The 144179-nt window shown below is 38.4% G+C and overlaps 1 protein-coding gene and 1 non-coding gene across 5 annotated transcripts; both read left to right on the top strand.

The window, feature by feature from the left end:
- The first annotated feature begins 45321 nt into the window (after positions 1 to 45321).
- Positions 45322 to 128465, top strand: Cnot6l (CCR4-NOT transcription complex subunit 6 like). 4 transcript variants are annotated; one of them, XM_059274695.1, is made up of 12 exons: positions 45322 to 45408; positions 65573 to 65694; positions 68185 to 68371; positions 70230 to 70315; positions 87267 to 87356; positions 97167 to 97235; positions 100957 to 101114; positions 103427 to 103581; positions 111903 to 112054; positions 115303 to 115530; positions 118712 to 118914; positions 121392 to 128465. In XM_059274695.1, the coding sequence occupies exons 2-12, from the start codon at positions 65583 to 65585 to the stop codon at positions 121602 to 121604; spliced, it is 1653 nt and encodes a 550-aa protein (XP_059130678.1). In that variant the 5' UTR covers positions 45322 to 45408; positions 65573 to 65582; the 3' UTR covers positions 121605 to 128465. The 4 variants fall into 4 exon arrangements, with proteins under 4 accessions (XP_059130678.1, XP_059130677.1, XP_059130679.1 ...); XM_059274694.1 differs by lacking the exon at positions 45322 to 45408 and adding an exon at positions 45634 to 45719; XM_059274696.1 differs by lacking the exon at positions 45322 to 45408 and adding an exon at positions 46745 to 47158.
- Positions 58009 to 58199, top strand: LOC131921344 (U2 spliceosomal RNA). The gene has a single exon (XR_009381967.1). It is a non-coding gene; the product is annotated as a U2 spliceosomal RNA (small nuclear RNA).
- Positions 128466 to 144179: the final 15714 nt, after the last annotated feature.

Genomic DNA, 144179 nt, shown 5'->3' with positions numbered 1-144179 from the left:
TGCTGAGGGAAAAGGAGAGTCTACCAGTCAGTTTTCTCATGGCGATGACCGAACACCTGAGCAGAAGTAACTCAAGGGAGGGAGGGTTCCTTTTGTCTCACAGTTCAGAGGGACACAGTCCACCGTCACAGAAGAAAGGCCAACGCAGCCATTTGGTCTGTGGTGCCAATGAGGAAGCAGAAAGGGGGAACGTTAGTGCTCAGCGGGTTTTCTTCTTTTCAAACTTTTTTATTTTTAATTTCATCTGCAACCCCAGTCCATGGAATGGTGACATACACAATCAAGGCAGATCATTTTTCCTTAGATCCTCTGGAAACTCCTTAAAGGAATGCTCAGAGGTGTGTCTCCTAGGTGGTTCTAAGTCTAGTCAAGTTGAACGATGAAAATTAACAATTACAAGCAGAAAACACTCTAAGAAGGTGGTGTGTTCAATAATCAAGGAGCCAGATGGTCAAGCTAAACTTTCCTAGGATGATCAACTAGAAATGTATGCCCCTATCTAGTGCCTCAGTTTCTCCATCATAAAACAGAGATGGCAATATTTTTGTAACACATAATTTTCCACGGCAGTTTCTCAAATTTAGTGACTATTCTGAATGACAGTGTATACTTGTTAAAAGTTTATTTTTAATGTATAAATAAAAGATCCTTTTCTAGGAGCTGGAGAGATGGCTCAATGGTTAAGAGCATTAACTGCTCTCCCAAAGGATGCAGAATAAATTTTCATCACCCACATGGCAGCTAATAACTGCCTGTAACTCTAATTCCAAGGGATCCAACCCCCTCTTTTGGCCTCTGCATTTGTTGCATGCATATGGAGTACAGACACAAACGCAGGCAAAACACCCATATACACACAATCATTTTGAAGAAAAAAATATTTTTCTGGCTTCTCTGGAAGAGATGACCAGGTCCTATCCTCTAGCAAAGAAAGGACCAAGAGGACACACAAATGACCAAGAATAGGAAATGTTCAGCATCCTAAGTCATCCAAAAAACTAGGCTCTATTAGGAAAAAATAATATCCAAAGGCCAAAAGAAAATAATCACAGCCAGGACAGAGATATAAGTAAAATAATTACAATTTTTGTAAAGAATTCAGTAAGCCATACTTTATGTAACTTCTTAGTTTGTATCATTCTAGGTTTGCTACATGTGATTCTTTGAGAAAACAGCCAAACACTTGCTTCCCTGAAGATACACTAGAAGACTAGCTACAGAAGACCAGAGCCAATGAAAGCCCTGGTGCTCAAGGATCTGTAGTAGGTAAAGGCCTAACGTCTTCATGGTTGATAATGAGCATGGGGAGTTTTTCAGCCATAACTCACCATGTAAATAGCACACACAATGGGCTCAGGAAATAGTGGCTGTATAAAAGGTGTGCCCCACTAAATATAAGCCTTACACATCCTGACACTCTGATAGCCTGAGAATCAGATATACACTAGGCACACAAATGACATCTTAACATCCTCCAGGGGCCTTTGTGTGGCTCTGATGAGGCATAATTCACCTTGAGGTGGGTGAGAACATTTAAAAGGCATAGGACTGGTAGAAGAGGGCAGGAGAGTCTGAGTGTGTAGCTCGGCTCTGCCCTGTGCCTTCCAAGGATCAATGTTAGAACCCAGGAAGGAGAAACAATAAACACGTATGTAAAAGAATCACTTCATTGAAATTTTGAAGGGGCTATGAGCACAAGACTTATTTGTGGGAACCAAGGTAATGAAGAAGACAGGACATAAATTCTTGAATGCAAGATGTTTCTGAAGCATGAGGTACCCTTAGGACAATCTCCATGACTCTGGTTCTCTCCCTTTAACTAGATGCATGCCTCAGAGAAAGACAAAAAGGCTGAGGCCATGCAGTCGCAACTCTGTTGAAGAACATGGTGTGTACTCCCTCGGTACATGCATCAAGAGACAAGGAGCCTTGGAAAATGTGGAATGGAACCAATCATTACTGGCAGGGTCACAAAGGCAGAGAAACAGTCTAGAAAACCCCAGCTGTATGGGGATAGCCCTCCAGGAATATAAGCAGGTATAATTATCATAGTCATGATGACATTGGTAGGCTTTATTCACTGTTTCACTTTCCTAAATTTTCCTTTATTGGGATAAGCAGTTTGTCTCATTGTGTCTTTTTTTATAAAAGATTTTAATTTTAGGTTAGGAATTAAAATGACATGTTGTACCTCGTATCTTAACTAATTATTAACTGAATTAACAATGAAGCCTTTTCCTGCCATGTTGAATTGCATCAAGTTATCCACAGCTGTTGACTGTCGACCTTATCCCTCACTGCATGAGAATTAAACGTGGTGTTTGTTTTCCATCATGTGACACAGGGTTGCACTGTGTAGTCCAGGCTGGCCTCGAATTATGTCCCCCATCAGGCTCCCAAATGCTAGGACTAGAAGGCCAAGCCACCACACCTGGCTAGAATTAATATTTTTCGTAGGCTACAGGAAGATATTATCAGGTTCACTGTAAAATCTGACTGAATCATAGTCCCTGAATAACTCTCCTTGCTCATCTATTCTACCTCCTTCAAATAATCTAATAGGTTAGAAGGTAACTATTTTATTTACTTTTTGTGTTACTATTCTTATAGTCTGCTAAAAATTTGCCTGCCACCTTATCTTTATTCATTTTTTCTCTAATAGATTTTTCCATTCTTTCTATATTCCAGTAAATTATTAGTAATTTCTCATTGTAAGAAACATTTTAGGGCTGGGATATAGCTCAACAGTAAAGCACGTGCTCAGTATATATGAGGTCCTTGGTTCATTTCCTAGCATAAAAAGAAAGAAAAAGAAACAGCCAGCATGAACAAAACCCCAAGAGAGAGTACTGTGTCAGACCCCAACAGCACTCACTCTTCATCCTTGTCTTCTCTGCTTGGTACCCATGATGACATCCTTTCAAGTGGACAGCCTAGAATTGCTTGCCTTCTGGCTTCTCTTTGAGTTTGGCCACATGGAGTACCAGAAGTCAATACAGTGCAGGAAGAAAGAAGCTGGGTTGTTGACAGGTTCCCTCCCTCCTGATTAGTCATGGAGATGTCTACATGCTTTCAGGGGCCACTCTGTTCATAGTTCCAGCACTCACCTAGTTCCAATGACATGATACCTCGCTCCTTGATCGTGTGATCTCTGTGTCACTGTAGCACCCACACTTGGAGTCAATATTTATTTTCAATATTAATTTCAACATCCTTTGTTGTAATCCTTAATCCTTCCCACACCTCTGTAAATATTCTACCCTACTAAACTCTGGTGAGTTAAATTCTTCGAATTTTCCTACTGGTTAATGGCCAACAGACACCTAGTCAATAGAGCTAAATTGACTTTAAATTAAGGGATAGGATAAACAAATGGAACTATTTATGTTGGGAAAAATAACTAAACACAATACTACTACTACTAATTTCTATAATTCAAAAGAACTGTAAGAAAGAAGTCAATTATTTTTGAGATCCTCTTAAAATTGATATGACTTCTTAAATCTGTGTTGAAGTCTGTGCTTTGCAGTAGGAACATGCTCCTTCCAGTGACCCACGCTGCAAGGGTCTTTGCTGAAAACCTTACCCTAGATAGAGGAAACAGCCTTGGTTGGTGTTTCCTTTCCCTCCATCATAGTGTGGGTCAAGGAAAATTCCCTGATAACTTCTAACAAGACAGTTCTTGATGCCCCTTGCACTCCCCCCGTGTGACAGTGGCAAGGGGTCCCTCTGTGATGTCCTTAGCAGAACTGTTTCCTTCCCGTGCTCGAGATAACTATTAGCTTCCTCCCTGGACCAAATGCGGGAGAAGGCAACTGGGGGGAGCAAGGTTTTATTTTGCTGAGGGTTTCTATGGTTTCAATCCAGCAGAGCAGGGACAGAGGGCATGGTGGATCACAGCTGCCCAACTCCTGGCAGCCAGGGAACAGAACAAAGAGAGGAAGGGACCAGGCCAAGGTGTGCCCTTAAAGACATGTCACCAGTCACCTCCTTTTGCTGACTAAGCTCAGCCTTCTGCAATCCTACTGCCTTCTAACAGTCTGTTCAAATTCAGCAAACATCCTTTAGGCTAGAGCCCGCAGGATCTGTCTCAGGAGACACCCTCTGACTCCAGTTCTTCAACAGGACTCTTACACCAATGAAGACCCTATCCAGAGCATAGTCTTCCTGCCCAGTGCCCCCTCATCTGCCTCCCTGTGAACATCCTTTCTCATACTTTAGTTCCCTAAGAAGTTTGGTTTGAGGTGGGGGACAACAGCTCCTTTCTTCCCTGTAAGACGCCAGCCATGCCTTGAATCAATCTGACTTGCCTCCCACCAGCTCTCATTTCCCCCATATTAGTTTCCAAGGGGCAAGCAAGCAGTAGACTAGATTTAGGAACACACGACTCACAGAATAACACCTGAGGATATAACTACAGCAGTCTAACCTTTAATTTTCTCCTGTAGCATGAGTTGCAAAAACAAAACAAAACAAAAATGTCTTTGTTGTTCTAGTCACCTAGCAAATAACTATTAGAACACACACACACACACACACACACACACACACACACACACACACGTGCATGTACACACCCATGCACAAAAAAACACAATTGCCGTTAAAAAGAAATAGGAATTACATGAATTCTTTAATGTGCTTTGTTGATACAGTATTTTTAAAAGTAATTAATAAATCTGATGGGCAATTAACTTGAAGAAAATAACCAGAAGACCCAGCCATAGCAAGCCATATTTCTACATGCTCAGAACCCACTAGAACGAAAGGACATTGCACTTTTTTGTTGAGGCACTAGTTCCTGAAGCACCATGCCCCTCTACATGCGCCACTCACTCATAGCATCTGCTGGCATTCAGCAGACACTGGGCTTTGTCAACTCTTACCCCACTCACTGTTTTAAAATTCTGCTGAGTCTGGTTAATAGGAAATAGGCCTAGCACTGCAACATAAACCTTGTAGTGGTCATTCTTTAGCTCAAACCAACAAATCAAGGCTTTGGAATTACCACTCGAAAGGGTCTTGTGGAACAGATAGGAGAGGCAAGATCCACCTCCCTTTTATATTTTAAGCAATTCTAAGAGTTCTTGCATCTGAACATTATATGCTCAGTAGTATTTATGCAACTTGATTCTGTTGTAGCTAAGGGAATGTTTAGTATTGGAATGAAACCTTTTTCTAAACTTTCTTGCTCAAAATGCTTCAGGTAAAGGTTTCAGAAAATTGGTCAGAATTCACTAGGGTCATGCTTTTTAATGGAATGGATTAATTTGAATCCTGTAGCATTTGATCCATTTTGAGGTAGTTTTATATTCTATAGAATGTAATGTAGTTCCGGCTGACACATCTTTTGTCTGCAGTTCAGGATTTTTGTTTGAAACCTATTTTTACCCAGTACATTACTGAAACAATTCAGTTATATATATATATTTTAAAAATATAATATAATGCATTGCTTAATTTATTAAATTGATACTGTGTTGTGGTAATTTTCTAACTGGATTCTCCACTGATGAAGAATTCTTTCTTTTGAAAGTGATAAATCTTTTAAGACAGTACCTATTCAAACTTGGCCACATTCTAGTCTCCACTGAGTTAAAAATAAAGATAAGAAAACCATGATTTTGTAATTGTACACACTCCTTAACAAAATTCCACCTAGTCAGTTAGCTACATTCACCGTCCCTCTCCAGTGCAAACATGTTCATGGATTCACTCAACACTGTGGAAATTTACCTGCAATCTCTCTCTGGTCGGCCCACCATTTCTCCAACTAGCAGAGTTTGTGTGGGATAGCTTATTGTTGTTACAAACCTGTTTATGATTATTGCTGAAATATATACACAAAAATAAATTTTTAAATATGAAAACTAATGTGAACACTTCGGAAAGACGTGATTCAGATAAGCTGCTACACATCAACATCATTGCTGCCAAGTTTTAGATAAGAAGATAACTGAGGGAATAACTGATACAGCATTCCCCTAATATCTAATATGTGTAAGGTTGTGGGGTCAGTCCCTAGCAATCCCTCATCCCTGCCCCACAGCCCCTTCAAAAACATCGCTGTCTAGATGAATTCATCTTCATATCGATTCACAATCACATGTTCTACTTTAATACAAGTATTTATCATGCTTACTAGATGCCAGACAAGTGCTCTAAGTGCTTGACGTAAGTTAGCTCATATTTAATTATCTTGTCAGATGAACACTGCTACTGTGTTTTGTAGGTGAGGGAATTAAAGCACAAAGAGATTGGGTAAAATCATCTAGAGTTTATGTTTTGCAGCCTGGTTTTAGATCTGAGAAGTCCAAGTTCTAGTGTTAAACTTAATGACTGTGTTGCATTTAAAAAAAGGTGACAAGTCATAGCCTCAATCAACAGGCCCATATTAAAAGGAAGGTTTAGTAAAGTGCATACGTCAGACATTTCTCTTAAACTGTATGTAACTCATTCATTTACAAAACCATGGAGTCTAACTGAACTAAATAAGTTTTCTTTAATCATGAGAGGTATAACATTGAATCATAACATTAAAAAGGCTGTGTCTTCTTTCATATGAAATACAGAATTTAATACTAAAATTATGATAATCTTTTCAATAAATGGTGCTGAGATAATTGCACACCTACATTATTGGAAATGCATTCTCACATAAACGTCACACTTTAAAATTAATTGAAAATGGATCATAGAAAGAGATGGAGATAAAGAGGAACTACATAGCAAGTTCCAGGCTGGACTACACTACTCTGTCACAAACCAAGAGGGAGAGGGATGGAGGGATGGAGGGATGAAGGGAGGAGGAGAGGGGGAGTGTAAAAGAATGAAAGTGTGAGCTAGAGGTACAGCTCACTGATAGGATAGATTCCTAGCACACATAAAACTCTGGTTTCAATCTCCACCTCTCTCTCTCTCTCTCTCTCTCTCTCTCTCTCTCTCTCTCTCTCTCACACACACACACACACACACACACACACACACGCACACTTCTGAGAAAACAAGAAATTATCATAAACCTAAATATGAAATAAGAAACTATAAATTCTAGGGAAGAAAATCTAGGTGAAAGAAAAAGAGTGATTTACTGGGCTGTAACAAAATTTGTTTTGTTCTATGAAACATGGAGCTGTGTATAGTGGTTATTTGTTATTTGTTGTCTCAGCACTTGAGTAGCTGAGGTAGGAGCATCACTTGAGACCTAGGAGTCTATGGCACGGCCTGGAGAGGGAAAAAGGCAATAGAAAGAGGAAGGAAGGAAGGAAGGAAGGAAGGAAGGAAGGAAGGAAGGAAGGGAGGGAGGGAGGGAGGGAGGGAGGGAGGGAGAGAGGGAGGGAGAGAGGGAGGAAGGGAGGAAGGGAGGAAGGGAGGAAGGGAGAGAGGGAGGAACAAAAGGGAGAAAGGAACAAACATTCTCTGTAAGGAGAATAAGAAGATGAATCACCTGGGACAAATACTTGCAAGCCACACATCTGAGCAATAGTAAGAAAGAGATGTAAAACATTTCAGTTAATACTAAAACAAATGTATTTATACTTAAATATTTACCTATTTTTGATGATTAAAAATGTTAGAGTTCTGGAAAAATCTTCACCAGGTCCCCAAAATGTAACCTATTTAAAGGATCTTAACTTTAGCTGGGCAGTGGTGGCGCACGCCTTTAATCCCAGCACTCGGGAGGCAGAGGCAGGTGGATCTCTGTGAGTTCAAGGCCAGCCTGGTCTACAGAGCGAGATCCAGGACAGGCACCAAAACTACACAGAGAAACCCTGTCTCGAAAAAAAAAAAAAAATCTTAGCTTTTAAACAATGTGTGTGCATGTATTCTACTAGCTGAACACTCTCACCAACCCAAAGTATCTTAACTTAGAATTTTTTGTCTTGCATGGTATATGTGTGGAGGTCTGATTTCTCTTTCCATCTTGTGGGTGATTTGAACTCGCTACCTGCTGAGCCATTTCACTAGTCCACGAATCTTAACTTTCAAAAAGTGGCAATATTTTATTTCTGTGATAAAATTATTTCATTAAATCCAGGTGAGAAAGAGGGAATTAAGTCAAAAGAAGCATTGAAAAGGAAATAAAAACACACATAATAAAGATAATTGACAGGAAATAAAAACTAGACTTAAAAAATATGTATAATATATATATATACATATATATTATACATATTTTTTTGCAGGATCTCACTATATAGCCCTGGCTAGCTTAGAACTTGTCATGTAGACCAGGCTAGACTTGAACTCACAGAGATGCACCTGCTCTGCCTCCCACCTGCTCATGCCTGGCTAGGACTTCAAAAAATATGGAAAATAATAACTAAGAGTGATGTCTGATACTTCTGTGTGTCTGGAGCAGTTCTAGACATTTTACACACATATGCCACATGCATATATAAACTGTGATGTGAGTGCTATAGTTTCACGTGCATCTCCTGGATAAGGAGACAGATGACTTTAACTTGTTCACTCAAAGCTTCACAGTGTCTAAGAGATGGCATTTACACACACAGTCTGGCTCCTGGCTATCCCTCCCCATATTCTATTACATTGCCTCTGAAATCAGCAAGCATTCGCCAAATATCTACTCAGAGGGCGTTGTATGAGACACAAAGGGGAAGAAAAGAACATTTTGCTTATAAGAAACTAATATCATAAGGAATGTCTAAGTGAATTCATTATGAAAACAGGCTGAAACAACTTTCTTCAGGCAGATAGAATCAAGTTTTGAATGAGAGTTGAGATTTTATTAGTGGCTTGAAGAACACGTAGCTTCAGAAACAGGTGCATATATAAAAAACACAGAACACTAAATTTTGCGCAAGTTGGTCATTGGCATCCGGGATCAGGAAGGACATAACCTTTAGACAAACTGGCATCAAAATAATTATATTTTAATTAACCAATTTTAGGTGGATAGTTTTAGTTTTGTTTGTTTAGAAGGAGTGATTGCAGATGAAAGCCTTATTGAGCAACTACTAGAAAAACAAGCGCTGAGATGGCTATGAATTCGTTCTACTTCTTGGTGATTCCGGCACTTGGGAGACTGAGGCAGGAGACAACAGAAGTTCAAGTCCAGCTTTGACTACATAGACACCATCTCCAATAACAACAACAACAGTTATTTTTGCTGGAAACAGAGCTCGAATCACCAAAGGCCTAGTTAAATTCACATCAATAGGCCCCACCCCAGATTTTCTAGAGCTCTAGGTTTGGGATGTGACCAGAGAATCCAGCTCTACCACGTCCCCAGCGGTGCTGATGCTGCCTGTCTCGAGGAGCGCCAAACTGGAAGGAAGGATGCTTGGAGGCAGTGACAGCTTCGTCTAGAGTCGACGACTGGGAGATTCTGGGCAGAGTTCAGCATCTCCTGAAGCACGGATTGTCTGGGAGAGTCCTGGCAAGGCAGGTAGCTTAGGACTATTGGAAACTAAAGGCCGCCCCTGGGGATTCTAACCGGAAACGCCACCCTTACCTGCAATGTAAGTTTGAGACTGCAGGGTTTGAGGATTGAGGGGTTTTGACCGAGATGAAGGAGAAACAGTAATATTTTACCATGTTGCTCCTCGGGCTCCTATAAAATTTAGTGACACCTGCCGCGTCCCTTAAAAAAATGAAAAACCAACCAACCAACCCAAAACGACAATGTCATAGTGCAACAGACTTCTATAACAGTTCTTTCCCAGAGAAAAGTCCAAAATGTGCTGTTATCATTTGCACAGTGGGACTTTTATTAGCCACTTTATATTAGACACTTAGCAAAAAAAATTTAATGTTGTCATAATATTTAAAGAAAAACATTTCGATGTTTTCACTTCTAGTTACAACCGTCTGAGAAGGAAATATAGTTTAGTATTTCTGAGTAGATTTTGTATGTGCATATGTGTTTATGTGTATATGTATGATGCATATGGGTATGTGTTCAGGTGTGTGCATGTAGACGAAGTGAGGGGGAGAGTGAGCGAGAAACAGACAAAGAGACAGAGAGACAGAAAGACAGAGGGCCAGAGGTCAACCTCTGATGCTATTCCTTAGGAGTTGTCTACCTTATTTTGTTTACGTTTTTTCTTACATTCGATTTTGTGTGTGTGAAGGCAGGGAGCATGCTCATATGCCATAGCACACACACGGCAATCGAGAGAGTCGCTTCTCTCCTTCCGTCATTGGGGTTCTGAGGAACGAACTCAGGTTATAAGGCTTCATGCTTTTGCTGGGTGAGCCATCTTTCCAGCCCCTACCTTGTTTTTTGAGACAGGGTCTCTCCTTGCCTGGAATTCACTGATTAATCTTGGCTCACTGGCCAGGGAGCCCCAGGAATTTGCCTGCCTTTACCTCCCCAGATCTGGAGTTACAAGGGTGCACCGCCATACCTGGTTCTTTTTTAATGTTAGGCCTTCAAGTTTGCATGGCAAGTATGCCACCAACTGAACTATCTCCCCAGGTCTGAGTGGATTTTTGATATTTTAAAAGAGTGTGTAAATCCAAAGGGTAAGATTTTTCATTACTTAGGTTTATTTTCATTAAATAGAATGACAGGTCTGTATAATGTTACCCAGAAGAATTTGTTCCATGGATTAAAAGAATATCACAAATGGATGTTTGCAATGCCTTAAGTATATTCATATTTTAGTATGAAATTAAAGTGAGAATAATAATATGCATTTATCATTGTTTTTTTTTAATTGAAACATGATGCCAGCAATATACTCAGTGTAAAGAAACAAATAAAGCTAAGAATAAGAATTAAGAATAGGAAAAACCAGAAATAATTTAAAGAACACTCATGTACTACACACAACTATGAAACAAGAGAGATTTTGTGCCTTTTAATCTAACGCTATAATTCAATGTTGATGTCAGCCAAACAGCTCTAGAGGCTGCTTATCCAAGGAGAGGGGCCTGGTGTAACTGCAACCACCAAGGATAGCTTGTATTCTAATGATTATACACTACAAAAGAAATTTGTATTTTTGAGAACAGTTTGTAATGTAAATACCCAATTCACGTGACGGAAAACTGCTTTTCAGAGCACAAAGGAAGTAAATATCTAAAGCCAAATAAACATAATAAAGGCTCATGTGAACATCACATGAGCTCTGTGTGTGTGCGTGCACGCCTGTGTTGGGCATTCAAACAAGAAATAAGTTTCTCTCACAGCAAGTAGCTTAATTCTTTTTTTTTTTTTTTTGTTTTTGTTTTTGTTTTTGTTTTTCGAGACAGGGTTTCTCTGTGTAGCTTTGCGCCTTTCCTGGAACTCACTTGGTAGCCCAGGCTGGCCTCGAACTCACAGAGATCTGCCTGGCTCTGCCTCCCGAGTGCTGGGATTAAAGGCGTGCGCCACCACCACCCGGCTGTAGCTTAATTCTAAAACCAACCAACAAACAAAACCCAGGGGGAGAGACTCAACAAACATGCAATAAGAGAAAGAAAACAAATTTAGCAAGCAACTGGCGATTGCCAGAAACCTACCCCCCACACACACACACACACCATTTCTTCAAAGTTTCTTCAATTTTAAAATGTGGGAAATTTGGGTTTAAAAAAAAATGTTATATCTGAGTATGGTAGATCCATTAAACTCTATCTTCTCTTTCTAAACCTTTTTTCTCCTCTCTTGCTCTTTCCAGACACAGAACAGGGTGAGGGTGAAATTATCTCTTGGCATTCCAGAAAAAAAAAAAATGTGAATTTGTACATTTAAGGGCCAGGAAGCCGTAGCAACAGTAACCAGGACACTTACCATGGACAGTTGAAGAAAAGATACTAATCACGCCTGCAGCACGACTCTCCTGCTGTGGGATGTTCTGTACGGCAAATGTGTTGCTAATTAGTCAATAAATAAAACACTGATTGGCCATTGGCTAGGCAGGAAGTGTAGGCGGGACAAGGAGGAGAATAAAGCTGGGAAGTGGAAGGCTGAGTCAGAGAGACACTGCCAGCCACCATGATGACAAACAGCATGTGAAGATACCTGTAAGCCACGAGCCATGTGGCAAGGTATAGATAAATGGAAATGGATTAATTTAAGCTGTAAGAACAGTTAGTAAGAAGCCTGCCACGGCCATACAGTTTGTAACCAATATAAGTCTCTGTGTTTACTTGGTCAGGTCTGAGCGGCTGTGGGACTGGCGGGTGAAAGAGATTTGTCCTGACTGTGGGCCAGGCAGGAAAACTTAAGCTACACTCTACTTCCTTCCTTCTTTCCTCCCTCCCTCCCTCCCTCTCTTCCTTCTTTTTTCTTCCTTTTTCTCTTTCTTTCAAGAGGGAAGGCTCTTGCTGTATAGCTCTGGCTGGCCAGGAACTTACTATGTTGACCAGGCAACCAGGCTGGCCTAGAACTCATGGCACTCCTCCTAACTTTATCTTGAATATTAAGAATACAGGTGTGCACTACCATATTGGACTCCCAAGCTGACATTTCTTATTTGACTTAACCTTATCATCTTTTCTTGCCAAATATTTACCAGAAGCAAAACCATTCTTATTTATTCCACTTCTTTTGAAACTCAAATACGATATTTAACTTGTTTTGGTTTGGTTTGGTTTTGGTTTTTGGGTTTTTTTTGTTTGTTTGTTTGTTTGTTTGGTTGGTTGGTTACTTCCAACTTTCTTTTTTTATTTAAAAAAAATTATTCATTTTACATACCAATCATAGATCTTCCTCTCATCCCTCCTCCCACTTGCCGCCCCCCCCCTCTCAATTCCCTCATCCCCTCCTCCAAAAGGGTAAGTCCTCCCATGGGGGGGACAGCAAAGCCTGGTACATTCAATTGAGGTAGGACCAAGACCCTCCCCCCTGCCTCAAGGATGAGCAAGGTGTCTGACCACAGGTAATGGGATCCAGAAAGTCAGCTCATGTACCAAGGATAGATCCTGATTGTACTGCCAGGGGCCCCTCAAAAAGACCCAGCTACACAACTGTCTCCCATATGCAGAGGGTCTAGTCTGGTCCCATGCAGGTTCCACAGCTGTTGGTCTAAAGTTCGTGAGTTCCAATGAGCATGGCTCAGTTGTCTCTGTAGATTTCTCCATCATGGTCTTGACCCCCCTTGCTCATATGATCCCTCTTCCCTCTCTTTGACTGGACTCCCAGAGCTCAGGCAGGTGCTTGGTTATGGATCTCTGCATCTGCTTCCATCAGTTACTGGCTGAAGGCTCTATGATGACAGGGTATTCACCAATCTGATTACCAGGGTAGGCCAGTTCAGGCACCCTCACCACTATTGCTAGTAGTCTAACCTGGGGTTGTCCTTGTGGATTCCTGGGAAATTCCCTAGCACCAGGTTTCTCCCTTACCCCATAATGTCTCCCTCTATCAAGATATCTATTTCATTGCTCTCCCACTCTGTCCCTCCTCCAGCTCGACCATCCCATTTCCTCATGTTCTCATCCCCCATCCTGTCCACTCTATTGCCCCCCTAACCTCCAGTTTACTCATGGAGATCTCCTCTGTTTCCCCTTCTCAAGGTGATCCATGGGTCCTTCTTAGGGTCCTCCTTATTTCCTAGCTTATCTAGAGCTGTGGGAATGTAGTCTGATTATCCTTTGCTTTACATCTAGTATCCACTTATGAGTGAGTACATACCATGTTTGTCTTTCTCAGTCTGGGTTACCTCACTTAAGATGATATTTTCTAGTTCCATCCATTTATCTGCAAATTTCATGATGTCATTGTTTTTACCACTGAGTAGTACTCCATTGTGTATATGTACCACATTTTCTTTATCCATACTTTGGTTGAGGGGCACCTAGGTTGTTTCCAGGTTCTGGCTATTATGAATAATGCTGCTATGAAAATAGTTGAGCAAGTGTCCTTGTGGTGTGATTGAGTGTCCCTTGGGTATATGCCCAAGAGTGGTATCATTGGGTATTGAGGTAGATTGATTCCCAATTTTCTAAGAAGTCACCATACCGATATCCAGTGGCTGTACAAGTTTGCACTCCTACCAACAATGGGGGAGTGTTCCCCTTGCTCCACATCCTCTCCAACATAAACTGTTAACAGTGTTTTTGATCTTAGCCATTCTGACAGGTGTAAGATGATATCTCAGAGTCATTTTGTTTGCATTTCCTTGATGAGCAAGGATGTTGAGCAATTCCTTAAATGTCTTTCGTCCATCTGGGATTCTTCTGTTAAGAATTCTCTGTTTAAAAAAAAAAAAAGAATTCTCTGTTTAGATCTGTAGCTCATTTTTTAATTGAATTGTTTGGTATTTTGCTGTCTAGTTTCTTGAATTCTTTATATATTTTGGAGATCAGCCTTCTGTCAGTTGTGGGGTTGGTAAAGATCTTTTCCCATTCTATAGGCTGTCATTTTGTCTTATTTACCATATCCTTTGCCTTACAGAAGCTTCTCAGGTTCAGGAGGTCCCATTCATTAATTGTTGCTTTCAGTGTCTGTGCTACTGGTGTTGTATTTAGTAAGTGATCACATGTGCCAATGCTTTCTAGGCTACTTCCTACTTTCTCCTCTATTGGGTTCAGTGTAGCTGGGTTTATGTTGAGGTTTTTGATCCACTTGGATTTGAGTTTTGTGCATGGTGAAAAATATGGATCTATTTGTAATCTTCTACATATTGATATCCAGTTATGCTAGCACCATTTGTTGAAGATGCTTTCTTTTTTCCATTGTACAGTTTTGGCTTCTTTGTCAAAAATCAGGTGCTCATAGGTGTGTGGATTAATGTCAGGATCTTCAATTCAATTCCATTAGTCCACATGTCAGTTTTTATGCCAATACCAAGCTGCTTTTATTACTATAGTTCTATAGTAGAGCTTGAAGTCAGGGATGGCGATGCCTCCAGAAGTTGCTTTATTGTAAAGGATTGTTTTAGTTAACCTAGATTTTTTTGTTTTCCCATATGAAGTTGAGTATTGTTCTTTTGAGGTCTGTGAAGAATTGTGTTGGGATTTTGGTGGGGATTTCACTGAATCTTTAGATTGATTTTGGTAAGATTGTTATTTTTATTATGTTGGTTCTACCTATCCATGAACATGGGAGATCTTTCCATTTTCTGATATCTTCTTCAAATTCTTTTTTCAAGTACTTAAAGTTCTTGTCATACAGGTCTTTCACTTGTTTGGTTAGAGTTACCCCAAAGTATTCTATATTATTTGTGGCTATTATAAAGGATGATGTTTCTCTGATTTCTTTCTCGGCTTGTTTATCATTTGTGTATAGGAGGGCTACTGATTTTTTTTTGTGTTAATCTTGTATCCTGCCACATTACTGAAGGTGTTTATCAGTTGTAGGAGTTCCCTGGTAGAATTTTTGGGGTCATATATGTAGACTATCATATCATCTGCTAATAGCAAAAGTTTAACTTCTTCCTTTCTGATTTGTATCCCTTTGATCTGCTTTTGTTGTCTTATCATTCTAGCTAGAACTTCAAGTACTATACTGAATATATATGGGGAGAGTGGACAGCCTTGTCTTGTTCTTGATTTTAGTGGAATTGCTTTGAGTTTCTTTCCATTTAATTTGATGTTGGCTGTCAGCTTGCTATAAATTGCCTTTATTATGTTTAGGTATGTTCCTTGTATTCCTGATCTCTCCAAGACCTTTATCATGAAGTTGTGGTAGATTTTGTCAAAGGCTTTTTCAGCATCTAATGAGATAATCATGTGTTTATTTCTTTCAGTTTGTTTATATGATGGATTACATTAACAGATTTTTGTATTTTGAACCATCCCTGCATCTCTAGGATGAAGCCTACTTGATCGTGGTGGATGATTTTCTTGATGTGTTCTTGGATTCAGTTTGCCAATATTTTATTGAGTATTTTTGCATCAATGTTCATGAGGGAGATTTGTCTGTAATTTTCTTTCTTTGTTGCATCTTTATGTGGTTTGGGTATCAGGGTAATTGTAGCCTCATAGAGTTTCATGATGTTCCTTCTATTTCTATTGTGTGGAACAAATTGAGGAGTATTGATATTAGCTGTTCTTTGAAATTCTGGTAGAATTTTGAAATGAAACCATCTGGCCCTGGACTTTTTTTGGTTGGGAGAATTTTAATGACTGCTTCTATTTCCGTAAGTTATAATTCTTTTTAAATTGTTTATCTGGTCTTGATTTAATTTGGGTATGTGGTACCTATCCAGAAAACTGTCCATGTCTTTTAGATTTTCCAGTTTTGTGGAGTACAGGTTTTTGAAGTATGACCTGATGATTCTCTGGATTTCCTCGTTGTCTGTTGTTATGTCTCCCTTTTTGTTTCTGATTTTGTTAATCTGGATATTCTCTCTCTGCCTTTAGTTAGTTTGGATAAGGATTTGTTTATCTTGTTGATTTTCTCAAAGAACCAACTCTTTGTTTCATTGATTCTTTGTACTGTTCTCTTTGTTTCTACTTTATTGATTTCAGCCCTCAATTTGATTATTTCCTGGTGTCTATTCCTCCTGGGTAAGTTTGCTTCTTTTTGTTCTAGAGCTTTCAGGTGCACTGTTAAGTCACTAGTGTGAGATTTCTCCATCTTCTTTATGTGGGCATTTAGTGCTATGAATTTTCCTCTTAGCATTGCTTTCATAGTGTTCCTTAAGTTTGGGTATATTGTACACTCATTTTCACTGAATTCTAAGAAGTCTTTAATTTCTTTATATCTTCCTTGACCCATTGGTGATTCAGTTGGGCATTATTCAGTTTCCATGTGATTGTAGTCTTTCTGTAATTTGTGTTGTTATTGAATTCTAACTTTAAGCCATGGTGGTCTGATAAAATACAGGAGGTTATTCCAATTTTTTCGTATCTGTTGAGATTTGCTTTGTGACTGAGTATGTGGTCAATTTTAGAGAAGGTTCCATGAGGTGCTGAGAAGGTACATTCTTTTGTGTTAGGGTGAAATATTCTGTAGATATCTATTAAGTCCATTTGAGTCATAATGTCTGTTAGTTCCCTTATTTCTCTGTTAAGTTCCTGTCTGTCAGACCTGTCCATTAGTGAGAGTGGGGTGTTGAAGTCTCTCACTACTAGTGTATGGGGTTTGATGTGCAATTTAAGCTTTAGTAATGTTTCTTTTACAAATGTGGGTGCCCTTGTATTTGGGGCATAAATGTTCAGAATTGAGACTTCATCTTGATGGATTTTTCCTGTGATGAATATTCAATGTCCTTCTTGATCTCTTTTGATTGATTTTAGTTTGAAGTCTCTTTTGTTAGATATTAGGAGAGCTATACCAGCTTACTTCTTAAGTCCATTTGACTGGAAAGACTTTTCCCAGGCTTTTACTCTGAGGTAGTGTCTGTCTTTGAAGTTGAGGTGTGTTTCTTATATGCAGCAGAATGATGGGTCCTGTTTTTGTATCCATTCTGTTAGCCTGTGTCTTTTTATAGGTGAATTGAGTTCAATGATATTAAGGGATATTAATGACCAGTGATTGTTAATTCCTGTTATTTTTTGGTGGTAGTATTGTGTGTTTCCCTTCTTTGGGATTTTTTTGATGTGTGATTACCTATTGCCTGTGTTTTCATGGGTGTATCTAACTTCCTTAGGTTGGATTTTTCCTTCTAGTACTTTCTGTAGGGCTGAATTTGTGGATAAGTATTGTTTAAATCTGGTTTTATCATGGAATATGTTGTTTACTCTGTCTATGGTGACTGAGAATTTTGCTGGATATAATAGTCTAGGCTGGCATCCATGGTCTCTTAGTGTCTGCATAATGTCTGTCTAGGACTTTCTGGCTTTCAGAGTCTCCATTGAGAAGTTGGGTGTTATTCTGATGAGTCTGCCTTTATATGTTACTTGGCCTTTTTCCTTTGCAGCTCTTAATATTTTTTTCTTTATTCTGTATGTTTAGTAGTTTGATTATTATGTGGTGAGGGGACTATTTTTGGGTTCAGTCTATTTGGTGTTGTGTAAGCTTCTTATATTTTCATAGGCATTACCTTCTTTAGGTTGGGAAAGTTTTCTTCTATGATTTTGCCAAATATATTTTCTATGCCTTTGAGTTGGTATTCTTCTCCTTCTTCTATCCCTATTATTCTTATGTTTGGTCTTTTCATGGTATCCCAGATTTCCTGGACATTTTGTGTTATGACTTTGTTGGCTATAATTTTTCTTTGACTGATGAATCTATTTCCTCTATCATATCTTCAATGCCAGAGATTCTCTCTTTCATCTCTTTCATTCTGTTGGTTATGCTTGCATCATTCCCTCAATTTGTATCTTCTTTATTGACTCTATTTCAGTTTTCAAGTCTTGAACTGTTTCCTTCACCGTTTGATTGCTTTTTCTTGGTTTTCTTGACTTTCTTTAAGGGATTTATTGGTTTCTTCCAATTTTTTATTTGTCTTTTCCTCAATTTCTTTAAGGGAATTTTTCATTTCCTCTTTAAAGGCCTCTATCATCTTCTTAAAGTCATTTTTAAGGTCATTTTCTTCTGCTTCTTCTACATTGGATATTCAGGTCTTTAGCCACTAGGTTCTCGTGGTACCATATTGCTCTTCATGTTGTTGAATGTATTCTTGCACTGGCGTCAACCCATCTCTTCCTCCAATCAGTACAAATAGTGTCTGTGTCTCAGGGAGCCACTCTTGGTCCAGTCAGAGTTGTTGGAGTCTGTATCTTAGGGAGCACCTGTGATCTTGGGGGATGGGTGGGTTTGGGGAATGGAGTGGGGCTTGTGTGTTACAGGGTCCAATGGAGGGGGGTAGTCTGGCCTGCCTGCTGGCCCACAACTGGTGCTGCAATGGGTGGGGGTATGGGGGCATGGGTTGTGACCCTCTAACTTATTTGTTGAATCATATTTTATTATATAAACTAATCCTTGAATATAAGTGTGCTGGCTAGACTCTAGCTAGAGTCAACTTGACAAAAGCTAGAGTCATTGGAGAGGAAGGAGGCTCAGCTGAGAAAATGCCTTCATAACATGGAGCTGTAGGCAAGCCTATAGTGCATTTTCTTAATTACTGACTGATGTGGGAGGGTCCAGCCCATTGTGGGTGTTGCTATTGGAGGGCTGGTGGTCCTGGGTTCTATAAGAAAGCAGGGTAAGTGAGTCCTGAGGAGTAAGCCAAAGAGCAGCATTTTTCCATGGCCTCTATATTAACTCTTATCAATAGGTTCCTGACCTCTTTGAGTTCTTGCCTTGGCTTCCCTCAAGGACTATGACATGTAATCCCTTTCCTCCTCAAATTGCTTTGGTCATGGTGTTTCATCATGGTAGTAGAAATCCTAATTAAGACAAAAGTGGGGAATTTTTGTAAAATACATTTTAGAGACATACAATTGTTTAGTGTACTAAGCAGGAAAACCTTGGACCACAAACTTAAATCCTTATCTCTTAGGTCTTATTGTGGTTTCCAAATATAGGAAGTCAGATCGATTTACTCACTCAACAAGTATTTATTGATCATCTACAGTGGCATACATATTTAGGCATACATCTTTGGCTGTACCAATCAAGAAGAAAAATGAAAATTATTTTTCTTCCAAATGCTTATAAACCAAGTTGGAAGAGCTACTTCAGAAAATAGAGAATAATTTCTTTTTCATGGCCCTAGGGATGGAGCCCAGAGCTTTGCTCATACTCAGCATCAACTCTAAAACTGAGCTACATTCATAGCCCCCAAGACTATTTTCTTTCTTCAGTCTGAGAGTCACATCCATTACCAAAATTATCTGGATAACAAGCCCATTTTCAATTTTGGATTTTATATATAGCATAACGAAAGTAATACTAAAAATCCCAAAACATGTAAAGAAAAAAATGGATGTTCTCCCCCCAGTAACCCTCACCCCACAGAAGCAACCCTAGTGATGTGTTTGTGTGTCCAGACTTTTCCCCTTCACACACTAAATTATGATAAATGAGTCAAGAAAGTGGAATTTTCCAAAATCCTAATTTTAACAATCTATCTCTTCATAACTGATGAAAGCCTAAGAGAACCATGATGTGAGTGAGTGAAGCCAAGTGAATGTGTATTGTTTGACAGGGGCACAGCCGGAACAAAGACCAATGCCTCAGCTCCACAGGACTGGCAAAGCCTTCCCCAGGTGAGGCTCAGTGGGATGGCAGAGCCCTCCCCTGGTGAGGCTCAGTAGGATGGAAAGCCCTCCCCTGGTGAGGGTCAGTGGGATGGAAAGCTCTCCGCTGGTGAGGCTCAGTGGGAGAGCAAAGCCTCCCTCTGGTCTGAAGGCAGATGTTGATAGTGTATGCAGAACACTTCCTGCATTCCCCTACCATACACACCCATGTTTACAGCCTGAAGGCTTCTCCCCACCAGAGCCTGCTCCTACTGAGATTAGCACCACCCAATTCCTTGTTCAGTTGTGTGTAATAACCCAACCTCCCTGCTCAGCTATATCAATAACTCTGCCCTCTGTTCAACTCTGTAACGAATATGCTGGGCTTTCCAGTGCTGCAGCTTCTCCATCAGAAAGCCCAGACCACCAGATCCCAGCTTTTGTGCATCTCTGTGTCCTTTACCACCCTAGTTATATCAGTCACCAGAGCCATGCAAAGACACAGCAGAGAACCTTAAGATAATCAAAGACTGACAGCAGTTTCCTCCTTCTCAGCCTACTGTACTAGTATGTAGGGCCATAAAAAAGAGCTGAAACTCCAAACCTGTCACAGTTGAAGTTTGGTCACCACTTTTTGTAGTGCTTTATAACAACTTTTTAATAATTCCTAGACTTGTACTTCATGACACCAAATGTTAGATATTTCCAGCAGGAAGGCCTTCAACAATCCCCATTCCCGGCCAGTCTATTCATGCTATCGATGTGAGAGATCACTTAAAAGTCTGGCCTGACATGTGTGTCAATAAATGCTAATTCTTATTCCATTGGTGATTATTTTGAATATTTGCTTTCTATCAAAAACAAATTCCACAAAAGGACACTAAAGTTAAACTTTCCATATTAGGCTGAGCGGTAAAGGACTGTCCCCTAATCACACAGCTGTTAAGACAGAAAGAATCAATCAGGACCCCATGGGTCTGTGTCCAGGAGAGTATATGTCCAGAAAAAAAAATTCTAGGAACAAGTATAATCTCTCCAAGAAAAGAAAACAAAAACTTTAAAAGAAATTTTAAGAAAAATATATTAAATTCAGTATGATTAGATGCTTAATAATCTTTTGTGGCTTCCAAGAAATTACTCAAGAGAACAGAAAAATAGAGTAATGTACCAGAAACATCAAAGGTAAGATGAACAATTACTCTCTTTTCTGAGAAAAGTATTCTAAATTCACCATGCAAACTACTCCTAAGAGGTTTTACATCAAAAGACTTTCGAACTACCAGAAAGAAAATAGTAACAGCACAAAAGTCTAGGAGTATGAGAAGAGCCTGTTCCATTGATCATCATCTTGGACAACACACCCTGTCTGTAAAAGGAGACGGACATGTCTTTGAATGCCCACATCTTAGTCTGAAATTGATGCTGTAGAAATGCATTATGATAGAAATAAGAGAACATTTGATATTTTAATCCAGGTCTTTGAAAATTTATTTTTATTATTTTTAATTTTAAGTGCAGGAGCCTGTGAAAGCCAGGGCATCGGATTCCCCCCTGAAGCTGGAATTCCAGTTGCTATGAACTACCTCATCTGGATGCTGGGGATTGAACTCAGGTCTTCTGGGAGAGTAGTACATACTCTGAATCACTGAGCTATCTCTCCAGTCCCCTAATTCATATCTTGAGAGATGTGCTGACTTCCTAAACCTGATGTTGACAATGTCATGCTCCTGGAAGAGCAAACACTCAGTTAACAAGCACTTAAGATATAAAAACCAAACAATTGGCCAGGCGGCGCAAGCCTTTAATCCTAGCACTCAGGAGGCAGAGCCAGGCGGGTCTCTGTGAGTTCGAGGCCAGCCTGGTCTACAGAGTAAGATCCAGGACAGGCACCAAAACTACACGGAGAAAGCTTGTCTCAAAAAACCGAAAAATAAAATAAAATAAAAATAAAAAACGAGCCGGGTGGTTGTGGCGCACGCCTTTAGTCCCAGCACTCAGGAGGCAGAGCCAGGCGGATCTCTATGAGTTCAAGGCCAGCCTGGGCTACAGAGCAAGTTCCAGGAAAGGCGCAAAGCTACACAGAGAAACCCTGTCTCGGAAAAACCAAAAAAAATAAATAAATAAAATAAAATGAAAACGAACAGTTACACAACCATCTTCAAATACAGTTTTGAAGGGCTGGGAAGACAACTCAGTGGATAAAGAGCTTGTCCTGGAATCTGAGGACTGGAGTTCAGATCTCAGAACTCACAAGAAAGATGTGGCAACCCCCTGGAGTACTAGCACTCAGGAGGCAGAGACAGGGTCCCTGGAGAAAGCAGGCTACCTAAACCAGCCAGTTGGTGAGCTCTCGGTTCAATTTGAAAGATCCTGCCTGAATAAACAGAGTGGAGAGTAATCGAGGAAAACACCTAATGTCAATGTTAGGCCCTACATGCACACGTGCACGCACATACAAACATGCACACACACATACGTGCTCACACACTCAACTTTGGTTCTCCATTCTCACACATGTACACATGCATACACATGTGACCACACACATTCAAGCATACGCACACATATCCACATGACAAAAACTGAAAAAAACCTGAAACAGGCATGGTGGTGCATGCCGATAATCCAAGTACTGGATTCAAGCGAAGCTGAGATCCAAGGGCTCTGGGCTAATGCCAGATTAGGCTAAAGAGTGAAACGCTGTCTAAGAAAACAAAACAAACAACGGATTTTCATTAAAAATATTTTTGGTTGGAGACTGCTCTTATGTGAAAGTTATAGTAAAGAATAGATTTTATATTTTTCGCTGCCATTAGCTGGTTCGCAGTTTATCAATACAGTAGGCAGCAAGATATGTTCTGGTCGTCAGCCATCTGTAACCTAGACATATGTGCAGCTACTGAAGACATTTGGAAATAACGCACCATAAGTCTTTCATTTTTATTTCACTTTTACTTTGTAATTTCCATCTAGTTTTCAATTTGAAAACTAATAATTCATATTCACTTAGAGTTTGAGAAAGTTGTGAGGATTGGGAATGGAGCTCAGGGGGAGAGTACTTGACTGACATGTGTGAGGTCCTGGGTTTAATTCCCAGCAGGACATACATAAACAGAAAGGAAGGAAGGAAGGAAGGAAGGAAGGAAGGAAGGAAGGAAGGAAGGAAGGAAGGAAGAAAACAAATTGTCAAACTATCATATGTTTTTCCATTGAGATGAATATCTTACCCCACAGAACAGCATGGTAGCACATCCCTGTAATCTCAGGTACCTGGGAGGCTGCAGTAGAAGGACTCTAGTCTAGACACTTCAGTGAGGCCCCGACTCAAAATTAGGAAGTATAAAGATCTAGGTGTGTACTGTACTGGTGAGGTACTTACCTAGCATGTGCCAGGCCCTGGGTACAGTGTGTGTATGTGTGTGTGTGTATCCATGCATGTGTGCATGCATGTGTGTGTGTGTGTGTGTGTGTGAGTGTGTGTGTGTGTGTGTTTGCATGTGTGTGTATGACTGGTATATTCCCTTAACTCTCCGATGCTTTTATTTTGGTATTGTTATTGGCATAGACAATTTAAATGCTCACTAATCAGCCTTTGAAGCGAATACCATTGTTTAGATCTAGATGTCATTTTCTGGTTTTCTTTAGCTCCTAAGCTTCACTGTCTGCAGTAATAGTTGCTCAGTCTATATGGTGAAAAGTTTAGGCCTGATTACCATAGAAATTATTTATATTAATTTTCTATACAAAGGTTTAGTGGGAAGTATTTCTACAGGAGAAATTGTGGTTCAAATATTTCAAATAAGTAAATTTTTATTTTATCTTATTTTTTCCAGGCCTTGAACTCATTGAAATCTTCCTATCTCACTCCCCACCCAAATGCTGAGACTTAGATATGTGCCACCATGCCCAATTAAAAGCATATTTAAATGTAAATATAAATGACTTGATGAAATAATGTACCACAAGGAAAAACAGAAGGCTCATGTCCTAAAAGTAAGAATGTTTGATTTTGGAACCAAATCTGCCACATACAAACAGATTTTATGAATTTAGAGACCTCATTTGGCACCTCTATTCATTTGGGGGGACACTGGGGCTTGAACCTAGGGCCTCACACTTGCCAATCGCACACTCTACCACTCAGCTCCACTCCCAGCCACCTCTAAATTTTCCACTGAAAATGACAGATGAGATTATGATGCAATATTGTTGTAAATATCAACTGAGTTGATTGGACATAAAAGCACTTCATAAATTGCAAAGCATCATACAAAATATGAAATATAGTAATAAGATATTTGTTGAAATTCAAAGTACTATTTCATTCACTGTTGTGGATTATTATTTTAACTATGTAAGGATGTGTTATATTTGTTTATGCTGCATTTGTTTAATTATGTAAAGATGTGTTGCTGTTTCACCTTGCCTGCCTAAGGCACCTGATTGGTCTAATAAAAAGCTGAATGGCCAGTTACTAGGCAGAGAAGGGATAGGCGGGGCTGGGGAACAGAGAGAATAAATAGGAGAGAGAGGAAGGAGAGAAAGAGAAGAGGAGGGGAAGAGAAAGAGGAGAAAGAGGGGGACATGCCCAGGACTAGAAGCCAGGCAGCTGCCAGACAGACAGACATAGAGACAGCAGGAAAGTAAGACAGACAGACAGACAGAAAGAAAGAAAGAAAGAAAGAAAGAAAGAAAGAAAGAAAGAAAGAAAGAAAGAAAGAAAGAAAGAAAGGTTAAAAAAACCCCAAGGTAGATAAAGAGAAACAGGTTAGTTTAAGTTAAAAGAGCTAGCCAGAAATGAGCCTAAGCTAGACCCCAGCATTCAAAACTATTAACAAGTCATGATTTGGGAGATGGTTGATGGCCTAAAAGAAAAATCTTGGTCTAATTAATTTTTATACCATGCTAACTGGAGAGGTTTAGAATGGCATTTCCCTTTTTTGCTTTAATTCATTTTATTGGCCCTTTGCTCTATAGTTCAGATGTGAAGTAACTGTTGTCCCTTGTGGTTTTAATGAGAAAATACTGTATATATTGTCTATAAGATATATGCTTAGCTCTACCCTTAATAATCTTAACCATCTTCTGTAATACATTTCAAAGCCAAAACCCAACACTAATACATAGGGACAGAACTTCTGTCTTTACTTATAAAGTGTTTACTATTACTATCTTCTGGGAGTTGGCTAAGAGTACCCTTCAGGGGTCCAGCTCATGCTTAGCAGGCAGGATATCTTGGGTTCAATTTCTAGCAATGCATATGGGAAATAGAGGGAGAGGGAGGAAGAGGAAGAGAGAAGGGAAATATCTTCTGGGGAAAATCTAAAGGTCTAAATGAATATTCTACCTTTTGAAAGCTAAGAATAGCCAACTTGAAATACAGAAAAACTTGAAAGAAAATGAAAAAAAGATAATCAAGAAAAGCCTCCAGGGAAGACTCTTCTCCTGCCAAGAAGGATACACTCAAAGCTTATTTAAAAAAAAATAGCTATTACTGTGATAAGAATAGTTGATAAAAAAGAATATAAGCAGGATGTCAAGGCAGTGAAGGGCAAGGAATAAGAGGCACCCGAAGCACAAGTGTTCTTAAGACAGATACATCTGAAAAAATGCTTCAAAGGCAGAGGAAGGTGTTAAGCCCAGAGACTGAGACATCCTGAGGTCACACAGCAAAGAGCTGTCTGTGTCAGTGTCGACGTCTATGTCCGTGTCTATGTCTGTCAACTAGCATTTGGCTCCTTCAAGGCAGCTGCCATATCTTTATCATCTTTGTGTCCTCCAGAGTAGCTAACACAGCGTTCAACTCATAGAAGTACTCTGTGGGTGTTGAGTTGAATGTGACTAAAAGTGACCTGCACTGAAGCGTGATCCTAATTAGTCTTAATAAAAACCCAGAGTCAGATATCCGGGTGAAAGCTGAAAGATCAGAGAAGCCGAGCAGCCAGCTACTAGTCCTTACCTCTATGAATCCTCAGACCAAATGGGGGGTCTGAGAGCCTGCCTCCTCTCACCTTATATTTTTGTCTCTACCTCCCAAATGGTGCAATTAAAGGTGTGTGCCACCACTGCCTGGTCTCTATGGTTAACCAGTGGCTAACTCTGCCCTCTGAGCTTCAAGCAAGCTTTAATTGTCAGAACATAAACAAAATATTATACAACACGACATTGTAGTTCACACAGCAAAAAGACCAAAGATAAAGCTTTGTAATTACACACTGGATCCTTTATTGGTCCCAAAAATTCTTCCCGAGCACCCCGATTTAGGAAGGCTCTGAGAACACAGCAATAAGTCTATTTTCTTTATAAAAATGTAATCTATACATTCTAAGTACAGTGTTAGAGTTTCCCGATGTTTGGGAAACAGCTGTACCACGTGGCCCTGTCCTTTTTCCTGGTTTTCCTTCCCAGTATGGTCTCTAAATGAAATGCTATTGAAACAAACATACAGAGGAGAGGGCTATTCTGGACCAAGCATCATGGATAAATGACTTTCTCCTGGTTTCCCAAATTACAGTTAAAGTTTACTAAAGACTGGGGAGAGGTGGGCTGATGCTGAATGTTACTTATCAGATGCATGACAGGATCTAGAACAATAGTTTGTAGTTAGCTGTTTTTAACTCTTGGCTCTTTTGGGGTCCTGCCACCTAGCTCCCAAATAAATCATATGCATGGAGCCTTATTCTTTTCTTATTCTTATCCTTTTAAGGCCTGGCCTTAGCTTGGCTTGTTTCTAACCAGCTTTTCTTAAGTTATCCTGTCTATCTTTTGCCCCTGGGCTTTTATCTTTATCTTATATACCTTTCTTTACTTCTTACCCCATGGCTTGCTGTGTAGCTGGGTGGCTGGCCCTTGGAGTTCTCCTCCTTCTCTTGCTCCTTGATCTCTTTCTCCCCAGATTTCTCCTCCTATTTATTCTCTCTGCCTGCCAGCTCCACCTATCCTTTCTCCTGCCTAGCTATTGGATGTTCAGCTCTTTATTAGATCAATCAGGTGTTTTAGACAGGCAAAGTAACATAGCTTCAGAGTTAAACAAATGCAACATAAAAGAATGCAACACATCTTTGCATCATTAAACAGATATTCTACAGCCCAAACAAATGTAACACATCTTTTACTAATATTCTACAACAGTGGTTCTCAAACTTCCTAATGCTGTGAACCTTTAAGACAGCTCCTCATGTTGTGGTGACCCCCAACCATAAAATTATTTTCATTGCTATTTCATACCTGTAATTTTGCTGTTACAAATCGGAATGTAAATATCTGTGTTTTCGGATGATCTTACGAGACATCTGCAAATGGATAGCTCAGTCTCTCCAAAGGTTGAGAACCCTCAGGTTGAGAATCACTGATCTAGGGTCATCTGGGACACAGGCCTCTGGGAATGCCTGTGAGGGGGGTATTGCATTGGGGTAGAAAGATCAATGCACTGTGAGTGGCACCACTCCCTGGCTGGGATTCTGGACTGTTCAGCTGGAGAAAGGATGCTGAGAGGCAACAGCCAGTGTTCGTTTTTCTCTTGCACCTGATTGTGGAAGCTCCTCTTCCTTGACTTCGCTGCCGAGATGAACCATACTGCCAAAATAGGAGCCCAGACACACGAGTCCCTTCTCTTTTAATCTGCTTTTGTCAAGGCATTTTATTCCAGCAATAAGAAACTCAGGTCAGTAAGTCGCTGTGATACCAGCACTTGTGAGGCTGAGGCAGGAGGATCGCTTGAGCTCAGGAATCTGAGACTAGCCTGGGCAACATTGTGAGACCCTGCCTATAAACTAACTAACTGACAAGGCTTGAGGGATGGGAAGCTAGTGTACAATATAGTAGGGCATGACTTAGCATGTCCCAGGCCCGGAGTTCCAGCTCCACAAACAAGAAAAGAGAATTGAGGATTATAAAATGGAAATAGCAGAGAACAGTGTGGGGCACCTGTCCTCCCAGTGACTTCAAAGGCTGCGGCAAGAGTGTTGCTTGAGCCCATGAATTGGAGGCCAGTTTCAGCAATGCAATGAGACTTGGAAACAAAAACAAACAGAAGCCCCTCTGAGCATGGTGGTGTCCTGGTACACAGCTATAATCCTGTCTTGAATGAAACAGTAGGACCCTAAGTTCAAGGCCAACCTGGGAGAGACTCAGCTTCATCTTGAGATATTGCTCTTTCAAGAAAAAAAGCCTAAACAATAACATAAATTTGCAGAATCTGTGTTGAAGTTTTAGAGTTTTGCAAAGTTCATGTACGACGACAGTGTAAGATTATGGGTGGAGAGTATGGGGGGAAGGGACAGCTAAAACTATAAACATATCTGTATCCTTACATCTTGGCTTCCTGTTTGGTATCATATGGTGGATGAGGGAGTGATCTTTAACAGTTACTGAATGGTCTATTTCCAAACATTTGGATTCCTCGGCCTTTGGATATCATCTCATGCTCTATCAGTTTTGGCTCATTCAGTAAAGCTTTTCTATCTGAAGACCACCTTCTTCCTTCAAAACTATCAAGGAAGATACAGTCCTTCAGACAAAACTCTACTTGCTGTTTGAGGATACTTCATGATAATTGCACCATAATACAACGAGCTGAAATTCCTCCAAAGACATGTACATGTACAGTAATAAAATAAGTGGGAAAATTAGTTCTTGACCACAAAGCATAGTTCTTTAATTTCTTCTTTCATTTCTCATTAGATAAATGGGCTGTATATATTCTAAAAATAATACTTAGAAAAACCTAAAGGGGTGTGTGTGTGTGTGTGTGTGTGTGTGTGTGTGTGTGCGCGCGCGCACGTGTGTGTATTCGTGTATGTTCTCTACTCCTTATAAAATCACAGAGTGTAAGCCAGGCATGGTGGTACACACCTTTAATCCCAGCTTGGGAGTCAGAGGCAGGGGGATCTCTGTGAGTTCGAGACCAGCCTGGTCTACAAAGTGAGTTCCAGGCCAGCCAGAGCTGTTACACAGACAAACCCTGTCTCAATAAAAAACAAACAAACAAACAAACAAACAAACAAAAATCACAGAGTTCATGTGGGCACCACCTAACATCCAGATCTACCCTGCTCTCTTTCCAAAGATCCCACCTCTAAGCAACATGGTCAGATCAAGTTTTTACCATCTTAAGAAGATTACCATCAACATAGGAGGATGAACTCAGAATGGGTTGGAGGTTGGGAGGACAACCACATTTAAATCACAGCTGTAGTCACAGAGACAAGAGGGTCACACGGAAAGAATGAAGCAAAAGGAACTCAACTCCGTTGTCTTCTGAACCGCCTCCTATGTGTTGGTGTGATCCCGGCAATGACCATCTCATGGAATCCTCACGGCTCCACAAAGGAGAAAGTGTTATGCTCATTCTACGGGTGTGGAAACGAAAACCTGGAGATGTGAGTGAGTCTGCTGGTCACCGTCCCCTGCTGGTCCAAGACAGTGACCTTATGAGGAACAAATGGTCACTGGGCTTGTCACTTGGGAGCCTCAGTCCAGGGTCGCCTGTCCCTGTTGCTCTGGGCCTGTGACAGGGACCCGTAGCAGAACAAAGACGCTCACTCACAGGCTAAAGTCAAAGGAGAGAAAGAGGAAGAGATGGTGTCCCACAGACCCCTCCTTCCCCTTCCTCCTCCTGGGGCTCCTCCCCACCCCACTCTTTCTCTTCCTGTTGTTGTTTGCTTGTTCCTGTTGATTTGTTTTCGTATTTGTATTGGAGCTGTGTGCTGGAGATTGCCGCACTCAGAACCTCACACACGCTACACAGGCATTCTACTGGTGAACCTCACCCCTCCCCACATCCCCCGTGAGAACACACACTCAGTGGGCTGGAGACCACCACTATACCTCATCTCTGAAAGTGTGGAGCATCTCCTAAGTGGGAGTGAGTGGGAGCCAAGCTTTTACACATGAGCCTTTGGGAAAATTTATAGATTCAAACTATACCGAAGACTTTTCATCTAAACATGGTTATCATTTTTGTGCCAATTACACTGAACTCGGCTTCATGGAAATCAGTCGACAAATGGTTACTATGAATTTGTTATGTACAAGCAATGCATTACAGAAGAAAGACAGCAGTATATACTCCCTGTTCTCAAACTGTTTCCCTTCTAGTAACAGAGAGAGAAAGGGGAGGGAGAGAGAGAGAGAGATGGGGGTGGATTCTAATAATGGGGAAATATTTTGAGATACAGCCATCTAGTAGCTTAAACAGCAAAGAGATGAGGAAGAGGAGAGGATGAATATGAAACAGTATACTCCCTAGGCACGTTGGTGCAGGTTTAAAATTCTCAAGCTCCTTTAAAAATTGAATTTGCTAGTTATATCGAGTCATTCATTCAGAGACAGCCTTAGGGGAGGGACATTAATTAAAGCCGATTGTGGCAGATCCAAATCCAGCACAGAACACTGGAAAGGGTGGAGGAAGAGGAGGTGGGAAACAGCCTCCCATGCTTCCAGACAAGAACTGTTCTACAGAGATCAAAAGGGAGGCGCTCCCAGAGAGAAGTTCTGTCAGAAGGTAATCAGAGTACGAACACAGGAGCTTGGCTACTCTAAGACTACATTTGGCAATATATTGTAGTGGCAAAGCCTGTGAATTCTAACAACACAATGACCTGGTTTGGATACTAGCTCCCCTGAGGAAAGTTACTTGACATCTTTGAGGAGTAATAATAATACTTACCTTATATGGTGCTTGTAAAGGTCAAATAGGTGGACAGAAATTAAATATCTGGGAACTTGTGAGCTCTTACTAAATGGTGTCTACTGTTACCATTCCACAATTTAAGGAAATGGTGTTGAATTTGGTAAATCTCTAATTATTTGGTAACTCCCAATGTCATATTAAACAACAGGAATGGTATTAGGCTAGGTGGTCTTTAAAATGTTTTGTTTTTTTTTTTGGTATTAACAGCTTGTAACTAGCATATCTCTACTTATGAGTTTGGCCATTGAGAATTGATAAGGAAGGTCTTTAGATACCATAATCAGGAGAGGGAGCTGTCATAGGAAACAATATTTGAGATAAGTGAAGATCCAAAAATTCTCAGGAAAGTCCTACACATGACCGGATGCATCATACATGACCTTTAAATGTCACTATGAAAAGTGACAAGCTCTGTGGGTCACCAGCCCTTGCCATCAAGAGCTGGTAGTGTAGCTTAGTGTGAGGAGCACTTGCCTAGTAAATGTGAGACCACGGGTTCAGTCCCTAGGACAAGGGGAAAACTTCCTGGATAAACAGGAAAAGCAAGTTCACAATGGTCCAAACCTAGAGCAAACTCTATTTTACTTATGAAGGACTTGGGATCTTTAAGAAAGACGGTTAATACAGTCTTTTTATAGAACACAGCTATTATGTAACTAAGAAAGAATATAATTGTTTTGCCTGGAATTTTACCAAGAGTAATTCACCATTTTAGAAATATCATGTCACTTTTATGACCTACCACACCTATATATCAGCCGGTTTGCTGTTATAGTCATGGGATTCACATTAAAGCTACATGTAGATACAAGCTTCTAACATCTTTATTTTGGCATCCATTGTAGTCAAGTCTGAGCATTTCATCACAGTATTTAATGATAAATTACTTTGCTTTTAATTATCATATAGCTTATAACTAAGACATTATATTATTTTAAAAGAAATTATTTATGTACATAAAACATATTATTTATGCATACCAGGTCAGAACAGGTCAGGATAATAAAGAAAGATTACAAAACCTTTGCTATTAAATGAGAATGTTGGATCAGAAGGGATTGAGCATTACACTTGATGGCATTACATTACATTACATTAACACTATAACACTGAGTGGAAAAAGTAAATTTCACAGTATTAGCTACGGTCGATTCTCAAACATACACACACACACACACACAGATGTACAAACACATACACATCAAAAGAATCTATGCTCCTTTTGTAATATCTTACAGATTATTAAGAAAAAGAGAGTCAGTAACTCCACTAAAGAGGCCTCTTCTCTATACTCCTACAGTCATTTTAATTCATGGTTTCCACTTCAAGCGGAGAATTATAGCAGTGTATTGTTTGCATTTCCAGGAATCAGATGGGAAACGAAATTTAAGTTCTAATCCTAGACAGACAATTTTCCCCACCCCCGCCATTTCTTTCTGTTTTTAATTATGAGTTTCATATGTATGTATGTAATGAATTTTAGTAATTTTCACCTGCCATTACCCTCTCCTGCCTCTCCCTCTGAAATCCCTCTTCTTCCCAAGCCCCTCCTACTTTCATGCATGTGTGCATGTGTGCACATATGAGAGAGAGAGAGAGAGAGAGAGAGAGAGAGAGAGAGAGAGAGAGACAGAGAGAGAGAGAGAGACAGAGACAGAGACAGAGACAGAGAGAGGGGGGAGAGAGGCCCACTGAGTTTAGAGTTGCTTGCATGAGCATGGTGGGGTTATTTACCAATGCGTGGATAATTTATCAGTGGCTACAGGACGGAAGAAAATGACATTCCCCCATCCGGCAACCATTAGCTGCCAGCAGTCCCTCAGAACTCAACGTGAAAAACCAGACGTTTGCACTCCACACTAGTTACCTTTGAATCACTGTTACCTTGACCGCATACACAAGGGAGACAAAGGTGATTCTGGCTTGTGCTTCAGGATTTCGGTCCATTTACAGTGGGAAAGGCATGCTGAAAGCAGCTCAGGTCACGGAGGAGAGGCGTGGGGTCACATCACAGTCGACCAGGAAGTCGAGATCCTAGATCTGAGCAGGTATAACCTTCAAAGGCTCACCCTAGTGGCCCACTTCTACCGGCTAGATTTCACCTCCTAAGGGCTCCGCAGCCTTGGCATTGTTCTGGACTTCACGCTGGGGCCCCATTGCTCAAAACATGAGCTTGTAGGTGTCCTTCCTGACTCAAACAATTACAGTAACGTGTGACTTCTTACTTAAAGGGCTACCAGATGGGTGGGGAGGTGGGGAGGAAACTGGGAGGAGTTGGGGGAGTGGAAACCATAATCAGAATATATTGTATGAAAAAAAAAATCTATTTTCAATAAAAGAAAAAAAATCCACAAATAAACGTATGACCATTCTAAGCAAACAAGAAACAAAGAAACAAAGCCATTGCTTAGTATAGGTTTACATTGTGTTTCCCATACAGGTGCCAACAAACAGCAGCCTAGTGGGGCACACAGGTGCTACTAGGTATCTCTGGTCAGCACACACACTAATTACGTCTCTAGTTGCTGCTGTCAAATTCCTAACCAGAAGAAGCAGGTTAAGGAAAGATATACTGGCTCACAGTTCGAGAGTGCTCGGAGGGGACAAGACGGCAGAAGCTCATGGCTGAGCAAGCCACTGAAGTGGAGAAAAGGAAGGAAGGTGTTTGACTGGCCTCCTCCTCCTCCTCCTCCTCCTTCCCATTGACTGTGTCCAGGATCCCAGCCTCTGGAGAGTGCTCACCATATTCACGGTGGGTCTTCCCGCGGTTAATCTTCCCTCACAGACACCCCTAGCTGTGTGTTACCCAGGTGAACCCAAATCCAGTCTAGAAGGCGATGATTAGTCATGACCATGTATTTGGGAAAACACCGGGATAAACAAAACTAAACATGTTTTCGTAAGACTTAATTAAAACTCCTTTTCTGGCGCAGTTCTTAGGATCCAACCCAGGGCCTGGTGTATTTCGGGCAAGCACCAGGTCACTAAGCTAAGGTCCCAGACAACAAACAAAGGAAGAAACAACCCAAAACAAAACCAATTTTCTTATTGAACTGAGGAAGTTTCTGAGAATAAAAAAATGCAGTGGATAGCACGTCCTGCTTCTGTTTTCATGCATGATCTCCCCTCTCTCTCCACACTGAGAACCTCTGGGAAAATGATGCTTAGCAGTTGTGGTAGCTGACTAAGGAAAGTGGGGTATTTCAGAACTTTTTTCTAATCTTCAAACGAAAGTTCCCACGGTGCATTTTCAGGCATTATAACATGCAAAGGGGAAAGGCTTTGTGTGGTGATTCTCCCAAGTCACCTCACATGAAGGGATTCTAACTTGTAACTTCATGCTGACAAAAAGAAGGAACTGAGAAGGTTAATCAGAGAAGATAAATTAGAATGTGTGATTAGCATGAGTCATCTTAGAACTAAAGTAAAATACAGGCTCCCTCTTCATAGCAAAAATTAGCTACATTGGACCAACATGAGAAAAAAACATGTGGTTGTTCATTCAGTTCAAATATTTAGATTTGGGACAGCAAATTATTATATATGGAAAACTAACAGAAAGAAGTTGGAAGATGTGTGATATTAGAAATACTCTTTCCTGGGTCTTCTGGAGCAATGGGCTAGCAATACAGACAATCTAAAGAAAGAAGTGGAATATAGTTCTGAAAGAAGATAGTAACAAGATTACCCTACACAGAGAGAGCAGAGTTCCTTTGATTATGGTCACTGTCAAGGTCAGCTGTTGGAAGTTCTCCTAATTGTTTTGACACAGGTGTGTTAGCACTCATTTCCTTCCTTATTGGTGCAAGGATCGAACCCAGGGCCGTGACCATGTCAAGCATATGTTCTACCATTAAGTTGTCACCCCAAGTCAAGGCTTCTCTTATAACACATAAAGTCCCTGGGGGGAAAACCAATACTGAATTCTATACTTTACCCATGTATTAAGCCCCTCCATTCACAGGTCATTGAGGATGAATTCTGGGGTGGGAGTGGAACATCATCACTCAATCCAGGATTCATATTCATTTACTGTATTTAAATAATACAGATTTTTGTATTATTTCAGTAGGTAAAATGAAGTACAGAACACACCTATGATGTATTATAACAAAAAATGTTTAATTTTAATCCAATAAATCATTAGCTATAACGTAAAGATTCCAGAAAACAGAGGAGATAATGGATCAAAGCAAATGCTAATATATTTGTCCAAGTAATCAAACAAACCAGAAGTTTGACGTTGTTTGGAATGATTGTTTCTTCAATTGGAACATCTGGTTCCTTCAATAAGTCAAGGTTATTTAAAAAAGGGAGTGTCAAATAAAGTAAAACATCAGAGCCATATTAACAAGATGTGCTGTGGGATCCGGGATTGGAGAATGGTTGGGAAACGGAGCTCCAGAGATCACTTTTGTATCTGAAGGAAGCACCTCTCATCATGTTGATAAGGGCCGCCATTGTCTCTCCTTCCTGCAGCTGTCTATTGACAAACTTTGTTTATGCCACTCCAGCTCCTTACACACGACGTGATCAATCAGCCAGCCCAGTCTCCTTCATTCCCCACCTGGGCCTCAGCAGAGTAGTGTAGCTAGTTCAGAGTTCTCTTCACAGAATGGGAAATGCTGTTGCCCTGAAATTGGATATTTGATGTTTCAGATGAAGTGAAGCAGTTTCCCCAAAACTGTACAATAAGGGCAGAGCCAACAATCTGTAGTCAAACATACCCTTTTCTAAAATCACTGGGTTCCAGTCGGACTTAGTTCACACGTCAGAGGACCTCTCCTCAACATGCCGTGGGTGTTCAAAGGGGAAGGGGGATATGGCCCGTTGTGAGAGCATCAAGAAAGGCTGTAGGGAACACTGGGGCAGGTGCCTGAAAGGACAGCTCATTTGAGAGGGTGGAAATGGAAGGCCAAGTAGTGGAAGCCAGTCAACCAGAGAACCAGACTGGGAAAGTCAGAGTATGTGAAACAAGTTTGGCTAAAAACCAGGGAGAGTGACAGAGAAAGGTGCTAAATTTGCCAGTGTTGGTGTCCAGGTTCTAACCATCCTGGAAAGGCAGTGGGGAGCCCTGTACAATTTACTAGCTTAGAAAGAGTTACAAGCATAATATGCACACACTCCTAAAAGTTCAATGGAATTTGGGACAAGAAAAGGACCTTACTCTTTAGAAGAAAGTTTTTCTTTTTAAAATTTACAGAGTAAGGGAATCCTTCTATTTGACATCTCAGAATTTAAATATAGATGTTCTTGAGGACACAAAAAACAAGCTCTACTGACCTTTCCGAGAGATAAAGAAACAAAGGAAAAAAGGGAGTAATTAATTATGAGCTTCTAAAAACAGACCATGAAAGTTTGGCTGAAAATGCCTCACTTTAATTTAGATAAGCATCATGGCATTCTTGCTTTGCCAGCATTAAAAGTTTTGGTTCCAAAATTAAATCCACTGTCTTCACTTATTTCTCTGGACCCCCGAGCCATTCAGTGTTGCAGAGATGGATCCTGTCTCTGCTGCCCAGTGTTTTACTTCTGGTAGCAATGTGTTTAACAGAAGTAGTTTCTCAGCTTCTTTTTCAGCTAGTTAATGACTTTTCATTAAGTTTATGGCTAATAAAATCCAAGTAAGTATTTTAGGCAGACCTTCCAGGAAAGTGCTTACAGGTGAAGATAAAATTTGCATTGTCAAGAAAATAAATGAGATAGTTAGAATTCCAACATCCACATCTTTTCCTCTCTTTGAGCAGAAGACACTCCTATCCTTGTAGATGAGTTAGAAACTCCTCCTCTGACTACAAGCAGTCCTTTAGAATATGCATCCCCTACGCACATCCTGATCAGCAGCATTTCAGTAAATTGTACAATTATGTGGGGTGGGCCCTGAGAGAGGCACTGGACTATGAAACAGGAAAAGAAGTCACGATTTAAAGATAACATGGTCCTGTTGGCCATAATGGTCCCTGAACTGGCCACTAGCAGACTTCTTTAATGTGAGAGAAAAGAACTGTTATTTGTCTTACTAGCAGATAATTCCTAGGAAATTAAGATGACATGGGCTAGATGTGGTACCACATCTGTAAAAAGCAGTCAGAAGACAGAGGCAGGAGGATCATGAGTTTAAAGCTAGTCTGGGCTGAGCTACACAGTGAGTTCCATTCCAGTCTAAGCTACGTAGTGAGACCTTGTCTTGAAAAATAAGAAACAAACAAAAACGCTGACGTATGACTTGAGAAGGACTACCATTAATCAAATATTTCTTGAGAATCTGTATCCAACATTCATAGATAAGGAATATCATATTTTATTATTTGCTAATGACAGAGCTCACGATATAGGATGTACGATAGAGTTGTACATACACAAGTAATTAAAGGATACTGTCCCATGGCTGTTCACTCTACATACTACATAGAGACAATCGGGGACTCTGCTTTGATAGATCATATACAGAGAGAATCGTTCTTAATTTATCTTCATAAATGGAGTGTCTGCTTTGTTTACAGACTGTGACTCAACCCATGATGGCGATGTCAATGGTACTGCTTTTTGTACTTCTGTTTGGTGATGTCCAAATGTATTTAGCAGTTAGTCTTCTCTGAAAGAACGTGGCTAGACAGAAAAAAATGTCCACCAGTTTTGGTCTCAAAAGTCAACTCAAGTTATATACTATATAAAAGAGAATATATTCTCTATAGCAGAGTTGGGCACGATGTGCTGAGAGTTTTAGTGGGCCTTTAGATAAAGCTTCACAGAGGAAGGAATGCTTGAGCACTACTCACTTCTACAACAACCTGTTTTAAAGGCAGAACTATTTCCCCCAAAGAAAAGGAGCACCGGAGAGAAAGGGAAGTACTGGGTAGACAAATGGCAATACAGAAGACAGATATGAGAAGCTTTCTAATTTACCAGTTGAGTTCTACTTTTTGATTGTTTATTTTAGACAGGGTTTAACCAGGCAGCCCTGACTGCTCACAGAGATCCAATGTCTCTCTCGAGTGCTGGGATTAAAGGCATGCACCACCAGGACCAGCTGGCTAGTTTAGGTCTTACCTACTTGCTTTCCCTGTGAACTATAGGTAGCTTCTGAATCATAGCTTTGAAAATCCAATAACATCTGTAGTGTACAGTATTAAAATAGCTGATTTTTGATTGGATAGTATGCCAGCCATCTCCCAGATGCACTGAGGCACGAAATATTTATTTTGGTAGTAATGATGGCCTGGCTAGAAAATCTGTGGAATATAGGGAGGTACTAGGAAGAGTGCTGATGATATTGACAGGATGAAGGTGCAGAATCTAAATACTCCGTAATCAGGGACCCGAAATAGATAGTTTATAAAGAAAATAGATAAGGAGGACATTAAGAAGAACTTCGCTTACCATTTTATAGTAAACGACATATATACTACAACATTAACCATGGTGAAACACAGTCATCTATTAAGAGTTGTAGTCTGAATGTGAAATGGCCCTTTGGCTCGTGCATTTGAACACTTGGTGCCCTGCTGGTGGTGCTGTTCGAGAAGGTTAGGGAACCTTTAGAAGGTGGAGCTTCACCGGAGGACGGGGATCACCGGAGGACGGGGATCACCTGAGGACGGGGATCACTGGGGGACGTGGATCACTGGGGGAAGGCCTTGAGATTAAGATGATGCCTGTCAGGTATTTCGTCATAGCAACAAGAAAAGCAACTAATACACCAAAGCAGTAGTGTACTCCTCGGTGATATCCACAGGCAATCTGGAGAACAGGACAAGGGGAAGGTCAATGGAAAGAGCTGATGGGCCAGGAGAAGGCAGAACCAGTGAGGAAGTCACCACTCTTGAATGTACACTTCACTGGCAGTGGATACCTTCAAGAAAAATAAAAAACAGCCCATCATGGTGGCACATGCCTGTAATCTGAGCCCTTGGGAGGATGAGGCAGGAGAATTGCCCCACCTTCCAAGCTAGCCTGGCTATACAGCAGGCCATCGTGCACTCTAATGGGAGATCTTGCCTGAAAAGCAAACAAACACACAACAACAAACCTCCCGGGCTTGGGCACAGCTCAGCTGGTGGAGTGTGTGCTTAGCACACACAGAGTCCTCAGTTTGATCCTCATCATCACCTGAAACCAGGCATGGGGCCCAGTCCCTAATCAAAGCACTTGGAAGCAGGACGATCAGAAGTCCAAGGTCATCCTCACTGCATAGCAAGTTCAAGGCCAACCTGGGCTATACTAAATTCTATTTCCAAGCAACAACCCCTCAGAACCCACATTAAAAATGTCAGGAATAGGGGAGGAACTGTGGGGAGTGGAGGAAGGGAAAACCATAATCAAGGTATGTTGTATGAAAAAAAACCAACCCTTTTCAATAACAGAAAGAAAAAAAAAGTCAGGTGTGGTCTTGTATTTTTGGTTTTTTTTTTTTTTTTTTTTTTTGGTTTTTCGAGACAGGGTTTCTCTGTGTAGCTTTGCGCCTTTCCTGGGACTCACTTGGTAGTCCAGGCTGGCCTCGAACTCACAGAGATCCGCCTGGCTCTGCCTCCCAAGTGCTGGGATTAAAGGCGTGCGCCACCACCGCCCGGCTTGTATTTTTGTAATCCCAGTACCAGGGAAGGGTAGATAGGTGTATCTCTAGGGCTTGCTAGTCTGTTAGCTTAGCCTACGTGGTGAGCTCCAGGTTAAAAAATACAACCCAACCAACCAACCAACCAACCAACCACTAACCAAAAAATCCCTGGAACCCCCCCCCCCCCCAAGACCGGCAAACAAAACAAATTAGGTACAGAGCTATTGAGAAATGACACCTGAGGTTGAGGTTGCCCTTGGGCCTACAAATGCCCATATGCACATGCACAAGACGTGTGCACATCAGTATGTGCGGGAAATGCACACACACGGACAAACATCAACCCCCAAATAAAACCAAGAAAAAAGGAATATAAAGGAGAGGGAGAGGGAGAGAGGGAGGGAGAGAGAGGCATAAATGCCAAGAGCACAGAAAACGGAGTTCAGTGAAATACAGACTATCTCACTTCAGAGAAATGTAGTTTGGAGGCCCTGTGAGGAGGTCTGGGAAGTTAAAAAAAAAAAAAAAAAAAGATAATCTTAGTATGTATTGTGTGCATTTATACGGCACGTTCATATATAAGTGGGAACAAGCACATGTTTGCGCGTGTGTGTGTGTGTGTGTGTGTGTGTGTGTGTGTGTGTGTGTGTAGGCCAGAAGACAACTTCAGCTGTTGTTCCTGAAGTTCTAACCACGGTGTTTTCTTCTTTTCTGCTTGTTTTGTGTTTATACTTTTGAGTCAGAGTATCTTACATGCTAGACTGCTCACCAGTGCGTCCCAGGGAACTGCCTGTCTTCCAGTCCCCTCTGTCTCCTGCTCTGTGTCGCCATGCCCAGCATTTCTGGTTTTGTTTTGGTAGGTTCTGGAGGATCAAACGCAAGCACTTTACTGACTGAACTATCATCAAGCACAGAATCAGTTCCAGAGTTGTTATTTGCTATGCCCATGAACTATATTCCAGACCAAGTTAAAGTTACTTTATATTCATAAAATGGAGTAAAAATACATTTATCTTACTAACATTTTTAAGATATATTTTTATTGGCCGGGCGGTGGTGGCGTACGCCTTTAATCCCAGCACTTGGGAGGCAGAGCCAGGCGGATCTCTGTGAGTTCGAGGCCAGCCTGGGCTACCAAGTGAATTCCAGGAGAGGCACAAAGCTACACGGAGAAACCCTGTCTCGAAAAACCAAAAAAAAAAAAAAAAAAAAAAAAGATATATTTTTATTCACTTATGTGTGTTTATCTCTGTGTATGTTTACCACGTACGTGTGAAGGTACCCTTGGAGGCCAGAAAAGGTCCTTGGATCCCCTGGAGCTAGAGTAGAAGCCCAACATAGATGTTGGGAACAGAATTCAAGTCCTCTCGAAAAGCACCGAGCACTCTTAGCCTCCAAGTCATCTCTCCAGCCCTATTTTACTAATTATATCTTAATCGAATAAATCTAAGTGTGACTTTTCTTAAAAGTTACAAACTTGCCGGGCATTGGTGGCGCACGCCTTTAATCCCAGCACTCGGGAGGCAGAGGCAGGCGAATCTCTGTGAGTTCGAGGCCAGCCTGGGCTACCAAGTGAGTTCCAGGAAAGGCGCAAAGCTACACAGAGAAACCCTGTCTCGAAAAACAAAAAAACAAAAAAACAAAAAAACAAAAAAAAAAGTTACAAACTTGTTGCTATAAATATAAGTACTGAAATCAATAAAATCAAATTTAATCGAATAGTAGTAATTTTGTTTAAAAAATAAAACCTAAAATCTTGCTTTCAAGTAAGTTGCTGAACAGAATTTGATAGCGATAGGATACCAATAAAAACATGGACAGGAACATTTATTCGGATAAAATGTTTCAGATGCCAATTTGAAACAAATTACAGAACAAGTACTTTTTTGGGGGGGGTGTTGAGACAGGGTTTCTCTATGTAATGTGGCTGGCCTCAAACTCACAGAGATCCTCCTGCCTCTGCCCCCCCCCGAGTGCTGGGATTAAAGGCATGCTGTGCCACCACCGCCAGGCTAGAACAAGTACTTTTTTCACAGGGAAAGGATGAACTAATTCTGCAATCATATAAACAAAATTTCTATTAGGGCAATTTGGCCTAAAAGACTTAAGTAAGAAACTTCAATTGGATAAACTACCTCTTTACCGTTTTTTCTGTTTTTAAGATTGAAGTGTGTGTGTGTGTGTGTGTGTGTGTGTGTGTGTGTGTGTGTGTGTGGTGCATGCAGGTGTCCTTGGAAGCCAGGAGAGGGTGTTGGATCTCCTGGAGCCTGAGTGTTTTCCAGGCAGTTGGGAGAGGCCTGATTCGGGATGCAGGGACAAGTCCATGGACAGGGCTCTTCATGATTGCGCCATGTCTCCAGCTCCAAATCTCCTCTTTAAAAGGCCAACTTTTAATTCTCATCGACACATAATGGTGCTTATTTGCAGAATGTTTCTTTAAATATGTACATTGTGTAATGATAAATTCTAGAAAATTAGTATATCCATCACTATAAAGATGAGTAGCTATCAAGGAAATACAAATTAAAAATAAATGAGATACCACCAACAAACAAGAGTATGTCAAAGACAGATCTGCATTCTCATGTGTATTACAGCACCTTTCCCAATAGACAAGGCAGAGATTTTCTATTTTATTCTAATTTACAATTTTTTAAAAAGGCAAAAATCCGACAAACATGAAAAATATCCACAGCAAGTTTTCTTTTGTTGAGACAGGATCTCAGTCTGTAGTTGTGGCCGGCCAACAATGTTGGCCAGGTTGCCCTTTGCCTTGAACTTGCAGTAATCCTCCTGCCTCTGCCTCGTGAGTTCTGGGTTTATAAGCATGCACCACCATCTCTGTTCTATAAAACTAACTTTTAAAAATGGTCAGGGAAACCAGTGTGGTGGTAGAAGCCTGTAATCCTAGCACTCAGGAGGCAGGAGGATAGTTGAAGGATAGCCTGGGCAGTATAGTGAGATTGTCTCTCAAACAAAGCAACAAACTCTCAAAACTGTACTAACCAAACAGACAGAAACTGTCCAGAGCTAGGGATGTAGCTCAGTAGTACTCAGTAATACAGCACTTGATAAAGATGCTGGAGGCCTTGTAAATTGAATCCCTGGTATAGTTCCCAACATGCCAAGGGCTGGGTGTGTGTGCAAATTAGTCCTTTACTTCTGTTTGCAGAGCCAATATACGTGCTATCATACAGAAAATACTTTTGTGAGTAGAAATTATTTAAATACAACCTGGATACAACTGAGCTTTTAAAAATTATTTATTGACTTTCATGTATACGAGTGTTTTGCCCAAATGGATGTCTGTGTGTCTGGTGCCCAAGGAAATCTGAAAAGGGCATCAGATCCAGTTACAGATGGTTGTGAGCCTCCATGCAGGTACTGAGTATCAAACAGGTCCTCTGCAGGAATACTCAGTAGTCTTAAGCACTGAGCCATCTCTCCGGCCCCTACCTCCAATGGAGCTTCTTATAAAAACATTTACATTCTAAATTCTAAATGTTATAATTACCCTGTCCCTAATGATTGAGAAACAGTCACTACTTCAAACTTAGACACCAACAATGTACATTTACCTACATAAATATGAGCCTCAAGACGAGCAAACATCCCTTATTAGTACTTGTAAAATATCCACAGTGGCCCTCTCTCTCTTCCCTGTCCCATTCCCACTATGAGGCAGCCGATGGCAGTGGGTAGCATCAGATGGCCGAGGTGAAAATGTCAGTGCTTTCAATCGTCCTTCGAGGCATTGTTCAGCTAATTTGTGTCACCTTTCATTTTTGGCTCATTCTCTGAGAACTTCCTGTTTATGTGTCGGCTTCCCCTGCAAGGACTGTGAAGTGCACAGGCATAGGGACTATACATGTTTGACTGTCTCTCTGGTGCTATGAGAACATAACACATGCATGTTTGCTTATTGTGACTGAGCTAGAAATTTACCTAGAAGTACTGGAAGACCTGTGAGACATGTAAGTATCACATTTATCTGACTTGAATTTTGAAGTATTTATTTATCCTTTTCAACATTTGCTTTCTATTTTGGGGGTATGTGTCAAGAAATCTGATGGGAAATAAGGTGCAGTGAAGACGGGTTCACTGTCCTGGCCTCCGAGGGGACTTGCTTGGCTTTGCTGTTTACAAAGCTGAAGATTACTAATGATTGTCAGTATTTCCGTCAGCCTCAACTAAAATAATTGGGATTGAATAGACTTCTACCAGAATTAAGGCCATTTAACCTCTTTTACAAAGAGTGTTGTGTGTGTGGCGGGGGCGGGGAGGCGGTTGTTGCTAGCAAGGGAAACAGAAACTGAACCAGGAGGGAAAAACAGGTAGCTTGTACAGAAACAGAGAGGGGCTTTTTCACTCATTCACACTTCCTGGTGAAAAGATGAAATTGCAGTTCAGTTCTTCATAAATGATTTGCATTTTAATCACATCCCTTTTCTCCCCTCGCAAGAGATAAAAGGCTTTAACATTCAGTAACAGGGCCCGAGATAAAAACTGCAACTACATACGGTGCCTTTAAGTGGGCTAAAAACAACATATTTTTTGAGGATAAAATATGTTGAACGGTGTTATCGACTCTGGGCCAACATCGGTAAATACCCAACACAGAGCCATGCACCGAGAGAGACTGAAAGTGCAAACCCCAAGGCAGCATCCTGCCTGGAAGAGCAAACGCGATTCATTTGCTTCTCGGTCTGTTGGTGGAAAAAAACCTTCAAGTGGCAAAATAAACCCCTCGGAACTTAAAATAGCAAGCTCCATTCACGCGGTAACCAATAATATTTCTAGTTTACGCTTAAATGTTTTCATTCTGTAACTGCCGCAAACTGCCAAATACAATTTTTATCGCGAGAAGGGAGGCTTTAAAAATAGGACGGGGTTATCGCAGAGCGTCGGAGGGTTTTCAATTCACCTCCCGCCACGCAACTTACACATGCTACTTGTTCAAAAGAGAGAGAGAAAAAAAAAAAGAGAGAGACCCACTGAGGATGTCAGAAAACATTTCCTGGGGTCACTTCACCTCACCTGACGTCTCCTTAACCAGCTAGCATGCCCTGGGCTCTGCTGCGGGCCTGCGCGGGGGGCCAGCATCGGGGAGCCAGCCGTGCGGAGCCCACGCAAGGGCCCGCGCGTGTCTTCCCCCACACCCGTAAGCGCGTAGGTTTTGATCATCGTACCCATCTTCTCGATCTAATACAGGAGAATTTTTTTTTCTTTTCTTTTTTTTTTTATTTATTTCCAAAACACCAGCGAGAGCGAGGGCGAGGACGGAAACCAGCAAGCCAGCAGCGGCTTGGCCGCCCGGCGCGCACGCGCACCTCCCGCGGCGCGGCGCGGCGCCGGAGCCCCGCCCCCTCCCCTCACCCCACCCCTCGGCGCTGGGGAGTGACTGACTCCCGCCAGCCCCTCCACGTCAATCAACTCTCCTCCGGCTCGCACTCTCGGCACCTTGTTATTAATCTCTAAAGCGATAGCGCCCGGACTCCTCTCCTCCCGCCACCCCCCCAACCCCGGCCCTCGGGGGTGTGAACGTGTGTGCATTAGAGCGAAGGCACCGACAGCTCGCGTCTCTCTCTCTCTCTTCTCTCTCTTTCTCTCTCTCGGCTCGGCCCCCCGGCCTCGGCAAGCAACCCGGCTCGGCAGCAAACCCCCGCAGCGGCAGCGGCGGCGGCGGCGGCGGCAGCGGCAGCCTCAGCGCAGGAAGGCCAAGGCCAAGGCCGGGGCTCCGCGAGGCTCTCGCAGCAGCAGCAGCAGCGGCGGCGGCCGCGTCTCTCCGGCCACCGCGGGCCCTCTCCGGCGCGCCCCCGGTCGCCGTCGTCCCGAGTCCCGCGGCGCGGCGCGGCCGGGCCCCGGCCCGCGTTCCCTTCTCCCCGCCCCCCCCTCACCCTCCCCTCTTTCCTTCCCGATCCGTCTCGTTCTCTTCCCCGCTCCCTCCGGCCGCCCTCCGCCGCCTCGGTGGTTCCTCAGGCGGCCCGGCCCGGCCCGGCCCGCCCGCCCCGCGTCCCCTCCGGCCGGTGCCTCTCCCCCCGGCGGGCTGCCTGCATGTCTTTACTGCCCTCAGCCCCGCCGCCACCGCCGCCGCCGCCTCCTCCCCCGCCGCCGCAGCCCCAGCAGCAGCAGCAGCAGCAGCCGCCCCGCCGCCGCCGCCGCCGTCGCCGCCCGGACCCTGGCGCGCTGAATGCAGGTGAGGAGGAGGAGGACGGGGGCGCGGGGCCTCGGTCGGCTCCCGGCCTTGCGCGCCCGCCCGCCTTCCGGGGGCCCGGCCTCCCGCCGCCGCCGCCGCGGCCCCCTTGGGGCGAGCCGGCGAGCGGGCTTGGGTGTTTGTGTTTGCGTCTGAGGTCTGGAGGGGAGCCTCTGTGGGGGCCTGGTGTGTGTGTGTGTGTGTGTGTGTGTGTGCGTGTGTGTGCGTGTGTGTGTGTCCGTCCGTGTCCGTCCCCTGCCGCGGGGGAAATGGCTGCTGTTGCTCCTCCCGGGCCCGCGGCGGAGGAGAATGAGGTAGAGTGTCTTCCGTGCTCCGGAGTAGGACCGGGAGTGGAGCGAGGGGGAAGCGCGTCCCCCCGTGGGGTGGGTGGGTGGGGGGAGTGAGGTGGGCGAGGGACGAACGCGTGTGGGTGTGTGTGTGTGTGTGTGAGTTGGGACTTTGGCGGGCGGGAGGCGGCCCCGCGGCGAGTGGGTGTGCGTGTGTGCGTGTGTGTGTGTGTGTGTGTTGGGTGTGTGGTGTCGGGCGGCGGGAGCCGGCCCGCGTCGCCTCGGGGGGTGGGGGGCGCGGGTTCCCGGTCGTGTGCGTGTGGGGAGGGGGTCCGCGTCGGGGTGGGGGACACCCCTGAGCGGCGTGGTCCTCCCGCTTCCCGGCCGGGGCTCGGGAGCCTGGCAGGTGAGAAGTGCTCGGCGGGGCCCCAGGTCGTGGACGCGGGAGGGAGTGCGGCCCCCACGGCGGCGGGCGGCGGGCGGCGGGCGGCGGGCGGGCGGGCGAGCGGCGGCGGGGGCTCGGGCCGCGGTTCCCGAGGTTGGGGCCGCGGCAGGAAGCGCGCCGGCCTGCAGCGCGGCCTAACCGTCTTCCCGCCCGCCCGCCGGCCGGCCTCCCCGGACGCTCCCGGGACGCCGTGCCCGCGCGGGCCCTGGGCGCTGCCCCGGGCCTGGCCAGGTGAGGGTCGGGGGCGGGACACGCGGGGGGCGGTGGCCTGGGCCGCCTCCGCGTCTCCCGAAGGGGAGGCGAAGGCAGATTTTGGCGTTCTAACTGCAGGCCTTTCCCCGGCTGGCGGGAGTGGGGGGGGGGGGGGGACCCGAGGGAAAGTGAATCAAAACAGTAAATCTCGGAAGACGTGGGGTTCGCAGCTCCTCTTTGACGTCCGTCCTTCAAGCCTGTGCGAGGACAGACTGAGTTTTAAATACGGTCTTTTGTTGTTGTTGTTGTTGTTGTTGCAGATTACTTTATCGTTGGTAAAGATGTCTCCCCCCCCCCCCAACCCTAGGAAAAACCACCCAGGAATGGCAGAGGAAGGAAGGGAAACTGGCCTTCTTGGCCTGTGGAGACGGTGGGATGGGATCAGTTTTGTGAATTTGAAATGGCTTGTGTCCTGCCTCCTAGAGGGGAAGGCGTGGACACATGGAACTGAGGAGGTCAGTGAGGAAGAGGAAGTTACCGGAGCTGTCATCTTAACCCAGCCAGCTTATGGAGCTTAGACTGTTGAGGAGGATTGTGTTGAGTTTAGCTGAGCTGTTTGTACACAGTGGAAGCACATTACAGCATTTTTAGATGCTGCTGCCGTACTGCTTCTCGCTGTCTCAGTTGCCCATCAGCATAATCATGTACAACCCGACGTGTTTTCCTCAAGTCTCCCAAACCTAGATCAAGCAGCCTCAGTGATCCTCAACTCATTGTGTGCTCCTGAAAAGCTATTTTAGAAGAATCAAAGCAAAAAGCGGATATAAAGGTAAATCTGCCAGTAGACTCAGTGCATTTCAGAGCTATATGTAAACGGCATTTTATTGTATTTATTTGCTGATTTACCTCGCCGTCTTTACGTTTGTGTTTGTTTATTTAGCCCACACAGCTAGACCTTGACTGTGGGTGGAGTCCCAATACAGACTTGGTGCTTTTAGGCTGTGGTCAGTGTTGTGGCCAGAGATTGCTCTTTTCTGAACCGGGTCTCACAAAGAAACAGTCTGTTGTTCACTGCGCAGGTGGGGGGTGGAGGAGAGGAGAGGTAAAAAGCTGTTTTCTATTACCAGTACTTGAAGAACAGCCTAATGTGTGCAGTTCAGTGGAAAAAGGACTTAACTTTTACAGACCTGTTAGAACCATGGCCATGTAATTCATATTCATTCTCATATTCTCTTTCTCATTAGAATATCTAGAATTTGTACATCTGTTTTCTTACCTGTATCCAGATGATAATCTTTTCAGTAAGGTTGTGAGAAAAGGAAGAGAAAACATGTTTGGCACGCAGTGGATGCTTTTTTATTTTAGTACTGCCAGCTACTGCTCTGATTATAAGTGTGGAAAGGTGTTTTTAAGTACAAATACTCATTAATGACTTAAAACATTATTGCTTAACTGTGAGTTAGGGATCAAGAAAATAACGGCTGGAGGTGTAGCTTTGTGTACAACTTACCTTGCATGTGTGAGGCCCTGGGTTTGGTTTCCAACACTGAAGGGCAAAAGAAGTATTTCAGAGGCCTTTGAGATACATAAAGTATTTGTAAGCACATGAGATGTACTTTTTCTAGAAAAAAAAAAGTTGTCAGTTTAACCTTGCATGTGTGTTTATAAATAAATAGCCGTATTTGATATATTTACTGTTTTTGAATAGTCTCTTAGTTTCATTGCTTATGAATTTTTGTAACATATCCCCTGGGGGAGGATTCTTAAGTTCTGTACATGTTTGAATACAAACATTCAAATGGATCAGAGAACCAGAATTTATGTACAGTCACAGAAGTGTTATTTAATTCTTATAGTTCATGTTGACTGATTCTGGTAAATAAAAGCTTTAGGAGTCTCAGAGTGGAAGCCAAGCTTTCCTACCATCTTATGAAAATTTGCTATTTTCATTGTTTTGTATAGAGTAATGTGTTATTGGATTTTAAGTTTTTTTAAATTTAATTTTAATTTATGTTTTTGGAAAACCATAATGATGACGAGTATAGAGTAAAACCAGGAAAGGCTAAAAGAATTGCAGTTTTTAAAGTTATTTGTTTTTTAAAATTTTTTTTGGAGAGTCTTGCCCTGGTGTAGGCTTATCTCAGACTTGCCATGCTCCTGCCTCAGCCTCCCTACTGTAGTTATAGGCAGTAGCCATTTCACTTGGTTCTAATTTAAGGGGTTCCCCCCTTTTCCTTTTTGGGGAAGGGGGCGAAGACAGAACAGTGAGAATGTGGAAATAATTGCATTGAGATTTAAGTTCATTGCATTGAGAGTTAAGGTCATGTCTCTTTAAAAATACCAATTTTGAAGTTGGAGAGGTGATTAAGAGAGCATAATACTCACAGAGGACCAGAGTTGGGCTCTCAGCACCCATGTTAGGCAGCTGATAACTGACCCTAATGCCAGCTCTGTGGGATCCGACTCTCCTGGCTTCAGAGGGCAACCACATTCATGTGCATATAACTATATATAGATACACACACTTATAATTAAAAATAAAAAATATCAGTTTTCCTAGTTAGATTTTATTATAGTTTTAACAACAATGATCTTAGTATATATTCTAAGTTTTGTATGTATACAGTGAGGTTTCAAAATATCCAGTGGAAGTTTTAATATATAAACAGTGAAAATTACATATATATATATGTGTGTGTGTATATATATGTTTGTAGGGATAGCTTTATTAGAAGGCAAAATATACTTTGATCTATCTAAAAAGTTAACATACAAAGTGTTAATTATCACTATGGCACTTTCAAAAAACTTTGTTTTGATTTCCCTCTATCTGTCCTACACTTTAACCCCTTTGTTTCTGTCCTGCACCCCGAATGGTTTCATGTCATGTATGTTCTTTTGTCCTCCCTCTCCCTCCTCAGAATCTCTTTACTCTTTCTTGGAGTCCATTGTAGTATTGTAGGCTTTACCCACATTTATTCCCACTTATATACATACATATGTACAAGATAGAATCTGCATATGAATAGAGAACATTGGTTTTGTCTTTCTGCATTTGAGTCAGTTGGCTTAATATAATGCCTTCCAGGCTACCCATTTTCTTGCACATTTAGTTTTTCTTTACAGCTGAGTAAAATTTCATTGTGTATGTATACCACATTTTTATTATAGGCATCTAGACTGATTCCATTTTCCTTGTTAATCATGGCATCTAGGCTGATTCCATTTCCTTTCTATCATGAATATATAGCATCAATAATAAATATGAATGTGCATGCTTATCACTGTCATAGGATATAGAGTCTTTTGAGTGTATATGTAGGAGTGATAATTTTTAGTTTTTTGAGGTAATTTCTATACTGGCTATACTTGTTTACATTCCCACCAACAGTGAGTAGGGACTCCTCTTTCCCCTCATCCTCTAAAGCCTGCTGGCACATGCCTACAATCCCAGCCCTTGTGAGGCAGAGGCAGAACCCTGTAGTTTAGGTCAGTCCAGGCTTCATATTGAGACCCTGTCAGACTGACGAAACCAAACCACCCCTCCGCCGAAACAAAAAAAGGCAGCCCCCTGCTTCAAACAAACAAAAGAAGCCAAGTATTTGGATAGTTTATTTTTAACACTGGATATTCATCCTTTTTGTTTAAACTAAAGAAATGATAACAAAGTCAAGGTGGAATATTATTTCAGTTTTGAAATGTAATGTTATCTAAAGGAGCTTTAAATAACCTTTCTAGAATATTCATTATAAATACCTTTAATTACAAGGGATTAAAATATTTAGGAATTTCTGTAATTACTGCTAATGCCAATTATGGCAGTAACTTCACTATAAAGTTTTAGTGCTTTAGCATGTCCTGGTTAGCATGGTTGTCTTCTGTGGTGATTACTTTAGAGCACCATATGTTTTGTGATTCCTCCATTCCCAGGATCTTGGGATGCTGTTTATTGCTCACAGACCATTTCTTAAGAACTGAAAGGGACATTTCCCCAAATTTCATTGGCAAGAATTTGTCATAGAGCATTATTTAAAAAAATGAATGTGAGAAATAGCCCTGGATAGATGACACTTTATCTTTGCTACCGAGAGCTTCAGGTTATTAAGTTTAAAATTATATCTAAAAGTTGAATTATAATACTTAATAATTGCTTTCCATCTTCAAAGTAAAATTTCAGGGAAAAGTAGTAGGAAAGGAGAGGAAAGGGAGGGAAGAGCCATAAGAAAACAGGGAACACAACTCTGGTATGTTGTGAAGGCTTGAATGGCAAGTGAATTTTACCAACTTTTTAAAGGTTTGCAGTCTTTTTTTTTTTTTTTTTTTTTTGCTTTTTCGAGACAGGGTTTTTTTGTGTAGCTTTGCGCCTTTCCTGGAACTCGCTTTGGAGACCAGGCTGGCCTCGAACTCACAGAGATCCGCCTGCCTCTGAGTGTTGGGATGAAAGGCGTGCGTGCGCGGCTAAAGGTTTGCAGTCTTATGAGAACTTACAAATTTGGTTACATTTGGTAGTTACTGTGCTTTACCGGGTTCTGGCTGTTTGATTTGTTTCCTGTGTTTTGAAATGAGTTGGATCTGTGAGCCAGAACTCTGAATTTCAGTTTCTGGGGTTTAATTTCTCAGATAACTTTTTTTTCTTTTTAAATTTCTTTTACTATTTTATACTTTAAAGGAACATTATTTAGGTGAACCTTGCCATGTTCTCTTTCCTTTAGCTACTTTGTAATTTTAAAGTTGTTAAAATAATACGTGTCTTAATCCAGAAATAACAATAAAGTCATCAAATAAACAACAAAAATGTAATTATTAACCCATGTTCCATGCTTCACAATGAAAATACCACATCTTTGCTTTATTAGCTGCACTAACACTGGTACCTGAAATAGATTTTTATCTCTGGACAACTTCAATTTTAATTGAATCATAGTATATTCTTTCATTGCCCAGGAATCTTACAGTGTGAAACCCTGACTCATGTTTACTTACTTTCCCCTAAGAACTTGGCTGTATATCTCTCCATATTGCTTTACTTGGTGAGATCTCATTTCTCCTTTCCCCTCTCCTCCCCTTCCCACTCCTTTTCTCTTTTTTTATTCCTTCTTCCTTTCTTCCTCCTCCTGTTCTCTCTTCCTTCTCCCTCACTCTGCCTTCCTACCCTCTGAGGAGGATTTTTGAGTAGTTTGGTTAACTTCTTTATGGTAAATATTTCTAATGTTTTACATCTTGAAAATTAAAAGCCTTGTTCAAAGACCCATTCTGTACTCGTTAATATACCTAGTTCTAAAGAGAAGTATGAAAGATGTAAAGGAGACATTGCAAAGCTTATGGAGACCTGTGCATATGTCTGTTACTTTCTAATCATAATGTTAACAAAACAAAACCTTCAAAATAAGTGTTCATCCTATAGGCTCATATTTAATGCAACATCTGTGTGTAAATTTATAAAAAATAGTGACTTTGTTAATAAGACAAAATAGCCAAGTGAAACAAAGGAGGGAAAATTTATTTAGCTCATGATTTTAAAGGTTTCAGTTCACAGTTTGCTGGCTCTATAAATTTTGGACCACAGCAAAGCAGAGAAAAACTGTTCACTTTATGGTATCTAGGAAGCAGGGATGGGGTAGGGACAAGACATCCTTACAAGGCATGCCCTCAGTGACTCACTTCCTCCACTTGGGCTCATTTCCTCATTTCTACCATTTTCCATCCCAGTAATGCTATCAAATTAGGAATTTGTTAGTAGGTTAATCCACTGATACGTTGAAGTACTGACACAATCACCTCCCTGGAGCCCATTAGCTGCTAACCAGGCCTTTAATACAGAGCTTGCAGAGGGCATTACAGATACAAATATAAGAGTAAACCTTGAAACAGTGTAAAATTGTTTCAGGTTTGAAAACTTTGAATCAGGAAAAGTATTATTTAACTGGGTGTCTTAGTTTGCTATCTGATTATTATGAAGAGACACCATGACCAAGGCAACTTAAAAAAGAAAGCGTTTAATTGGGGGCTTACTTACATTTATCAAGGATGAGTCTATGACCGTCATGGCAGGGAGCATGACATCAGACAGGCAGGCATGGCACTAGAGCAGTAGCTAAGAGCTTACTGATGAGTTGGAGGTAAGAGAGAGAACACTAACTGGGAATGGTATGAAACCTCAAAGCCCACCTCCCAGTGACATAGCTCCTCCAACAAGGCCACACCTCCTAGTCCTTCCCAAACTGCCCACCAACTGGGAAACAAACATTCAGATACATTAGCTTTTGGGTTCTTTCTCATTCAAACCACCACACTGGTCATAGGAACATATCTGAAATCTCAACACGTGGAGGACTGTGTCAGGAGAGCGGCAAGTTGGAACTAAGAAAATTCATCCCCATAGCCTTTACACATGTAATCTAAATATTTCTGAAAATACTGTGACCTAGACAGTAGGATTCTTAAGAATTTGAGCCTTGGATTTTCAATGTTGTAGCTGTCAGAAATACATTTAATTTCTCTGTTTCAGTTTCTCTATTTGTAATAAGAAGATAGTAAGAGCACTTATCTCAGAGTTGAATAATGATTAAATGATCTGATTCTCATAGTGTTTAGAATGATATCTAGCAGATCTGCAATAAAAGCTATAACTTTAGTATATGCTAGCTATTGCAGTTTCTTACTAGTAAACATACAAGTTATTTAACATTCCTGATTACAGTGGGATATGTTTGACTAGAGTGCTAATTTTTCCATGAATAGGGCATTTAAATCTGGTTATAACAAACAAGGGAATATGCTAACTGACAGTAAGATATAGTGCTGTTTCAGACAGTACATAATAGGTTTTAACTTACAGGGATTAGTAAGCAGAGGTAGAAGAAATCTTTTTTCCCCCTCTATGGTGAAAGGAAAAAAAGGAAAGAAAATAGATTACAGCAATATCTTTATCATTTTCCGACATTCCTTTTGTTCCTTTATATATACTATCACCAGACAGATTTTTGTAAATTTCAACTCACCTTCTATTTCATACTTAAAATGTTTCAGTTATAATAATAGTTACTATTTCCTGATTTTACATTATGTGTTAGGTTGAGTCAGTAAACTTTTGGTAAAGATGTAAATCTTTTGATTTTGTAGGTCATGTAAGATCTTCGTTGCATAATCTGTTTTTGTTGTTGTAATTTTATTTCTTGCATTTGAGGCAGGATTTCACTTTACAGCCCAGGCTAGTCTATAATTTGACACTCCTCCTGCCTCAATCTATTTAGTATTGGAATTACAGATGGGAGCCATATCCAGCTAAAATTTTTTTTTTTTTTTGGTTTTTCAAGGCAGGGTTTCTCTGTGTAGCTTTGCGCCTTTCCTGGAACTCGCTTTGGAGACCAGGCTGTGCGTGCGTGCCTGCCCTGCCACCGCCGCCGCCACCACCACCACCTGGCAATTTTTGTTTTTTAATTATTACTTAAAGAGTAAAAATTAGCCGGGTGGTAGTGGTACATGCCTTTAATCTCAGCACTCAGGAGACAGAGGCAGAGGAATCTCTGAGTTCAAGGCCAGCCTGGCCTAGATAGCGAGTTCCAGGACAGCCGGAGTTATAGAGAGAAATCTTGTCTCAAAAAACAAACAAAAAACAAAAATAAATAAAAATTAGTAACTACTATCAATTCAGGGTGTAAGAAGTTTACTATCCCTATGCTAGATTTATTTATAAATAAATATTTATAAATAAATAAATATTTATTATAGTATTGGTGAAATTGATATTATTAATCCCTAGTGTATATTTGAGAATACTGAAATTGAGCAGATTTCATGAAGATCACATACTAAGTGAAGGTTGACAGTTAGGTTGTTGGAATTCCTAACCTGTGTGCTTTCCAGGATATTTGTTGCCTAGTCTGCTACAATAAGGTGCACATTTCATAGCACCATAAGGAAGGCCCGTCAAGATCTTTTCTTTGCTTACCTCTCCAGTTTTATTATTTATTACTCTTTCTTCTCACATATTCCCTAGCTTAGCTACAGTGAGTAACTTCGAGTCTGGTCTGTGCTTTAAATGTGCCTACAGTACCTTACACTTTATGACCCCACTGACTTCTTTAATAATTCACCTCAGGTGCTACTTAATCTGGGAAACCTTATCTGACACTTCCAGGCTTTGCTTTATGATTTTTCTTGTATGCCTTTAGTATTGTGTGTGCTCCTCTTTGATAAAATTTGCCACAGGGTCTTATAATTACCTGGTTTATGTCTTGGCTTTTCTTCTAGACTATGTCATTTTGAAGAGTATAGATGATATATACTTCATCTTTATAGCTTAAGTGTTTGACATAATAGGAAACATGTAATGCTTTGTATCTAGTAAGAATTTAGGAAATGTGTATTAAATCCATAAGTGCCATTATAAGCAGTGGAAATTATATCAACAAATATGTAGTTGCAGATGTTAAGTTTTGGAAAGTCAATTTAACTTCTGATTAACTTTCATGACTTGATTAGGAACATGAAGTTAATGGGACAAATTAAACCATGATTATTTGTGGGCTCTGTGCCTACATAAGGATTATTAGTTTTGTCTTTATGTCATTTGACACATATTTCAGTTCCAGAGCAGCAAGTATTTTTAAAATACATAAATTGAGGTCTCTTACTAATATTTACTTATTTATTTTTGGTTTTTCGAGACAGAGTTTCTCTGTGTAGTTTTGGTGCCTGTCCTGGTGCCAGCTCTGTAGACTAGGCTGGCCTTGAACTCACAGAGATCCACCTGGCTCTGCCTCCTGAGTGCTGGGATTAAAGGTGTGTGCCACACTGCCTGGCTCTTACTAATATTTAAATAAAAAAATTGTAGTGTGGCTTTATTTTAGAAGCACTCGTTAGTTAACCACACACTTATTTTTACTGGTAGATACTGTATAGCTCCGAAATCTCTTATTTACCTATACTATTAAAGACATTGGGAACCATTGGGTGATTTTGAGTAGGTTGATAAAAGTTTAAAGTTTACTCATTCTCTTTGAACCTGTGCTAGGGATGGAGCCTAGGTTTTAAGAATATTAACGTGGACATTTGAAGAAAGCCTAGTTTGAGTTGAGCAGTCTGAGCACCAATTCAGCCTGATGGGTGTACCTTTTCTCCTTCAACAAAGAAGCTTATTTTTGCAGCAGATAGAGGCCACTACAGAGATCTATAGCTGATCAAAATGCAAAAAATAAGTGACTGAATGCCTAACCCCATTTGGCACATCTACAATATAACCCCTACACCTAAGACTCAGGGAAAAATCACAGAGGAGGTTTCAGAAAGATAAGAGCCAGAGATCCAGATTGTCTGCTGCAAAGACATGACAAAGAAGCTGAACCATGAAATCTCAACAATATGATTGCCTAAACAAGACCTGCATAATGACAACACCATTTGACATACCAGTGTGGATGGGTTAATCTCACAAGATCCCACTCCTGCAAGAGGAGCTATAGAGTACTCTGTGGCTTCCAGAGAGGGAGAGGGAGCTTTATCCAGTGACCAGTTCTCTGATACCCAATTATCATCCCTAAACACATGTTCATTTGAATAACACTAAATGGTGGACTTAGTAGGGTGTGTGTACATACACATACATATATATACATATCTAAGTGATAAGTGTTGAATTTGGGAAGGGGTTGGGGGCATGGAGGAGTTGGACATGGAAGGAATTGGAGTGGAGAGAGAGTAGAAATGATGTAAGTACATACTCATATGAAATTCTCAGGAAATGAAAACTTTAAGTTAAAATATTAATCTGGTAGACGAGGAATCAGTTGAAGTGAGAATAAATTTCTTTTAAGATTTAGAATTAAAATATAAATGGTTAAGTCAAGAAATAGGTATAAAGTGGTGGTATAGATATAATCAAAACATTGTTTGAAATTCTCAAAGAAGTAATAAAATAGATTTATGTTGAGATGAAAAAAGAAAGCTTCCAAGGCACATTGGTTATTTTGTATGAAGGAGAGAACTCAGAGCAAATGAGAATATGCCAAAAAGTTGGTTCAGGGAAGGGAATTAAGAATTTTGTGTTAGCAGTGGCACAAACTTTTAATCTCAGCACTTGAGAAGCAGAACTTCCAGATCTCTGAGTTTGAACCCAGTCTTATCAATATACTGAGTTCTGTTCAGGCCTGCCAGGGCTACATAGTGAAATCCTGTCTTTAAAAATAAAAATGTTAGAGAAATAGGTTGGTGCAATCTCTACTGGAATGATTTGCATTGTTTCCTGAATTCAGGCCCTTCTTAATTCTTTACTGAGTATATTCAGTATTGACTTCCTGGCCTGTAGACCTCATAGGTTCTTAACTTTTGCTAGGTTCTGAGAACACCATTGATAGCCTTGAGAAGGCTGTGGTTCTTTTATATAATAATTGAAGATAAATGAAAGAAAATAAATTGTATTGAAAAAGAACCTTGTTGGGCTGAGAGTTTAGCTCATTTGGTAAGTGCAACTTAGCATCACTTAGCCTTGGTTCTGTCCTACCACCACGTACAGTTGGATGTAGTGGCACACACCTGTAATCCCAGCACTTCGGAGATGGAGGCAAGAGGATAAGTTCAAGGATACCCTGTGATACGTGACACCTTGTCTCAAAAAGAAAAACAAAATTAGCTCTTCCCCTAAAAATTTCTAATCAAACAAAAACTATTAATTGAAATACTAAAATAAATAAAAACAAATATGTGGTATGAAAGTATATGTACTTCCTTATTAGTGCATTTAAGTATAAGATGATCTAGCAGTAAGTCTAATATTAGACAACCATAATTGTAAAATATGTTTTAGTAGTGAAAATATTCTGAGATTTTTGTAATAACTATAATGTTACATGAACATTAAATTCTGTTTTTGACAAAAATCATAGTTACCTATCACTACTATGTAGGTTGTCCAGGTCTATATGAAAACTGTGATACAGTTTTCTGTACATGATTCAAATTCACAGATTTCTCTGATATTCATGGACCCCAGGTTAACAATCTATGCTTATATTATCTCCTGGGTTCTCTCAACTTTGTGTATTTTGTCTTAGTTACTTACTTTTTTTTTTTTTTAAATATGTGCTCTTTTAAAAAGAAGAACTTGAAATAATACTAAAGGGGATAAATTCCCTGGTTATTTTATCTCATAGTAATTAAGACTGTTAGTGTAGTATATAGAACTATTATCTGAGCAATATGCTTTTATATAGCCGTATTTACTTTACATTTAAAAAAAGTAGAATCATTGTATATGCTGGGTTTTTTTTTTTTATTAAAACACATCACACTAATTTTTTATCCACTGGTACATTTTATACTTTCAAATTTTTATAGCATTAAAAATTTGTGTTCCACATTACAAAACTCTGCTTCCTGAGAATTAAAGGTGTGTGTCACTAAGCCTGGCTCATCTGTAATAATTCTAATGGTCTTTACCTTGCTGAAAAGTTCTCTGTACACGAATAAGACTGTAAATTTTTTTTTCTGCTTTTTCTAGGAATGTACAGAGCTAAACTTGGCATGACTTAGTCAGAGCTTAGGTTTTATAGTTAGACAACTTATGCTTCATAGTTGTGGGTTTATTTTGTTTTTTCCATGTTAAGGATTAAATGATAAGCTAGGCAAGTATTATTCCTGAGCCATATCTCCAGCACTTAATCTATGTTTAAATTCCAGTTAATTGCTTCTTGGGCTTTTGGCCAAGATCAGGTGTAGCATCTGTTCTTATCAGTTTGCTGTCTGATGTATTATCTTTCCAAGAATAATATCTACGTTTTTGGAGTAAGTAGGTAGAATAGGAACATGCTATACATTCATTACATGTATAGACCTGGTATTGCAAGAATAGTACGCTGTGTTGGGTGACTTAAAAGAAATTCTACTTACTCATCATCCGTGGAGTATTGGATGTTTCATAGCTTTTCTGTATCTTAATTTCCTTATCTGTAAATTGAAAGTTAATGTGTAATTCATAATTTTAGTGAAATGAAACATGAGAGTATATACAGATCAAGCTATCTAGGCATGTACTGAGCATTTAGTGCATGTTTTCTTTTCCTTCTAACTCATAAACCCTGTCTTTCTTTATCCTACTTAAAATTCAATTTAAAAGATATGAGGGAGTTTCAAGATAGTGTAATCCTCAGTTTTCAGAACTAGAGAAGTCATTTGGGATTAGTATTGATTGAAAAGAGACCAAATCTTCAGTTAGTAATTATGAAGTCACTTAAAAGACCAAGTGAGTTCCAGGAAAGGCGCAAAGCTACACAGAGAAACCCTGTCTCGAAAAACCAAAAAAAAAAAAAAAAAAAAAAGACATTTTTCAGCCAGGCGGTGGTGGCGCGCGCCTTTAATCCCAGCATTCAGGAGGCAGAGGTAGGTGGATCTCTGTTGAGTTCGAGGCCAGCCTGGTCTACAAAGTGAGTTCCAGGATAGGCTCCAAAAAGCTACACAAGGAAACCAAAAAAAAAAAAAAAAGAAAGAAAGAAAGAAAGACTGTGAATATATATAAATTTAGATAATTTTTATTATCATAAACAAATAATTATAATGTACTCACAATTAATCATCTTCCTGATTAAAATTACTCAGTTCAGATTTAGTTCTTAGTGGCTACTTTATATTTGCATACATTATTCATTATATTACATTAATTTCTGAAATGTTTTATATTGTTTTTGTGGAAAATAACAAAGTATTTTGTAAAAAAATGAGAAATAGAAAAATGTATACATTTGTCATAGTTCCAAGACAGTGAGATTTTAAATTTTTGTTTATTTGTTGTAATTTGATTACATTTCTCCCTTCCCTTTTATCCCTCCAAACCCTCCCATATATCCTTCCCCATTCTTCAGATTCATTGTCTCTTTTTTCATTATTATTGCATGCATGTTGTATTTATATAAACATACATATTCCTAACTATAGTCTGCTGAATTTACATAGCATCACTTGTATGTATTTTTTCAGGGCTGACTGGCACTGGACAACCAATGGGTGTGGTCTTCCCTGGCAAGGGCCATCTCTTCTGCTCCCGGCTTTACTCAGTTGCTTGTAGTTCTTTGTGTAGGGTTGAAGAGTTGTGGGCTTTTCCTGGTCTGTCTGGTTTGGCATGTTTGTTAATATCTCTCGTTCAGCTCATGTTTGGGCAGTTAGGTTGGTGAGACTTAACACGTGTAGGTTCTGATGTTACTACACAATCTTACAGCAGACTCCCTGATCCTCTGGCTCTTACAGTCTTTCCACCCCATCTGCAATGTTCCCTGAGCCTTAGGTGTGGGAGTGTCTTGTAGATGAATCCATTGGTACTGAGCTGCACAACTCTGCATATTGATTGGTTGTGGTTTTATGCCTTGGTCTCCGATGAAAGACATTTTCTTGATGAGGGGGCGAAGACTATACTTATCTGTGGGTATAAGGACAACTGTTTATAGGTTGTTATTAGGGATTAGTATGCTAGTTTAGTAAACTGGTGATTGTTGATTCTCCTCCAATAACCATAATTTTACTAGCACTGAGTAGCTAGCTAGATTTTTAGTACCAGATCATTGGTGTGGTTCATAGGCATCATAAGTGGGTAGAAGCTTGCATGATCCCTTCTAGTACCACGAAAGCTACTCCACAGGGAGTGGGAATTCAGGCCACTTCCAACTCTGGGTCTCTGGGCCCTGTTTCTGAAGTACATGGTGTCTTTAACAATAGGGACTTAATCTTGTCCTTCCAGGGGTTACCAAGGACAATAGCAATAGGCTGCAAGTTTTGGGAGTCTGTTAGATATCCCTGGTATTGATTTGTTTGTTTGTTTGTTTTGGCTTATTTTTAGGACAAAGGAAACTGTTCTGTCATGGGTTTTATATAAATGTTTCTAAAATGTTACATTCTTATGCCTTTTTGTCAAAAGTAACTTCAACATAAAGTTTAAGAAAAAAATGTAGCATTTTTCTCAGTTGTAATAGTGGATATGGATTGTGTGTAATTAAGTTTCAAAAATTGATAACAAATACCATTCTTTGACTCTATAGCTACCTGTTATTCCTAATATGTTAAATGTGTATACTGTTACTATTTTGCATTGTCTAGCTACTGGAACGAAATTGTGTTTTTTAAGTAACAGAACTAGACATTTGCTTCCCTGTGACCTTTAATGAGTTTGTTATGGAGGCATTTCTACTCTAGGACTAAAATTTGGAAGAACATTATATTTTGTGTGTTTTGTTGCTTTTGTGGAGTGTCTACCTGCCAAGAAAACAGAAATTGAAGTGAAAGTTCTGGGGCGTTTGTAGGAAATGAACAAATAAATTTAGTTTCTTCTGATAAAATACAGGTTTCTCTTTCAGTGGACAGCTTTTGTTTTTACTTTGGCCATAGCATGGAAACATTGTTGACTCAGAGCCTTTGTAAGTTCTCAAGTTGTTTATTCTTTTAACCATTTATTTTAGGAACTATTTTAAAGTCATTGCCTCTATCTTTTAAACCTTGTTTGTTCAGTACAAAGCACTACCTTTTGATAGGGGTTTGTATGAGTAGATTGGATATTTTGGTGAGAAATTAATCATGCCCCTTTCCCCCTCCAAAGGTTGATCTTTATGTTTAATGCTGTTTTGGATGATTGTGAGTCAGCATTGAATCTACCTTTCCTTTGAACCCTTTTATAATAAGATATGGAACTTTTTCTTTTATGGTTTTTGAATGTTATTCTGGACAGTTTGGTTATTGAAATTTTTTTGTTTTACTTCACTGTTTCTAGTGGAGACTTCAGATTTAGCTAATGCTTTTCCACATTCTATACTTTGGTTCTCAGAAAAGTAATAATTAATTTTATTACCTCTTTCTAGATTACTGTTTTCATCTAACACTGGAACATTGTATAATTTGGTTCGTGTCAAAAAATATGGGACAGTTATTACAGATTATTCTTAGGCTTTTGTATTCAAGGTTTAACTTAAAATATTTTATCAGAAAACTAAAGTGATACAAAAGGTTATGCATCATGAAAAGGGTTTATTAAACTTTTAGTTTTTATACTGTTTTCTAGAAATTGAAATAAATAGTAACTTAAATTACTGTTTCCTATTTTTTTTAGATGCAGTATAACCTTCTTAGTTTATTTATGACGTTGTTTTGTGTAAGGTCTTGCCTGACCTAGAACTCTATATGTAGCACAGGCTAGCTTTGAATGTACAGAGATCCATCTGCCTCTGCCTCCTGAGTGCTGAGATTAAAGGCGTGCACTACTACACCTACCATAGGTAATTGTTTATCTAAACAAAATTTTGTGAAGTATGACTAAAGTCATTGATTTCATATATGCTCTGAGACAAAGCATGAAATAGGAAGGAAAAAGGAAGATTTTGTATGAATTGTTTTGTTGCTTCCTATTTTCGGTCCCTCTCTATTTAAACATGTTGGGCCAAATGTAGTTCTTTAGTGGACTTGTCTATGATATGTGATCCCTTTATAGGCACTCTTGTAGTTTGTCTCATTTTGGGTCTAAATATAATTTATGGTTGACTTTGTTTATAGAAACAGACATGCTGTCATTTCTAGGATTATCTGAAGAAAAAAAAAACTTAGTAATATAGGATTGTGTTTGCTCATTTTCCAGGTTATCCTGCCAGTGGATTTAGTAGTATACTTTTCTGTGTGCATAACTTGCTAGTGATGAGCTCTCTTAATAGAACCATTCATAATTTTCTGGACCTTTCCACATCAGTCATTAATAAAGAAAATGCCCTACACGCTTGCCTATAAGACAGTCTTAAAAAGGAATTTCCTCAATTAAGATTTCCTCATCCCAGATATGTCTAGGTTTCTGTCAAGTTCACAAAAACCAACCAGCACAGAGGTATTTTCTCAACTGAGGTGTCCTCTTTTCAGATGACCGTATCTAGCTTCTGTCAGGTTGGTTAAAAAAAAAAAAAAAAAAATATATATATATATATATATATATATATATATATATATAAAACCAACACAATGTATAGCATTGATCATATTCCTTTCCTGTTAAGTTTTATAAAAATGATGTAACATTAATGAAACATGCTTTTTATCCATCCTTACTGTAGATAAGGATTACGTATTGTGTTGGAATCTAGGTCTGTTTGATTTGCTTAATACTTTTATAAATCTTAGAATGGAAAAATGCCTACAGAATTCATGTGTTATATTATATAAAAAATACAGCTTTCATTTTCTGAAAACTTTGAGAAATATTTAAAATAAGCCAAATGTGGTAGAAATCAAGTATTTCTCTGTGAAAAATGCTTATATTCTTTGTGCTTTATAAGTAATTATGCAACATTTATGGAAAAATAGGGTTTATTATTATTATTACTAGAATTTTGGGGTTCTCACTGGGTTGCCAGATGATACAGAGAACATCAGGGGCCCCCTTTGGATTCTTGGTGTCATAAATAAAAGAATGTAGGAATGGACTTAAATGGAAGCTCAAGGACAATTTTATCAGAGTTTAAAGAAAGAACATCCTAGGGTAGGCAAGTTGTAAATCCTCAGTAGGTGCCTGGAGAAGGGAAGGAAAAAAGCCATGCCCTGGAGGTCAGACCCATTCCAGCAGCCATATGGCAGGGAAGGGAGCTTTAGGAAAAAAGTAAGGAAATCTAAAGTATCAGAAAAGCATATTTACATTCTGGGCTGCACCCAAAAGAAAGAAAGAAAAGAAAATGGAGAAGTTGTACCTTTCTAACTCAGGCCTCAGGAAAGTAGACAGACTGATCAGACCTCGTGGTAGCTTATAGTGACTGCAAGAGGTAGGGAGCCAAAATTCTGGGAAGGAAGAATATAGATAGTACTCAGTAAAGGAAAGTTTATGGCATCTATCACTTTAGACTGACGTAAGTTGAGCCTGCCTTTGTAGGTGTAGTCCCTTGGCCAGGTGATTGACTTGGCCCAACTGGAATGTTAGGTCTCCATCTAGGCCAGAGATTCTGTTCTCTTGACTAGAAGGATTTTTTTCTACTTTAACATTGTAACTCCAAATAACATAATATGATGAGATTAGAATTGAAGAGTTAACCTAGAGACTGGGGATAAATAACCAATGTGGAAAACTTGACCTCTATTCCTTTAAGTAGAGGGAAAACTGACATGAGAAATTTTGATTGTGGTCTTAAATGAGTTTTGATTTCTTGGTACGTGATGGAATACTACTATACTTTATTTTTAATATGCAGCAAATTTTATATCTCCTGAAAGTAACTCTTAGATTTGGAATACTGTTTCTTAACTTAAAAATAGCAAGAGATTTGGATACTTGGTTTAAAGGCACATGTGAGAAAGAACAAAGAAAACTGAGCAAAGACACAACTGTAGAGCTGAGGATGCAGCCTAGTGGGAGAAGTCTTCCATGGCAGGTGCCAGGTCACTGACACATAAAAGTCAAGTCAACTGTAACTACGTCATTTGTAATAAGGATAGCATGTAGATCCTGAATTAGACACATGAGGCTTTTCATTTGCTAGTGTTTGATCTGAAGTGGATTTTATCTTTTGTGTGCTATCAAAGCAGTAAGTTTTGTATTGGACCCCTTGAATAAAGTTATTTTCAGGGCTTTTTGTCATCTGCTTAATACTTAGCACATTTGAAGTGGTTTTATGATTGATATAGTTACCATTGATGATTGTTCTGTGATTAGGAAGACAATCACATGATTTTTATTTTAGTTGGCATGGCTCTGTAATTTATCTAGTTAAGGACTTCTGAGGATAAAAAGGAGCAACAATTACCTCAGAACAACAGGTATAAATTTAGGCTGACTTGGGCAAATCAAGATATGCATTTACCTGACTAGGATGTGTTGATGTTACTTGATGGCAAGTAACAGAAGACAAAACTCAGCTTGCTGTGGTAAGGGAAGCATACTGGGCATGGGTGCTGCACATGTGATTTATTGAGAAATCTGTCTTTTCTTTTGTTTGTTTTCTAGACTAACTTATGAGGTCAGCTTTTCTTGTAGTTGAATGGCTATATGGAACTATCTGGGTTATAGCTTTCTTTGTCTATGATCAGCAGGAAAGAGGACCCTACTTCTTCTACAAACAGAAGGGGTCTTGAGCATTGTCTAAACCAATGCCAGGGTCAAGGGGAAAGCCATGTGCTGTTATGTTAGTCTTAGGTATGAGATGTCTGGGTGTTACTCAAATGGGAGGATAGAGTTACAGTACTCTTAGATTAGTTGAAGTTCCATTAAGGAAACTAGTTGTAAGATCAGCTTTTCTAGGAAAGCAGTGCAGCTTGGCACAGGGGAGGGAATTGGGGAGCAACACTGTTTTCTGAAGTCTAGTGTGGTTGCTTATTTGCATTTTCCCTTAGGCATCTGTTAAAGAGTTTCTCCAAAAGCTTAGAATATTGTAGTGTTTTTCTTCAAGTGAGAATATGTAGTATAAAATGATTTAACTAGTTTGGTGGTTTGGTTAGAGTATACCAAGACAGATTTCTGGGGGTGGGGGTGGCAACAGCATGTTGGAGGCTTTGAGGTGACTTCAGGCCACAGCACCAGAGAAGTGTGGTGGGATCTCTGAAGAGAATCAGAGCCCACTTGGCAGAGGAGGGAGATTATTCTTACACCTTTTGAGGATGGGGAGGTTCACCAGAGGCTGCAGCCAGGAAACAGGGAAGAGGTAGGCAAAAGGAGAGAAAAAGAAAACTTAGCACTTTTTTTTCTTTTTTCGATGCTATATTATTAATTGTTGCTTGAGAATTTCTCTCCAGCTCCCGCCACCAAGTCCCGCCAGTCCCAGAGCCCACTTATAAAATAAACACACAGACTCTTACATTATTTAAACTGCTTGGCCATTAGCTCAGGCCTGTTATTGTCTAGCTCTTACGCTTATATTTAGCCCATTTCTATTAATCTTTACTTTGCCACGTGGCTCGTGGCTTACTGGTACCTTACATCTTCCTTCTCCTGGCGGCGGCTGGCAGTGTCTCTCTTCCCTTCAATTTAATTTTTTATTTGCTCATATTCTTCCCACACACATGGATTTTCCTCTTTCCCCCAAATGACTAATTTCCTCAAATAATAATATGATTATAATAATCATAACTTTAAAGAAGCAGTGTGTGGGGGGGTGTCAGATGACCACTTTCCAAAGTTGGTGGCGTCCTTCTACCATGGGTTTCTGGGCTTGAACTCATTTCATTAAGATTATGTAATAGGCACTTTTACTGCATGAGCCATCTTTGCCGGCCCTGACTGTAATAATTATTGATATTTTTTTCACAGACTAATAGGGATGCCAAAGGAAAAATATGATCCTCCAGATCCTCGCAGAATTTATACCATCATGTCAGCAGAGGAGGTAGCCAATGGGAAAAAATCTCACTGGGCAGAATTAGAAATCTCGGGTGAGTGGAATTTGAAGCATTTTATGTAGAGCATAATAGCAACAATTGGCAAGAGTGTTGCTATATTTATAAGCTCTTTGTTGTCTTTTAACTGAATGAACTAATTGGAAATATGTAAGAATCCTGAGGCACTTAGTGTTTCTTTGATCTTTCTAGATATTTTCCCTTTTGTTTGAGATTGTTTTGATCAAGAGTAACCATCTATGGTTAAAGATATTCAGAATTCAATTTCTGAGTAAAATTAGGTTCTATAATAAATTTTGTGTTGACTTTTCCAGAGTAGTTTTTTGCAAATTAAAATTTTTGCTATTCTTCTATTATCTCAGTGCTGGCAAAGAAGGAAGCCTGAACTCCATCTGTGTAACAGTACCTGCTGGCTGCGAATAGGGCATGTTCAGAATTTGTTAAAGTAGAATATAATTTGAAACACTTGTAACCCCATCTGAAAGTGAGAAAAACATCAAATTAAAAGTGAAGGACATTGTATAAAATACCTAACTGCAACACTTCAAAGTTACCAAGATTGTGAAAAACAACAACAAAAAGAAAGTACCTTAAGTCAGAGGAAGGTTAAAAAGACATGATAATTAAAACAGCCTGAATTGAGTTTAAAGAACAAAAAGATATAAAAACTGGTAAATTCCAAATAAAGCCTGAGTTTGTTACTATGACTGTATCAGTGTTGGCTTCTTACTTATAATAAATATACCGTGGATTATAAGACTCTAACGTTAGGGGATAGCAAAGTACTTACAAGAACCCCACGTACATATGCGAAGCCAAAGGTTGGCTTTTACCCAGTAGATACCCAGAGTACCCCTTTAGTTGTATCAACCCAAAATACCAAAGTCAGTCCTTCCTGATTGAGACCTTTGTGTTAATCCTAAGTTAGCACAAGTTTCGCTTTTACTCATAGCCTCATCATTGAATACTTTGTTTTTGTACTAAAATATAAAATCCTAGTTGACACTTTGTGTTTGAATAAATAGCAGGAAAGAGTCTGTGGTAGAAAGAACCCTGAATAGAAATAAACATTGAGTCTAGTTATATAAAAAAATAACATTTTCCCTTTGAGATTTTGTGTTCTCTATATTCTCTTGCCATCTCTCATCTAAATCTTTTTGGAAAGTGATAAATGTATATGAGTCTGAAGAGATGGCTCAGCTATTAGGAGCACACACTGCTCTTATAAAGGACATAAGTTTGGTTCCCAGCACCCACATCAGGTGGCTTGCAGGCATCTCTAACTTCAGCTCCTAGGGAATCTCAGGACTCTGCAGCACTTGCAGCCATGGGCACATACCCACACAAACACATAGATACTCACTTACCTAAAAGCAAAACAAATATTAAAAACTGTTGCTTTGCTTTTATAAAATTTATAAAATAATTTTACATAAATTATGCTTTATCATAATTATAATAAAGACCTAGGATATGTCTCAGCTGGTAGAGTGCTTGCCTAGCATTCATAAAGCCTTGGCTTAGGATCAATTCCTAGCACCAAATAAACTGGATATGGGGGTGCATGCTTGTAATTCTGTCACTTGGGAGGTAGAGGCAAGAAAATCAAGAAGTTTGGGGTCCATCCTCAGCTACATAGCAAGTTTGAGGCCATTCAGGGTTACATGAGACTCCATCACAAAACCAGAACACTGACAATTCAGAAGATAGTTAACATCTCATTTTATAAACCCTGAGGCTAGGTGATTTGCCTAGACCTATATTGCTTATAAGTGATAAAAAATTGAAACTCTGAAGCAGATCTTCTGATTTAGTGCATGCTTTATGCCCAGTTGCTTACAGGCATTGATGTGAAACATATTTCTTTGAATACGTTGCACTTAATGTAAAATCTTAAGCTACAGTTGTTAATCTCTAACTATAACATCAGAAACCTAGGAAGATGTTTCCTTTGAGGACACAATGATTTTCCTGATGGCTAATCTAAGGTTGGTTCTAAATAATAATAATTAATTGTTTATTTTAAGTTTGTTGATCAACCCATGCCTTGGATCTAGATATATCTTACACTCATAATTTTCATGGAGTAGATGTAGACTGTTAAGACTGTTTAAAAAAAAATAAAAGCTCATGTTTATTTTATTACCAAAGTTTAATTCAACCTCAACTTTTATCCTTCACATCTGGCTTTGAGAGAGGTCTCAGTCAGCCTCAGTCAGTGTCTGTCTGTCTGTCTGTCTATCTGTCTCTGTCTCTCTCTGTCTCTCTGTCTCTCTCTCTCTCTATCTCTTGCTCTCTGTTTCTTCTTTCTTTCTCTCCCCATTTCTCCATTCCGTGAAAAAGAGTGACTTGAAAATGGAGTGAAGTTAAAGGAGGCCATTAGCAATTATATAGCTTCAAATACAAAGTTAAAATGTCAAAGATACGATATCTGTGCATTTGCTGCCTTTCCTAGCACTTACCAGTTCTTGGGATTCAAGTTTTGTCTTGGGTCTAGAGTTTATGCTTTCGTATTTTGCCTTTTAGGTAGAGTGCGGAGCTTAAGTACATCACTTTGGTCATTGACACACTTGACAGCGCTGCACCTAAATGACAATAACCTTGCTCGCATTCCACCTGATATTGCCAAGCTTCATAATCTGGTTTACCTGGATCTGTCATCCAATAAACTCAGAAGTTTACCAGCAGAACTAGGAAACATGGTGTCTCTCAGGTGAGGAAACATTAAAGACATGATTCATTATATAAAATTACAAATTTGCCAAATAAGGAAGTTATGGGATGTTATTTTTATGGTGGGATTTCCATGTCTGTGAAGACCAAAACATGGGAGTGGTCTTAAAGCCCAGTGCGAGTTGGCCTCCATTTAATCTTTCTTTCCCTTTGCATTGTAGGTTCCTGCTACTAATTTCTTTTGACAGATTTGAGGTAGGGGGAGGTTAAAAGTCTTCCTTAGAGTCAAGTCTGATAAGACTAATCAGAAATACTTGAGAAAATATCATTTGCTTATAAATGAAACTTTTAGGAACAAACTTCTGTTTGTAAATATGTGCTTTTATTACAGCTCTTTAATGAAACCTAACAACTTGATTAAAATGGATTTATAGTTCAAGGATCTTTAAGTCTTCCCTTTGTGGCAGGGTCTTCCTGTGGTGCCCCAACTGGCCTCGGCTTGCAGCAGTTCTGCTCTAGCCTCTCACATCTGGGGACTGCAGGCATGTGCCACTACATAGGAGAGATTTCCTACAGGATAAAACATTTTAGGACCTTACTAACTGTTTCCAAAATAAGAATTTTTTATCTTATCTATTGAGTAACAGTTTTACTGTTATTGTTAGGTGTGTATTTATTTATTTTTTGTTTTTATATCCTGACTATAATAGTAATAGTGTTTTAAAAGTTGCTCTTACATGTTTAAAATTAATAACTGTTGTGTTATTTATTTGTTCTTTTACCACCCCATAACTGGTTATGTGAATGCTGATTTTTTTGTCCTTTACTAATGAAGGTGTTATTTTTTTCATAATCTGTTAAAAATTTCTGTTACAAATTTAGTCCTATCTGTGTTGTGTCTTACTCTTCTGTGTTTGTCTTTATTGATCTGTTCCTATCTTTTCTGTTTTGTGCTTTAGTGCATATATTCTGTATTAGTGATTATTCTTCAGAATACATTTTATTTTTCATATTTTGCTTTTCTTTTTTTAATAACATGTTTGTGTGAGTGAATTCGCACATGTCAACAGCTTGCATGTGAAGGTCAGAGGACAACTTTGTGGGAGTTTATTCTCTACTGTCATGTGGGTCTTGTGGATCAAGCTTAGGTTGTCAAGGGTGACATCAAAAGTCTTTACAGACTGAGCCATCTGGCCTGCCCTTTTTTCATGTTTAAGTATCATTAGTTTCTGCAATATACTACCTTGTTCTGTATTTCTCTTTGTGTTTTTAAAATTTATTTCTCACAGTATTTTGACATGTCTTAGTTAAAATAGTTGACATAGGCAATTGGCTACTAATTGTTTAATCCTCAAGTTTGCTTAAAATTTTACTTTCTTCATGATGGGTGGTGGTGGTGCATGCCTTTAATCTCAGCACTTGGGAGGCAGAGACAGGTGAATCTCTGAATTTGAGACCAGCCTGGTCTACAGAGCAAGTTCCAGGATAGCCAAGTCTACACATAGAAAACCCAGTCTCAAAAAAAAGTAAAATACAATAAAATAAATTACTTTTTTTTATAAAAATCTTACAGATTTTGGATATGAATAACATCTGTCACTTTGATTGGTATCTACTAGATGTTGTGGATGAAAGAAAAACTTAATTTAGCCTGAGATTGATGTGTAGTTCATATACCCCTGAATTTAATCTGTGCTATAGAATGAGTAAATCATAGAAATATTTAGTAATTGTAGCACTTTAATAGTAGTGTAAGGCATTTGGGGATTAACATGAAGAAATACCGTGAATGTAAACATCACTTACGATGTGTTAGAAGAAAGCTAAGAATGACAAATGTAGGTATTAATAAAGCATGTTATATTATACTGAAACCTTTAAACATTTTTTTTAAACAGGGAATTGCTTTTAAATGACAATTATTTACGGGTTTTGCCTTATGAACTTGGCCGGCTCTTCCAGCTACAAACTCTAGGTTTAACAGGTGAGTGACTTAAAACAAAGATGATACATTAATACTTAGTGTTGAAGTATTATAGTGCCTTTAAAGATCTTTAACAGGTGAGTGACTTAAACAAAGATACGTTAATACTTAGTGTTGAAGTATTATAACGCCTTTGAAGATCTTTTTTTGAAGTATAGGTCAGTTTTGGAATGACTTTGAGAACGTGAGGAGGATTAGCTAAAGGCATTAGAAATGTAGAGGTTGAGACATTTTATCTTCTCTGGTCCACTCTCCTCCCCACTGTCCCTCCTCCCCATTTCTCTCTCCCTTTTCTTGTAAGTAAGGTTTCATACTCTGTAGCCCAGGCTAGCCTTGATCTCCTTACTCACTCTGTATCAAACCCCACCCCCCACCCCCATGCTGGGATTACAGATGTGAACCACCACTTCCAGCTTCATTTTATTTTCTATGTGCTAAATCTTATGTAGTTAAAACAGTCACCTAGGTAGAAGTAGGATGATGAGGCGAACCTATTCCTTTTGATTGAAAACTTATGGAATGCTTATTTTATAAGCTTAGATTCATGAATTAAGAAATTAATACTTTCTCACCTATTTATTTAATAAGGATAATTCTTACATTGTTTGGAACTTTCAGAACAGCTATTTTATACATTCTGATATTATTGATAGAGAGCCCATTAATGATAAATTAGCAATTTAAAACTGAACCTAGCAGACTTACCCTTTGAGCCAAACAACATTCTTGAAATAGCAAATGTTAGTATTGAATACTTTAACATGACTCTTTTCATGTTAGGTTACACATTCCCAAAAATTTATGCTATATTGCGAGCTGAATGGATTATTCTGATTATTTGTTAATTTTACTGTCCTATATTTTATTAAAGTGTTAAATCTTAAAACTAGTTTTTCTAGGCCTGAGTATATAACTCAATGGTGAAGTGCTTGCCTACCATGTGCAAGGACCAGGTTTGATCTTCAGCAACACCAAAAGCAAAACAAAAAAAGTAACTACTGTTTGGTTGGTCTTCATTGTAGTGGCATTTTTTCCTACTAACACAAGCTCATTAAAATCTCTTCTCTGACCAAAAGATCAGGATTGTCAGACCAGATTAAAAAAAAAAAAACAATATTAAACTTTGTGCCATTTATAGAAAATAACAATTTGGATTAATAAAGTAAAACCTTTTCAAGTATCTAATCTGTTAGTTGTTAGCTATTCTCCATCAACTAACTACAACTTAGCTTTGTTCTTGCCTATGGAGACATCCCTCTTACTAAACTTAATTAATTCTATGGTAAATTGAGAGTGAAATGGTGTTTATTTTTCTTCCTTTTTCAGTTTTCAGTATGTATACATGTGTAACACAGTATTTTGAGGATATAATTCATTCGTGTTATTTGCACACTATACACATAGCCTGACAGTAATAGTGTGGTTTTGTAGCAGTCTACTTTCTTTCCCTTTTTTTTTCTTTTTTCTTTCTTATTTTTAAGATACCTTGCTGTGTAGCTAGGACTGACATCTCAAACTCTCAAGTGCTGGGATTATAGGTTGTGCCATCATGCCCAGCTGAATTTCTGAATTCTCATTTTCAGTAGGAATGTTCAAACTGACCTCAGTATTTTTTTCCTTTTTGAGGATCTACTTAGTTTTCATTCAGATTTGTTTTCTGCTCAAGTGATTATATACAGAAGGGCAAGGAACTATTAGAAAAGAAAGAAAGCTAGAGCTTTTCATGCCTTTTAAAACTTTTTTTCTTAAGTAGTTAAAGGAATGTAATGTCCTTAACAAATGGTAGCTTTATATACACAGGAACATAACTTTCAAAATAATTTCTAAGTCAGTTTTTAGCTATTTTGAAGTAGTTTACATATAATGAATGAAAGAAAAGTGAACAGAGCATTTAACATAGTCTGTAAGACTTAAAAGATAACACGGTGTGAGTGAGCAGCCTCTGGGATGCAGCCTTGATGTCTTCATTTCTTTTTCTTCTTTGAAATCATAGTTACTGAAATTCTAATAATGATTTGTATTGTCCTGGTCTAACAAGCTCATTTTAGAAAATTACATTTTGAAATCTGAGGAATGTGTATGGAGGATGTTATTTGAAAAATTCAGAAAGGACCAATTTTTTTATTGGCTTTACTTTTTTTCCGTACAGTATAATTTTATCATAGTTTTTCTCTCCCTCAAGCCTTCCCAGATCCTACTTAGCTCCCTACAACCATAGGCATGGCCAAGACAGTAAGTTGGAGATGTTTCCTGTAAGTCACTTAAAAGTCCAATGTTGACATAGAGAGATGCCTCAGTAGTTAAGAGTGACTCTTCCAGAGGACTGGAATTTGGTTCCCAGAACTCAGGTTAGGTGACCCACATCTGCCTGTAACTCCAGCTTCAGGTTATCAAGCCCTCTTCTGGCCCCTGTAGGCACCTGCACACATGTGCATGTTCACTCACACAGATACCGCCTCCCCAACACACACACACACACACACACACACACACGATTAGAAAACAACTTAAAATTGTTTTTTTATTTTTATTTTTAATTTATTTAATTTTATGAGGAGAGGGAGTGGAAGGAGAGAGGGATTTTTTCCCAGTGGGTTTTGTTGTTGTTTGAAAAATGGTGAAAACATTTAGAATCTAGAAGTTTTGTTTCTTTTAGTTTCTCAAGATAGAGTTTCTCTGTGTAGCCCTGGCTGTCCTTTAACTCACTCTGTAGACTAGACTGGCCTTGAACTCACAAAGGATCCACCTACCTCTGCCTTCTGAGTGTTGGGATTAAAGGCATGTATCACCATGCCCGGCTTTAGAAGTTTCATTTCTACTTTGATAATTTTTGACATAATTTATCAGATGCCTTTACCAAAATGATACCGTATTTCTCATGCTTTTTTTAAAAAAAAACCTAACATTTCCGTTACAGTGATAACCCGACTTTTAACATACTATATGATTTATACATTGCTGAATTTAACTTGATAATGTCTATTAAGAACTGTGATGAAAGAGCTAGGCATAGTGGCACATACCTTTAATCCCAACACTTAAGAGGCAGGCCAATCTGTGTGTTGGAGGCAGAGTTTATGCTACTAACTAGCTACTTTTTTGTTTGCCTACTCTTTCATGCACAGAGGCTGACATAAGGCAATTGAGTAATCCTGGCTAGGGTTCAGTATGTTTTAAGCAAGTAACAAATACTGCAGCAAGCTGCATAAAGCTAGTTATACTTTGCCTGGAGAACAATTACATAGTAGTTACACTGTGGTTGCCTTGACCTATTTAGTTGCCTACATAAGCAGCTACAGAAACTTCCTAGTAGAAACAGATGAAGTTCTAAATAACGGTTGTGCACTACAAAAGCATAGGACTTGCCTCCCAAAAACACTTTTTAAGGATTTTTTTTCTGTAATTTTGAGGAAAAAGTCGACCTTGTTCTTTTCATTATTCTTACTTAAAGGGTATGGTGGTTTATGTCTTCAATCTCCCAGTACTTGGGAGGCAGAGGCAGGCTGATATTTGTGAGTTCCAAGCCAGCCTGGCCTACATAGCAAGTTCAGGCCAGTCAGGGATATATAGTCGATTCTGTTTCATTAAAAACAGCAGCAGCAGCAACAACAAATCAAGCAACAGCAAAGGAAAAACAAAAACCATTGGGCAAATTCTGTATTTTTCATATAAATTGGAGTATGATAAGTGAATTTGTTCTTGAAAGTTCAGTAGAATATTTCTGTAAAACTATCATTATTTGTGTATGTTCTTTTGGAAAATACTTTCTCAATATATTTGTAGTTATAAGAATGATTATTAGGAATTAAAAATAATTGAATTATGTGTATTTGTGTGTGCCTGTGTGTAAGTCTATGCTTGTTAGTGCAGTGCCCAGGGGAGCCAGAAGAGGTACTGGATCCTCTGGATCTGGAGTCACTGATGATTGTAAGTGGCTCATTTTGGATACTAGGTCCTCTGCAAGAGCAGTATATGCTCTTAACAGCTGAGCCATCTCTCCAACATTATGATTGAGCGTTTCTAATAGTTAATGATTCAGTTTTGCTAGGCTGTAACAGTGCTATGAAGTAGAACCTAACTGAACTTTAAATTCTCCTGCCTTGTCCATTGCAGTTGGTTATTTAACAGTGTGCTACCACATCTAGTTAAAATTTTAAAACATTTACTTGCATATTGAATAAAAAGAGAAAAAGGAGAGAAAGTGTGCTTGTTTCTGTAATCTTGATATATTTTTAGAGTCTATTTGTGCCTGTATTACCTATCATTTTAAGCAATTTTTAAGTTTTTTTCTATCTCAAGTTGTACCATTCACAGTTACACTTTATTATTTTCAGATAAACATTTATGGCTATATATTGTCTTATTTTGCCTTGTGTTACATATTGTATCTATAATTGGAAATATTTTTTCTTTTTCTTTTGAAATAGTGTCTATTCATATTATTAGGCTTCCTCTAGAAATCTTGGCTCAAGTGACAAGTCTCCCTAGATATTAATCCCTTATTAGATTAATAGTTTGTAAATCTTATTTTGTAGGCTGCCTCTCTACTGTATTGATTGTTTTCATAAAGATGTAATCCCATTTTTTGTATTTGAGGTTGTATACCAAAAGTCTTTACATGTATTAGTATCCCAAAGCAATTACCCTGTATTTTCTTACACTATCATAGTTTTGCATAGTAAGTCCTTTATCCATTTTGAATTGATGTTTCTGATGAAAGACAGGGATCTAGTCTCATTCTGATGATTCTGAGTCACTTTTCTTCTTGCTGTCAGTTTAGTATGCATGGGGTTTTTGTGTTCAGGCTTTTTGTTTGCATATAGTAGTTGATTGTAGTTCCTAATGATCGTTGGTATTTCTGTGCTATCAGTTACGATACCACCCTTTTCACTCTTTTTCATTTACTGACATCTTATTTCTTAGTCCACATAAGATTTTATTTATATTTTAAAGTATTTGTTTTGTGAATCTTTTTATTTTTAGAATTTCATTTTTTAAATCACACCTAAGTTTCAACCTAAGTTTAAGTTCTGTTTTTTTCTTGTTCTACAATAGGTTGCTTATGTAAAATATTTTCACTCTTTCAATATCAGTACTTAATAATACTTTTGGTGTATCACATAAGTTTGGTAATGTATTTCCATTTTTATTTGTTTCAAGAAATGATTAAATTCTTAAGTTCTTGAAACTAGACAGTTTGAGTAACATTTTATTTAATTTTCATATATTCATATAATTCCTGTAGTTCTTCCTTTAAAGAAATTCATGTGGTCAGAGAAAACATGCAATTTTGTATTTTGCAAGTTTGTTGAGAAGGGGTTTTGGCTTAGTATATTATAGGCTATCCTGGTGAATGTTCTGTGTGCCGATGAGCAGAATATATATTCTGCAGTAGAGTGAAATATTCCATAAATGTCTATTAGGTGCATTTGGTCTACAGTATACTTAAACTGTCATGTTTCTGTTGTCTCTGACTGTTTTGTCCATTGGTGAACATGGGATAGTGAAGTGTGGTATTGGATAAATGTGTATTTTACAATTATTGTGTATTCTTGATCCTTTTATATAATGTTTTCTTTTGTAATTTTTTTAAATTTAAAATCTATTGTAAATGTAGCTCCTGGGTTCCATTTCCATGGAATATCAGCTCTCACCTCCCAATACTACCATTAAAAAAATACCATTTACTTTTGATAGTTTTCATACATGTATACAATTGATTATATTTGCTCCCAACTCCCCTCTCCCTCTCTCCCTCGACATCCTCAGTGTGTCCTCCTCCTACATTGGTGTACTGTCTCTTTCTTTTGGGATGAGGATCCACTGAGTCCAATTAGAGCCTGCTTGCTGGAATGCTGACTGATGTTGTTGGCTTGATCTTGTGTAGGTCTTATGTAGGTAACCCTGTTACATTGAGTTCCTGAGTGTGACAACTGTGCCATGTTTAGATTACAGCATTTCCTGCACTCCTCCCTGTCTTCCAGCTGTTAACATTCTTTCTGTCTCCAATTCTATGATATTGCTGAGCCTTGGGGATCAGAGGGTTGATTTAGGTGTCCCGTTTAAGGCTGAGCACTCAACAGTCATGTATTCTTAGCCTTTTCACTTGTTATGAGTCTCTGTATAACAAACTCTTGCCCACTGCATAAAAAGCATTTCTGTCAAAGCTGCGAGCAGCACTAATATACGAGCATAAACAAAAATACTTAGAAGGCAGTTTGACAAAATGTCCACTTAACAAAGCAGCAGTAATATTTGGTTGGCCAAGATTTACAGTACCTGGCACAAATTTCCTCCTGTAGAGCACACCTCAGATCCAATCAGAAAGCAGTTGGTTACCCCCAAAATCTTCATGCTTCTATTGCACCAGTGGGCACATTTTGCCTGATAAGTAGAGACTGTAGCATTCTGGGTACATACACTGTTGAGTAATACCATTAATGACTTTTCTCCTCCAGTGACGTGAATAGCATCTTCCAACCACCAGAGAGACTGTTTTCAGGCCAATTTGAGCTTGATTTTTTTGTTCTACAAACAAGATGTTTTGTGTGTTACACGGTAGGGTCTTACCATCTTATAGTGGCAACCAAAGGCAAATAGTAGATTGTGTTGTTTTGGGGCCTCTAGCGCCCCCCACCCAACCAGTTTATCCCATGCCTGGCATTGAGTTTTTATTTTAATAGTCCATGTCTTCTGGGGGAAGCATTGTCCACCCAAGCAGGGTACCTGTGTTCAAACTTTTCTTTTGAATTATATCTTTTAATAGCTTACAAAGTAGTGGATTTCCATAAGGGCTTTCTGTACAACCTTAATTTTGCGTAATCCATCTCTCAACACCCCTTCCCTGTCCTCTTTCCCTATCCTCACTTAAACTTTATCACATGTATTCTATCCCTTCACCCCTCAAGATCTCTTCCCTTCTACCTCTCATGAGCACTTTTCTAGCTTCCTGACCACTGCAGACATTCCAGTTTAGATATACAACTCTAAAAATACACAACTAAGATCCATCTATGAGAAGGAACACGTGGCATTTGTCTGGCTGGGCCTGGGTTATCCCACTTACTATTGTATTCCATTTCCATCCATTTCTCTGCAAATTCTATAATTTCATTTTTCTTTGTAGTTGAATAAAATCCCATTTTCATTATCCATCAGCTGATGGGCATTTATTAACTAGCTGTTGTGACTAGGGCAACAATGATTACGGATGTGGGTGTATCTCTGTAAGAGTATATGGAGTCCTTTGGGTATACGCTCAGAAGTGGTGTATCTTGGGCACATTGTAGATCATTTTTCAGCTTTTGAGAAACCACTTCACTGATTTTTATACTGGCTACATTAGTTTACATTTCCACCAAAAGTAAGAAGAATTCCTCTTTCCCCACACTCTTGCCCACTTCTGTTGCCATTTGTTTATTGATCATAGCCATTATGACTGGGATGAGAAGGAACCCTCAGAGTAGTTTTAATTTACATTTCCCTGCTGTCTGGTGGGGTTGAACACTTTTAAAAATGTTTATCAGCCACTTACAGTTTTTTTCTTGAAGAACTCTTGTTTGGTTCCATGGTCTATTTTTAAAACTAGTTTGTTTTCTTAATATTAGCTACTTGAGTTCTTTGTATAGTCTAAATACTAATCCTGTGTTGGATATAGAGCTGGCAAAGATTTTCTCATTCTGAGGCTCTCTCTTCACTTGATTGACAGGTTCATTTGCTGTACAGTGCTTTTAATTTTATGCGCTCTGGTTTGTTGATTATTCCTGAGTGGAGTCCTATTCAGGAAGTTCTTGGCTATACCTATATCTTGACGTGTACTCCCTACTTTTTTTTCTAGCAGTTTCAGAGACCATTAATAATCACAATTAATCTTAAAAGGTATGTATGTATTCCCGTTACTTTGTTGATTTTGTAGTGTTCGGTATTTTACTCCTTTTCCTTTCTTGCTTAACTGTTATTCTAGTGCTATTTATTTCCTAAAGCCTTGTACATTTTTCTCTTTGGTCTGAGGGATTCTTTCAAGTGTTTTCTGTAGAGCTGGCTTAGTAGTCATAAGTTCTTTTAGCCTTTATTACTATTATTATTATTGCATAAAGTTTTAATTTTTTTCCTCAATGATGACAGATAACTTTATTAGTATACCTGTATTAATCTGGGTTGGCAGTTGTCTTTCAGAATGAGATACATCTGTCCAGGCCACCTGACTTAAATTTTCAGTTGAGTAATCTTTTATTCTGATGGACCTGTGTGTGACTTGGATTTCTCTTTTTACTGTTTTCAAACTTTGTTTTTGTATATTTAGTGTTTTAGTTACCACATGATCAAGGGAGTTTCTTTTCTGGGATTGTTGTTCTTTTCCTGATTGGTATCCTAAATGTATCCTGTGTTTGAATTGATAACCTCTTTTCCTAATTCTGAGACATTTTCTATCATGATTTCTTTAACAATATTTTCTGTGCGTTTAAGAGTCTTCTTTTCTATGTTCATTATCTGTAGATTTGGTCTTTTCAGAGCATTACATATACCTTGGAATTCCCATTGGTATGTTCTTTGTCCTCGTCTTTGTTTGATTATTCCTATTCCTTGGCCTTGTCTTCAAGCTCTCTTTTCCTAGGGAAAATTTTTGTTAACGACTATTTTAAAAATATTTCCATACCTTTAGAATGAACTGGGTTCTCTTCTTTCTTCTGTGCCTACCATGTGTAGATTGGGTCATTTCAGAATGTTATGTATGTCTTTGTCCCACTGGTACCTTTTACTGTTTGAGCTTTATCCCTGCCTCACGTAGTTCAACTTTCCTTCACACTCAGATATTCTGTCTCCTTGATCCATGCTATTGGTTGAGACCATTCAAAAGCTATTTATTTGGCTTAGTATGTTTTTTAATATCCAGCATTTCAGCCTGTTATTTCCTTGTTTTGTTTTTTTAATCTGTTGAATTCTTTTGTATCTCATACCGTCTTACTTCTTTGTGTTCTCAATTGGTAACTTATTTCCTCTTTGATTTCTTTGAACACATATAACAATCCTTTTGAGTTCTCTGATAATAATCTCACTTATTATCACTAGATACCATTACTGTAGGATCAGTGATTTTGAGAATTTATGTTTTTTCTTGTAGTTTATGCATCTGGCATTACTTTTCTTGATTTTATTTACCTATTAATTTTATTCTTTCATTTGAAGTTTTTGCAGTACTCCTATGGGTCATGGATGTGATAGAGTTGAGTGTGTTGTAAAGACTTTAGTTCCTTAGTCCAGGCACTCAGGGTGCCTGATGTAAACTCTGCATAGGACGTTAACTGATGGAGCAACCACAGCTTCTTGAATTACCACTGTACAGGTGTCACATTAGTCAGTTAATAACAATTCCCCTTTTGACCTTAGTAACTGTGGGAGGATAACAACTAAGGATGGTATAGAGAATCCTCCTATTTTAGATAATAAAATTCAGAGTTGGAGAGAAGTAGAATGGGCTAGGATAAGGATTAAATATTAGACTTGAAAACAAATTTGAGGTGGGTAAAGTAGCTGGGGTGGGAGGCTTGGTTACACAGTTAAGGTCCACAGATTTTTGTGTTTGTTAAAGCCATGGAAGATGAAAAGAGGAGGAGGGAATAAGGATGAAAGAGAGAGAGAGAGAGAGAGAGAGAGAGAGAGAGAGAGAGAGAGAGAGAGAGACGGAGGGGAGGCGAGGGGAGGAGAGGAGAGGAGAAGAAAAGAGAAGAAAAGATGTAGGAATGAGAAGTATGTAAGATGTGGCTGAAGGGTATAGTAAAGAATGGTATAGTAAAGTAGGTGGAGGAGTATAAAGAACAGTCCTAATACCTAACTGAGCAGTCACAGGCAAAACCATCAAGTCATTTATGCAAGAGTGGAGATTAAATAATAGTAGAAAGTAAGAAATCAAAAGAATGCTTATAGAGTAAGTTGCTGGCTCAGTGGTGGTGATTTGAGAGGTGAATTTCTCAAATGGCTCTGGATCTAGTAATTGCCACACGGCGCTGTGTACAGGAGTGGAGAGTTGAAGCCTACTTTAAAGCTATTTGTATGGTAAGTTTCTTGTAGGCATTTCAGCTACTAAGACAACTGAGGATGTGTCCATGATACCTTACTTTTCCTGCCTCTTTTCAAAATTCTTTTCATATTAGATTTTTTTCAGTTTTGCTAGAGTTTTAGTTGTACACCTCTTGCATTTTATCATCCTACTTGGAATTTGATAAGCTTGATGGATATGTATGCTAAGGGTTTTCATCAAATTTGAGATGGCTTTGGCCACTAGTTCTTTAACCTTTTTATTCTGTCTTCTTGGGACTCCTGTCATGTTGATATCCTTCATGGCATCTATCTGAGATGCCTTTCATCATTGCTTTTTCTTACTTTGGTTTTTTATATTGTATAATCTCATATGTCTTCACCTTTGGTCCTTTGCTCCTAGCTGTCAAGATTATTATTGAGCTATTTAGAGAATTTTGCTGTTGATGTCCATTGTTTTCTCTTTATTTTTCTTTCTGTAGTTTTTTTTTTTAACATTTATTTTTTAGGCACTGAAAAAATCAATTTGAAACTATCTTTCAGTTTTTGTTTTTGAGACAGCTTCTCATTGTTTAACTCATGATGGCCCTGAGCTTGTGATCTTCCTGTCTCAGCCTCCTAAGTCCAAGGATTATATGCCTGGCTTTTTAAATTCTTTAGACAATTTTTAAAACTCATTACACATGCAGCTGGTTCTCTGCTTGTGATGGAATTACATCATAATAAATCCATTGTAATTGCGAAGTATATTTACTACACTGAACTCAACCACAGTACACTGAAAATCCCTATGATCTTGGGCCTACCTGGAATCTGAAACTTATTACAGCTGCCTATCATCACAAGATAGCTTACTACATTTTATTAGCCTGATGAAATATTAGAATGGAAATATGATTTCTTCTAAATGGATACTGCTTTTGAACTGTCTGAAAGCTTAACAGTTGTTAAGTTGAACCACCCAAGGTCAGACTGTTGGTATTATAAGTAACCGATGGACAGTTTTCTTTCTTTGTTAATTCATTATCTGTTGCTTTCTCCTCCCTTAGCTTGGCTCATAATGTATTATTTCTTTGTATCTTTTATAGTTTTTTGGTTTTTTTTTTAGTTAGAACTCGACCTTTAAGTAAACATGATAGTTCAGAAATCAGAATTTTACTTTGTACTATAGTTATGTCTTACTGTTACTTACAGTTTTTCTTCTTGCTTTAATGAATTTTCAGAAGTAATTTTGTATTGTGGTCACTGAAATCTTTACTCAGGGTCTGAGATTTTCTTTAAATGCCTGGAACCGATAAATCTTCCCTCTTTGCTTTGTGATTCTGTTTGGAACACACTTTTATTACTAAGCTGGAACTTTTTACAACAGTCTGTTAGCTTTGTTTCCTGACTGGGCATAGTTTCAAGGTCAGAGGTGAAACTTGAGCTATTTTTCAGTCTCTCCTGTATATAGCCCTGTGCATGTGGATGGTCTTTTAAACTACTGGGAACCATCAGAGCTTTTCAAGCCTCTATGGATATCTAATTCTCAAGATTTTCATTTGTTTAGCCTATTGTTTGTTCTACCTCTACCATCTGTCTCCCCTTCTCCCACAAAGTTAAAATTTGCCAGTGATTTGCTATTAATAGTTTTCTGCACTCTATTACCCTCTTATTAGAGCATGTGGGGAGTGTGGGGAGGAGATCCTTCAGCTGTGGACAACAGTCAGAAAAACACCATGCAGACCAGATAACAACTAGTCTTTATGAGATGAAGCTGAAAAAGCTCCAGCTGGGCTGCTTGGTTAGTGTGGGATCAGAAGTAAACTTCAAAAATCATTTTTATTAATCAAAGTCCTTTTTTTTTTTTTTTTTCCCTTAAATGAATTCTCTGGATGCTGGAGCCATTCAAGATCTCAAATAGAGCAACTTCATCTTTGTGTGACTATCATAGAATTTATATAAGCCTAGATGGTAAGGTTAGGAACCCTATCTCATCTCTTAATGCAGTTCAAGAATATGATAAGTATGAGATGGTAAAGTTACTATGATGTAACAGGGCATGTATTTTACAATAAACTTTATTTTTTAATGTGTGGGAGTAATATATTCTAGTATAAATAATACATGAACAAGTAACAGTTTTTAATTGTCATTTAATATTACATACACCACATAGTTATATATCCTATAATATTACGCAGTTGGCAGAACTGGCTTGTTTAACACCAACATCACTACAAATACATGAATAATGAATACATCAGGCTTCAATGATAGGAAGGCAGTAATGTTGTGTGGTGATAAGATATTTTCAGCTCCATTGTAATATTAGGGCACCAATATAACATATGAAATTGTTTGTGCTGTAAGTTTTCCCAGGTCCCACCCTGCCCCACTATCCTTTAGCAGCTTATAAAATAATCATTCAGAAGTTTATATTAATTACAAACCTATGACTCAAGCTTCTTGCTAGCTAGCTCATAACTAAACTCAGCCCATTTCAATTTATCTGTATGTCATCATGTGTTCCATGGCTTTACCTGTGTGCTATTACATGCTGCTCCCTGGATGGCAGGATGGCGTCTCCTCTGCCTTCTTCCTGTCTCGGGAAGTGCTGTGGGATGTCTTTCTGTATGCTGTGAATATGTGTTGCTATTATTGGTTAATAAATAAAGCTGCCTTGGCCTATGGCAAGGCAGCTTAGAAGCAGGTGGGAAATCTAAGCAGATATATGGAGAGATGAAAGGAGAGGAGAGGGAGATGCCAGCCGCTGCCAAAGGAGCAGCAAGGTGCCAGCAGACTGGTAATGCCACGGCCATGTGGAAACTTACAGATTAATAGAAATGGGTTAAGTTATAAGAGCTAGCTAGCAAGAAGCCTGCCATAGGCCATACAATTGGTAATTAATAAAAGCCTTTGAATGATTATTTTATAAGCAGCTGTGGGACCTTGGGGCTAGATGGGACTGGAGAAATGTGGTCCCACGGTGGCCAAGCGCAACCAGAGAAACCTTCCTGCTACAGTTGTTTATTGACAAAATGTCATTATGGAGTATATAACTAGTTTGTTACTCTTGCATCCAGTTTGAATATGACAGTTGATTCTGAGCCAAATATGGATGTTTAAGTTGCCATGAGCATGTTCCATGGTGCAGGAGATCTATAGTTATAGAACTTCCATAGTTATAGAGCAAAAGGAAGCCATAAATCAATATATTTACCAAATATATTGATAGAGGAACATCAGCTAAGTGGGATGTTATCTTATTCTTAGCTTTAGGGCTAGTGGAAACTGATAGTTTACTTAAAGTAGTTCATCCCAAATGTTTTACTTAATAGTCACAACCATGTTAGATCTAATACAGGAGTTGATAATTAATAACTCTGAAAGGGGTTTAAAAAGATAGCCTAGGATAATTTTGTCTCTCAATTTGTAACTTTCTGTCTTCACAGTCACAACGTTTTAGTCAGTCTTCCAAATCTTCAACATAGATGTAACCATTTTACTGATACTGTTTCATAGTAGAACCACTTCTGTTTTTATCAGTTTTGTTGTTGGTCTTATGGAGTGGCCGATTTGAAGGCCCTTGCTGTACAACTTTTGACTGCTTTTTTATCTCTTTCTTGCATGAATGCTTATAATTTTTGTCTTTAAAGGAATTAATCCATTTCTCAAAAGCAGTTTCCCACTGTGTTCCAGCCAGGTTGTTTTTTTGTTTTTGTTTTTCCTCTGGTTTTGACTGGTGCTACATAAATATTTAGGTAACGTTATAAAGCCATTTACATCTTTTTTGGGGGAGTGGGGGGTTTCCACTTTTCTCTGTTGATAAATGAGAAGTGTAGCAGGCTTGTTTGGACTGCCAGCCCCCAAATCACTACACAGAGACTTACTAATTATGAAAACTTGGCCTTAGCTTAGGCTTGTCCCACTAGCTCTTATAACTTAAATTAACCCATTTATATTAATCTATGTTTGCCTCATGGCTTTTTACCTCTCTTCCATCTTGCATCTCCTGTTTCCTCTCCATGTCCTCTAGTGCCCCTCCCATGCCTAGATTCATCTCTTCTTCCCTTTTTCTCTGCTCAGAAGTCCCGCCTGTACCTCCTGCCTAGCTATTGGCCGTTTAGCTTTTTATTAAACCAATTACAGTGACACGTCTTCACACAGTGTAAAATAATATTCCACAGCAGAAAAGATTTGAAGTCTCCAACATAATTTATATGGCCCTTGGGAGATCATTTGTTGTCTTTTAGCTTTTGAATGTGTTTGATCCTTTTGTCCAGTCTATTTTTAAGATCTCCTGGTTGTCATTGTCATGGTCTGGTTTGTACTACAATGCATTTGTTAAGTGATACCATTCAGTAAACTTCTTTGTATATATTGTGCATCCTGTATCAGCTTACTGATGAACTTCTTTCTTAAGTGTGCAGAGTTAAGGGTTTGATGGCAGCCTTTTCATCTGTATACATAGTTTTACTTTGTTCTTACTTAATCTTCCTCTTCCACAGCCCCTCTCCTTACTTTCTGGGTTCTTTTGCTGGATTCTTACCTCTTACATAAAAGGTGAACCTTCTTTTATGTCAGTTTGTAAAAACTGGCTCTTGTCTTTCTGTGTAGGGTTAAGTTGGTTTATTGCTTTCTTTATCTGTTGTATCAAAGGCTAGAACTGCTTCAAATGTCCTTGTTTCTTCTATTCCCTTTTTGTGTTTGCCTAAAGACTCATTAACCAATGCCTGAGGCCCAAGGCTCTTTCAGCAGCAATCTTCTGTTGTTATGAAGGCACACTGTTAATGTAGTTATAAATAGGAAGGGAGAAGAAGCTTATCAGTTGGTACCAGGGCTTAAGGGGTCCTCAATTGAATATTTTCCCACCATTATTAAAAACTAGAAGGGGCCATGTGCATCTCTTAAGCCTTGATAAAACCATGATTTGGAGAAAATAGATTTCTTTCTTTTTGTTTTGTTTTGTTTTTTGGACAGGGTTTCTCTGTGTATTTTTGGTGCCTGTCCTGGATCTCGCTCTGTAGACCAGGCTGGCCTCGAACTCACAGAGATCCACCTGGCTCTGCCTCCCGAGTGCTGGGATTGAAGGCGTGCACCACTACCGCCCGGCTTGGAAAAAATAGTTTTTAGGACTAGGCAGGACTTGTGGAGGACATAATCAGCAATAGTTTGAACTACCAGTTATTGGTTGCAGGGATAGGAATGGTAAGTTTCAGACATTTTACATTTTGGAGTGGAAACCAAAGTTCTAATCACTTTTTGTATAACCGTTTTATATATATATACACACACACATATATATATATATACATACATATATATATACACACACACTCTTATTTTAAATTTTATATCTTTAACTATTGAATATTCAGCATTTTAAGACCCATTCATGCTTTTTTAGTAATTCCCTTGAATCTAACTTCCCTCTTTACTGGGTTGTCTTTTCAGTATGTCTGTTAAAGTTTTCTTCCTGTGGTACTTAAGTTATAATGACATACTGCAAAGCATCCTAATATTTAAGAATTCCAGCTTGACTGACTGTATACAGGTGGAGGTGTGACTATACACCTGTGAGAACAGCACTCAGATGAGGGTGTGACTGTACACCTGTGAGAACAGCACTCAGATGAGGGTGTGACTGTACACCTGTGAGAACAGCACTCAGATGAGGGTGTGCACTGTACACCTGTGAGATCAGCACTCAGATGAGGGTGTGCACTGTACACCTGTGAGATCAGCACTCAGATGAGGGTGTGACTGTACACCTGTGAGAACAGCACTCAGATGAAGGTGTGACTGTACACCTGTGAGATCAGCACTCAGATGAGGTGCAGAGCATTTCCATCACCCTTTTCCCTTTTCCTCTGAAGTTAACTGAAACCTGCCAACCAGACTTACACCTTGGTCACATCATTTTATACTTCAGTAATATGAAATTTCCAGGAACTATACATTCTCCTAACATGGTCATTATTTTTTCTTAATTGCTTTTTGATGGGTAAATGGACTACTGCTGGTTTATTTTAACAATTTGGAACTTCATGTCTAGACTATTGATGAGTTTTGCTTTTCTGGGTCTCAATGCTAGATAATTGTTGTATGTTTACATTAATCAATGCTTCATTTATTAAGATATATACAGTCTGTTACAGGTATCTTGTGTTTTGATACATCTCTTTTCTTAATACTCAAGATATTTTTACAGGTATCTTGTGTTTTGATACATCTCTTTTCTTAATACTCAAGATATTTTTGATCCCTATCATAACATTTTCCTTCCACATTTTGCTTAAGATATTTTGGCAACAGATTTTCTTTTTATTTGAAATATTTGCATTTTCCTCTTTAATATGTTAATATAAATATTCCAAGGAGACTTCTTACTTATTTAAAACTGTTTTTATTTTACATTTAACTATTTGTGTGAAAGGGAGGCACATGTTTTAGTCACAGGACAATAACTATAGGAGTTGGTTTTTCCTCCACCATGTGATTCTTGGGGATAAAACTCAGGTCATCAGGTTTGGCAGTCATCTCACTGGACTGAGACCTCCTTTTTATGATAATTATAAATTCCTTCTTAAATAGAATTGTTATGTTTTGGTTAGCAGTCTATCTTTAAAGATAATGTAGACTTTACAGGTAATTTCAAAGTAAATCATGATTAATATGTATTTGTTTATGTACACACATATTTATTTCTTTTTCATAAGTTCACATTTTAGGCTCATACATTGAAATCTGGAAATAACTCTTTTGAAGTTACTATTTATGGCTATCTAAATTATCTTCTTTATATTCATATAATTTCTTTAGATGTGTGTCACAGATAAAACAGTAAAATTCAGTTTAGGAAATTAGTGTGTTGTTCCATAATATATGCCCTGAAATTGTAATTGTCACATTTTATTTTTGTTCTCTGTTTAAGGCAATCCTTTATCACAGGATATTATGAGCTTATACCAGGACCCAGATGGAACCCGAAAGCTACTGAACTTCATGCTTGACAATCTTGCAGGTAACTCTTAATGACAAAGCAGTGAACTCTATAGATGTTATTAGTAGTTGATATATCACAAATTGCTTTTATAACTGCTATAGGTTTGGAATTTCTGCTTTATGTGGGTGTAGCTAGAGTTTCCTCCAGTCCTGCCCAGCCCCACGGACCCCACAACTGCTTATAAAATAATCACTCAGAAGCTCATATTAATTAAACTGCTCGGCCATTAGCTCAGGCCTACCACTTAAACTCAGCCCATTTCTATTAATCTATACTTTGCCACGTGGCTCGTGCCTTACCGGTAACTTACATCTTGCTGCTCATCACGGGTGGCTGGCAGCGTCTCTCTGCCTCAGCCTTCCACCTCCCAGAATTATTCTCCTCCTTTTCCCGCCTACCCTATCCTTCCTGCCTGGCTACTGGCCAATCAGCATTTTATTTATCAATCAATCATAGCAACATAAATTTACAACATACAGGACATCCCACAGCATGTGGGTAGGACTTTGTTATTTTCATGTATAAGTACTTTTTGTGTACGAAGCAATGTGATAAGAGTTTTAGTTACACAATCTTATAGGAAGTTTACATTTTAAAATTATCTATTATTATTACTATTACTACTACCACTACTGAGACAGAGTCTTGGTGTGTAGCCCTGGCTGGTCTGGACACCATAATGTAGAACATGCTGGCCTCAAACTTAGAAGAGATCCACTTGCCTCTGCCTCTGCCTCCTGAGTGTTGGAATTAAATGATGAGATCATTCATATAAGCCACATATGTGAAGATGTCAAAGGAGGCCAGAACAGGGGTCAGATTTCCTGGAACTGGTTATAGTTTTGAGCTGATGTTAAATGTTAGGAACCAAATTCAGGCCCTTTGGAAGAGCAGCAAGTGCTCTTAACTGCAGAACTATCTCTCCATTTCCATGATCTTTACATTTTACAAATACAGACTGAGATAAAAATGGCTAGTAATTACAAGGCTATGAACTCAAGATTGTCATACTCTTAATTACTAAGATAAATAGTTACTAGTGACCTGAATTTGGTAAGATGACCTGCAACCCTGTTTACTTTTTTTTTTTTTTTTTTTTGGTTTTTCGAGACAGGGTTTCTCTGTGTAGCTTTGCGCCTTTCCTGGAACTCATTTGGTAGACCAGGCTGGCCTTGAACTCACAGAGATCCGCCTGACTCTGCCTCCCGAGTGCTGGGATTAAAGGCGTGCGCTACCACCGCCCGGCTGTTTACATATTTTTAATGGAAAAGATAATTATCAATAGTGCCTAGACAAAGGTGATTTTGACTTTATATAAAAGTTTACCCATAGAACAATTTTGTTTCTCACTTTTAGTATAGTAAATTAAATGTGATAATCAATGCTTTATTATAAAATTGGCTTTCTGTTAGTTAATTTTTCCCATTATAAGTTAACTGAAGTATTCTGTCCATGTTTAGATAGGCTAGGCTAAGGTATGATGCAGGTTAAGTGTTTTAAATACTCTTTTGATTTAGTCTATGGGTCTAATTGGAACACAATTTCATTATAAATCAGGGTTTGCCTGTAGTTCCACTCATTGTACATTTGTGGAAAATTTGCTGGCGGTCTTTTAAGAATAGCAGAATTACAGGGCAATAAAATAATTGTGTTCCATATGTAAATTTTTCTTACATAAGAAGGTTATTCTTGAACTAATGTCTTTTTTTTGTTTGTTTGTTTGGTTTTCGAGACAGGGTTTCTGTGTGTAGTTTTGGTTCCTGTCCTAGATCTCGCTCTGTAGACCAGGCTGGCCTTGAACTCAGAGATCTGCCTGGCTCTGCCTCCCGAATGCTGGGATTAAAAGTGTGCTCCACCACCACCTGGCTGGAATAATGTCTTTCTAAAAAATATACATATACTGGTTGCATGTGCGCACACTTGTGTGTATGTGTACATGTTTCATGAACATGAGTATATGGGTATGAATGCCTATGTGTGTATATGCTTTCCGAGTTGTCTTTATTACTCTCCCCCTTATTGATTATCTGGAGACAGGGTCAATCATTGAACCAGAACTGGCTTTTTCAGTGTGACTCGCTGGCCAACAGTCTCTTGTGATTTGCCTGTCTTTGCCCCCCAGTGCTAGTCTACACAGATATGCCTACTTTTTATGTGGTTCTGGGGATTTGAATCTAGGCCCTCATACTTGTAGAACATGCACTTTTATGTACTAAGATATCTTCGTGGTCTGCACATACAAAAATTATCTAGCCATTTGGCAGAGTCTCACTGAGCTGTCTTCCTGGCCCCTACACACACATTTATTTATTTTTGACAGGTTTTACTATAACCTTGGCTGGTGTAGAGCTCACTGTGTAGACCAGGCTGGCTATGAACTCACAAAGATCCACCTGCTTCCATCTCCCAGGTGCTAGAATTCAAGGCCTGCGCTTCCACGCCTGACAGAAAGTTTTTTTGTTGTGTGTGGGTGTGTGTGCTCTAGCACAGGTGAAGTGAGAGATCAGGATGCTTTCTGTAGTCATTTTTCTCCCCTTTACCTATATAGTCTGCCCCTATATAGTCTGTAAACAGAGCTAAAGAAATTGTGAGGTCACTGTTCCTATTTCAGCTATATTCTTAAAATGAGCTTTATCATAAAAGACAGCTTCCACCTCACAGGCAAAATGTAAGGTTTATAATAAGAGGAAAAGCAGTTAATGTTATTCAAAGTGCTGTTGGCTCAAAGTGACTTGAATTTGAATGATGGAAGACAAATTAATAAACTTATTTCCAGAATCCTTTTAGTAAAAAATGCAGGATAGATCTAGAGATGTGGGTCTGCTGGTAGACTGTTGGCCTAACATGCACAAAGCATTTGGTTTTATCTCCAGCACTGCATAAACTGGTGTACACATGATGGTGTACACATGTAATCCTAGTCCTTGGGATCCAGAGGAAGGAAGATCAGAAGTTCAGGATCATCCTTAGCTCACTGCAAATTCCAGGCCAGCCTGAGATACTTGAGATTCTGTTTAAAAAAAAAAACTAGGACTGGGTGAATGTTTGTTTAAGCTGTGTTAATACTATGCATGCTATTCCCAATTTACAGTAAATATCTTTCTTATCTTTATCAGTGTCACCACTTAACTCAGCCATGTATATATTTTCAGGAGTACTTTGTGTAAGTTGTTTGGTGGTATCTCTGTTGCAAATACCCTTTCCTGTGCTTGGTTTATGAATAGAACTTTTAACATAATAAAATTTACTGGTTTGGGAGTTGGGTTGGGTAGTGGTGGGTCCTGGTATTGGCCACAACATCTGTGCCCTCTCTAAGAACTTTTCCTTAGCATAAGATCATGAATGTATTTTCTGGAACACCTTTGTTTTACTTGTAAGAAGGTTATAACCTTCTTGGAATTGGTTTTTGCACAGTAACACTCCCGTGTGTATATTTTTTATTTATTTACTGATAATTCTATTCTTTCATTACTGATTTTTTTGAGGGGTAGGGAGGTTTGAGACAGGGTTTTTCTGTGTATAGCCTTGGTGTCCTGGAACTCACTCTGTATATCACCCTGGCTCAAACTTACAGAGATCTGCCTACCTGTGCCTCCCAAGTGGTGAGATTAAAGGTGTGCACCACCACCACTCAGCTCATTACTGATTTTCAATGCTGCATCAGAAATCAAGTGTGGAGAGGCTGATATAATTCTAGAGGAGCTTGCCTAGCATTTACAGAGACCTGTGTTGGATCACCAGTTCTACATAAACTGGGTGTGGTGGTGATATATGCTTGTAATCTCAGCACTTGGAAGGTGGACAAGGGAGGATTAGAAGTTAAAGGTTGTCCTCAATTACATTTGAAGCTTAGCCTGAAATACATGGAAACAAAGGAAAATCATTTTTCTTACTTAAAATTTTTTCATACAATATATTTTGACCATATTCTTTTCCATTATCCAAATTCTCCCCACCTTCCTACCCACCCAATGTTGTGTTTTTTTTTCTTTCAAAAAAAGAAACAAAACAAAAAGCAAAATAAACCAGTAAGACTAAGAATACCAAAAGAAACAAAATGCCCACAAAAACAAAAGATGACATCCTTTTTGTGTTTTCCATCAATTATTCCTGGGCATGAGGACTATCCAGGAGTGTGGTTGATATACCCAGTGACACTCCTTGAAGAAAATGGATTTTCCCTTTCCCAGCAGGCATCAATTGTAAATAGCTTCTTGGTTAAGGACTTTGTCCACCCCCACCCCCCACCCCCTCTTCTTAGTGCTAGGACTTCATCTGGTTTGAACCCATGCAGGTTCTGTGTGTACTGTTACAGTGTTTGTGAGTTTCTGTGTGTGCTGTTACAGTGTAGGAGTTCGTATGTATTTCAGTCCTGTTGTGTATGGAGACCTGCAGATAGACATGTGTAGAGATTAAGAGACTTTGGACACTCAGTCCTGAAAGGGGTGTCTTTATCAAATCCCTCCCCTTGAGGTTCTCGGATCTATGCAGAAGAGGATCCTTGATGGAAAAGTTTTAAGAACCAAGGTGGTGATAACTTTAAAATAAAAAAAAAAAAAAAAAATGAAGTGCCAATGTATATGGAATGGTTTTCAGCTTTTCTGTTCTCCTAGTCTTTAGGTAATCTAACAGTATGATGATAGTAGTATAAAAAGTCTTGCGATCAAAGAGAGGAAAACTTACCACTTTTCCTAGAGTTGTTTGCATTTATGGTTGAATCAGAATTTCTACCAACTCTTTTCTTCATTGTTGTTATCAAGTTTTGTTTTTGAGGATGTAGTGATTTCGTAAAATTTGTTAAGAATTGTATTATTTGGGAGAGTTTAAGTTTGTTTTTGTTAGGCAGAATATATATCTAGGCCTGAAGTTTTTTTGCAAGATGTTTTAAACTACTGCTTTAATTTTTTAAAAGTATTTAATGTGTATGTGTGTTTGCCTTTCTGTATGTATTTGCACCACATGTTTGCAGTGCCTACAGAGGTCAGAAGAGGCCATTGAATCCCTTAGAATTGGAGTTACAGATGTTTGTGAGCTGCTATGTGGGTACTGGGAATCAAAACTGGGTTCTCTGCAAGAGTAATAAATGCTTTTAACTGCTGAACCATCTCTCCATCTAGAAGCATGTTAGTTATCTGAGACATACGCTGGCAGTGGTCATCATTTGGTTGCTGGTTTAATTTTCTTAAGTAATTATAGTACTATTCTATTTTCTATTTCTCTGTTTCTGAAAGAAGTGTTATCTAAAAATTATATAACTTTATATAAGAGTTCAGAGTATCTTATTATGGTGCATTTAATATCCATAGGATGTAGAGTGATATTTCTTCTATGTGTGATATTAATATTTGCTGTTTTAGTTTACTTTGTAGAAAGTCTTGCTCCTAGATAATTGTCAGTTTTTTTCCTTGGGGAGAAAAACCTAGCTTTTGGCTTTATTGGTTATCCTTTATTATATGTTTATTTCCAGTTATCATTAATTTCTCAACTTTATTTCTTCAGTTTGCTGTTCTTTTTCTAACAGCATGAGTAGGTTAATAATACCCATTTATGTCTGTCTGTCTGTCTGTCTCTCTCTCTTTAAATATGGGTTTTAAATGTGTCCTACAGGCTTCCATTTGTATTATTTTTATTAGCATCCAATTCAGCACTTTTTTTCAAACATTTCTTTTGAAATTTATTTAACTTTATTTTATGTTCATTGGTGTCAGATCCCTTGGAACTGGAGTAACAGACAATTGTGAGCTGTCATGTAGGTGCTGGGAATTGAACCTGGGTCTTCTGGAAGAGTAGCCAGTGCTGTTAACTGCTGAGCCATTTCTTCAGCCCTTCAGCACTTTTTCTGTTTATTCTTTTTTTTTTTTTTTTTTTTTTTTTGGTTTCTCGAGACAGGGTTTCTCTGTGTAGCTTTGTGCCTTTCCTGGAACTCACTTGGTAGCCCAGGCTGGCCTCGAACTCACAGAGATCCACCTGGCTCTGCCTCCCGAGTGCTGGGATAAAAGGTGTGCGCCACCACCGCCCGGCCCTTCAGCACTTTTTCTAATAGCCCTGTTTACCCTGTGAATCAGTTAGAATTTTATTTCTTAATTTTCGTGAGAGTTCAAGCTAGATTTTTAGCTCAATTCTATTTATTGTAGTTAGAGAACATACTCCTGTAGGTGGAGTTTTCCTGTCCTGACCGCCTGCTCCCAAATAATCACTCAGAGGCTTAATATAAATTATAAATGCTCGTTCAGTAACTCAGCCTTGTTGCTAACTAGCTCTTGTAACTTCACCCATTTCTATTAACCTGTGTTTTGCCCCCAAGTCTTGTGGCTTTTACCTCTGTCCCATTTTGTGTGTCCTATTCATTCTGTGCCTGGCTGTCGACCTCTGAATCCAGCCTTCCTCCTCCCATTGTTCTGAATTTGGCTTTCCTGCCTAACTTTATCCTGTTCAGCTATTGGCCAGTCAGCTTATTTATTAAACCAATCATCGTGACATATATTCACACAGTGTACAGAAGGATTATTCCACAATATACTCTTTTATTAAAAATTTTAAAACATTATGATCTAGCACATTCTTAATTTTTGTAGGTGTTAAATATGCACTCTGAATATGCCTCTTCAGTTGTGATGCAGAATTCTATATATACAAGTTTATGTTTGTTAATTATATTGTTTCCGTGTGATGAATGTATATTAATAACTATTTTGGTGTTTTGTTTTGTTTTTTTTTGGTTTTTCGAGACAGAGTTTCTTTGTGTAGCTTTGTGCCTTTCCAGGGACTCACTTGGTAGCCCAGGCTGGCCTCGAACTCACAGAGATCCGCCTGCCTCTGCCTCCCGAGTGCTAGGATTAAAGGTGTGCGCCACCACCGCCTGGCACACTATTTTGGTTTTATTCATTATTGTTAGACTGTTAAAATTGCAGATTTGTCTGTTTCTTATTACTTCAACTATTTAATTCTGTATGTTAGTTTCATTCTTAATATTTTTGGTATCTTTTTAATGTGTTTCCTCTGCTTGGTTTGGATATATTTTGTTCAGAGATAGTAACTTCAATTGTAAAGGAAGTCTTCCTCTTTTAACAGAAGTATGTTCATGTTACCCTTTTATTTTCATTCAGTTCACTGTGTTTTATTTCCCTTGTGACTTCATCTTTGATCAGTGAAGTATTTAGACGTGTATTGTCCAATATGAGAGTGTGATAGTTTTCCTAATTTGTCGATTTCTTGTTTAATTCTATATAGCAACAATTGGATAACATATTTAAGACTTTAATTTTTTTTAAAAAATGTTAATTTTTCTGTGATCTAAGATATTGGTTATAGTGTGTTCTATGGACTCTTGAAAAACATATATTCTGTAATTGGCAAATGGTGTAAAAATGTAAATGAGGTCATGTTAGTGATGGTACTCAAAATTCTTCTTATTTTTTCTAATTTCCCATCTGATAATTCTATCAAATGGTGATAAGAAGGAGTTAAACATTCTCAGCTGTAATTATGCATTTTTAAAAATTTCTCTATTCATCTGTCAGCTTTTGTTTCTGGTATTTTTTTTCAAGATTTATTTCTATTTTATGTGTATGAGAGTTTGCCTGCACGTATATATGTGTACCACGAGCCTGAGAAGGCTAGAAGAAGGCATCTGATACCCTGAAACTAGAGTTGGCAGTGGTTGTGAGCCACTGTTTGGGTTCTGTGCAAGTGCACTAAGTAATTTAAACTGCTGAACTGTCTTTGCAGCCTCTTTCTGATATTTTAAGCTCTGTTGATTGTCACATACATGTTTAGGGTTATTATAGTTTAGTGGATTGATCATTTCATTATGTAATTACCCTTTGTGTTCTTTTGTTGTTGTTCTGAAAACTACTTTATTAGATATTACCATATAGCCATACTTGGTACCATAATAGTTATTATTTTTTCTTTTGCTGTCAAGTATGATTTAAGAACTGATAGTAAAGTGGGTAATATTAATGCTCCTAATTTTATCTATTTCTTCTTTCTCTTTGATATTTTATTTTTTCTTCCCTTACATTTTTCTTTCTGTTTTGAGAGCTTCCTTTAGCATTGGCCTTTCTTTAAGGACAGATATGTTAGTCATTAGTCTTTTAGTTTTCCATTGCATACTGACCTTTATTTCCTTTTGATCCTCTTCTACTAATCTCCAGCTCACAGTAGTTAGCAGTATCTAGGACTACACGCATGCACCCATGACCAGCTCCTTGATTTCCAAAGAATAACTTTGCTACATAGATAATTTTCATGTAGCCGTCGAACAGTGGAGTGCTTCTGTGGGCTTTCAGTGTAATTTGAATTGGTGTTTCCTATAGGTAATCTGTTAGGTCTTTGATGTTTCTCAAGTTTGTTTCTGTAGTTCTCAGAAGTTTAATTAGAATATGTTTTGGTATAGATTGCATTTTTGGGACAGGGTTCCTCTTTGTAGCCCAGGCTGTCCTGGAACTTGCTTTGTAGACCAAGCTGGCCTCAAAGCCTGCCTGTCTCCCTGTATTAGGATTAAAGGCACGTGTCATCATCACCTAGCATATTTTAAAAGTCTTTTTTCTCTTTTGTTTTTTTTAACTTACAGCCATTCATTCTAAATGTCAGTGATTTTTATCTTTTGTAATTTGTTTACTGTGTTCTCTCAGTGGTCTCAGTTCTGGTTCAAAAAGGTAGATCTGAAAAAGTCCTTCTTGAGCATACAGGTTCCTTCTCAGGAAATGATCCTGTTTCAGAGGTAGCATAGCATCATAAATATTTCCTTCATCTTGGGGGCAGGGTGATTCTGAAAGGCTATATTCTCCTGGAATCCAAGGTGATTGCAGGTTTAGGGTAAATATATGGAGACCTTTTGGGAACTTTGGGATAGGACATTACAAAAAGTTGACAGTAAAGTACCTCAACTACTCCTGTCTTTGTGCTCGGATTTTGAAGAGGATGAGCTAGCTGCTCTTGCATTGCATTGACATTATAAAACAGTAGAAGAAAGATCAAGTAGTGAATGTCTCATTTAAAAAAAATCAATATTTCTTTCTTTTTTTTTGTATATTCATTTTCTTTTTCGGATTTTTCCAGTGCTGAGGACTGAACCTGGGGCCTTGTGCTTTCTACCACTGAGCTATAAAACTCCCCAACCCCTCTTTTTCTGTTTTAAGATTTACCATAATGTTAAATTTTCACATAGCTTTGATTTTGCAGATGGGAACAAAGCAAAATCACTATAACCTACCTATGTAATTAAAACAAAAGATTTTGCTTACGGCTTTAAATTTAAGGCACTTTTCCTAAAATCACATATGCAGAAATATCACTAATGAGTTTCTTAGTGTTCCTTTCTAATACCAGTTTTATGTTCTCTGCATAGCTCTTAGAAATTGAATTAAATGAGTTTATTGTGTTTGTGTGTGATGTATGTGGATACTTGCAAAGGTCAGAGGACAATTTTCAGAAGATTCCTTTCACCTTGTATCTCTTGTTTCTGCCACTGCTGTGATACTCCATGCTATCTGGCCTTTGAGCTTCTACAGATTCTATGGCCTCTTCTGTCCTACAGAAGTGCTAGGATTACATTTGCAAAGAGATAGGGCTTTTTACATACGCTCCAAGGATGGGGATTGAATTTATTCAGGATCTGACAACAGGAACTTTTACGCATTGATTCCTGCATATCTCTTAAATATCTTTTAGTTCATTTTGAAGTCTTAATTAAATTCTAGGATTTGATTTTTAAGTCCTTTTGTGGGCCATGATAGCCAAGTAGTAAATTGGTATTAGAAACTAAATGATACTGATTTTACAAACGTATAGGATCATCTTATGTTTAAATTTTTTTTCTTTCAGTTCATCCAGAGCAGCTTCCTCCGAGGCCATGGATTACATTAAAAGAACGAGACCAAATTCTGCCATCAGGTAGGTTTTCTCGTCTTTGGCCTTTAAAATAAATACTTATTTGAGCTGTGTGGTTAATAGGCTTTCATTTTATCCACCAGGGTGTAGATGGGTTTCAAAGTATTGCTAGATGGATTTTTAAAAAGCCAGCATTAAGATAGTCTTACTGTACAAGTAAACATCTTGAATCTTTACATTGGTGCATTGGGCTAGAAAATTACTCCTTTTGTTGCAGCTTTTGAGAGGCCTTACATAATTTAAGAAAAATGATCAATAATGAACTTTCTTTTGAAAAATTTTGAATTTCTTTGATAGTTTATCTTCCTTGAAATGAATACTGTTGATACTTAATGTTTAAGTTAGCTTAGTGGAAATGTCAACAAGATTGGCTGTAGAAATGGTTCAGAATATTTCATAACTCTAAGGACATAACCTGGCATGTCTAGAACAGTAGTAATGTGTGAAATTTACACCATTATGTCTTTGTGCAGACCAGGTAACAGTTTGAGATTTTTGTAGGACTTCCTACTACTGCATGTTAAGACATTTTAGGTTTGAAAATTCTACTTAAAATAAGCTGTGAAGGGACTAGAGAGAAGACTCACTTGCTGGTCTTGAAGAAGACCTGGGTTCAATTTCTAGTGCCCACAGGAGAGCATACAACCATCTGTAATTCCAATTCCAGGGTAATCTCGTTCTCCCTTCTGGCCTTCAGGCACCAAGGCTGCATGTGGGATACATATATACAAGAACTCATACATATACTTTAAAATCTTTTTTAAAAACTGAATTATTGTTTAAGTACCTTTTAAATCACATCCATAAGTATTTTTGTAATACTTAATTTCATTCCACAATTTGATGAAACTTTTCACTTTCATAGGTTAGACTAGCCACTGGGTCCTAATACTTTAATGATTTTTAATGGATCTGTTAGAGTTAGAAGTTACTAGCTACATTTTGAACAATACAAACTCTTCTGAGGTTTTGGGTTTTCCTTTTTTTAATTTTTTAATTTTAATTTTTCCCCTAAGACAGGGTTTCTCTGTTATGTAGGTCTGGCTATCCTTGGAACTTGTTATGTAGACCAAGCTAATCTGACAGAGATATACTTGCCTCACCTCCTGAGTGCTGGGGTTAAAAGTGTGCCACCACACCTGGCCTTTTGGCTTTTTTTTTTTAAACCAGAATATTTTAGTATTATGTTGAATGTATAGTTCATGGTTCATGGTTCTCTTTATATTTTAATGATGCTGAGAAATAATTCTGTGCAGTAGAGTTTTGTGTCTTCCATAGGTGTATAAAGTCACCACACTGTAGAAAACAACATCAGCCTGTTAAGTAGACATTGTTTCAAAATTACCACAAATAACACTTGTTTTAGCATGATGCATATTAAATGATCTAAGTAAAAGGAACACTTAAGTTTTCTAGAGTGCCTTGGATTAGGTAGATTTATTTTATAATTGATTTTCTGTAGTGTGATTTTTGTGCTTCCTACTCTAAGATCATCTTTTTTTTTTTTTTTAAATGGAAGTCTCTTTTACCTCCTTAGTTAGATTTTCATCTTGTGTTAAGTGAAATTAAGCCAGATGCTCAACTATAACTACTTCATGCTTTCTCTTATTTTGCAAATTCAGATTTAAGAAGAAAAAATAATTCACATAAGACATAAAGGTAGAAGGGTAGGAGCTATGTGGGAAGAGGAAGGAAACCTTACAGAAGAGGATTCAATGGGGGGGGGGTGAGGGCAGTTAGATTAGGGGGTGAGTATGAATAAAGTATCTGATGTATGCAATGTCAGAATTAAACCCATTATTTTGTACAATGAGCATATACTAATTAAAATAAAAAATAATGTAAAAACGAGTTATATTAAAAATAAGCATAATTTTCTGAGCTCTTTAATCCCTTCTTTGAACACAAATGAACATAATTTGGAAGAAAAGCTTCTATTGCACAGCTACATTTTTATTAAGAACAGAGACAATACATAGAGAAAAATATAAACTAGTCAGTGAATTCCTAAAGTAATATATTCTTAGGGTTAGCTGTGATGAAAAACTAGTAAAGATTCTTCTTAGTGTGTGGTTGGAATTGCCTGAATAGATTTTAAGTGTCAACATTGAAAATGCCTTTTCTTCTGCTGAATAGAGAGATGTGTATAATAACTCATTATAGTTACGAGTGATTTATAATAAAATTATTATAATCATTAACTATGTAGTAATCAAGACCAGTTAGTGAAAAATCTTCCAGATAGAAATGGAGTATAAGAAAGTTGTAATAGCAGCTTAATTAATTTTCACTTCCATTTAAAACTTGTAAAAATGGCATTGATGTGGAGTTTAGTCTTTGTTAGACAGTTACAACTACTAGACTTGTCTAGGGAAATCTTACTTCACAAAGTCTTGGATATGAACAAAGCCAATAATAGTCTGTCTTACTTCTTTTCCTCTTCAAAATGGTATTCCAAATCTGGAGAGGCAGAATACGGTTAACTCAGGGTGCTTCACTTCACAATGTAGTGGCTTGGGAATGGTTCTGGGTCATTTCCAAAGTAAATACAGAGGATATAAATAACTCCATTTGAAACTTGGCATTCATTATACAAAGTGGCCATGAACCAGATACTTTACTGCCTTTCCTATTATTGAAACTGAATCCAACTTAAACATTACTTCATCTTGAATTGCTTACAAATTTATTAAATCGGTGGTTCTTAATCATGTAGGTTTGTTATAACCAAGTGCATCCCTTTTGGAAATATGCATCCAGGAAGCTAATGCTCTGTCTTAGTATAGATTATATCCTCCTTGGTATCAGTTTTTGTTGTTGTTCATGATGATTTTTTAAACCTTCTACAAAGTGATTCTAATGGGTACTCAAGATGGAGAATTATGGAGGAAAGTCAGGTCATTTTGTGGTTTAATATGCATGTTAACTTGGGTCAATTCAGAATTTTGTTAAACTTTAGTTCCTGTTTCACAGACATTTAGGGGCCAGAATTGTGAATTTCTAAGCATCCAGGTGATCGATCATTGATGCTGCTGGGCCTTAAAGCATATTTTGGAGTAGTGAGGGCATCTAGATTATTAGTTTGCTTACAGTTTTTTTTTTAATAAGTCAGAATCTTACAAAATGATAATTTTATTTCAGAAATTTACATTAGATTAGCAAAAAGAATTCTCGTATGGCTAAATTTTTGTTAGTTCACCCCCTTCTGGCTCAGATTAGTGGAAGTAATAATACATCTCCAAAATATTAACTAACAATATTTTGATATGAATGAAATTAGAACCCTTTAATTATAATGAGAGTAAAATTTGCTTTTGTTTTAAACTAAACCTTTTTCTCAGTAAATCATGTGCAAACAATACTCTGATTTTCAAAATTTGAATTTATTAAATTTTCTTCAAAATTTTGAATCTGGATAGTTAAATCCAGACTATTAAACAAACATTGGTGTAATGTGCTTCAGTGAAATCATCAGGTAACACTTTAAGTGAAATTGTCTTTAACTTAAAAGGTGAATGTAAAAGTCATAGAAAATCCTACCTCTGAGAAATCCTGCATTCCAAGTGAAACAGGAAAATACTTCAGAATTTACTTCTGGCATTTTGCCATAATGATATATGAACTGTATTTGTGTGCTTATGCAGGTATATTCTTGATTAACAAAAAGTTGCCTAATTTCCTCCCTTTTGTCTTTTTTTTTTTTTTTTTTTCTCTTGCTTCTTAGCATCATTCACGGTTATGTGTTACAATGTGTTATGTGATAAATACGCTACCCGGCAGCTATATGGCTATTGCCCGTCCTGGGCATTAAACTGGGAATACAGGAAAAAGGGAATTATGGAAGAAATTGTTAACTGGGACGCAGATATCATTAGTCTTCAGGTAACACTATAGAAATTAAATTGTGTTTAATTTAAAGGTGGACTAAAAATAATAGAAGAACCTTTCTCTGGGAGATAGCCTGTGTTCAAAGCAAAACTCAAAAAGAATAGTTCATTCCTTTAAAGAAAGGGATAATTTTAATACAGATTAAGAGATTGACACAATGTAACTATATTGCTGACCAAGGACACACATGCACTTATTTTCTGAAATTAATCTTGCCTCTTATCCATGTTAACAATTCCCCTGTGAGTAATTTATCATAATTACTCATAGAGAAAATTGCAAAAAGATTACTAGTCTTTCAGGAATATAAGTTTTATTTAGAGTTAAGTTCAGAAGAAAGAGTTTTCTCAAAACGGTTCCTTAAACATTTAAAAAAATGCACAGTAAATCATAAATTTTATCTTGCTTTATAAACTATCTTTAAAATTTAGACTTACCTAATTTTGTTTCTTTTTTTCCAGTACATTTATACAAGTCTATATTAGTAATTTTTTTTAATATCTATTTTTCAAAAATAATTTAAAAATCCCTTTCAATTCCTTTAAAGTCTTGTTAAGGGCTCAGATCTCTCAGTAGGTGACCACTTGAAGAAGGACCCAGTTGTACAAGTTGCATAGCCTTGAATTAAAGAGGAATTCTTTAGAGTCTTCTACTTAATAACACTATATTTATTGAATTTAACTGAAGAAGAAATATATTCTGAGATTTAAATTCCTTTTCAACATAAGTAGTAATTAGTCCAAAATATTTGACTAGTTTTTTAAGTAATTTTATTAATTTCAAAGCATATCAAATGTTTTTGTTTTGAAATTTTTAAACTAACAAATAATTATCTACATTTATTAGATATAGTATGGTATTTTAATATATCTGTACAGTGTGAAATGGCTGAGTCAGACGTGTTCATCTCCACCACCTCAAATAGTTGCCATTTCTTTTAAAGATGCTTTAAAATTATTATATTATTTTACACATTTTCAATATATCCTGGGCAGAAAACTGATACCTTGCTTTTGTTTTTGTTGTTTGGTTTTTGTTTTGTTTTGTTTTTAGCAACCAGTTATGGCTAAATAGTGAGACCCTATCTCAAAAACGAAAAACAAACAAGGAAACAGTTTTTTAAAATAAAGTAGCTTGGTAGTTTTGTTTTTTTATTTTGTATTTTACACTACCTGAAACATAACAAATAAAAATGTTTAAAGAGTAAATGTTCTTATAAACAGAAGAACCAGAATTAGGGGAGAAGAAAACAAGTGAATTAGGCTGTGGTGCACTGTCTAGCTTTTGCTTTAGTATTTATAGTAGGAACATGCTCGTGCCTGTGTGAGTGAAATGTAGTTTGAAAGATAAATCAGAATCTATGAAAACTTTTGTAACAGCCAATAGTGTATTATAAAGTATTCTAGGAAAGCTGAAAAATTAGAAAGTATGACCAAGGAAAACATGCACTCCTACACATCAAAGAACTAGTTTGTTAAAACCTCTGGAGTATTTTAATGTATGCTGTTTTTGTTCTTTTCATTTAGTTGACATTATGTTATTTTTAATAAAATGAGATTCTGCTATTGACATTTTGTTTATTCACTTAATGCATTTTTCATGTTACTCAAATTCTTAAGTATGTGAGTATAATTATCGGAATATAATTTTCCTACCGTAGGACTGTTAGTCACTTACAGGTTTTTGCTGTAAAATTAGCTGTTAGCACTTTTATATGTCAGTGTCATCACCTCCACATTTGATTATTTCATTTGGAAAGATTTGTTTAAAATGTTCTATGGATCAAAGAATAAAGTCTCTAAATTATTAAATTAGTACGTTTTTATGATTGCTATTTTTAAAACTTTCTAAAATTTTAGATTTTTGTTGTTGATTCTGTCATACTCCAGATATTGTTTCTTTCTACCACAGTTTAAGAAGACTAAGTAATCTTTTTTTCTCTTTACATGAAAGATTTAGTATTTCCTACCACATAACCTATCATATATGCTTTGTTTAATTGCTAGTCTTGAGGAAATGAAATGTATTGGAGTGAAATCTAATTTGGGAATCAGGAGAGCTGAAATATAATCCTACTCCTGTTTATTAACTAGTACTGTGAACAAGAGAAAATCATGCCATCTTTATTGTACCTTACGTTTAAAATGCTGCACATGTCAAAGGCAACCGCTAGTGATAAAAGAGAGCTGGATGGCATGTTACTTGAAGTGCTTTATCTTAGTCACCCCTTACTCATGCATAATATTTTTATGTCTTAATCATTCTTTCACTCTGTCATGTATATAATAATTTTTCTTTCATCATAGGAAGTGGAAACAGAGCAATACTTTACTCTCTTTCTACCAGCATTAAAGGATCGTGGATATGATGGATTTTTTTCTCCAAAGTCACGTGCCAAAATCATGTCTGAGCAGGAAAGAAAGCATGTGGATGGTTGTGCAATATTCTTCAAAACAGAAAAGTAAGTCAGTAAAACAGCACAGGGACATGCACTTAATGACTTTAACTTTTTCTTTAGTGTGACTCTCAAAAGGTGAAGCTAGAGATTGCAAGTGTTGAAGTTCAAACTTTTCTTAGGAAGTATACTGAAAAATGAAGCTATTTATTGAAAAGATTAATATTGATCGAATTATTCAGTTTGTACCTGCCGCCAAGCCAAATCAAGTGGTTTTTAATGGATTCTTGTCACGTTGGGCGCCAAATGTAGATGTAACCAACCTTCTTATTAAATAAGAAACACAGAACCAATGCAAAGAAGAAAGCCAAGAGGTCAGAGCTAAGAGCTAAAACCTTACCCTTCCTCCTGCAGTGGTCCTACCTCTCCGAACCAGAGCTACCCCTGTGTTAAAGTCTTTATATAGAGTTCCTGTTCTGCCTTCTCATTGGTTGTAAACCCAACCACATGACCGCCTTGTCACGGCTTGTCTGTATAGGCCTCCAGGTTTTCCATGCTTGGTATTGAGATTAAAGGCATGTGTATCCAATAATGGCTGTATCCCTGAACACACAGAGACTTACCCAGCTCTGCCTACCAAGTGCTGGGATTACAAGTGTACGCCACCACTGCCCTGCTTTCCTATGGCTTGCTAATAGCTCTGACCCCCAGGCAACTTTATTTATTAACATACAAATAACATTTTAATACAAATAAAATATCACCATAATTTATTGTATTATTATTTATATTTTTATTGTCAGATTTCTCTAAAAATTTGAGATAGACTTGAAGATTCAGTTTTTAAAATATTTTCATGAAGTAAAATACTAGTTATATGTAAAGTGGAATTAATACCGTATGAAAACAATAACTGAAGTGGATTACTTTCTGAGATTTCATTCATATGATGAACCTTTTCATCATTTTCAACTAACATTTTATATATCTATTTAATAATTTATTTACTAAACGCTTACTGAACTTTTTTGTGACAAGTCTGTGCTAAGGGTGAATAATTCCTAATCTCACTAGGACTTCAAATATAGCAGGAAAAGATAGAACAATGAAATATAATATATATATATATATATGCTTATATACATATATAAAAGAAAGTTGTAGTTATAATAGATAAGGAGAGGACAGAAGGAATCCATTGGACTTTGTAAGTGGGAAGTTAAAAGATTAACACTAGTTAAAAGAAAATGTGTGGAAGTGAGAGGTTGAATTCCATAGCTAATACTTTAGACTTGATACATTGACAATTATCTATATACAAGATAGCTGAGTACATGTTTATGCCTGTTTATTAGTATTTCCCTGTTCAATTCCCATTATAACAAAGTCAGACATTTTTTTTTCTGAAAGCACATCTTTCCATCATATATATTATTTTTATGTGAACAAAATCAGTGAACTTGAAATCAATAATGTTCATAGAAAAATTCCTTTGAAGCACTGTAAGTTTAAACACTATGTGGTAACACTAAAATGTTTAGTAACATCAAGGTATTTTCCCACTGCCTGCCTTCCTCTATCCTTGTCCCCTCTTTCTACCTGGCTCTCTTCCTCTCCTCATCTCTGTCTTCCTAAGACAGGGTTTTTATGTAGCTTTGAGCTCACTGTTGACGTGCTGGGACTACAGGTGTGTGCCACTGCACCTGGTCCATTTCCTCCTACTACTTTCCAGATAATGTAGAAGAATTTTAAAAAAAAAGTCATATTCTTAAGCCAGGCGGTGGTGGTGCACACCTTTAATTAATTCCAGCACTTGGGAGGCAGAGGAAGGTGGATCTCTGAGTTTGGGGCCAGCTTAGGCTACAGAGTGAGTTCCAGAAAAGGCTCCAAAGCTACACAGAGAGACCCTGTCTACAAAACAAAACAAAGATAAACAAACAAACAAACAAAAAAACCATACCCTTTACAGTTTGAAAGGAGGAATTTTAATTCCTTGATAATTTACTAGAGTTGGTTCATGTTTTGAAATAATAGTTATAACTGCATTATAGGAAACTTTAACCATTGATTGGATTGTTGCGGATTCATTCTTAGATTATTAAAGACTGAACTGTTTTTAAAGATGAGTACATAGAAAATATTTTGTTGAATTCTTTTTCTTAACTTCCTTAGCTATTTCCTTCCTAAATAGTATAGCATCATGGAGTCCATAACAGTGGAGACTTTTAGAATGTGATACATTGTTTCATTAAACCTTTTGCTAATATTCCAAGGACCCCACTTTTTGTGTGCCCCAATATTTTTATTATTAAAATGTATATCATTTCGTCCAACTCCTCCCATGTCTTCCCCCTTCTCTACTCCTCTCAAACTTCTATCCTCTTTTTTTTAATTGTTACTCTTACATATGTGTGTGTACACATAGGCACATAAATATTTAAATACAACCTACTGAGTCTGTGTAGTGTTGCTCATATATATATATAATTTCAGGACTGACCCCTTGGTATAGGATAACCAGCTAGGGACTCATCCTTGGGGAAGACTGTTTCTTCTGTTCTTAGCATTGCTTAGTTGACTGTAGTTCTTTGTCTGAGGGGAAGCTACAGGGACTCCACTTTTATTTTCTTCTTCCTTCCTGGAAGAGGTGGAAATAGTGCAAAGACTAGGACATCACACCTTTGCTCTTCAATTGGCTGTGTAATCCTGAGTAAGTTGTTTACCCTTTCAGATCTATTTCTTCACTTGTTTATTTTACCTTGTAAGAGACAACATTTTTATGTTGTTTACAAAATGAACAAAGTCAAAGTAATAGCTGTAGAAGAATATTTTGACTCCATATGCATTTTCAAAGTCTCTTAAATTAGTGCAGACAGTAATTTTTATCAAAATACCTACCCATATGGTGAAAGAATGGAGTAATTTTGGTAAAAGCTAGGACACAGATTATATTTTATGTCCTAGCTTTTATCATAGCCTAAAAAACGTTACAAGGCTATGCAGACACAGAATGGTGTTTGCCTATTTTTTTTTCATATTTATTTCTAGTCTGTCAGTTTGCATTTACTAAGTTAGTTTTCTTACATGCTAATGATTGATGAGACTCAAGGTCATTTTTATATATTTCATATTTCTATATTTCTATGGACACAGAGAATTAGAATATACTGAAATATTCTAGTGATTTCTTTTTAAGATGGGAGGTGGTTGCTGACTATTGAGCCACACTCTAATCCCACCTAGTTTTACTTTGGCAAGGCTCATCAGGACCTTGAAATTTGGCAGTACCTGTTAGGCATCATCATAAATATCATTTATTTTTAATAAAGATACCACAAAATCAGTTTTGATTGATCAAATGCCAGAAATGAGTTTTGCTTTGTCTTTTATGTTGAATATGACCTATAGTAGGCAAACATGTTATAAAACACATACATGCATTTTATATGTGGGGCGTGTGTGTAGAGAACTGCATTTAATATTGATTTTTATCTGGACAACATAGGAGAGGAAAAGCGTAGTAGGAGAAGGAAAGGACGGAGAGCATAGGTGGGAAACCAGCTTGGTGCTCTTAGACATTTTACTGTTGTCACATAGTCTTTAATCAATAGTGCTTCAAGGAGCCGGGCGGTGGTGGCGGCGCACGCCTTTAATCCCAGCACTCGGGAGGCAGAGCCAGGCGGATCTCTGTGAGTTCGAGGCCAGCCTGGGCTACCAAGTGAGTCCCAGGAAAGGCGCAAAGCTACACAGAGAAACCCTGTCTCGAAAAAAAAAAAAAATAGTGCTTCAAGGAAATTTTTCTATGAACACTGGTAATAAATGTCCAATTCAATTCAAAGGCAATTTTCCCAAATGAGGTAACTTGTAGATGTTATCTAGGAAAGGCCAGGTACTTGCTTCTTTCTTTTTGTATTATTAAATACAGTTTTGTTCTTGTTCAGAAGTTGTAGTGCCACTCCAAACTGCTACACTTTTTATAAGTATTCTCGTTGGCCTCTGGGTTATTGATTACTTTGGTTGCTTTTACTAATCTGTGATTTTAATTTTTAAAAATGAGATCTTGAATTCTAGCTTCTAATACTAATTTGCCATCAATTAAATGTGGGGCCAGAACAATGGCTCATGTTAAGAGTACCTCTGTTGTTGCAGAGGACCTGGATTTGTTTCCCAGCTCCCATGTTAGGCAGCTCACAACCACCAGTTCCAGAGGATGATGCCCTCTGGTCTCTCCAGACACTCTGCACATGTGGCACACATAAACTCACATAGACACACACGTAGACATAAATAAAAATAATAAATCTTTAAAATAGTGTAAAGTTCAGATGTAAAATGGCTTTATGCCACAGTTCTACTTTTCAAATGTGAGTTAATAAAAACTATTAATCTACTGTCATTATGGGGCTTAAATTGACAAAAGGGTATAGAAGTACCTTCAAGAATTCTCAGCACTCAGGGGGCAGAGGCTGGTAAATCTCTGTTAGTTGGAGAACAGCCTGGTCTACATAGTAAGTTCCAGGAACGGCAAGGCCACAAAGAGAGACCCTGTCTCAAAAACCCAAATGAACAAAAATGTTAAAGGCTGTGCAGACACAGAGTGGTATTTGCCTTTTTTTCTTTCATGTTCATTTCTAGTCTGTAAGTTTGCATTTACTAAGTTAGGTTTGTGGGTTTTTTGTTTTTTTTTTTTTTTGGTTTTGTTTGGTTTTGGTTTTGGTTTTTTTTCGAGACAGGGTTTCTCTGTGTAGTTTTGGTGCCTGTCCTGGATCTCGCTCTGTAGACTAGGCTAGCCTTAAACAGAGATCCGCCTGGCTCTGCCTCCTGAGTGCTGGGATTAAAGATGTGTGTCACTGCCGGCGGTGCTAAGTTAGTTTTCTTACATGCTAATGATTGATGAGACTCAAGGTCATCCTTTATATATTTCATGCTAAATATACCTTAAGAAATTTACAGAGAAGTGATACAGAAAGGAAGATACTGGTTAACTTTTGGTACCATACTTTCCTCCTCCCTTTTCTCCTGCTCCTCCTCTTCCTCTTTTCACATTTTTTTTTTTTTGTGTGTGTGTGTGCATGCTGGGTGGTTGATGTCAGCACATGCACCAGTGACCTGTGTGTAAAAGTTAGGGGCAACGTGAAGGAGGAGTCCATTCTCTCCTTCCTCCCTGGTGTAGATTATCAGGCTTTGGAGCAAGAGCTTTTACCACACAGAGCTATCTCCCTGGTTCATACTACCTTCTCAATGGTGTTCTGTGTTCTTTTCACTTAGAAATAAATTTGGGGAAAATACTATTTAAGTCCTATTGTTTTAGTTGCTCACAGTTGGTGTTCAGTGTTGTATTTCTAGTTTTAGTGTAATCACATGGCAACATAGCACATTACTTTTAGACTGCACACTGTTAAGAAATTGTTGCTTGTTTGAAGGCTTGTTTTGAACATGTTCTCCTGCACATGAGACATAATCTTTCTCAAAAATATATGGCTTTTTTAATGCTGTTTTATTATAGTTTTGGTTTTTTAGTCATATCATTCTTGACTATGTATATCATTTTTTTTACACCCATTTGCGCTTTTGCTAAAAATTTTCAACAAGGGGAACATAGAGAAAACAATCTTATATGATAAAATAGCATCAGGGATGATGCTTATAAAGCAGAGTACACCAACCAGAATATAAATACCAAGTGAATTTTAAATACTGAAAAAAAAATGGCAGGCTTAAGATTTTATATATTACCAAAGACTGTTAGCTTAAATCGATAACTAGGAAGTAACTATAAACTAATGCATGGTAGTCAAAAGAAAAATTTCAGTAGAATAGAGGAAGAATGCTATCTTTCTTTCTTTTTCCTTCCTTCCTTCCTTCCTTCCTTCCTTCCTTCCTTCCTTCCTTCCTTCCTTCCTTCCTTCCTTCCTTTTCTCGGTTTTTTGAGACAGGGTTTCTCTGTGTAGTTTTGGTGCCTTTCCTGGATCTTGCTCTGTAGAGCAAGCTGGCCTCGAATTCACAGAGATCAATCCACCTGGCTCTGCCTCCCAAGTGCTGGCATTAAAGGCGTGCACCCAGTGATGAGAATGCTATATTTCAAAATGTTTCCTGAATTGCATTCTGTACACCAGAAAGTAAAAGTCACATGGAACAAACTTGGTATATGGTGGTTGGGGAAGAATGTAAGTGGTTGTGTTAAGTTAGTGTTGTAAAATATAAAACGATGTTATTGTTTGTTTATTTAGAGACTCAGTTTCACTATGTAGCATTGGCTGGCCTGGAACTAGCTATGTAGACCAGACTAGCTTTAAACTTATAGATACCCACCTGTCTCTGCCTCCTAAGAGCTGGGATTAAAGACGTGTGGCACTACACTTGCCTCTTATTTTTATTTATGTGTATGTGTGTATATTTTGTATGTTGAGTGCCCATGGAAGCCAGAAGAGGCTGTCAGGTTCCCCTGGAACTAGAGTTACAGTTAGTTGTGTTGTGTCTGATGTGCATGCTGGGAATCAAACTCAGTTCATTTAGAAGAGCAGCAAGTGCTCTTTACCTGTAATCTACTTAGCTGCCCCTCTTTATTTTGTGTCCAATACCATTTCATAATCTGCCATTCTTTTTCTTTCTTACATTTTGTATTCTTCTAATTTTTTTTGTTTTGTTGTTGTTTTGTTTTTTAACAAAGTCATTTGCTGTCTTGGAATCTTTCCCTTGTTTTACCTGAAATGCTCATAACTTCATTCTTTACATTGGTAGCCTTTTCAGCTTAAGGACTACCTTTTTACTGTACAAGGTGGAAACTATTTTCTTTAAGGACTCTTGAGTTTGAAATAGGCCATATGACCAGACCCTTTACGCATAACTTATTCTAAGCACATCTGAGACATTCAGAATTGGAGCAAGAAGTTGATGGAAAGAGTATTGTTTCATCTAGCATGATATCCTGTGGTATTATAAGCCTTTTAGTCAATATTTCAAAAATATTTGTGTGGGATATTTGTGGCTCAATTTTTAAAGCTAGAAAGAATGTAAAGTGATAGATTGTTATGAAATCAAAAATGTATTTTCACTTCTAGTGAAAAGTAGTATGATAAGCTGTGTGTGGTGCTACATGCTTTAATCTCATTACTAAGGGTCAAAGGCAGGAAGAGAGAATTACCTGCAAGTTCAAAGCCAGTCAGGGGCTGCTGCTTACCCCACAGTACTGTTTTGGTTCTCTGTAAATATTTCAAAAACCAATAAAACTGGGTAAATGATGTTAAACAGTATCTTAGTTTGGTTTCTAATGCTCTGATGAAGACCATGACTAAAAGCAACGTGAAGCAAAGGTTTATTTCATCTTAACCTTCTTAGTGATCAACACTAGATGAAGTCAGGGCAGGAAACTGGAGGTGGGAACTGAAGCAAAAGCCATAAAAGCCATGAAAGAACACTGCTTATGGCTTTCTCTCAATGATTTACTCAGTCTGTTTTCTTACACCACCCAGTACCACCTGCCAAGGGTGGCATGCTCCCAGTGAGCTGGGCCCTCTCACATCACCTTGCCTACAGGCTGTCTTTTTTTTTTTTTTTTTTTTAATTGAGACTCCTCTTTCCAGAGAAGTCTAGCTTGTATCCAACTGATGAAACAAGCAGTACAGAGGGCTTGACCAAGTTCACAGTTCTTAAACATTAGCATTAGATTTTTATTTTAGCCTACAATTCTATTATACTTAAAATTTGTCACTAAGGAAAGAAAAAACTGTAGTATAGAAGCCATCGTCACAGAGAGTCATTTCTTCTTATGACACAGTCTTTTTCTGAACATTTATGCATAATTACAGTCTTTGAGTAATTAAAAAAACTAATCAAAAATGTGATAATTTTTAGCTGGGAAAAGGGTTGTATTCCTGCATTTTCTTGACAATTATCTTAATATGGTACCAAAAAAAATCTGCAAATGGGGCAGATAGACTTTATTCATTCTCTTTAAATTGGTGACTCAGTTAAGATTGTGTGTACCTTTAAATGTCAGACAGTCTGAACAGTAGCTTAAGTAAATGAATTCTCACATACATCAAGCAGTCTAGAAATAGATAGAATTGGTCCAGCTGCTTCCCCATCCTTACAAGATTGGCTTTTCCCCATCTGGTTGGCTCACACTTGCTTATTAGTCCTTTAGGTACTTGCTAGAAGGGGGAAAGACCTGAAAGGATGATGGGGATATATATTTCATCTTTGCTAGATGGGGCCTCTGTAAAGTTTATAAAACCCATATTTCTTATTTCCAGAATTATATCACATGACCATTTGTAGCTAGAAAATGACAGATTCTCAAGTGTCTGTATTGTGTCCACTCCACTTTTCATGTCTTAACATGACAGTGTAACTACCTAAGTCATCTAAATATGTGTGCCTTTTAGATTTACACTGGTGCAGAAGCATACAGTGGAATTCAACCAGGTAGCAATGGCGAATTCAGATGGATCCGAAGCAATGCTGAACAGAGTGATGACAAAAGATAACATTGGCGTTGCTGTGGTTTTAGAGGTCCACAAGGAACTCTTTGGAGCGGGTGAGTGCCATCTAATAGTATTAAAAAGAATCACCATTCCAGATCTCCTTATCTCAGAACAGGAAAAAAGAATCTTCAAATCATTTATTACAAAATGATTTTCTTTTGAGAACTTAATGGAGATGAACAAGAAAATAATAATTATATAAGTTATCATGTATTTCTTATGATTTCCTGACATAGTCTATAGTTTCTATCATTATTTTTACTTACAAGGTAATACCTACCTGCCTTTTTAACATGCCATTAATTGAAAAAGTTCTTTGAAATAGGGATGTTTCAGTTAGGCTGACTTAGAAATGCAGTGACTTAGTCCTCTCTTGTAGCTTTAGCTTCATGAGTGTGAACTCTTTGTTTTTAAGGTTAAATAGTTGGCTTGTTTTCTTTAATTTCTTTGTTAAATCTGAAGTCTTTGTCAGGGTGAGAATGACATCTTTTATCTGTGTGATCCTTCAGGGTTTTTAGATTATTTATAGCTTCCCTGAGAGTCAGAAATTCATTGTGTACTTGGCATTGTCAAGATCTTTTGTTAGACTCTCTCCTGCCTGCCTCGGAGCACTTCATTACTTAGTAATGTTTCAGACAGGAACAAGGTGAGGAGACCATTATCAGTGCACTTCTCTTTCTGTGCTGCCTGTGAAAGAAAGACGGTCTTGAGTCCTAGTTTGAATTATTTAGACTATAACTCTGTCAGATTTCTCTTTTATACAGTTCTTCAGTTTATCATTAAACAAAATCAACCTTTAACATGAGATTTCATGTTTACTTCTTTTTTAACTTTTTAAAATTTTTTTTATGTCTTTTCCCTCACTTTCTTCTTCTGGTTTGTTTTGTGCGGCTTTATAGAAATGCCCTTTTTAATTTGCAGAGGAGTAATTCTAAAGTACATAGTACATACTTTTACTTCCTAAAATATGTCCCTTATCCTTCTAGAAGAGGAATTTGGTGGGTAGTAGCAAATGGTTTTTTGGGGACTCGTTTTAATATTTAACATAGTGAACATTCACGTATAGTCATAAGTGACACGAAAACTTCTAGGAAAAGGAGACAGCTTAGAAAAAAATTCAAATTATTCCTTCAGTTTCATATAGCAGATTACGTTGGTAATTTATTTTCTCAATGTTGAAGAAAATTAAATATGATAAGATTTAGAAAGAAGCATACTTTTACCAAAATATCAGACTTAGAAGTTGGGCCTTTTTCTTTAGAGTTTATATTTCAGTAGAAAAATCTGAGACAGTCTTAGGAAAATTTCAGTAGAAAACTTAGGTTTGCATCTTCCCTGATACTTCAACAGTTCCAATGTATATAAATTTAAAAAGCGAGAAGCTCTTGTCTCAATCACACTCTAGAAATAGCTCCTACTTGTTTCTTTTTATGAATCCAAATATAAATATATGAGTATTTGTATATATGAACATTTGTATACATATATAGGATATATGTATATAGGTTTATGTTAAGTGGTATTATACCATTAATATTGAATTTTATGCCTTGCCTACTTTAGGGTCATCTTTCTAATTGCTTTGTGTGAACTCAGGCTAGTCAACCACTTAATGCTTTCAATACTCGGGTAATTGGAAGATGATATTCAGCTATATATATTTTTCTTTCCTAAAATTATGTTAAAAATAAACATCACAGTATTTTTCAAAAGGTGGACATGGTAATTAATAAAATACAAATTGTGGAAAGTAAACTTTAATAGATGCTGACAGAAAGATGACCAGGTCAAAGATAAAAGTATTTAAACTTTTGAGAGCACACAGTTCTCTGATTTTTGTTTTGAGATGAATGTTTGCGAATGTGTATGTGCACAGTGTGCATGCCTGGTACACACGGAGGCCAGAAGAGTTGTTGGATCCACTGGAAGTGGAGTTGCAGGCAGTTGTGAGCACTCTGATGTGAGTGCTAGAAACTGAATTCTCAGACTCTTCAAGAGCAGCAAGTGCTATTAACCACTGAGCCATCTATCCAGTCCTACAGTTTCCATTTTAAAATTAACTTTATTTGGGGCCAGTGGTGGCGCACGCCTTTAACCCCACATTCGGGAGGCAGAGGCAGGTGGATTTCTGTGAGTTTGAGGCTAGCCTGGTCTATAGAATGAGTTCCAGGATATCCAGGGCTACACAGAGAAACCCTGACTTGAAAAACTTAAAAAGAAATAATAACTAGAATTTATTTGGGGATTCATATGAGTAGCAAATACGCTTTTTTATTTCATTTTCTTTCTTTCTTTTTTTTTTTTTTTTTTTTGGCTTTTTCGAGACAGGGTTTCTCTGTGTAGCTTTGCGCCTTTCCTGGAACTCACGCTGTAGCCCAGGCTGGCCTCAAACTCACAAAGATCCGCCTGCTTCTGCCTCCCGAGTACTGGGATTAAAGGTGTGTGCCAGCCTTATTTCATTTTCTTTAGGTTCATATAATGTTGCTGATTTTTCCTACTGAGTTTTCACTATTCAGCTTGTAAAATGAAAGATAGATAATGTATTGTATAGTGGCAAGAAATTAAGTATTGGTTAATTCAACTGGAAACATCTCTCACTAGATTATTATGCTAATTAAATAAGAGGCACTTAAAAGTGCTTGCTTGGTGCTGAAAAGAAGGCCTAGCAGTTAAGAGCATGTATTGTTTGTCCAGAGGATAGGTTCCTAGCACCTACATTTAACTTCAGCTCCAAGAGATCAGTGCCCTTGTCCTGGTCTCTATAAGCACTGTATTCATGTACTGACCCCATCCTCTGATACACATACATACACCATTTAAAATTAAATAAATGATTTGCTTGCTTAAGCTAAGAACTCAGCAAATGGAAAGTACTATAACCCAAATACTGATTGTATTATGAAATAATTTCTAGCATCAGCATGTACAGCAGGAGTCAGCAAAGCTGTTCTGTAATGATCGAGATACTAAATATTTTAGGCTCTGTGAGCCACAAGAGAGTCTCTTTGAAAAATGTAAAACTACCTTTAGCTCACAGAGGCTATAATAGAAATATGTAGTAGACCAGGTTTATTCCATAGGCTACCATTTGTTAACATGATTGTGATAAATAACTAATATATCATGATCTCCAGAATTACCCTTTAGTTTCTCAGATAAGTTTGAGATAAAAATCAATATAAGTTTATAGAAAAGAGTAAAGAAGTAACTATGGATCTTTTTCAGGAAACTTAAGGTGCTACTATTTAAGAAACACAAACATAACTTTCTACATTTTCTTTTTTATGATGTTTAAATTTAGGTATGAAGCCTATTCATGCTGCAGACAAACAGCTGCTTATAGTGGCAAATGCCCACATGCATTGGGACCCAGAGTATTCTGATGTGAAACTTATTCAGACCATGATGTTTGTCTCAGAGGTTAAAAACATTCTGGAGAAAGCCTCAAGTAGGCCTGGCAGCCCAACCGCAGATCCTAATTCCATCCCGCTGGTGCTATGTGCAGATCTTAACTCATTGCCAGATTCAGGTATTTACAATGTCATTTTTTCCTTGCTTTCAGTTTTGCTTTTAGTCTTGGTTGAAAAGCCACCTATCTCCTAACAGGGCTTTCTCTTCTAAATTAAGGAACATACCAGTTGGAATTGGGGGAGGGGGAGTTGAAAAGATATAATCGGCACCTGCCAGATTATGATAAAAAGGGAGCCGTGGGAAGATAAACCCCTCTCACACTCTGCTCTTATCTGCCAGGGCTGCCCATTAACCAAGTCCAGCTAGGAGCTATATAGGGGTAGGGAAGGGTTTATAACCATGCAAGATCAACCTTCTGAGGCACAGAGTTGATTAGAGAAGGGCACTCTTTAGAGAACATTCATTACAGATAACTAGCTCATGTAATAATCTTGGCAAGTTTTCATTGATCTTTCTGTACTTAATACTAGTATAAAGAGTCAAAAATTCTAGTAAGATTGTGTATCACATCTCTGGACTACTTTATGTCTGAATTTCATCTTTGTAAGACTTTGTTCTCTCTTTTAGATCCTGGATTTCTTTCCTTTCTTAAAAATTATTTATTTATTTATTTATTTACTTACGTAGTGCTTGTTTGTTTGTTTGTTTGTTTGTTTGTTTATTATGTATCCCTGCATGCCAGAAAAGGGCACCAGATCTCACTATCGATAGTTGTGAGCCATCTGTTGCTGGGAATTGAACTCAGGACCTCTGGAAGAGTAGCCAGTGTTCTTAACCTCTGAGACATCTCTCCAGCCCCAAGATCGTGGATTTCAAATGCAAAACAAAAAAGTATAAGTCCTGTACTATTAGTAAAACATTCTAAATATTATATATTACTATTAAGCTATTTAATCCACACCCCCAGTAGGGATCAAACCCAAGATTATTGCACGTTAGGCAAGCATTCCACCACTGAATTATGTCCCCAGCTGTCATTTGGCTAGTCAAAATAGTCACTCAATAACAAATACAAAATAACTGAAGTGCCTATACCTGGAATTTGTAAATAGTCACCAACCTTAGTAAATATCTTGTTCATAGTAAGTAAATGCTGAAATCTTTGCAAATACTTGGTTTGACCCCTAGGCCAACTGGCACCTTCTTTCCTTCCTCTGCCTCTCCCATCCTCCCATGTGTATATGCATGTATACATGGTGGTATGTGTGTGCATGTGTGCTCACACACTCACCAGAAGTCAACTTTGGGTGCCATCCATCTTGTTTGTCACACTATGTCCCTACCTGCCTAGGGATCACCAAGTAGGGTATGCTGGCTGGCCAGTGAGCCCCAGAGATCACATCCCCAGCACTGGTATTCCAAGAACTCTCCACCACACTCAGGTTTCCATTGGTTCCGAAGCTTGGACTTGAGCTCTAATGCTTGCATGGCAGTCACTTTACTGAGCTGTCTCCTCAGCCCACATCCCTCTTCCTTAGTCTTTTACAAAAATAATTAGTTAAATTCTCTAAAAGTGTGTATTTTTCTTATATTATTTCATGTGATTTCTTGAAACCATTTATAAAAGCTATTAGTATCATTGTTCCCATTGATACTACTAGTATCATTGTTACCAAAGCACAGTTCTCTGGCTCAAATCAGACTGTCAGGGTTGGATCCTGATTCTGTTTTTTAGGTTCTATACATGTTATTCAGTTTGGGGATAAGCATTTTATTGATCTCATTAAATTGTTTGCCTAGCATATTATAAATGCTAGATAAGTTGCGTTTCCTTTTGAATTATTCATAACACTGACATTCATTTTACTTCATGTTTTCTATCATTCTTAATCACTAATAGATGAATTTAATAGTATTGCTAACTAATAATAAAAAAAGTAAGAGACTTTTCATGTTAGCTAATCGGTACAACTTTTTGAAGCTGCTACTCTTTTCAGCTTTTTAGACATGTTAGCATTTAGTCTCTGGCTTATAATGTTATTTAGACATAAAATGTTCTTCATAGGTGTCAGACTGAGACTCAGTGCTACCTAAAAATGAATAATGGGGGTGGGGAGCTGGAGAGATGGTTCAGTGGTTAAGAGCACTGACTGTTCACCCAGAGGGCCATGTTTCAATTCCTAGCCCCCACATAGTGACTTAAAACCATCAGTAATCTTAATTCCAGGAATCTTGACAGAATTTCTGGCCTGTGAGGGCACCAGGCTTGCATGTGGCACACAGGCACACAGACTTGCAAACAGAACACTCATTGATACTTCCAAGTTAACCCTGAATATTGAATTGAGGATGAAAAATCTAAGCATTTTTTTTATATGTCCCTAATGTTATTGATTGATTATTGTAACTACTGCTAAAGAGATACATCTTAGTTAGGGTTTTTATTGCTGGGAAGAGATACATGACCATGGCAACTCTTACAAAGTAAAACATTTAATTAAGGCTGACTTACAGTTTCAGAAGTTCAGTCGATTATCATCATGGTAGGGAGCATGTCGGCCTGTAGGCAGACATGGTGCTGTACATCATGATATGCAGTCCAAAGGAAGTCGACTGAGGCACTGGGCAGTACCCTGCACATAGGAAACTTCAAAGCCCGGCCCCACAATGACACTTCCTCCAACAAAGCCATACCCACTTCAGCAGAGCCACACCTCCTGATAGTGCCATTCCTTATGAGATTATGGGGGCCAGTTACTTTCAAACTACCAGAAGATAGTGGTTTAGAGTAATACTACAAAAACACAGTCAAGACTTTCTGGTGGATGCTGTTTAGGTTCTAGAAGTCCTCTGAACCCAAAGAACCATTAAGATTGACAATATTCCTGGATGGTCCTGATACTTTGTTCTGAAATTAACAAATGCCTTTCAATGTGGTTGAGTTATATGAAATTGCTGGTGTTTAATTAAAAAAAAAAAACCAACAACAGGAACACTTTTGTTTGTTTTTTATTTTGTTTCTGTTTTTTTATTTTGTTTCTGAGATAGGATCTCATTATGCAGCCCTGGCTTGCCTGGAGCTTCCTATGTAGACCAAGCTGGCCTGGAACTCCGAGAAATCAGCCTGCCTTTCTGCTTCTTAGATACTAAGATTAAAGACATGTACCACCAAGTCCTGCTAAGAGTTTCATAGGACTTAACCAAATTGCTCTAGACCTGGTGTGTCTGTAGAATAAGGTTTAGTAATACAGTTTTGTACTAAATATTAAAGGGCAGTGTTCCTTTCTTTATTCTGCTAGGTGTTGTGGAATATTTAAGCAATGGAGGAGTAGCTGACAACCATAAAGACTTCAAGGAACTAAGGTACAATGAGTGTCTTATGAACTTCAGCTGTAGTGGAAAGAATGGAAGCTCAGAAGGGAGAATCACACATGGCTTCCAACTTAAGAGCGCCTATGAAAATAACTTGATGCCTTATACCAATTACACCTTTGATTTCAAAGTAAGTAGCAGTCTCTGGTTTGGCATATGAACTATTTCAAATAAAAGTATGTAAAAAAAAAGAAGAGTATAAAACCCTATGATTAAGAGTTTGAAGAGCTAGAGAGAGAGTACTTAGACCAACTGCTCTTTCAGAGGACCTGAGTTGGACTCCCAGTACTTACCTGGCAGCTTATAGGGGATCTGATGCTGTCTTCTGACCTTTGTCAGCACCAGGCCCCCAGATGTTCCACAGACAAACATGCAGGAAAGCATCCATACACATGAAATAAAAGAATGATCACTGATCCAAAAACAATAAACACACAAAAATCCAGTCTCAAAATGTATGGTTTGCATATACAACTAAAATAGGAATCTTGTTAGGTTTTGTGGTTATTATTGATGTCATTTGAATTCTTTATGAACTTTCATTTGTTCACATTTCAGATATTAGTGATAATAGCCAGTATTTCTAAAATTTTTACTATGTGTCAGTCATTGTTGAAAGCACTTGGGTATATATTAATAGAGTTAATCTTCATTTGTTTACCACCACCTGTGCTTAGCGAGAATTTAAGCACCTAATATAGCTGAACTCACCTGGAATGAATTTATACAATATTCTGTCCAATTTTTCTTTGAATATCTTATTTATCTTATAATTTCCCAAGTTTCTTGTAGGGGTGGGTTATAATGTCAGTCTTATCCATGTAGTCATATTAGTATATTCCCAGGTCATCCATGGAGCAAGTTTGTAAAAGGAAAAGGAAGTCTTAACCATAAGGGAACCTGTTATTCATGTTCAGGACAGGATACTCCTAGAAAGACATGGTGACAGTGGCTCTCTGTGGTTACTCATTTTCTGATCATTTCATCTACTTGTAGCTCTTCTCTTTACCTGTTTGACTTTCTGTCATTTCTAGAATGAATTGTACATCTTGTTCTATCCTAAATATACATATATAGATGTAGAACATTGTTAGTATAGAAAGCCTAGAGAAATTATAGTATAATACAAAAGAAAATTATTAAATAGGCTCGTTCACATCTTTAATAACCCTTTTCTTTTTTGTTCTGTTTTCTGTCTGTTTGTTTAGTTTTTTGAGACAGGTCTCTGTGTAGCCCTGGCTGACCTGTAGCTCACTATGTAGACCAGGCTGGCTTTGAACTCAGAGATCACCTGCCTATGCCTCCTTTGTGCTGGCATGAAAGATTAAAGGTGGGCATCACTATGCCCAGCCTCCTTTCTTAATTTTTGATGTTTGTCTACTTCTTTACAAACAAAAGTATAAGGAAGAAAGAGCTGTGTGTTGATATTAGTCAGCTTTCATAGTTAGGAAAGAGAAATAAAATTGCTTAGAAGTTAATGTAGTTTTACTGTTAGATAACTATCCATTGGTAGCTTTTGTATTGTTTTATCACTCATACATGGTGATGTGCAGTAAAATTTAAGAACTAACTTTCTGGGGGGAAGTAAGCCTTGATTTGTAGTATTTTCTGTGGGTTGTATACTTTTCTAATTAACTTTTGTTCACATTTTTGACAGTGGTACTATTAAAGTTGGCAATCTCCAGCTCTAGCTTATTACTGTTTTTGCAGTTGAAAGATATACTTCTATATTTAGTGATATGTAGTTTACTATAGTTTAAATCCTATATTTATAATTATAATAATATATAAAACATTGCCAGCATATCCCAGAAAAACTGTAAATAAAAGTTCCCCAAAATAAGTGTTCAGTAATTAAATAGTGATTGTTGTTGCTTGGTCTGTGAGTAGGTTAAGAGAAAATTTTATTTCTTCCTTACTTTTTGAAAGTTTACTTTTTACTTGTCCATGAACTATAAATTTTTAAAAAATTGGCATATTAATTTAAACCATCTACCTTGATCTTCTGAATTGATCTAAAATCACTTTAAAAAAAAGCGTTTCTTTAACAACATATCTTTCATGTAGCACATACCTGTAATCCCGGCACTTGGGAGGGTGAGGAAGGAGGATCTTGAATTCAAGTCTATCTGGGTTAGATAGCAAGTCCCCGCTACATTAAAGGAATGGATGAATGAATTTCACGTGTAGAAATATTCCTTTCTACTTGAGTGTGGGCTCTGTTGATATATGTAAGCATTAGATGAGGTGAAATCTATGTACAGCCTAGGACGGTGGAGGCGCATTAGTTCTGCTATCTACTAATCAAATGAATCAAATGATCTAGCTCTGGGAAATGGAACAGGTGTTATATATACAGCTGCATGTCTTCATGCGTGTGTCTATTCCTGCTGACTGATAACTTTGCTTCAGTGCCAGGATTTGTAGAAATTGAGTATTTTAAACTAAGCGAGGGTTTAATCTACAGTCAGGATAACAGGTACCAGGAATATAGGTTACTTAGTTATTTAGCTTTTCCAAATTAAGGATGGTTCTTTTTATGGAGTTTTTCTCTTTTTCTAAACATATTTTTCTTTCCCCTCCCCGTTATCCCTAATCTCTTTCCAGGGTGTGATTGACTACATTTTCTATTCCAAGACTCATATGAACGTGCTTGGTGTCCTGGGGCCTTTAGATCCTCAATGGCTGGTTGAGAACAACATCACTGGGTGTCCACACCCTCACATCCCTTCAGACCACTTCTCACTGTTAACACAACTTGAACTCCACCCTCCACTCCTGCCTCTTGTCAATGGTGTTCACTTGCCTAATCGGAGGTAGTGGAGTACAGCCCCGCCAAGACGGGGATCTGTCGCTATGGACTTGTACAGTTGTAAATCAAAGTATGTAGGAGTGAAGTATGGCCATCCTTAAGCTGCTGCTTCAGGTTCCTTTCATTATGTGTTTGCTATAAGACTTTGTATGTTTTTGTGCATACTGATATCATTTGGCACTAGGGCTAGAACCAAAGTATTACCATCTGTCTGTATCTAAAAGTTTAATATACTTTAAAATTGGATTTCTTCTCTTCCTATTATATTAGAAAACAGCATTCACAATTCACAAATTTGAGGCCCAACACCAGTGTTGTTCTCTAAAAACAAATACATTCTTTGGAATAATTTCAAATAAGCCAATCATTTTTGTAAAAAGTGATTTTTACAAAGTCCAAATACAAGATTTTCAATTGAATGATGGCATGCCTTATAGGAAAAACTTTGAGTTTCTGTTTCCCTTCATAACAAACTGATTTTTGGCTCCCAAGTCATTTGCACATTAACAAAGCACTTAAATTTGCTTGATTTGTACATTAAATGTGATATAGCCACTAGCCATAACAAGACAATTTGAAAAATGAAAATAATTGCACAACATGCTTTCAAAATCAAGCATAGTATGTGACAGTTTGTTGGCCAAATGCTGGTTGTTTTGTTTGAGGAATTCCCCCTTTTTTCTTTTTTTTCTCTTTTCTCTCTTGGTCTGCCTATTAGTTATCATCTTTTTAGAAGTATTAACTTAAGTCCATCTTTCCAGTTCATTTATAAGAAAATAGCAGATATATACTGCCATAAATCTTGAAAGTAGAATTTGGTATTTTTAGGATGCCCACAAAATTAGTGTCTGGTATTTTTCATTTTTCATGTCCACTCTTCTTTTCTGTCTGGTTGTACTGGAAAAAAAAAAAAAGATAAGATCCGTATTGTCTTTACCACTACAGTTTAATGTTTAAAGAAAATTGTTGAATGAAAAGCCCCTGGTCAAAGTTTGAAAAAGGGAAAGCCATATACTATTACACATATTTTCCAAAGTAAGTTAAATGGCTGTTTGTTTGTTTGTTTGTTGTTTTTGTTTGTTTGTTTGAGGTATCAATAGAGAGGATTTTGAGGAGAAGACAGATTTGGGGAAGTAGTTGAAAACTTTGGATCATTTTTTTCTGACTCTAGCTGCCAAATGGCCATCATATGCTTTTAATCTTTGTTGCCATATCTGTCTAGATTTGAATTAAGCTACTGGTTTATTCCCAAAGTTGGATGCCTCTAGATGTATTGGAAACCAACCCCCCCCCTTTTGTTGTTGGCCAAGAGGGGCCAACTTGAAAGTCTGACTTGAGAGGCAGAGAGCTTAAATACCATTTTGTGGGGAGAAAATTAGTTGGCTGCTTGATGTTAATTATGGCACAGTAACATTGGAAAAGGTTGTGTCTGTGTTTTTAAGTTTTTCTTTATTCTGCTTTTTTGCTGCTATAAGAGTTTTCTGAAATTTATATTTTAAACTTTTCATGCACTTTACTGTTTCTAGTATCAAAATGTGATATTTTTAATAAACAAGAAATTTTCCATTATGTGAATGAAATTTTAAAAGAAAATAGCCTATATTTGTGTCTCACTAATATATAAAGTACAAGTCAAATTTAAATTATTTAATTAGTTATAAATATATACAAATTGTCTCCTCTTTCAAACCTGACATCTTAGGCTGTTTTATTAGTGTTAAATGATACATTTCCTGTGGCTATTTTATACTAATTTCTTCCATAGTTTACTGATCAGGCTATATAAAACAATATTTCCCCAAAGGGTAATTTTAGTGGGATGAGGGTGGTGGGATGATGTAATATCACACAGGATTGCATCCAGAAGAGCTCTGTAAAGCCTAACTCCCTTTTAAAAGTGCCTAGTGACAGAGGCGTTGTCATCTATTGTAATTGGAATGTCACTGTAGTTCAGCAAAGTTTGATGTAAATAAAATATTCTTTTAAAAATGTTAAAGTACCTGAATAAACAAATAAGCAGAAGAAACCCTTAATGACAGATTTTTCTCAGTGTTCAGGTATCCCTTCTTATATACCTCAAGCATCCAACATCTAGCCATGCAAATTGATTATCTGAAGCATAGTACTGGAAAGTAGAATAGCATGAAAAACTTAATTTTGTGGACATTACCTTTTTTTTATAATCAGCTACTGTATGTTTAATTTTAGATCTTTTGTTTCGGGTGGGTTTTCTGCTCTGGAGGTATATGCACTAACAGAACATTCTTCTTCTTTCATAGACGCATGTTAATTAGCAATGTGAGCAATATTTCCTACCATACTTCACTCCCGATATTTTTTGAGATGTTTGTATAAATGAAATTTAAAGTTCACTTATGATTGTATATGAACCACAGAGGAGCCCATTTATTAATAAAAAAAACTTTTTTAATAGTTAAATGTAGAGGGGAAAATAAAAAAATTGGGAAACATTGTAAACAGCTTAAGTTTATTTTGTGTATGATCAAGGCACTCTGTTGCAAGAAGGTGTGTAATTGGGTCTCTCTGCTTCCAAATGCACTCTTTCAAACCATTCATTATCCTGTGTATTTTAATGTGGTTTTCGTAAATGTTGGTAAAGTAGATGATTGTATTTTGTTTTGGGTGGCACACACCTAGGGCATGGTAACCCAGCTTTCATGTGCACGGTTTCCCTTTAGCCTCTTGCCCAGATTTCACACACTGTTTCCCTTTGTTCCCTCTGTAAAAGGAGTGGTATCTTGTTTTGAGCTGCCAGTTCAGATGATCAGAAATGCTGCTGTCCTCAGCATTGTCTTGTGAAATGCATGCCATTTGGAACTTTGGCAGTGAGAAGCCCAAAGGACAAGGTGAATGACATGGTATATATTCAGTGAAGTGAGTCATGTGTGCTCATATATGTTCTAGTTCTCAGAATAAGTTAATAAGCTTTATGCCCTTGGGCTGCTGCATAGTTTATGTGGTGATAAAAGAAAATTTGGGCATTTTTAGATTATGCTATGTATTTTTTTAACTATTAAATATGATTTCTGGTAATTTTCTTAAGAACTGGAGTGTTAGGTTTATTAAAACGGTGTTGTTTGAGGAAGGGGAAACTGCACTGTTTGCCATTGTAACAGTCATACAAGTGCATGTCAAGTCACCCACTGTCAAGCATCAGTATCCTCCTCATAGCTTTACACACTTTGATGGGGAATATTGCAGCATCCTCAGGACTGACATCTGGAAAAGGCTCAAATCCACTTACTGCTCCTTGCTTGTTGACTTTGTTTTACAATATTGTGCCTGGTGTCAACTTTTAAGCAACAGCACTGCCTAAAAGCAAGCAGAGAACAGAATCCCAGCACCATTCTGTAGGCAACTTTTTAGATTCAGATACAGTAGATCTGTTCAAGATTTATGATGTTTTATGTAAAAAAAATTTTGTACAACATAGCTGAATATTTTTGTTTGATTTATTTGATGTAAGGCGTGTGAACATTCATTTGAATATCACATGTTAAAGTCAGGTATGGCACAATGGGTTCTGAGACCAGCTTCCCCCACCCTCCCATTTGCCTTGTTCCAATCTTTATTTTCAAATTACGTTTCTGATATTCATAGGCAGATACTTAATTTTACTAATAAGCATCCTTTGTGAATGTATTTTGAAAGCCACTGTGTTTTAGTGTTATATTTTGTGGAAATACGAAACTTATCCTTTTTTTTCCCTTAAAGTCATATATCACTGAGAAGGGAGAAAGTTGAAAACTATCTAAGACTCATATCACTTGAATCTGTGGCAGATTATGTTAAAATTGAGGGTGTGGCACATTAAACCTAGAACATGGACAAAACTGCTCCGTTTAAAAATTCTGTCTCCTGAGTATGTCTTGTCAGTAGGTGAAATTTTAAGTCTGTATTGTATTTCTAAGATTTCATAAAAATGACAGATCCCATCTGTACACTCAATAGCAGATAGCAAAGGGAGGGGAAAACACAGGAGAAATAGGTTGAGCACGTGCATTGAAGGAGCCAGGAGCATAGAGCTTCATTTCTAACAAAACTAGATTTCCTAGTGTTAAAAATTGACTTTGTTCTAATAACTGATTGAAAATTTAATCTTTTATATTCTAAGTTTCTGAAATATCTTTAATAATTTTGCAAAGTATACTAACTGGTTGGTAGCGTCAGCTACAAAAAACAAATTGTATTACAATAATGGTCCTGTAGCAAGCAAAATCTCTTTGTCACATGTTCAAAGTAACAAACGTTTTGACTGAAATGTGAGCTGTCATGTTTGTAAGGTTTTTTCTTCTCTATCCCCATAAAACCCAAAGTAACACTTTTCTGATGTGTTCAAAGATTTGTTTACTGACTTTCCATTTGGTTTGTATCATATTTGTATGACTTTTGTCTATTAGAAGTAGATAAATTAAGTAGAGAAGTTAGACTTATTTTTCTAAATCAGAAACTTCAACTGAAGTTTTGAGTTTGTAGACAGAACATTTATGTTTCTGATTGCTCTGGATGATTTTAATTCTATAATTGCACTGCAATTCCCCAATTTAAGTTCAAACACAAGTAAATGCTACTACATCTTTAACCCGCTCATTTACCAAAGTTATGGCCTGTTTAAGAACAGGATGACAAGAGCATCTTTCATAATTGTCACCTAAATGCTTAAAAGATAAAACCCTTGGATGTTCTGAGCAAGAGCCACAGGAAGAGGAGAATGGGAAGGGAAGCAGAAGAAAGGTGGGGACCTGTCAGGACGATGATAAGAAGAACTGGGGACCTGTCAGGACGATGATAAGGAAGAACGTGTACTACTTACTTAACTAAATGCATTCTTGTAAATGTCTCAGGTAAAGGCCTGTAGCTTCCCGGAAAGTTTTATTAATATAATTATTTTAGCATAAGTTTGGTTTATGGTAGACTTGGTTTATTCTTGGATCCAGAGGAGAAACTGAAGTACTTTTTAGTAAGATGACTTTCAAAGGATATGAATTAAGGGCATGCCTATTAAATGTTGGTATTTATGGCACAGCCTATAAAATGAATAGCACTGAACCGAAATTAGAAGTATGCCATCAGAAATCATATGCCTCTTGGCATGGTGTATTCACATTTCAGAATATTTCAGAAGGTTCATTTGGCACCTGTTACTGGTTATTTTCATCAGCAAGTTCCCTGAATTCATTTAATTTCCCTGTTTGTAGATCTGTCACTTCTAAAAGCATAGGAGTCATGGTAGCCCTCTGAAGAATGATCCTTTCTTGTACATTATTTCAGAGCACAGACATACTTTCTTAGCTATCAGTTGTTCAGTGTACCACATATGTTTAATTTGTGTGTAGTTACTTGAACTCAGAATATTGGCTCAGCATTGGTGTGCCAAACAATGGCTTTGCTTTTTACCAGACAGACTTAGTGTCCTGCTGCTGTTTCGACTTTAATGCGGTAAGTGATGCAGTTGCTCTTTATCCAGAAACTACTGCCCTTTCTCTGTGCTTAATTTGCTAAAAGTATATTCCCTTACCTGTGAAATTGCTGAGCGGTGCTCTGCCGACTTTTGAGAGGGGTTTGGATGGCTGTTACTGCACACTGGATCTGGAATTGTTCAGTGTTGAATGGCGGATTTCTTAAACACCAGCAGCACTGAGAAGTGCACTACGGGCATTCATACAGTTGTCAAATGCAAGCAGTTCTTTCATCCAGGAGAAGCTGAGGTGTCGGATTCAATAGGAATACTTGGAGTATTTCAAGGAGGGAAAAATGCTTAACTCTGTTGTCTCTGAAGTGGGGTAGTACTTTTTCTTTTTTCTTTTTTTTCTCTTTTGTTTTTAAAGAGAAAAAATATATACATTTTTTTTCTCTTTGAAAAGGCCAGGTTGTGTGATTATATTCATCAGAGATTAAGTTGTATCTTATTTTAAACTGTATAAGTGCCAAGTAATTGTTCATGGACTTTCTACCTTTCCATTCAGTTTACTGTTTGACTAGGGAAGGGATTATTTATTTTTATTTCCTGGCATTAAGTTGACTAATTTATTATTTTGCATACACTTGAGTTACTCTGTGGCCTATTTAGTGTTTTTGTAACTATTACAATGGTCTAAAAGCAAAGCACATGATCCTAAAACTAAAAAAGGTGTTTTAGTAATTTCCCCATAATACTTGGTAATTTCTATTAATATCATTCTAAGCAAATTTCTACTGTTTTAGGTTGTGTATTTATTTTTTATTTTTAATCCTAAGAAAAAGCCGAGCACTAAATCAATGTATTCTGATAATCATTTACAATATAAGCTTTTCTCTTTTTCTTTATTAGAGGATTCAATGAAGTGCCATGTAATTGTAGCTTACTAATAATTAATGTTTAATAGACTGGTTCTGTGATATTCTAGACATTTAATTCTTTCTTGTCATCGCTGGAGAAGATGGTTCTACTCTCATTCTCTCTGATAAAATCACCAGCTGCTTTATTTTTCTATTTATTAAACAGTTGATAAGGTCTGGATCTTGACTGAACTGCTCAGCTGAGATGTTTTTCATAGTAGACACTATAGAAGATGTGTGTGAAAAAGGACACAGTTGAGTGGTGACATTCTTTTTCATTAATGTGAATATTGACTAAACAAAGCAGTCCTGCCTTTTAAATCTTGTGGCAGCTCAGAAGGGAGGTGCTTAAGAACCTTAACTATTATGTCAGATGACAAACTATTTTTTTTTCCATTTTGGAGATGGGTACTGCTCACACATGATGTATAGGGCTAAATATATGCTTGTTTCCCTGCACCTGTGTACTCTCCCCTTCTCTCCCACTTTTCCTTTCCCTATAGGCAATAAATGGCCATTTTGCAAGCATACTTTTGTCTTGGTTTTTGATTATTTGTGCAATGCTAAGTTCCTGCTTTGGGATGGGTACTTCTCTTGTAGAGCAGACTAGGAAATCAAGGTGATGTAGATAAAACAATTACAAATTGATACTTGAGAATTTTTGTTATTTGGTAAAAAATTACGAATTTCAAATACAGTAGATTTTGAAGTTACGTAATGTGCTTTGCCAGAAGAAATCAAGCAGAGAGACTTACTTGTATCACTGTGGGTATGTGTAAAATGGTGTGTGATGTGCCATGCTGCAGTTTCTTACCTTGGTGCCTTGGTGATCATGGAAGTTTATGCTGAGATGAAACTGCTCATCCTATGTCCTTGAGTGCCTGGTGAACAGAAGTCTTCTTCTGAACTTTAGGAATGCATTATGAATATGAAGCAACTGCTAGATCTTAGTGTTATTAGTCTGACCTATGTGACAACCACCAGACAAATAACCTGAATTAAATAGAACTGAACAAGCTTGATAGGTTAGACCTGCCAAGGCCCAGAGTAAGTTCATTCAGTGTTTATATATCTTTGATGAACAAGCTATTCCAGGGGATATAAAGATGGTAGTCTCCTTGTCCTACAAGAAATAATTTCCCAGGGCTGGAGAGATGGCTCAGAGGTTAAGAGCACTGACTGCTCTTTCAGAGGTCCTGAGTTCAATTCCCAGCAACCACATGGTGGCTCACAACCATCTACAATGAGATCTGGTGCCCTCTTCTGGCCTGCAGGCATACATGCCGGCAGAACACTATACATAATAAATAAGTCAATCTTTTAAAAAAAAGAAAAAAAATAATTTCCCAAATATTCTACTTATGACACAAAATACTCAAATGTTTTAGTCAGTATGAAAATAATTGTAAATCTTAGAATCTAGGAAAGAAAATCAAGAGAGGTCATAAAGTAAAATAATTAGAAATTCAAGGAACTTTGGATATATTCAACTGAAAACTGATTTTCAGATATGAGTCAGATTCAGAGAGAAAATTGAAGTAACCAGCTTAGTACTTGACACTTTAGATTATTTTGGAACAGATTGCTGGCATCTAAAGAAATTCCTAGGTTACAGAGCTTAGTGCCTGCTTATTTGGCATTTAAAGATCACAAGCCTGTGATTGACCCTGAGACTCTTCCCAGAAGCCATTATGTTGGACAGCCTTTAAGAAGTCCTTTATGAAGTGGGTCTTAAAGTCTAGGTTTCAAAGTGACTGCCTTAAGAAGCTCTTAAGATAGAACATTGGAATCATTCACTGTGTGTGTGTGTACTGTGTGGCCCTGGGCAAGACAGCCTTATTGATAAGGTCGAGGCAGTAATCTTAAGTCTCCATGAGTTAGTCCAGTGTACTGGGGGTCCAAACTCAGTTCTTGTTCTTGTATAGCAAGCACTTTCACAACTGAGCCATCACTCCAGCACCTGACCCATTTCTCTAACTGGACCAGGACGAAGCTTTGGACAAAGTAAGCGGTGTGTTAAGTGATCTAAGAACACTAGAGACCCGGAAAGAATGAAACTGGGGAAAACGAAGCAAAGCAGGGGGGCATTTTGGAACTCATCTCTGTGGGCAACAGTACAATAAACCTTGCTAGAACTCCGAGGAACTGGATATCAAGTGCTTAGCACTGTCTTTAAGAGTAATGGGAAAGAACTTACTTGTAAACCCCATCTACACGACATGCAGAATTACTCTGGGTGTCAGTTGCTCTGTCCGTGTTTGTGTGTGCATCACTTTCACTTGTCTCAATGATTACAGAGAAATGGAGTTGGGGTGCTGAAAATGGAACTGTGGCCGAGGCAACATAAATAATAGTTATGATGTGAGGCTGAGCACAAGTGGAATCTACCCTTGAGAAGTTGGGGCCCATTGTCCACTCTTTGTCTATCTCAGAAGATGTGTTAGTACTACCGCTAGTACTCTGCTAAAACATTTGCCTTGATTCACCAGAAAGGATCACCATATCAATTAAGGCACAGTTACTTAGGCCCTCTAGTCGGTTTGCACATATTTCTTCAGTTCCTAAAATGTTAGCCTGGCTTAAAATGTTTTGGCTGTATCAACTATTTTCTTTGGGAGGTAGAGACTATTAACATTCCTTTGTTCAGACTGTATGGTGATGGCACTCTAGTTTCAGGTCTTCAGTGAGAAGAGGTAAAGGGAGACAAGGATAACAGTCATCTGATACCAGGGAGAACTTTATGGGTTATTGCTTCTTTTCCTCTAGCAAGAGATAATGCTTTGAGGGTTAGGGACAGTTAGGAGATTCAGGTTTCTCCGCCTGTCACAACCAAATGTTCCCATCTAGACATTAGGGTTTCCTGCAGTACCTTGAAATTGAAGACAGTATTTGTTGTGGGTGTTCCTACTGTGTAATTTCTGAGTTTAATCTGTAATGTCGTTCATCCTGAAATAATAACTCCTGGGATAGTGGTCTTTTACACAGTCTTTGTATGCATTCTGACTCTAACAATATGCCTTGACTTATAACTGGCTGCTCTGGGTCTTTTGAGTTTTTTTTTTTCCCCAAGTTTTCTGAAGTTAACTTTGAAAACTGCACAGCCCCATAATCTTTATTTTTTTTCCTGCCCTGTGCTGTTTAAATGCTACTACTTCCCAAATAAACCAGTGCTTCCTTTCCACTTCATTTCAAACCCATCACCGGTGAGAGTATCTGTAATCTTCAGCCAAATAGACTGGTGAGATCCAGGTCAAGAGTTTAATCTTGAGCCTATTTTTTTTTAAGCTATTTCTGGTATTATATTTGCTTAATTTTCTACAAATATCAGAGCCTGAAGGATCATCTTTTCAGATAGTATGTTTTAGCTTGTGATTGTAAAAAACCAGGGTGGGTACTGGGAAGTGTCACATAGCAAAGAAAGGGAAAAAAAATCGCAGATGAATTATTGAGCTAATCACCTCTATGTAAATGAGGTTTGAACCTATCTGGAACCTTCTGAGGATCCATGTGGAAGGTAGCCAATGGCTCCTGTACTCCATTGGTCAAAGGTTGCTTTTTCTTTTTTTCTTTTTTTTTCTTTTTTTTTTTTTTTGAGGTTAACACCTTCACAGATGAAAGTTTAACTTTTATAATTTTGATTGAATAAAGATTTAAATTTTCTCTTGAAGCCAATCAAGGGAATACACTTAATTACAACAGCAAATGATAATTTTTGTACTGAAATCAAGCACAGTCCCACATATTCTAAAGCATTATCTTATATACTGCTATCCCCTATTTGTAGATCATGGTAAATATACAGTTTGCTGTTAAAGAACTTACAGTGTGCCATGCACTTTATACTTAATATGTTAGCTCATTCAATTCTCAAAAAAACCAGTTGACCTTCCAAATGAAACTTGAGTTTTGATCTTAGGTATAGGTAAGTGAAGGAAAGGGCTGTGAAGCACATGAAGACAGTCAAGAGGCCTTCTTATTGGGCCATGGAATCTGCACAACTCTTGTACTGGTGGTTCAGCTGCAGTGGCCCAATTCTTTAATGTCAAGTGACTGAGGCAATGTTGTAGTCTTGATTCTCTTCAAGACTCAAACACTGATTCTCTCCTCTAGGAGTGTAGGAAGCTGGTGGCTGGCAGCTCCTCTCCTGAAGAGGGAGAGGCGCCTTGCTAAAGATCATGACCTACTATAGAGTGATTACTTAAAACCAGTGCCTGGCAAAACGGAGTTAAGGCTTAGCTCCTTTGTATCAGTGTGTAGGCAATTCTGAAGGCCCCAAAGCTCCCTGTGCAAACATTTAAGGCTGTTATGGCAGTATTGTTTTCTCAACAAATCTGATCTTGAGAATTATAATACTCAATGTCAGTCTCCATCTCAAAAATTGGTTTCCTGGAGAATCTATCCCATGGCAAGGAGGAAGACGTTCCATATGCCAGGTCATTGGATTATCAAAAGTCTTACTGTAGAAAGCCACAAAACTTGACATGTAAGATAAATTCTCTCCGTTTTAGTTGTCAAGTGCTATGATAAGATACCATGATCAAGGTAATTTTTAAAAGAAAGCATTTAATTTTGGGGCTCACGGTTCAGGAGGGTTAGAGTCCATGACCATCATAACAGGGAACATGGTAGCAGGCGAGCAAGCATGATGCTAGAGCAGTAGCTGAGAGCTTGCATCTGATCTATGAGCATGAGACGGGGAGAGCTAACTAAGAATAGTGTAGGCTTTTGAAACTTCAAGCTCACCTCCTCCAACAAGGCCGCACCTCCTAATCCTTCCCAAATAGTTCCACCAACTATGGACCAAGCATTCAAATATATGTACCTATGGGAGTCATTCTCATTAAAACCACTGTGTATATATAGCTCATAAATACATCAGTAAAAATACGTTGGCCTTGTTGAAAGGCCAGTGTAAACTAATTTTTAGAAATTTGTGGTCTCTCTATGCAGATAATCTACAGTAAGTGGTTAGCAATTATCACTCAGGATTATATAATGCATGGAGTCATAAGATGATAAGGAAACATTCAAACAGAGAAACAGTAACAGAAGATAGTACCATTTTTAGATATTTATTTTTATGTGCATGGATGTTTTGCCTGTCTATATGACCGTGCACTATGTATGTGCAGTACCCACAGAGAAGGGTGTTGGATCCTCTAGAGCTGGAATTAAAGATGGTTGTGAGCTACCTTGTGGGTGCTAGGAATTGAATGTGGGTCCTTTGGGAGAGCACTCAGTGCTCTTAACTGCTGAGCCATCTCTCCAATAAACTGGAAATTGGGAAGAGCATTATCAGATCCAAGAAGCTGAATTTTACCTTGAACCATGTAACTAGAACCATGGCAGAATCTTCCCAGACTGAGGACTGTCTATGGGGGTTGAAATCTTAGAGAAGACCCAGAGCTGACTGGAAATGATACCCAAGGCACTAAAGAACAAGAAAAATGTGCTAGCTTTCTTCCCCTTAATTTTCTTCCATGACTCCCAGTAGCTTATCCTAACCAGAAGTTATCAGTAAAGAAGGCTGAAAAAGGTTTTGTCCTTAATCCTTTGAGAACAAAGGATTGGTGGGGCATGTATGTGAAAGCAAGCAAGCAAATAATTGCACATATGAGTGTAAAAACATTTTACTACTTAACAATCCATCCTCACAATCCCATCACTGTAACTTTAATACAATCGTAATTCAATGCTGCTATGTAATAGGATACATTTACCCTTTATGTAAACATGTTCCCCTTGCTGATACACTTAATAGAGCCATCTGTCACTTAATGATGGGGATCATTTCTGAGAAGTGTGTCCTTCGGTGAAGGTGAATTTGTCATGTAATTGCACAAGCACGGCTCACTGGGGAATACTGTCCTGCGGGGCCACGGTTGTATAAACTCCTGTAGTTGACCGAAACCTTGTTCTTCAGTGCATGACTCCTTGACTGAAGAGTATTGTCCTTCCCTTCTGGGTGAGCATACAGTTGGAGTAGCTAAACAGATCATGACTCCTCAGTAAACTGTTACCTAAGATTCTCCAGAGCCTTTTTTGCTGTGCTGTGCAGTACAGTTCCACTGGCTTATGTGACGATTATGTACTTGAGTTGACAGTTTCTGACAGGAAACAAAAGACACTGATTGTGGGGGACCAGCCCCCTCCTTTTACAGGGTTCCTGTGAGGAGGAGAGAGGAATAAGGAACTTGTAGAGAGAATGATAGGCCTAGCCAACGAGAGGAAAGACAGAAACAGGACAGCTTCGGGAGGACCTGGGTCAATACACAACAGCCCAGAACGTTATTCAAAAGGGCTTTTTATAGCAATGCCAAGGGGCGAGGCAAAAGGCCTCCCCCTTGCTAGATACAGCCAAGTGTAGACCCTTATAAGCACCTGTACCCAGGCCCATGGTCCAATTATCCTCTTATGCAGTCCTGCTGGGTAAAGCAAGCTCAGCTCTCACTAGGAAACCTCTGTGGGCTCCCACAATTGATGTAGGCCATGATTTTAGAGAGTACATCAAAGGCGCAGGTAACAAAAGTAAAAGCAGACAAATGTAGTCCTTGTCAAACTAAGAAGCTTTGCACAGTAAGAGAAATTGGAGAATTAAGAAATGATGGGCTGTTCAGATGGCTCAGCTGGTAAAGGTACTTGCTGTGTGTGCATGCCTAGTCATCTGAATCCCTTCCACTCTCATACAGATGGAAAGAAAACTGAATCCATAAGTTTGTCCTCTGACCTCCACATGTGCGCGCGCGCGCACACACACACACACACACATAATGCATGCACACATAATAATTTTTTTAAAAGTTAGATAGAGCCGGGTGGTGGTGGCACATGCCATTAATCCCAGCACTCAGGAGGCAGAGCCAGGCAGATCTCAAAAAGATACAACCTACAGAATGAGACAATATTTTCAAGTTATTCATCAGACAAGATGAATATCTAGAATATATAAGAACTCAGTCCCTCAAGAACCAATTAAAAATGAACTAATGAACTAGATAGTTCTCAAAAGAAGACATACAAATAGAGTCAACAAATACATGGAAAATGCAAAGTCCCACCAATTGCAAAGCTATTGGATACTAAGGAATTGCAAATCAAACGCACGGTGAGGTATTTCTTCACTGCTGGAGCAGGTGTCAACAAAAGGAAATAAAGCTGGGGAGAGGCCAGGAGTGGTGATAGCTGAGTCACAGTAGATTTGTTTTATCTTGTTGAGAATTCTCTACATTGACTGGCAGAGTGGCTGCACCAGTTTGAGTCCCAGCAGTGAACGAGGGTTCCCCTTTCCCCTGGAAACCCCTAGCATTTGTTGCTGGCTGTTTTGTTGATTTTTGCCACTTTGACTTGAGTAAGATGAAATAAAAAAAGTTGTCTTGATTTGCATTTCCCTAGTTGCTAGAGTTGAGGAGCTTTTTAAAAGGATATTAATATTTTTATTTTCTTTTGAGAACGCTCTACTCAGGTACCAGGCCCATTTTTTGAATTTTTTTTTTACTTTTTTTTTTTTAGTTCTTTGTGTCTTCTGGATATTAAACCTCTGTCAGATATGTAGCTGGAAGCTTCTCTCCTGCTCTGTGGGTTTCCTCTTCACCTGGCTGACTGTTTCTTTAGCCGTACAGAAGCTTTTTAGTTTTATGGAGTCCACTTGTCAATTGTCCTAAATTCTTGGGAGTCCTATTCAGGAAGTCCTTTTCTACACCTATATCCTGTAGGATACTACTTGTATTTTCTAGAAGTCTCAGTGTTTTGTTTAGGTTTAGGTCTTTGATCTAATGTGGAGTTAGTTTTGTGCAAGGTGATAGATTTGGGTCTAATTTCTTCTGTGTGTGGACATCCAGTGTTCCCAGCACCATTTCTTGGTGATGCTTTTTTTTTTTTCAGCATATGTTTTTAGCATCTTTTGTCAAATATTAAGTGGATGAAGTTTATGTGCTCATGTTTGGATCTTCAGTATTGTTCCAATGGTTTATATGTCTTTTTGTGCCAATATCATATTGTTTTTATTACTTTGGCTCTGTAATACATCTTAAGACCTGGAATTGTAATTCCTCCAGCATTGTTGTGTTCTCTCCATCCCCACTTAGGATTTCTGTGTTCTTTTGTTGTTCCATATGAATTTTAGAATAGTTTTGATAGGATTGCATTCAATCTGTAAATAGCTTTTGGTGAAGTCGTTTTCATGATGTTAATTCTACCAATTCATGAACATGTCTTTCCATTTTCTAGTGTCCTTCTCTATCTCTTTCTTGAGAAGTTTAAAGTTTTCATTGCAGGGGTCACTCCCTTAGGTTTATTCCTAGATAAACCTAATTTTATTTTCTTGGAGGCTATTGTGAATGAAAGCGTGTCCATAATCTCCTCCTCTGTATGTTTGTTGGTGGTGTATAGGAAAGGTATTGATTTGTGCAAGTTGATTCTGTATCCTGCCCATTGTGGAATTTGTTTTTAGGATCTCTATAGTATAGCATCGATTAGTTGTAATTATTGATAGTTTGACTTTTTCTGTTATTTGTATCTTTTTTTCTTCTCTTGCTTTGTTGCTCTAGCTAGTATTTTGAGCACAGTGTTGAAGAAGAGGGTATAGTGGACATCCCTGTTTCATATCTGACTTCAGTTGGATTGCTTCAAGCTTTTCTCCATTTAAGATGACATTGGCTATGGGCTCCTTATATATAGTTTTTATTGTGTTGACATATGGTCCCTCTAGCCCTGTATTCTTTAAGACTTTTTCCATGAAGGCATGTTGGATTTTGTCAAAGGCTTGTCTGCATCTATTGAGATGATCATGTGATTTTTCTGTGTATTTATGGTAGTTTAAACATTTATTGACTTGTATATATTGATCAATCCTTGCATTTCAGGAATATATTTTCATGCTTATTAAAGCATTATTCATAATAACCAAAATACAGAATCACTTTGATGCCTTTCAGTGGGTGAGTGATAAAGAAACTGTGGTGTATATTCACAATAGAATATTATTCTGCCATAAGAAAATGAATGAAATCCTATCACTTGCAGCAAGGTACACAGAACTGCAAGTTATTATTTTAAGTAAAATAAGACAGAAACTCACAAGTGTGTGCTCACACTCATGTATAGGAACTAGTAAATCGGTTTCATTTAAAACATGGAATGGAATAGTGATTTCTGGAGACTGGCAGCACAGTGGGAAGGGGACATAAAAGTTGTGTAAAAGCAAGCCAGAAAAATTTCTTCTACTCTTTTTCCCTGCACCACAGTAGGGTAACTATTTGGCTAAAACAATATCTGATGTATTTCAAAAGGACTTGAAGAGTATAAAATTTCCAGCACATAAAAAGGATTGAGGTCTGTTGGCTTCCTAGATGTTTATATTTACATCTGTAGATCGGTTCTGCTGTCGACTTCCAAGAAGTTTCTCATGGCATGGTCGGCGTTGATGACTGTAGAGATTCAGCAGATTAAAATGCTGAAAATAAGTGTTGATGACCAGACCGAATTGACATCTGCATCACTCTCTCCAAGGCTCAGGAACACCTCAGAAGAAGGGCCAAAAGGAATATATGAAGCAAAGGAAGGGAGGGGCATCATGGGATGTTGTGTTGTACGTGGCATCCTCATCACACTTTTGAACTCAAAGCAACTGTGATTATCTCTACAAGAGTAGGCCTGTGAACCATCCATCACGGGTAGGGGAGGGACTTGCCAGGCCCCACCAAACTCTGTGAGTTTGGTCAAAGAAGCTTCTCTTTGGAGTGGTTGGCATTAACATAACTGGTCAAAGTTTTGAGAATAAATCACTTCTGAATTCCAAGCTATTAAATGGGACATCCATGTTGCCCCTTCAAAGCCTGAGGGACAGAGTCGAAGACCATGAAAAAGGAAGTGTTGTAAAAACATTTACATGGCTCTTGTACACTTGAACTCATAATCACTGTGCACAGTCTACGCAAGATTGGACTCCTCAACAGTCAACACCCTGTCGTGGAAGTGGGGAGGGGCTCCTGGGGCCTCCACCTCTTCTGAAGGATTTATAAACAGTTAATGGTTGTTAGGGGGTGAGAGACATTTTCTTCTGCAGCGTAGCCACCGGTAAGGTATCTACGGTCCTATAAACAGACAACCATGGTAAACTCATTGGTCATACACCCACACAAAGACACGAAAGTAAGAGAGCTATTTAGAAACAGGAAGGGATTAACAAGGGAGAGGAAGACAAGGGAAGGTAATGGGGACTAAATATGATTAAAATATGATCGTATACATATATAATTAGTGTATGCTAACTGAAACACTTCAAAAAACTCATGGCCTGAAGCTTACCTTTTTCTTTGTGTAGTCTCCAGAGCAGTCAGTTTACCTTATGTGTTTACCTTATGTGGTCACTCATCCTTATCAAGCATAATTACTGTCATAATGGTCAGTGGAGTGGTGACTTAACCACAGCCATGCCTTCTCAGGCATGTGCCTAACTCAGGAAACCACAGCTTACCATTTCAACAGCTACGATACCCCTGCATGCCATGAGTTGTTGTTCTACTTCTCGCCTTTAAGGTCTTACCACACTCCAAAGGATGATAACACTACTATCTTAGGGCTCCAGGTCAAGTATGTTTCCTTGGACCATTCCTGGTATGAAGAGCTGTATCAGTAAGAAGACTATCAAAAAAGGAAAGGGACCGTACGTAGTGCAGAGGACGTGTGGTGCAGGGGACTGATTGTAGGCAATGCTGAGAGGCCATGTAAGATGATACTGGGGTGATTTGAAATGAAGAAAATAGGAAACTGCTACCATTGTTTGAGCTGATGGGTGAAGGGCCGGAAGTAGTTTTCCAGAGTTCAAAAACTTAGTCATCTAGTAGGAGCTAGAAGCCTGTTAGCCATTCTGTTGTGAGATACAGGAGAACATAGAATTGTCCCACGGGATCTGGTGTTAACAGAGGAAGAAGTCATGTCAGATATGCCATGAAAGCAAAGAAATACTCTGGCCTTCTATCTTCTCCCACCACGCAACCCAGGAAGCCTTGACATCTGCCAAACCCACTTACAAGTCGTTTGTCAAAGGAGCTTGGGAAGGTAGATGCTGGAATACAGTCCAAACTAGGGAAGGCTGGGGAAGCATCCCATCCAGCAGGTAAATGACAGCACAAAAAGGAACCCACTTATACCTAGTGTCTCTATTTATGAAATGTATGTAGGCCGTTAGTCGTAACGTGAATATTAGATCTTGTCTAATCCTCACTTATTTCTGGTAACCCACATATATAAAATCACAATAGATAACCTTTTATGAGTCTTGAAGTTAAAATAGCAAACTTTTAGATAAAATTAGATCTAAGTACTCTTTTATTCGGAGATCCAAAGTACAGCACATTTTCCCCACTATTAGCTTGCTTCTCATTAGTAATGTGTAACTATAGAGCCAAGATGCTTTGTCTACATTTAGTAGACTAGAGACAATTGTGAAAATGAGTTGTTAAACATATGGGGAGGAAGGAGGCTGGCAAATCATGCTTTGAAATACTTATTTCTGCTAAAATCATGATTTTTATAAATTTTAGTACTTTCACATCTATAAATAATCTGTGGGTGTATGAAGGGAACTTCTTTGGAAGTGTCACATATTTAAGCCCAAAATAGTCCTGTTAATTTTTTTTCTTGTGCCCTTAGTCATTTGTGAAAAAAAAAATGATTTACATATAAAAGTAAGATAAATTTGGAAACTTTGGGTTTAGAAAACAAAGGATTTATGTTCTGAATATGTGAATTTGTTACTTTATGACCAGGAAATTAGGCTCAGATATGAACCTATGAATGAGCAGTAGGACTTGAAAACTTGTATGTTTCTTCTCCATTCTACTAAGTATAGGCCCACTGTTGCTGTCTGTCTAGTCTACTGATTATGCTATTGTAAGGAGTGTCTATATGTTTAGTATTATTAGACTCAAGTCCTGTCAACTTTGTTTGTCAACTCTGATTTAGGCTTTCCAGTTTCTCAGATGCAACCTCTTCCATCTTAGGGATATTTAGGAACTTAATCCCTAGTTAATCCTTAGTTAACTTAATCCTGGAGGAGCATGTGCGTGTGTTTATTATATTAGAATAAGGATGGTTATATATAATCTAGGGTGAGAATTCAGCATTGAAAGGCTTCTCAAAGAAACTGGGCATGGTAGTGTATGCCTGTAATCTCAATACTCAAGAGGCAGGAAAACATGAGGGTCACCCATAAATTTGAGGCCAGTTTGGTTTACGAGGTAAGTTCCAGGCCAGCCAGGTCTACCTCCCAAGACCTCTCAAATACCCTCATCTCAAATACTCCTGCCCTGAGTAACCTGAGCAAAACAAACATTTATCTTGCATCTAAAGTTAATTTTATACCTCCTTTTCAAATTCCAAGTCACAGTAGAGGGCCTTAGCTACAACTAATGTGGCCCTCCTGATTTCTCCATTACTTAAGGACGTTCCTTAGTTAAAATCCTAATGGGATGGCTAGAAATGGCTCTTTGTCTGCCAGGATTGAATGTTTTGAGCACCTGCTGACTAAAGACACACTCAACAAGCCCTTCCAAGTGGATGCCATGGTCTATCCCTGGAAATACTCAGCTGTCTGTAGGGACAGATGCTGTGTTGTGTGGGCTCTCGGTGACCTGCCACATCCTGAAAACAAAACCCTTTCAGCATATGTACGAGAGCACTGAGACTGCCTTAAGTTGTGGGTTTAAAAAGCAGCCACAAGATTTTGCCCCTTTTTCAGACTCAGAAAGCTTTCAGAACGACATAGCATGACTATTGTTCCCCAGGGACCATGTCCTCACAGAGCACCAGTGCCTAGTATCTTTTGTGGTTTTTCATTCCTTCAGAGGAGAAGCTTCAATGACCAGAGGGTAGAATCATCAACTCTGTTCTACTCCTCCCTCCCTCCCTCTCCTCTTTGTGACCCAGAGAGGTGCCAAGAAGGGGTCTGGGAAGAAAAACGGGGAAGGAGGAGAGATCAGAAAGGAGTGAGATACACACACACACACACACACACACACACACACACACACACACACGGACTGGTATGTTTGCTATATTAGAACAAGGAAAATCCTACAGTGGAAGAAAAGTTTCTAAGAACTTGAATAAAATGGTTTGTTCCTCCTGTTGGCTGTAGGGTTGTTCTTTTAGCTTATTACACCCACAGCGGAGCTAGAATATAGACATTTATTACTATTATAAATATATAAACTTGGCTTTTAGTTTTCATTTTGTTATTGGGTGTGCATATGATGTATATGTGGGCATGTACATGCCATAGTGCGTGTATGTTGAGGTCAGAGAACAACTTTGGGGAGTTGACTCTCTCCTTCTACTTTTATGGTAGGTCCAGGGTTTGAACTCAGCCTCCTGCTTTGCCTGGCAAGTGTTTTACTAGCTGAACCATTTTGTTGGCCTTCAACATGAGTTTTATACTAACAGTTTTTTGTTTTAATGTTTTAAAAACATTTAAGATTAATTTTATTATTTAAAAACCATGGAAATAAAATTTCACACTCCCAAATTAACCAGACCGAACCAGATCCATGGTTTTAAATGTATGTATAGAAAATTGGCTGTTTCTTTCTTGATGAACATAAGTACATCACCAGGTTATTAAATAAGTTTCAAAACAACAGGATATTTTGAAGCCTTGTAAAACATTTGGTTGTGCTATAATATTACTCAATTTTGTATTTACTCAAAATTGATTCTAGTGTTTTGCTGTTGTGAGTGAAAACAGGCATGTGCTAGAATGTTTGCATTCCAATATTAATTTTACCTTGCTTGTATGTTGTAGGGAGTATTCAGATACTATGCAGCTTATGCCTGTGGAAACTTAGTTTCTAGTCGGCTTCCTCCATGACTTCCCTGTGAGCCAGGGCTTAAACTCCTGACAGATGGTGTGGCCTTGAATGCTGCTGCTAACGGAGCATGCCAGAAATTTAAAGAGTTGCCTAAACAGGGTTAATATTTGACCTGTGGGAAGACAGCTGAGCTGGAACAGAATCAGAGGTGAGGAGGTTAGTCCCATTTTCCTAAGAACAGACTGACTACACAGCAGAGTCGAGACCCGTGGAAGCCACTTTGGAAAGGGAAACAGCAGGAAGGGTCTGGTGAAGGGGACAGTTGAGTGAGGGTGGACGGTGCTAGGGTACAACCGTGCTGGCAGATGTGGAAAGGGGGATGGGGGGGGGTGAAAGAGACGGAAGTACTCCTGGAAGTGGAGAATGCTGTCCCCAGAGAAACTACCTCCCAGAAACATGATGTGGTGTCTCGTGCTTTGAGCCACGTGTGTGGATATGAATTGGAGAGCTCCTACCCTACTGGGGTATTAGGCATTTAACATGGATATTTACATGGCATAAGGATACAGGTGGAAAAGAGTAACTACCTGAAATTCCAACTTCTGGTAGCCATCCTTATCCAAAACCTTGGCTTATCTATGGTTAGTAAAGCCTCTAGCTGCCTGCTGCCTACTGTTTCCTCAGTGCTGGCAGTCACCCCCAGAAGCTCCTTCCTTCCAGGCATGCCCTCTGTGCCTGAGCTGTCTGCCACCTTCAGATTCCATGAAGGAAACTAGCTGGTGACTGTCGCAGACCGGTGTCTGCCTGTGCCTCAAGGATCTGTTCTTGGTGGAGCGCTTTGGAACGTGCTCTGGAAGGCTGAAATGACAAAAAGCAAGACAGCCTCAGCTTACAGGTGAGAGTGTCAGCGGAATCAGACAGATGAACCAGTGGTTTGTAATACAGGGTAGCCGCAAAGACTGTTCCAAAGAAACCATCGGGAAGATCAAAAGCAAGACAAGAATCAGTGAAGAAGATGGTTTTTATAAAGAATCCAGGAAAGGATGTCAAGGGTGTGTAAGGTCATTCATTACTCGTGGAAGAAATCACATAAACACATGTACCAAGGCCGGCCTCTCTCATCTGGGTGCATACACACCACATAAAATATGCTGAGCTCTCTGGAGTAAAGAAATCTAACTTCGTGTTCAGTTTCTGGTGTAAACCTGTGTCCAATAAACATGTTTTGAATATGTGAAGATTTAACTTACAGAAAGCCTACAGAACAATACAAAGAAAGACCGTGGCTTTTACCGTGAACTGGGTTTTACTTCGGAGCAGACAAGATGGTTTATCGAGTAAAGCTGCATAGGCACCGGGCTAATCCCCAGGAACCAAAGAGTGGAAAGAGAGAACCAACTTCCGTAAGTTATCCTTGTGCACGTGCGTGAGCAAGCTCACACACACGCACGCGCACACACACACACACGCACACCCACGACGACGACAAAGAAGGATTTAGGTTAAAAACTCGACCTGCTTCCTTGTGTGACTGTAAAGAAACTTTCCTACCTCTCTGAGTCCTTATGTATAAAACAGGAATTTAAGAGTGAGCTCTCCACAACTGTAAAGATTAAGCAGGAAGCCACTAAACACGCTTGCATGCTCAGTTTTCTCTTTTCCTTTCTTCACCCTTGCCCCGCCTGGCTGTGTGGATGCTCACTGCTTCCTAGGTAACAGCAGAGGGCAACATCACCCCGTTCTTCTACCCAAGGTTTCCGGGAATCAGTGTTCCTTGCAGACAGGAAGAGTTTTAGAAATAGTTGAGCAAGAGGGGAAAGGGACTCTGTGTTCCAGAAGATAAAGAGGGCGGTGAGGGACAAACCCTGGGAGAGGCTGGGGACAGCGGCTGTGTGTGCAGATCTCCCATCTTAGCAATCTTCCTTTGCCTGCTGGGCCAGGGGGGTTGGTGCTAATAGAACACAGAGCCTCGCTGAGAATCCTAGTGAAAGTCCCTGGGAGGCCAGCTCTGAGAAGTCTGCTAGCCTTGGTGTGCTGTGTGGAGTCTCACCTTGCCTGAAACTGTCCGGGGATCAGCCTGGGGCCTAGCGTGACTATTAATAGCATCCTTTCCCTCTCAGAATGCCTTGATTCACAGGATACATTTTACTCAGCATGTCAGTGGGGATGGATACCCTCTCAGGGACCACACTATGATTCTCCGCCATGAACCCTGAGTTCACAACAGCCACTGGTCTAGGCTTCTCTCTGCTTTCTAAGATCTGGTCCCTACTGGGCTCAGAGGACCTCTCTCTTCAAGGGAATGTGGGGATTAGCAGGTTGGGAAGAGGGGCTAAGGCACTTCTTGCCTTGTCTTTCTGTAAGAAGGGTGGAGCTAGTGAGTGAGGATCTCTGAGTTGCCAGCCTGCTGGCAGCCAGGCCTTGCAGCCACTTGAG

This window comes from Peromyscus eremicus, chromosome 10 (genome assembly GCF_949786415.1).
Source record: "Peromyscus eremicus chromosome 10, PerEre_H2_v1, whole genome shotgun sequence".
In the NCBI taxonomy this organism is placed as follows: domain Eukaryota; kingdom Metazoa; phylum Chordata; class Mammalia; order Rodentia; family Cricetidae; genus Peromyscus; species Peromyscus eremicus.
Note: the sequence above shows the minus strand (reverse complement) of the source record. Positions and strands in the feature narration are given on the sequence as shown.

What these genes read in the sequence shown, in the direction of transcription:
- Cnot6l (XM_059274693.1), top strand. Translation starts at nt 62,910, where the DNA reads ATGGCAGGGAAGGGAGCTTTAGGAAAAAA. An exon ending in AAGGGAGCTTTAGGAAAAAA is followed by an intron (nt 62,939 to 65,572) that starts GTAAGGAAATCT and finishes TTTTTTTCACAG; the next exon opens with ACTAATAGGGATGCCAAAGG. An exon ending in GGAAACATGGTGTCTCTCAG is followed by an intron (nt 68,372 to 70,229) that starts GTGAGGAAACAT and finishes TTTTTTAAACAG; the next exon opens with GGAATTGCTTTTAAATGACA.